The sequence below is a fragment of the Aquarana catesbeiana genome, linkage group LG02, assembly GCF_042186555.1.
Source record: "Aquarana catesbeiana isolate 2022-GZ linkage group LG02, ASM4218655v1, whole genome shotgun sequence".
In the NCBI taxonomy this organism is placed as follows: domain Eukaryota; kingdom Metazoa; phylum Chordata; class Amphibia; order Anura; family Ranidae; genus Aquarana; species Aquarana catesbeiana.
The window spans coordinates 168,517,083-168,619,272 of record NC_133325.1 but is presented as its reverse complement, the minus strand read 5'-3'; the positions used below and the strand labels follow the sequence as shown (position 1 = coordinate 168,619,272).

At 42.9% G+C, this 102,190-nt stretch overlaps 1 protein-coding gene across 1 annotated transcript; it reads right to left on the bottom strand.

Moving 5' to 3' along the window:
- Positions 1 to 2,147: 2,147 nt before the first annotated feature.
- DCTN2 (dynactin subunit 2) lies at positions 2,148 to 66,589 on the bottom strand. Its single transcript, XM_073613785.1, has 14 exons — positions 66,317 to 66,589; positions 53,045 to 53,113; positions 34,196 to 34,292; positions 31,456 to 31,517; positions 29,228 to 29,326; positions 28,896 to 29,056; positions 28,516 to 28,663; positions 18,357 to 18,422; positions 18,230 to 18,268; positions 17,983 to 18,060; positions 17,801 to 17,872; positions 14,313 to 14,415; positions 7,728 to 7,819; positions 2,148 to 2,785 (listed from the first exon to the last, which is right to left on the bottom strand). The coding sequence occupies exons 1-14, from the start codon at positions 66,350 to 66,352 to the stop codon at positions 2,699 to 2,701; spliced, it is 1,209 nt and encodes a 402-aa protein (XP_073469886.1). The 5' UTR covers positions 66,353 to 66,589; the 3' UTR covers positions 2,148 to 2,698.
- Positions 66,590 to 102,190: the final 35,601 nt, after the last annotated feature.

Sequence of the window (102,190 nt, the reverse complement as noted above, 5' to 3'; positions counted from 1 at the left end):
TTTATTGTCTATTTTTCCATTGTCCCTCAATGAGAAAGTGTCTAGCCAGTTATTTGTGTTTTGACACACAGAGATAGCAGCAAGAGCTGGTTGCAGGGCTGGGTTTTCCAGGTTAAAGAAAACTTTCAAGAGCATCTCAAAGTTTCTGTAAGCAGAATCTTTAAAAGATAAAACATCTCCAATAGGTACAGTGAGATGTTTGTTTAGGACAGAGATGGCAGGGTCAACCACAGGAATAGCCCACTTGTTTATAAACGCTTTCCACTAGATAGAGTACAGCAAAGATTTTTGGGGGAGTAAAAATCCTTTCAGGAGTGACCTAATCGTCATTGACTGGACATTCAATCTGTTCATGAACAGGGAATATTTAGCAAGTCCAATAAGAGTATGAGGTTACCCAGGTGTTGACCATCCTGCAGCAAATCCTTGTGGCAAATGGGTGGAAAGAAGTAGCAGGGACTGGGTTCCAAAGTAATGGCCCACAGCCCTGGACCAATATAGTATCTTGCGGTTAACAACACATTGCACCAAGTGCCAAGGTGAGTGCCCCATGCAGGAGTCCATGCCCTGAAGCAGTATTACAAGCTATCCTCTTAGCATGAGGTCTAGGAACATCTCCCAGGGTTTTGCAGATGTTGCACTGATCCAAATAAACTGCTTCTGTGTAAGTATTAGACAGCAGTAAGGTTGATTAAAAAAATCTTAAAAAAATATTAAAAGGAAAATAATAAACTAGTGAAGTCGATTACTACAGGAAGGAGACGAGGTCCATCACCTACACACACTAGTGAAAAACTGAGGACTCACAGAGTGCGGTAGGTTTATAGAGGAAGCACCCCAAAGGGACGTGTTTTCCAAAGCTTGCCAGTGTCCATTCACCAGAAGATAGTAGCCTATAAGTCATGGTGTATGAATAATATGTGCTGGAAGGTTAATGCGTCACACTGGAAAGCGGTTACTTTTATGGAACTAATGCAATATCCCCAATTTGGAAAAATACAAAAAGCTTTATTTCAAAAATAGTAAACGCTATACAAAATGCATTAAGTTAAAAACATCCATCAACACACCCCAGACAACAAACAAGAGAGTTTACCAAGACTCGTGGCCACTCATTAAAATTAGAAGAAAAGAGGTTTAATCTTAAACTACGTAGAGGGTTCTTTACTGTAAGAGCGGCAAGGATGTGGAATTCCCTTCCACAGGCGGTGGTCTCAGCGGGGAGCATTGATAGCTTCAAGAAACTATTAGATAAGCACCTGAATGACCACAACATACAGGGATATACAATGCAATACTGACACATAATCACACACATAGGTTGGACTTGATGGACTTGTGTCTTTTTTCAACCTCACCTACTATGTAACTATGTAACTATGTAACATTGTCTGCCCCATTAAAAACCAGACATCACCTGTGGCCACTGTGACGGTAAAAGAAACCAGATTGTGAGAGCTCCCACTAATCTGATTAACACCTGTAGTTTAAACCTTGTGGGGGAGGCATAATAGCTATTTACGGTAAACCGCTTATATGCAACAAGCTTGTGGGGAGGCATACTAGCCATTTACGGTAAACCACTCCTATGGAGCTATTATGTTGTGACAAGCAATAGAGGCAATTTCAGTGGAGAGGGATAAAGGAGTTTGTATAGAAGACCACTAAGTGGTTTTACAGGTGGTAATCAGATTACATTTTGTATGGCCTTTACTATTTTTGAAATAAAGCATATTATATATTCCAAATTGAGCATATTGCATTAGTTCCATAAAACTAATCACTTTCTAGTGTGACTCTCTTGTTCACACATTACCTTTCCAGCACTTATCTTTTTGGGTTACATGGGACTGCACCACATGGTGTGAGTAGATGCCAATAATTTATTACCTATGATTGTTTAATTATTATTTTATAAATAGTATGCCTGTACCCTGTACTGTACGATTAGGAAATATGATTTCCATGTATTAGAATAACTTGAAAAGAGCAGCATGGCAGCAGTGCGGTTATAGTATTTTCAGCATGAATAGGGGCGGCCTTGCGAAAGTGCCTTTAGGATTAAAAACAAATCTATTACCTATAACAAGGCAATCACATAAGGAGGATTGACTTTATGCAAGAAAAAGCAACAAGACACCATCAGGTTTCAATACAATTTTCTTTATAATTTACTTCATGTTTATTTTCAGAGAAGACTGTTAGTGTAGAACAATTTCCCTCAAGCCAGCAAAGGTGTTATATTATTCTCAGTGTTCTGTTCAGATAACACTGAATTCTGCACCAGAGGGTTTAACAATGATACATACAGATATAAATAAAAGACCTAAGAAAATTCATCCCCACATTCTCCCTGTCCGTATGTTAAGTACCAACATGCAAACGCAACACCTTGAAAAATCCTTTAGTTCCGGGGCACTGGAACTATGATAAGAGCACCTGATCCAATAGGCACATAAGGGTCCCGTGCATGGGTGGGGACAGAAAAAGGAGCAGGAAGCATAGTCTGGGAAAGAGCAGTGGAAGGGGTAAAACTGAAGGCCAACAAGACTATAGCTATATATATATATTTATATATACACAATGGTAAAACCTTCCTTATAGGCTAGGGGGATTTAGAGCAATTTCATAGTGCAGCGTTTGCAGGAACTCGTTTTTGATGTTGAAAAGAATGGGCCTTTTAAAGATCAAGTGTTGCTCATTTGCTCAGTTTCTTTATTCTGGAATCAATACTAGAGAAGTTGTCCTCCACTGTAGCTAAATTCTCCTTCATGGCCTTTTGGACCTGCACAGAAAAAAGTGATGCATGCATCAGCATTTACAATACTGTAACCCTTTGCCAAAGAACAGTGATTTTACATCATACTATATATGTTTTTATATATATTATATTCTCCCCCCCCCCACCTCCCCAAAATATAAAACATACACACGTTTGCTTCTGGAATTAGGGAAATGAGTTGAGGTTGAACTGAATAAATTAAAATCAACTGTAGTGGGAGAAAACAGAAACCAAAAAAACAAAAACACACACAAGCTAAATGTGTGCTTTAGGGTGTTTAGTCACCACTGATAAAGCAAGTTACCTTCTAGAGCTCCCCAGTAGCTCCCTAAAGCCCAGAAAGCTCTAGTATAACACTTTCCTCCCATGCTTCACTACTGGTCACAACAAATCACCACAAAGTGCTGGAAGGGTAGGCCAAGCACAACTTCTGAAATTTAGGTCACGATCTGAATATTTTTATTATTATACAGGATTTATATAGCACCAACAGTTTGCACAGCGCTTAACAAAATTAAGGCAGACGTTAGTTACATTACAATTTGGTAAAAGAGGAATCAGAGGGCCCTGCTCGTCAGAGCTTACAATCTAAGAGGGAGGGTCAATTGATACAAAAGGTAATAGCTGTGGGGGATGAGCTGATGGAGAAAGTAAAATAGTGTATTAGTTAGAAGCAGGATAGGCTTCTTTAAAGAGAAGGGTTTCCAGAGATCGTTTAAAGATGGATAGATTAAGGGACAGTCGGACAGATTGGGGTAGGGAGTTCCAAAGGATGGGAGAAGTTCTGGAGAAATCCTGGAGGCGAGCATAGGAGGAGGTGGCAAGGGAGCTAGAGAGCAGGAGGTCTTGGGAGGACCAAAGAGAGCAGCTTGGGTGAGACTAGGTTAGTGATGTAGCTGGGGGCAGAGTTGTGGATGGCTTTGTAAATTATTGTTAGTACTTTGAATTTTATTTGTTGGGCGAGTGGAAGCCAGTGGAGTGATCGGCAGAGAGGGGTGGAGGACACTGAATGGTTGGTAAGGTGGATGAGTCTTGCAGCAGCATTCATTATGGACTGAAGGGGGGATAGTGTATGTAAGAGTAATCCAGTGAGGGAAGAGTTGCAGTAGTCGAGGTGAGAGATAACCAGGGAGTGAACTAGAAGCTTGGTGGTGTCATTGGTTATAAAGGGGCGTATTCTAGAGATGTTACAGAGGCTAAGGGCGGCATGATTTGGACAGGGATTGGACGTGGGCCTGAAAGAACAGTTCAGAGTCTAGATTTCGCCTGGCATGCGGGGATGGGTTGATGGTTGTGCCAATGATCTTGACAGAGAAGTCAGGAAAGGGGCACATTGAGGAGGAAATATTGTCTGTCTGCCAATGGTGTAGCGGTCAGGGGCTGATTCTGTGTGTAGTGCAGGGGGCCAAGGTATCCAGGGTGGATGACAGTGAACTGTTGTAGATAGAAGTGGCCAGGTTGGGGCAGGACAAGGATGAGATTTTACAAATGTAAAAAAACTTTCTGCGCTATCCCTGTGTATAAGCCACCTATTACTCAACGCTATATACTAGAGGAAGCAGCTAGCACCACTATGCATCCAGCCATCTGTACAAAATGCAATATATAGTCACAAAAAAGGTGCAGTGCTCTCCTTCAATAAAGTGCATAAATAAATATTTGAAAAAAGTGTAAAAATCATCTATATATAATAAATCTACAGGAGTCCATCTTTTCCTTTAAATAATAAAAAAAATTAGATAGAGATATAGATATATAAACATATAAACTTTAGGTGGGTTACTTCCCTTTCTTATCTTGGTTTAACTGGAGCAATGTCAAGGTGGGCTCCCTGTCTTCCACCAATATCTGATAAAAAACGACAAAGAGACACATTCTCCAAATGCAAATAATTTACTGTAATCTTCAAGTCATGTAAAAAGCAGCAGCTACCGTACAGTTGCGAGAATACCTGCTCTTTCTCAGGCTGTCTAGCTTTGTGTAACATTCTACTGAAAAACTTCCTATTTTTATCATAACACTGGGGGGGGTGTAGCCCCACAGGTGAGTCCCATGCTTCCAATAGAAAGCACATCAGAATTGATTAACCCCATACAGGTTCAAGATAAATTTCTACCCAAAACCACTAAAACGAATTCCAGTGTGATACAGTCTGAATATTCACCATCTAACATCAAACTGCAACAATGTATCCAACAGGGTTATGTATGGGAAAAAGAATGTTAAAAAAACAAAACACTGAAAGGAAAGGGATTCTGATCTGACTCTTGACGTCAAAATGCATCTCAATAGTATACTAAATTATTTTTCATGTGTACTTAATCATTGATTTACATCATACATTAATATACAATAGACAACTATGTCAGGGAATGGTCAAAAATCTGCTTGCGACTTCATCCTAATTTTCATTCATCGTTCTGTGATGCATCCCATGTCACACATGCTCGCTATAAGAGAATGATGCGATTATTTTTTTCAATGCAATTTCACAGCTATAGCGAGCATGTGTTTAGAATCATTAGGAAGCACTGGCCCCTTCTCAAACGTGCCTATCCACAGACTGAGGTTTTTCAACAAACACCAATAAAAAGCCTTTAGAAGGAATAAAACGTTGCGAGATGTACTGGTGAGATCTTAATATAGACCCAGGGAATACACAGCAAAAATGACGTTTCTGGGCAAGAAAAGGAAAGGGTGTACTCCCTGCCTGAATTGCATTTAGTGCAAACTCATGTTGAAAGGTGACCATTATATCCATCCCAGTAATGGGGATAAGGTCATAAATTTTTCTTCACATGTGAATCGTTCTACGTGATTTATATCCTCACTTGCCCATGTAAACTAATATATGTTGGTGTAACCACCCAGAAAATTAAGGACAGAATCGCACAACATCGCAGAACCATAAAACAAACAGCCAGGTCTGCCAGTGTCCAGGCATTTTTTAAAAAACAGATATCAAGACTCAGACCTGAGATTCATGGTGCTTGAAGAAATTCTTCGAGATAAAAGAGGGGGCGATAGGATATTAAAGCTTAGACAGAGAGAGGTTTAGTGGATTAATAAATTACGATCCTTATATCCAGAGGGAATTAATAGGGATTATGATTTATACCCATTTCTATAAATGATTAGTTAGCGATAGAGATAGAATTGAACCTTTGATGAATGGGAGACATGGGATGCATCATAGAATGATGAATGAAAATTAGGATGAAGTCACAAGCAGATTTTTGACCATTCCCTGACATAGTTGTCTATTGTATATTAATGTATGATGTAAATCAATGATTAAGTGCACATGAAAAATAATTTAGTATACTATTGATATGCATTTTGATGTCAAGAGTCAGATCACAATCCCTTTCCTTTCAGTGTTTTTCTTTTTCCCCCATACGCAACCCTATTGGACATATTATTGCAGTTTGATGTTAGATGGTGAATATTCAGACTGTATCACACTGGAATTAGTTTTAGTGGTTTTGGGAAATTTATCTTGAACCTGTATGGGGTTAATTAATTCTGATGCGCTTTCTATTGGAAGCATGGGACACACCTGTGGGGCTACACCCCCCCCAGTGTTAGGATAAAAATAGGACGTTTTTTCAGTAGAATGTTACACAAAGCTAGACAGCCTGAGGAAGAGCAGGTATTCTCGCAACTGTACGGTAGCTGCTGCTTATTACATGACTTGAAGATTACAGTAAATTATTTGCATTTGGAGAACGTGTCCCTCTATCGTATATATATATATATATATATATATATATATATATATATATATATATATATATATATATATATATATATATATATATATATATATATATATATATATATATATATATATAGAGATAATGTCCATAAATAAATAATGCAATGCCCTTCACCCCACCTATGGGTGTCTTCTCACCTGCTTGAATGGACCTCACTAATTAAATGGAGGTCTATATGTGCTTTGCAGTGTTATAAGTGGCACCGCCCCCACTGGCTGTATACGCAAAATCCGTGACTCTCAGCTTGGTGTCAATCATATAGGAGGCAAGAGGAAAGAACCATAGTGCAAATCGCTAATAAAAAGTATTTGTTTACATGTAAAAAAATCCACTCACATTTCAGAGGTAAAAAAACGAGCATTTCACAATACAATCCTCTGCATACACAGCTCCACCTAGAGTCCCAGCGTGATTACGTCACCGTCCACCCCACACGTAGCACCCAATGGGCTTTCTCAAAGGTTCAGGCTTTTCACTATGGTTCTTTTCTCTTGCCTCCTATATGACTGACACCACGCTGAGAGCCAAGGATTTGGAGTATACAGCCCGTGGGGGGTGATGCCACTTATAACACTGCAAAGCGCATATAGACCTCCATTAAATTAGCAAGGTCCATTCTAGCAGGCAAGAAGACACCCATAGGTTGGGTGAAGGGCACTGTGGTGATCAGAGGCAATTACTGAAGATTTTCTGGTGTATGGGACCGCACTTTTGTTATGGACATTGTATTATTTATTGATGGAAAAACAAAAAATATAATATATATATATATATATATATATATATATATATATATATATATATATATATATATATATATATATATATATATATATATATATATATATATATATATATACATACATACACACACACACACACACACACACACACACACACACATACATATATATACACACACATGGACTCACATAAAATTATATATAGATGTTTTTACACGGTTTTCAGATATTTATTTATGCACTATAATTTGAATGCACTTTATCGAAGGAGAGTGCGCTGCACTTTTTGTGACTAAGGATGAGATTTTGTCATAGAGACAACCCCTTGGTCTAGGCACTGCCAGCTAAGAGTAACCAGACTAGAGCAGCTAGCAGAGAGTTGGGATGTAAATAACTGTCCAAAACCCAACTGCTAACACTTACCACAGCCAGACCATTTTTGTTGTCCTTCAGGGAATTGGCAATCATCTGCTGTGTAGTATCCAGATGGGTAAGCAGCTGGCCAAACTGCATGGCTGAAAATCAAAGGAATGTTTGTGTTAGTTCTCCTGGATTTAGATAAAAAATAAATAAATAAAAACAAACACATACATATAAGTGATAATCCATACATGAGACAATCTGGAAAAAATCGCCCATAATGGCCAAGGAAGCACTACTACTATCTTTATCATGCATGCTGATATGTAGAGCTTCATAATTGTAATGGAAATTTGTAAGTTCTGTATATAATTGTATTGTATTTTGTATGTATTGCACACGGCCCTCACTGTGCACACGGCACTAATAATGTTTTCAGTAAATGTTTACATTCTTTCGAGTCCTGATTAGAATTAGCCTGCCTATGTAACGCCCCTTGTTACGATAAACCTACAATTGTAATATTAATGTGATACCTACGTAATCATGTGCATAAAAACCTTCAACTGCGTCATAATAAAGCAGAACAGTAATTTGGAAAGATGCTGAGCGTATCTTTTGTGTCTGTTCCCTACTGCAGTAGTTATTATTAATTTGGAACCACTAATCAATATGAGGATAGGAGTTGCCTATCATCAATTCAACCGAGTCAGCATGGCGAGCTTTGCCTTAGGAGGGGATTCCAGGTGACCCTGAGTATCCGAAACGAGGAGCTTGAGACGATCCGGGAATTTCTGATAATCAGCCGGCTGAGGTAAGCCTTTTGCTTACATTTGAGTTATCAGACTTCCTTGATCGGTAAGGCATTTTCGGGACAAAGGGTACCTATTTTACTCCCCTTAATCGAACTGTATTGATTGGTGGTTATATGTTATGTTGTCCCTGTCTATTGTCCATCGGAGTGTTATAGATAAGAAAGGGAAGAATAGTGCTGTTCACAGGTATATGTAGTACATATGCTAGATAAAGTAGTTTAGAGGCAAGAGGGTATAGGCACACGTAGAGAAGAGAGAAGACTGGCCAGTCATTATGGGCATTGAATTAAGTAAGGGAATGAAGGGTAAGAGACCCTCAAAAATGCCCAGCGCAAGAGGAGCGCTATATATGAACCAAAGGTGCGGTTCCGCCTATACTGAGCCCCTAGATTAATGGTTAGAGTGGACAGGGATCCACATTGGGTAACTGGGTTACCAAGGTCCACAGGGACTAAGAATCGTGCAGAGTAAATAGCTAAAGAAACAGTTATCTATGTGAGCAGGATGGATCAAGGGTGACATTAACGCTAGACAGAAAGGGACATTTTCATGTTAAGTTGTGGGATGAATTTGGAGTCAGGCACTATAACTATTAGAGTCAGAAACAGAGAAATGAGAATTAAAACAGAATACTTTATACGTTGTCAGAGAGAGAAGATGGGATGAGTACTCTGGCTGCCCATCTGATCATAGAAGCTAGATATAAAAGATATCTGAACAAAAATAAAGAAAGTAGAATTTAGACAGGGAAATATTAATGAGAGTTAAAAGAAAGTGAGAGAATGATATGCATGTGTTGTGTACAAATGGGAAAAATGTAAGCGATTTTAGAGAGATATTGGTGTATGTGTGTGCGAATGCTGGGACCTTTAGTTCTATTGCTTGTGTGTGTCATGTACGCAGATGTGACCCCCTCCTTTGCGCTCTCCTGAAAGAATGTCCCTGAGAGGTTAGTGATAAGCTGGAAGGACATCATGCCAATTCCAGTTTTTTAGACAAAACATTTATAACAAAATGTGCCGGGTTAACGAATCTAATGGTAAACAATGTGATCACAATTATTTTGAATCTGTTTTCCAGACATGGTAAAATGAAGGTTACATTTAACCGTGTATTACACAAATTGAATATCCTTTGATAGTGGAAACAGTGCATTTAAAAAAAGGGAAATTAAGTAAAATTAAGTAGTAATGAGTATTCATTTCTAATATGAGTCTAACAATTTTATTAATAATATAGATATATTGAAACTGGTTTAGACAACCTTTGGTTGGAAATGAAGTCCAGGTTAATGGGGAAATTTGTAATGAATGAGATTAGTTTAGATTAAGATAACAATTTTGTAATTTTACATTTATACAATAAGCCCTTATTGAGAGAAAAAAAAGATTAAGATGAGGTTGTTATTTTGAATAAAGCTGCCATAATATTTAACAAAGCCAAGATGGATGGAATACATAAGAAGTTCTTCTATAAAAATGGAATTTTAAGGTTTTTGATAATAACTTGATGTGCGGTCCATGATGTAAGAGTAATATTAAATAAAATTTAAATATAACAGACCCATCACATCAAGTCCACACACCCTGTTAGGATAGATGCCGCCTGCAGCCAGTTGTTTTATAGTTTTTGATGCTTTCTGGTCCATCATACAGATTCTTGGTCCTTTTGTTTTTATTTATTTTTATTTTTGAAATCCAAAGCAGAATGTGTGGATTGTGAAATGATGTGCCAATTTTTCTTGTAAGTGCAGTGGTATAAGCAGAAGAATAGTTTGGATTTATGGGCATCTCTCCATGACCGCAGGGTATTGTTATCATTTATTATAATATTGCCAGGAAGAAGTTGTCTTTTGAAACATGAAACTGGAGTTCTTACACAAACAGTGTGATAGAACACAAGCCATTGTAATATATTTATGCAAGCTGGACCCAGTAATGAAGGGTTCACCCCGATATATCAGAGCTGCAGTTTTTATGCAAAGGTGCTATTAGACAAAGTTAGATATTGTTTTGGTCAAACATTTAATTTTTAATGGTCCGACATTCTGTGCAGCAAATATACAGATAACTAAATGTTTGTCTAATGAAAGGTTTAAAATATGAGTTTGTTTATGTACAAATCTAACAATGAAAAATGCGTACATTTATTCAAGAGAAAGGAAGACACGTGTGTTAAATTGATGTGGGAATCAGCTGCTGTGAGCCCAGTGCAGGACACACTCCCTGAAGACCCAGATATTACATTTTTTGTAGATTTGAGTATGCAGTTTATCACCCAGAAGGATACCCTGTATTCAAAGTCATTGGATCCTTTTTCCCCAGCTCAAGAAGCAGAGCTCCATGTTTTAGCAAAGCCTGTGAGCTATAAAAAGAGTGTATATTTATATAGATAGTCGAGATATAGAGAGCTTTTGGTTCCATTTAAAGGGCCAGAAGTTTGTTTTTACTTCGGCAGGTAAACCAACCAAGCATGCCAAGTTAATTTGATCGGCTGTTTTCAGCCTTCCAGGTTCTTGCTGAGGTAGCCATATTAACTTTCACACATGGAAGCAGACCAGGTGACTAAGGATGCTGCATTTACAGCCCCGGACACTTGATGGGTCTGTGCAACTCACAGATTCCACCCTAGTTCTGGCCCAGTATAGCTGGGATTAATAATTCAACTTTAAGGACCCCAGAACGAGAAGAACAAGTGGTCCACAGGGGGCAACTTCTTATGAAACAGGACTTTGGAAAAGGTGATCATTTATGTCTGCCAGCCATTCTTTTCCCTTCAGCTTGACACATGGACCGTGTCATGAGTCACAAGCAGTTATGGCTGCCTTAGTAAATGAGCGTGGGATAGAGCCAGGGTTCACCACAGTTGTTTTTATAACACACCACTTCTTGTTTTACCTGTTACCAAAGATGTTACCAAAAGCTGAACATCCCTCCCAGAGATTACATAAAAGATATATCCAGATGCCCAAGTTAGGATCTTACGAGTATGCATTTTGTCTGTATGGATGTCCAGTGGCAAATGCTACTGCAAAGGCCACAGTAAAAAGCGTTATCAGAAGTAGTTTGTAAGTACAGAGTGCAGAAAGTACAGAGAGTAACAGAGGAAATCATTTTTTATAGGAGAGTCCTTAATAGAAGTTTTGAGGTTTTATTTTTACACCCCTTACTGTCTACAATGTAGCGGACAAAGTAGAATAAGAAACTAGAAAACTTTTGCCTGAATGTTTTCTTATATTTTATGAAGCCCCTAAGGGGGATGTTGGACTCTCTCCCTATAGGATTTTGTTTGGGAGTGTGTTACTCACTTGCTTATATTTTGTCTCAGCAGCTGAAGTCCTCCATTCGGATCTCACGGAGAATGTTGCTGATCTTTTAAGGTTTTTTGACAAACTCATTTATGTGTTTTCTCCCCAATTCCAGATCCTAAAAGTTTGGAAGGATCTAAAACTAAAGCCAGGTGACTTTTGGATTGTTAAGAGACATTTATATATAAGGAAATGTTTGGAGACTCAATACAGCATCTATTTCATGTACAGTTTTTGCAAAACTTGAAGGAAAAGTCACCTGGATCCACACCAGACACTGCAAAAATGACTAAATTAAAGAAATCTCTGAGTTTGATTTGTTTCCCTCTTGTGATCACAGTCTAGGGTACTTTTTGATTAAATTACTTTAATTGTAAGGGATATATATATATTTGAAAAGTAGTTTAGCCATGTTGAAGTCATATCTTGTCTTTTGTATGTTTTCCATTTTATGTAGAATTGTCTGTGTTTACATATGCTGATAAGTCAGCATGCCAACAATTAAGCTAGAAGGCCATTCTGGCCACAGGAGTGTACAGCCAGTAATCTGTAAATATGTCTTATCAATCATTTGTTTTTCACAATGAAAAGTCATTTGGTAATGAAAAAGTTGCTCAGCTATTATTTTCTCCACAATGGAGTTTTTTTGCCTCTTTGGCCAGGACTACCTCCACCTAAGCGTGTGGAGGTTCCAGGTTAAAGATGATAGCAGGTATGGTTAGTGATCAAAATATTGATCAAAAGAGGGGAGACTGTAATGGAAATTTGTAAGTTCTGTATATAATTGTATTGTATTTTGTATGTATTGCACACGGCACTAATAATGTTTTCAGTAAATGTTTACATTCTTTTGAGTCCTGATTAGAATAAGCCTGCCTATGTAACGCCCCTTGTTACGATAAACCTACAATTGTAATATTAATGTGATACCTACGTAATCATGTGCATAAAAACCTTCAATTGCGTCATAATAAAGCAGAACAGTAATTTGGAAAGATGCTGAGCGTATCTTTTGTGTCTGTTCCCTACTGCAGTAGTTATTATTAATTTGGAACCACTAATCAATATGAGGATAGGAGTTGCCTATCATCAATTCAACCGAGTCAATAATAAACCTGAAACTCAGATGCTGGGTTTTGATAGAAAATTGGATCAGACAATGCTTACAATGGAAGATGACAGACACACACACAAAATTTCTCTACATGTTAGTATGTATTCCAGTACAGTCAAAGTTATCATACCCTACACTTTTGCACAGTCACCATATACACGGTTAGGCAACATTCAACTTATAGTACAAGTTTAGGGAAAGAGCACTACTAGGGTGTTGAGGTTTACATGATATGTTGACTATCCTCCACAATATGGGGAATGAGGATGGGGTTCCATTAGGTCTGGCCAACACATCCATCCTGGACTGCTGGAGAATGGCAAAACTGACTTTAGTTTTCCTGAATGTAATCATGGCAGCCCCCTTATATTACAATTGCATCTGTTATAAGTACTAAAGCTCAAACAGGATATTTGGCAGCTTTAACCACTTGCGGACTGCCTGCCGTACATTTACTGTGGCAGAGCGGCAGCTCTGCGCCAGACCAAGTACATAAACCAACACGTCTGGGGTGCCTGCGACCCGCTCCCACTGTGATTCTACACAGTGGGAGCTCAGCAGCGGGTTCCGTGGACTCTATGTGCGCCGGCACCTGCTGATTACACAGGGCACAGGCAAAACTGCAATCTGCCTACGTAAACAAGGCAGATTGTCGTTCTGTCAGAATGGAAGGCACAGATCCTGTCTTTCTGCTAAGCAGAAACACAGAAGCAGCAAGTGGTTAAAGGTCACAAACGTCAACAGTCCAACCAAACTGCTTAGCAACTGATGGACAGATTTTAATGGGATCAAGTGTTGTAATGAACTAACAGTTTACTTTAAAGTTAAAAAAATACTGTCAGCATTAAAAAAAAAAAACTTTAGTGCTCCCAGCACTGCAAGGGTTAAGTGCTCATTGTGTCTCAGCGGAAAGGAATAAGCAACAATATTTACCTTACTCTTCGCTTCTGCAGGCTTTCTTCCTGCTGTACGACAAGTCCCAAGAAGCCTCTCCAGCATCATCACGCACAATGCAAACCTAGCAATCCCAGGCTAGCCCACATACCAGGCAGCAGAGAAGGGTACTGGCATGCCAGAGGTATGAGGGTTAAGTATTGCTGTTTATTCTTTTTTACTCAAATGAAGGAGCATTTAACTTATGCTGTGCAAAGAGGGGGTTTAGCTTTAAATATAATAATAATATAACAAATTATATTCCCGCTGCACCAAAGCAAAAGGTGTGCAAAGTATTGCAGTTCATTTCTTTAGAAAGCAGGACCATTGCTTTCTGCGTGGAAGCAGACGTCTGAGACACCCCCTGCTAAATCAGAACTAAAAGCTCCCCAATCAGCATGGAGCATGAGCACTGCTAACTTACCAACAGCAAAACAGTTTGTTTGAACCAATACCTCTCAGGACAGTCTGATTTTTACCTTGTTCATGAAGCTGCTTTAACGCCACCAGCCTTTGCACCACCTGGGGCAATGTGCCAGACATGGAATCCCATTTTTGAACAATGTCAAATAGCTGGTGCACCTGAGGAAACAGACAAGGCAGTGTACAGACATAAAATACTCAAAATGTGACTCTCAACATCTCTATTAAAATAATTTGTTTTAAAGAAGAACGCCATGAAAAAATGATATTCTCCCATGCAGTGGGGCGCTGCATGGGTTAACTGCTTGTTTTGTATACAGGCGCAAGGGAAAGCTGTAATTACCCGGGACCCCCCTGGAAAAACTCACTCCTCCACATCCAGCGGTGGCCTGTTTTTGCCGTCCTCACATTCAAAGCCGGTCTGTGGGCATGATGACATCAGGAACAGTCCATTCACAAGACTGCTAAGCTTGCGGGGGCAGGAGCGGTGGGGACTGGTCTTCCGGTCAGCGGATTAGGTAAGTATATCTCCCCTCCGTAATACCGTAAAATGAAAACGTGCAGTTAACCCATGCAGTGTGGGCACAGCCCCATTGCATGGGAAAATAAAAAAAATTCCTTTTTACCACTTTTGGGTATTCTTTAGCAGCTATGTAACATTAAAACATATCTTTTATCACATTTTATAAAGGAGCCCAGCCTGTAAATTGTGTAAATCCTGTAGTGTATATAAATATGTACACAGCTGAGCGGTGTACACAGTGCAGCTCACATACACAAGATGACGGTACTATTGAGGTTTTGACTGTATGAAATACCTTGGAGCGTGTGCAAACATCTCTGCATTGGCTGCATCAGCTAAAAGAGTTTTTACATGGGTGAACATAAATAGCAAGAGAAGGAATCATGTGGGAGTGAGGAATAACACAAGTACAACCCCATTTTCATCATATCCTAGGCAAAATGTGATGAAGGAGACCAACTGCAAGGATTATTTTTGAAAAATTATTTTTGAAAAATCAGCACAAGGGACATAACTTACAGTCAGTAGGATGTGTCCCTTGTGCTGATGCCTGTTCTGTTAGGCGAAATCCTCCTCCATCTATGCACCCCACTGGCCATAATCTTCCGCTGCGCAAGGGTAGATAGAACTGAGGAGCTATTGCGGGCACTAAATAATGCTTAAAGCGGAACTTCAGTCATTTTTTCAACTTTCCATCTATAAAATCTTCTGCCCTTGTTTTAACTTTGGATAGTAAAACTTTTTTTTCTGCCAGTAAATACCTTATACAGCCCACTATTCATGTTACTTGTCTGGTAAAAAGCCTAGGCTTATGACATCATGCACAACTCTCTCTTTCACTCTTGTGAGAGTTTGCCAGGAAGGGAGGGGGGGGGATGATTCATAAGAGGGACAATGAGAGCTGCAGGCGAAATAATAAAAGCCAAAAAAATCACAAAGAGTACCGCGCTGTAAAAAAAAAACGTGAAAAAGCTGCCAACACTACAATGTAAATAAAATGGTCAAAAAAAGGAGGGGAGTGCAGCGCTATAAACAAATAAATACCAAGAATGTAATTGTCGACAATGATGTCACAATAAAAGAAGTGAAATAATATGTGAACAGTGACATATACAGCAAATAAAGAGACATATGACCAGTATAAAGATCAATAAAAATAAATGTCCATATGTAATGAAAAGGGATCACATATAATGGTGAATCCCTGTGGTGAGTGATCAAAAACAAGCATGTGACGATCATTAAAATCTTGAGCAGACATCAAAGTGAATGGTGAATACCCATGAAAAGACCACCACCGAAAGTACTAGCCTCTTACCAGAAAGATTGGTCTTGTACAGGTGTACACCTGACAAGCCAATAAAGCTTGGAAGGTAACCAATGAGGCACCAATTCAATGTATGGAATACAGCGTCTAGATGAACGTTCCATTGAATTCAGCAGAGTAGACACAGCTTACATGCAGATGCAAATCAGCCAAACCATAGATAAAGGAAAGAGATAGGGCACATAGCGTAATACTGTATAGGATATTTATTCCAGATAAAACCCATAGGTATTACACTTACATTTGCCAATAGGAATACAAGCGCTTGAAAAAGAGACAATAACTGTGGACCAGCAAGAAATACCAATTTCCCAAATCCCAATTTGGATTTCTTGCTGGTCCACAGCTATTGTCTCTTTTTCAAGCGCTTGTATTCCTATTGGTAAGTGTAATACCTATGATTTTATCTGGAATAAATATCCTATACAGTATTACGCTATGTGCCCTATCTCTTTCCTTTATCTATGGTTTGGCTGATTTGCATCTGCATGTAAGCTGTGTCTACTCTGCTGAAATCAACGGAACGTCCATCCAGACACTGTATTCCATACATTGAATAGGTGCCTCATTGGTTACCTTCCAAGCTTTATTGGCTTGTCAGGTGTACACCTGTACATGTCCAATCTTTCTGGTAAGAGGCTAGTACTTTCGGTGGTGGTCTTTTCATGGTTATTCACTATTCACTTTGATGTCTGCTTAAGATTTTAATGATCATCACATGCTTGTTTTGGATCACTCACCACAGGGATTCACCATTATATGTGGTCCCTTTTCATCACATATGGACATTTATTTTTATTGATCTTTATACTGGTCATATGTCTCTTTATTTACTGTATATTTATGTCACTGTTCACATATTATTTCACGTCTTTTATTGTGACATCATTGTCGACAATTACATTCTTGGTATTTATTTGTTTAAATTGCTGCTCTCCCCCTCCTTTTTTCAAATGAGAGCTGCAGAGCTGGAGGTGTGCTTCTGTGTGTCTGTATAAATCCAGGAAGTGATTAGGCAGCAGACTTAGTGGAGGGAGATTTCTGCAGCATATTTAGCAAGTACAGAATCACAGTATATATAAAATAATATGCAAAGTAGTTGGAGCGAAGTTTCAGAATGGTAAAGATGTTTTTAGTACAAATTATGTGAGCAGACTGTAGTTCCTCTTCAACTATGCCCTTTGCAACCAGCTGTGCACCGAGGATCGACTACAGGTTCTCTGCTATATTCTGTGAGTCTATGGCTTTTCCACTTTTCCTGCTGTTTCTTGAACATCACCCCACCAGTCATCAGATGGCAGCTATGCCATAGGAAAGCAAAGCCTTATTCTCTACCAAGATGGCTACTTCCACAAAGCGTATGAAACAAACAGTAAGACAGTGGAAAAGATTAGCTGCAGGGAGTTTACAGGCTTTGTTTTGATTGGCTTTTATGGGCACAGCTTTCAACGCACAGGTCTTCTTTAAAGCACACGTAAATCTAATATAATGCATTTAAATATTTCCACTCCACAATGTATTAAGATGTTCAGAGCAGAGTACTCCTCTCTTACTAAAAAGACAATATGCCACCCCTTTGGTGCTTGGACACATGACCAAAGCTGTGGCTAGGGTTGTGTGGTTTATGCTAAAAAGGAGGGCCAATGTTCACAAAGAGCTGCATAGTGATTTGGATTTATATTTCAAATGTATACCTTGCTTTCTGTGTCTGCATCCTCAACTGCTGCTTTGTGCTTTGCAATTTCGTTCATCTTCCCCAAAACACTCTATGGAATAAAACATACACAGCTACTTGACACACATGTATGAACAAAAAAGATTCTACTTCTGGACACTAGTTCCTTGATCTACAAATCAAAGAGGTAACATTGCTTACCTGTAGCCTGGCTTCCACCTGATCCAACGATGCAACATCTAACATGTTCACTTTAGCTTGTAGTATTTCCACACTATCCTGGGCAGACAAAAAAATCCAAGGCATTCATTTGTGTTTCATTTGTGTTTATAACCTACTTTCACGTTAGCTAGTATTCTACTTTTCAGGTAAATGTTTCATAGCATAGTTTTAAGTACAAGGGTGCTTTTTACAGTTGTTTCACACTTATAAGAGACAAACTACATACCATGAGATTTGATCCTTGCAATCCAACAGTGAGGGGATTCTGCAACAGCAAAAAAGTAATGTCTATCACCTCTAAAAGAACTCAGAGATAAGAATTCACCTACTATATTATGCGCCAAAAAACTTGCCTGTGGGTCCTGGTCACACTGCACAGCGGATTCTAGCTCACCCAGTCTTTTCTCAAGCTCTGCCAACTGTAACACAATAACAAGTAAAAAAAAAACATCACTGTGATATGTCATAAAATGAATTTCAACGTGACAGACAGCGGAGTTAGACTTACCAGTAACTCCTTTTCTAAAAGTCTTCCAGGACAGCCATGAGACCTAGACCTCCTCCTACCAGGACAGGAAACACGTTAACCCCAACCAGATAAAAGGGCGGTCCTCCAGGCTCCATGTCTGTATTCTCGAGAACCGTAGGACATCCTTGTAAAACATATGCATAATACACATAACTTCAAGACAAAACCGGATGGGAATCCAGCTGTCCTGGAAGACTCTCAGAAAAGGAGTTACCGGTAAGTCTAACTCAGCTTTTCTCTAAACGTCTTCCAGGACAGATATGAGACAATGAGCCAGAACTTACCAGTCTAGGGAGGGACAACTGCCTGAAGGACCTTACGACCAAACGCCTGCTCCAAACGCCTGATCCTGAGCAGATAGGAGATCCAAGCGATAATGTTTAATGAAGGACGAAAAACTGGACCATGTGGCAGCCTTGCAAATTTGTTCCGGTGAGGCTCCAGCCCTCTCAGCCCAAGACGCAGACAAGGCTCTCATTGAGTGCGCAGTGACAAAAGGTGGAGGAACTTCCCTAATTTTGTAAGTTTCAGAAATAGCTTGCTTTAGCCATCTAGCCAAGGTGGCCTTAGATGCACTCTTTCCCTTGTGTGCTCCTGAAAAGACAAACAAGGCATCTGGTTTTCTAAAGTTCTTGGTGACCTCAAGGTAGACGAAAATAATTATTCTCACGACTAACTAAAAAAAAAAAAAAAAAAAAAAAAAAAAAAAAATTATTTTGTGGTTGCCCTTTGGCGAACTACAAAAGGTTGGCAGTACAATGTCCTGGGATCTGTGGAATGTACTGGCCACTTTAAGCAGAAATCCTGGATCAGTTTTCAAAACAACCCAATCCTCAAAAATTGTGAGGAAAGGCTCCCTCACTGATAGGGCATGTAACTCACTTACCCTACAAGCTGAGGCAATTGCCACAAGGAAAATTGTTTTTAAAAGATAAGTAACTTAACTGAAATATCCTCTAGGGGCTCAAAAGGAAAAATTCTACCAGTTTGAAGCACCAGGGACAGGTCCCAGGTTGGATAACTTCTAACCACTACTGGCTTGGACCTAGAAATTGATTTGAAGAATCTAGTTATAGTGGGATTTTCCCAGAGAGAAAATTGGCGAAAAACACTGATAGCTGCCGCCTGTACCTTGTACAAACTAACAGACCTTTGTCGACACCCTCTTGAAAAAATTCCAAAAAAGGAAGGAAAATCATGAGTTAATCTTTGGTTTTCAGATAACCACGAGTTAAATTTCTTCCAAACCTTGGAATATATGGCTCTAGTGACTGCTTTTCTGCAATTTAACAGGGTCTTGACTACTTTGTCAGAGAATCCCTGGGCGCTTAGTATCTTTTAAGGAAACCACCTGTGGGTGCGACACTGGACCCTGCGATAATAAGTCTTCTCTCTTTGTAATACTCTGGAATTAGCCAGACTGGCGGGAAGGCGTAACAGAGGCCGGATGGCCACAGATTCGCCAGAGCATCGATCCCCAATGATCGATCCGCTGGGTTCAGAGAAAAGAACTTCTCTGTCTTGCGATGGTTCTGATCTGTGAACAGGTCCGCTTCGGGACATCCCCAGCTGTCGTGAGACTCGCAAAGATTTCGGGATGAAGGGACCAATTGTCTCGACATACCCGGTGTCACGGAACGTCCCACACTCCGCTTGAGTGCTTCCGTCATATACCACTTCCTCCCAGTCTGTATACAGATATCCCAACCTCTCTGAGCACAACCAAGGCGACACTTGCTTGCTGCTACCAAGAACTCACTTTATTCAGAACCAGAATACAGTCTTATATACACAGGAGAAGATTACTCTAACAATACAAACGTAACCTAATTAACATGAGCTAATTATCTAATCCTTTATACAGCCTAGGTGACTGAGACATGACCTTTCGCCCAGACTTGTGGTCACCGAGCTTCACACAGTTATATCAACACAATAGCAGTCGTCCCGTCTCCTACATTGTATAGAGGACAATGTCATTAGCTCATTCAATTAACATAAACACAGGTTGATGACACCAGCATCTCCTCACAGGATGTGTCCCAACAGAATGAATCCATTGAAAATCCAGGGCCCATAATCAAAAGGCAACAGGCTTGCATACAGTCCTCTCCAACAGCCTCTGTTCTGGCTAGGTCTGTGACATTTCTCCCCTTTCGGCAGGAGACTAACACAGGAGGAGACCCCAGACGGGTTGACTCCGAAGTTAGTCCATAGTTCCAGTCCTCTACTGCCTGTACCCACACAGTATCCCAAACAAATTATTCCAAACAGAGTATTACTCACCCAGCCAACCTCTGCCTCTCTCAGAGAACATATCTGCCGCTGGGGAGAGGCCTGGACTGGCTCTTCTCCCTGGAATCTTTTCTGCCGCTGGAGAGAAGACAGGGTGTCTGGGCTCACTCTGTCATGCTGTTGGGGATCGGGGCCCACTGCCCAGCATCCCTGGGGTATACAGGTGGAGACTGAAGTCCCATCCACCTTCACAGGAAATCCATCCTCTGTTAGTTGAGGGCAGAGTCCAGCAGTCCTCAGCCCTGCTGCCAGCCCTTCTGCTGGAAACCCCACACCATCTGTTCCGGCTAACTGTTGGAGAGGGAGGCCGACTGCCCCGCCTCCCTGGAAGTCTGTAGTTGTTGCCGGTGCTGGGCAGAGGTTGGTAGCACTCTGCCCTGTTGCCAGCACTTCTGCTGGGGACTCCGCATCCTCTGCTCCGGCTAACTGTTGGGGCAGGAGGCTGGCTTCCTCCACTCCCAAACTGTGTAGCTGCCATTGGGGAGGTGAGCCGGCTGCTTCCTTTTCCATTCCCTCATCTGGCTGCTGGGACGACATGTCGATGGTACTGTCTCCCAGGTACACGGATCTTTGCTGGGGAGGAAAGCCCACTTCCTCCACCCTGGCCAACTGTTGGGGAGGGACAACACACACCTCCTCTCCCTTCTCCCCCTGTATCTGCTGCTGGGAAGTGATTGCCATCTTCTCAGCCTGAGCCTCCACAATTGCTGCAGGTGTGGGGCAGAGGTCTTGGACCCTCTGTCCGGTTGCCAGCACTTCTGCTGGGGGTTTGCCAGGTGGTTCCTCCTCTACAGAAACATCTATTAAATCCCCAGTCTCTGGAATTGGTAAAAGTGTGGGACAGAGGTCTTGGACCCTCTGTTCAGTTACCAGATCTTCAGCTGGAGAAGTTTGTTTTAACTCCATAGATGCTGCTGGCAGAAAATCACATGTCCCTGTCAGTGTTGTGGGAGAAAGGCCGACTACCTCTTCTCTCAGGAAGGCTGAAGCCACTGTTGGTGCTGGGCAGAACACAGTGAACTTTGGCCCTGATAGCAGCTCTTCTGCTGGAGGCTCATCAGGTTGTTCTTCCTCAGCAGAAAAGTCTATCAAATCCCATGTCTCTGCAACTGATGTCTGGGGATAGAGGTTCACCATCTCCTGTCCATGGAACCCAGAAGATGCTATCATTTCTGGGCAGAGGTTAGCAGAGCTCTGCCCTGTTGTCAGCACTTCAGGTTTGGGGACGGCAATCTCCGGATTTTCCACTGCCGATTCTCTGGCATGCTGCTGAACTTGTTCTAGCAGTTTCCTGTATGCCCTTTCCAGATGCTGTTCCTTCCTTAGCAAATGGTCCAGATCAGGTTTGAGCTCTGAGACCCCTGCAAGACCGAGCATAGACTCTCTATAGTCTCTCAGGTCCTCAAGGTCAGGTTCCCCTTCATCGCCAAACATAAAAAGATCTGTAAGGCTCTCCCACAGCAATCCAGGGCCGCCAAAGTCATATCCCTCCGGAGAGCATTCTGTTGTCTCCCCTAAATATCCCTCCTCTGCGTGCCATTGCAGAGCCCGATAACGACTGTCCAGCTCTATCTCCTGCTGGACCAACCTGTCCAACTCAGTCACCCATTGCTCCTGGGGCTGCTCTCCCAGGAATGCCATCCGCAATGCCCGTTGGTCACTGGCCCATTGCTCTTGGGTTGGAAAGCACTTGCCCTGTTTTATACCAGCGAGACGGAGGGCTGCAATCCAGAGCTCCACCCGAATTTGCTGCCTAAGCTCCAGGTATTCATCCTCAGACACAGTCCTGGTGTATGTTGAAAGGATGATCCGCAGCAGCCCCGGGAATTCTGATGCCAGGTCCATATCTCCGCTGGGGTGACTGAAGTCTGCTATGCTGATCTTGGATCCAGTTGGAGGTTTGGATGTCCCAGACTTCAGGAAGCTTTCCCATTGCTTGCCACCAATGTCACGAAACGTCCCACACTCCGCTTGAGTGCTTCCGTCATATACCACTTCCTCCCAGTCTGTATACAGATATCCCAACCTCTCTGAGCACAACACAAGGCGACACTTGCTTGCTGCTACCAAGAACTCACTTTATTCAGAACCAGAATACAGTCTTATATACACAGGAGAAGATTACTCTAACAATACAAACGTAACCTAATTAACATGAGCTAATTATCTAATCCTTTATACAGCCTAGGTGACTGAGACATGACCTTTCGCCCAGACTTGTGGTCACCGAGCTTCACACAGTTATATCAACACAATAGCAGTCGTCCCGTCTCCTACATTGTATAGTGGACAATGTCATTAGCTCATTCAATTAACATAAACACAGGTTGATGACACCAGCATCTCCTCACAGGATGTGTCCCAACAGAATGAATCCATTGAAAATCCAGGGCCCATAATCAAAAGGCAACAGGCTTGCATACAGTCCTCTCCAACAGCCTCTGTTCTGGCTAGGTCTGTGACACCCGGTATCGGCTGAGATAATCTGCCAGACAGTTTTGTGTCTGTCCCCTTCGGGTGCACTGCTGCAATTGAGGCTAGATTCACTTCTGCCCATGATAAAATCTCCTGGGCGATAGACTGAAGTATCCGACTCCTCGTACCTCCCTGTTTGTTGAGGTACGCAAGCGTAGCAATATTGTTGGATAGAATTTGGAGATTGTGACCCCCGATTTCCGTCTGAAATGCCTGCAAGGCTCTCTGAACCGCTAGCTCTCTCTGATTTGATTAAGCTCTTGCTTCCCTTGAGGACCATTCTCCCTGTGCCATTGTGTTGCTGAGGTGGGCTCCCCATCCCCAGGAACTCGCATCCGTTGTGATCCTCCGGGATATAGGAATGGACCATGGTAGACCTCTTGTTATCTTGTGGTGGTGGACGCACCTGCACCTTCTTTTTACCCTGGAGGGTAACAAGACCCTTGATTCCAGGGAACTTGCGTCTCCATCCCAGTTCCTTAGTAGAAACAGCTGTAATGGGCGTTGATGAAATCTTGCCCATGGCACTGCGGGAAAGCAAGAGGTCATCAGACTCACTTGCTCTTGAAACCTCTCTCAGCGAGACCGACTGATTGGTCTGTAAGGCTGACATTGTTCGTGTAATTCAACATCAGAGTCCATGCATAGTGAAGCCAAAGGCAGGGCTGGAGGTCCTGGTAGGCAGTGTTCATGTCAACATGGTTGAAAGTCCACTTTGTCAGTCACCCAGTCGATTCTTGCCTGTAGCCAGGGTATACCCAAAATGACTGGAAATAGAGGGAATGAAATGGCATCCAGACATAACAGTTCCTTGTGACCCGATGGTGAGGTCAAGACTGGCAAAGGAATAGTCTCTTGAGTCACTGTTTCAGATCTTATGCTGAAACCATACTGGTCGGCCAGATACACTGAACGTCCCTGGGCCTTGGCCTGCAAAGGTATCTGATGCTGGGTGGCGAAAGTCAGATCAACAAAGCAGCTGCAGGCTCCAGAATCAATTATAGCGGAGACTGGAATTGTTCTTCCTGGAAGCTGGAACGAGATGGGGAGAGCAACATGAGTGGAACTAGAAGACACTGGTGGCAGATTAACAGGTAAGATGGTCAGACACTTACGGTGCTTTGCTGGACAGTTCCGCACATAGTGCCCCGATTCTCCGCAGTAGAGGCACAGGTTGTTCTGCTGACGGCGTTGACACTCTTCAGGTGCTGGATTAGTGCGTAGCAGCCCTAACTGCACTGGCTCAGGTTCCTCAGCTGTGGATGAGGCAGGTATGGCTGAAGCCTGGTTTGCTGGTGGCGGAGCTTTAGGCAGCATCCATACGGGATGGGCTTGACCAGAGGACCTTTCCCACCTTCGTTCCCTGAGGTGGCAATCAATCTGGATAGAAAGATTAATAAGTCTATTCAAGTTATCTGGGTACCCCTACAGGAGCCAGTTCGTCTTTTGAGGGTTCAGCCAGACCCAGGCGAAACCGGTAATGCAAAGCGGCATCATTCCAGCAGGTGTCAGCACTCCAGCACCTGAACTCTGTCACATAATCTTCCACTGCCCTGCGACCTTGCTGAAGCGAGTGAAGGACTGCCTCTGCTGATGCAGATCGCTGAGGATCATCGTAGAGTTGTGCCACAGTGTCAAACAAAAGAGCCAGGGTGGACAGCTTGGTATCATCTTTTTCTCCAGCAGACGGTAAACCCAGGCCTGAGGTTCATTCTTGAGACCTTCTCCTGCGGGAGAAAAACTTTTTGTTCTACTGAGCAAAATTCGTACCCCAGATATGTCACTTTCTGGGCCGGAATTAAGGAAGACTTTGCTTTATTTATTAACCAGCCTAGAGATTGAAGGAAGTCCTGTACAGTCTGGAGATCAGCTAATAACTTTTGGTATGACTCCGCCACCACTAGGGGGTCATCCAGGTAAGGGATAACAGTTATTGCCTTTAACCTTAGCGGAGCCAGCGCCTCCCCCAACACCTTTGTAGAAATGCGTGGGGCTGAGGACAGACCGAAGGGGAGGGTTTGAAATTGAAAGTGCTGAATCTCTGCTCCGATCTTGACCGCTAGTCTCAAGAATCTTTGAAAGGCTGGATGAATAGGGATGTGCAGATAGGCATCCCTCAAATCCAAAGTGGCCATGCAGCAGTTTGGGTAAAGCAGGTTTTTGATTGAGAACACCGACTCCATAAGAAAGTGCTTGTACCTGATCTAACGGTTTAGAGACCGGAGGTTCAGGATAAGCCGATATTTTCCTGCTTTCTGATGACAAATATATGGGTATAAAATCCCTTGCCCTGATCCGACCGGGGAACTGGGATCAGGACCTTTTGAATTAACAAGTCTTCAATTTGGAGACCCAGGGCCCTCACTTTTACCCGTTCTTGGTGAGGGAAGGTGACCAATAATCGCTCTGGTGGCTGGCAAGAAAATTCCAGCCTGTACACATTGGTCACTAGGTCCAGGATGAATGGACTTGAGGTGACTGCTGCCCACTGTTGGAGAAAAGCCTTCAATCTTCCTCCCACTGGGAGACACGAGTCACTGTCGCTTGGCGGGTTGTTGAGAATTAAACAAGACACCCCCTCTACCCCTGCCCTTGTGCCCCATCCAATGTTTTTTGGGACTATTGTCCCTTTCTCTAGGACCTTGCTGCCTACTTTGGCCATGAAAAATTTTTTCCGGCTGTCAGCTTTTTCTTATTCTCTAGAAAGGCCTTTTTTCTATCGCCCGTGTGTTCCAGCGCCAACCATACTTCTAAATTTCTGGCTACACAAGTGGAGGCCAGAGCTGGTTTAAAAGATTCCCAATGGCTGAATCCCAGGCTCTGTGAAGAAGGCTATCTCCTCTTTTATCCATCGGGATCCCTAAGCGTGCCCATATCATGCAACACTAGGTCAGAGTTTTTTTAAACTTTTGAAAGCGGTGCGTCTAAATTAGGATTTTTGTTCCATGGCTGCGCTGTGTCCTCTTCAAATGGAAACCTTTTTAGGTTACTGGAAAAGAAAGGTTTTCTCTCTGGATTTTTCCACTCCAGCTTGATAGTATCAAGAAGGGAACTATGCACAGGAAAAACTCTAGCCTTTTTCTTATGCAAACCTTTGTCCATAAGGTCATGTACAGACAATTGTACCTTCGCTTTTATATCAAGTGTGGTATAGGTAGCCTTTAATAAGTCATCTACATCTTCCAATTATAACTTATACCTCGAGCCCCTTGCAGATTCTTTATCCCTGGGCCCTGTATCTGACCCCAATTTTTCCGGAGAAGAATGGGCAGATCCGGCTTCAGCCTCAGAGTATTCACTCTCCGCACTCTGCTGTGGAGCGCTAGGACTGGCTGAAGTCCTAACTGAAGATGGACCCTCTGAGGGGAGTGAATCTTGTCAAATAAAGTTTTAAATGAGCTAAACGTAGACGTAAGCTCATCTCTAACAGAAGTCAGCATTTTCTGACAGGAGACTACCGGGTCATCCTTAACTAGGCTTTCTATACAGGAGCGGTAAACTGCTTTGATCCATGAGGAGCTCAATTTGCTTCTGCAAACCGCACATTTCCTTTTTGGTGACTGCGCTTGGGCCTTGTCCTGAGTCTTAGCCTGCAAGAGAACCAATGACCCCAATAAATTTTATGCCACATACACTCCATAACACCCCGTGCAGGAGGAAAAGAAAAATGTGGTCCCTACTGGTTACAAGGGGGAGAACACTCATAGGATGTGCAAGTAAGTAAAATACACTTCAGGCTTACATGTGAGGTGCTGGTGTTAGGGCCTGCTTCCGCTGCCTGTGCAAGTGTCGCAGAGGAGTGCATCCCACCCCCGTAACACCAGCCTCCCAGCGTCCCTGTTCGCACTGTTTTAGAGACAGGAACTAACGTCTCCGGCGCCCGTAGCTTGGACTGCATAAGTTCCGCCCCTTCATGGGCGCGGCCTCCTCTCTTCCCCTGCACACTCCAGCCACGCTGTTTAACAGGAAGAGAACAGCCAACTGCCGCCATGCGGCTCGCGGACTGGAGCTCCGACGTACACCGCGGTGCTGGCATTCCTCATGCCCCGAGAAGCAGGGACAGCAGCCACAAGCCTATTCCCCTGGTGGACGTGCCACTCTGGGACCTAAGAAGAAGGTAGGAATACCACCCCAAAATGCCACAGGAGCCACGCTCACGAAACCTAGGGGAACCAGTTTCAGGTAACATGTTACCCCCCCATCCGGAGGAAACACTAACACTGACATGGGACCTGGAGGACCGCCCTTTTAGCTGGTGGGGGTTAACATGTTTCCTGTCCTGGCAGGAGGAGCCCTAGGTCTCATGGCTGTCCTGGAAGACGCTTAGAGAAAGCACTGCTTCAAAACTATCTATGTTAATTGAACTTTAAAGCCCCAATGTAATTTCTTCTATCCTGTCTGCTACAGGAGTGCTAAATGCACTTACAGACAACCTACATGACACAGTTATTAGACGCTTGTAGCAAATGCCAGATGCGGAACATTTTTAAAAAAAACAGAGCAAACCATGTGAAATGTGTCAGTAAAATAAATTCCAACTCATGAATATCAATGTCTACCTGATGATGCCAACAACCTACCAAACAAAATAAAACACGATAGCTCATGTTATGGTTCACATCTGCCTACGTGTTATGTATGTTCAGAGATAGATTTAATGCGCCGGTTACAGGTCCTCTTCCAAGTCACTGATGTCTAGTTACCCAGGCCAAATTAAGTGTTCATATACGTCAGTTAAGTTGAATACTACTATGACAATTTGTATACCCAAATTCTTTTTTTTTTAAGGCATATATTGGCTGATAAGTGTTTATCTGCAGACTAAAGGCTTTTTTTTCATCAGTGAAGCCTCCATGTGATCACTATGTTGTAGCTGATACAGTGGTCACATGATCAGGAACAACTCTGATTGCTTCCTGATTGTCAGGGAAAACCGGACCTGTCAGCGACAGATGGGATAGAGAGTCAGCAGCAACACAAAGTTTCAGCTACTTGCTTTGAAAGGGGGGACATATGTTCCAGCAAAGGATATGATGCTGGGGGACCTTTATTTACATTACAAAACAGGAAGGAGTTATGAGAACTATACATTTGCTAGTATTGAAATAACTACAAAACATTCTTAGGAAAAAACACCAATGTTTACTATCCTTAACTAATTTTTGTTATACACAAAAAAGTCATAATTTAATTACACTTGTGCAACCTATTACCTTAGCAGCCTGGGAAAATTTGTTTTGTTCAGGACGGCAATGTAATTCATAGGTGACCAAACCCCCATCTTTGTCTAATCCCTTTGCCGGGCTTTTTCCTTCTGGACTCTTCCTGGTTTTAGCAGCATCCAACTGAGTTAGCAACCGCCTAAAATGAAACAGATACTTAAGACTTAATTCCATGCGTTCCCGATCCATGTCAGCCTAATATCAAACACATTCTATTATGACATCCTTATAGCATTTATGTATTACACATACAGAGTTATTTAAATGACCAATCATATGTCACCTTTTACAAACTTAGTCCTATGAACGAGGAATGGGTTACTGCCCAGGTCTTATTCCACAAGGGTTATCTTTATTATTTTAATACTTACTTTGCAAGAGCTCCATCAGGGTCTGTCAGATTGATGGCAGCCTCAGGACCTAGCAACTTCTCTAAGTGGTTGGAAACTAACTGTTGCTTCAATGTAGCCACTTGCTTTGCTAATGCAACTGGAGTAAGCTTCTCTTCAGTGGCCGATTCCTTAACAGTGCTCTATGTAGAAAAATTGAGAATTATGAGTTTATTATAACAAAGCATTCACACAAAAAGGGACTCAAAAAGAGTTACATTACATTAAAAAAAAAAAATCGTACAACAAACGTGGTTCTTTACCACTTTCAGAAAAATTGCTTATACAAATTGACTTAAATGTCAAAAATTCACCTGTATCTTTTCAACTTCTTGTGTCAGCTCTTGTACTTCATGAAGCAGCCGCTGGTACTTTTGTTGTGGTGTCTCCTTGACGCCAATTCCTTCCCCCAGCTGCAAAAGAAATACAAATAAGATACACATACAATAGCGCACTACTCTTATGCTGATAAAAAAAACAAGCTCAAAATTTGATACCTTTGAGATAGGCTAGGACCTCAGCAACATATTTATTACTACTCTATTCCTGTTCGATAGATCTGACATCACTTCATGTCCAGTTGACTGCTGTCACACAAAGTGAGGAGAAATCTCCCTACCAGAAAGACATAGAAATCAAAGCTTGACAGAACTGGAAAAAACACAACAATGGGGGAAATTTATTATAACTGGAGCAGACAGAATCTGAAGCAGCTATGCATAGCAACCATTAAGCTTCTACGGTTCAGTTAAGCTAAATGAAAGACAGAAGATGACTGGCTGTCATGTACAGATTCTGTCTGCTCCAGTTTTAGCACATTCCCTCAATGTACTTCTACTTTGTGAAGGCTTAAAAGCACACGTTCCTTCAAATATATCTGAACTCTAATTAAAAAGCAGGTGGTTAGGTAACCAAGGAGAAAACGTAGACCAATAAATATGGTTATCAAAATCCACCAATCTGATTTTGATGCATACTGTGCTGTGGTCTTCTCTACAAAACATGTCATTCAGAACTTCAAATGTTACTACAACCAAAAAAAAAAATAAAAAAATTTACAAAAACCCCACAAAAGCATCCACCGTCTACGCTACATCTGAACAAAAGCACCCAACACCTACGTAATGTTAGATGGTTTTTGTACAGATTCTAGTTTTCTAGAACTGGCAACAGAGAAGTAAAGCAAGTCAATGGATCTGTGGCAAGAAAGCATGCTAAAGTGCATCCTTTTAAACAACTGTAAGCCCTAAAGTCTTCTCAAAAACTTTGAAAAAGAATATACAGTTTAAACAGTATTATTTGTCATAAACAAAGAAACAAATTGATAGCATGCAAAATGTGTCCTAACTGCACCTGGTGATACTTGTAGCAAGATAGTACAGGAGCCAGTTACCTGTTGGGGAGGCCTTAATGGCTCACCTGCCAATACAACAGACCATTCTAGAGAACTTTCTAATTTGCAAGGTCAAAAAGTACGGGGGGTAGATGTGGGATGGTTGAACCCTACATGGATACATACCATCCCAGAAGATATCTACAGAAATGGAAACAAAGTTTGATGGGACTTTGCACGTACCATGTGGGGTTATAAGAACTACACAAATCTAAAAAGTTTAAAAGGAGAAAATATACACAGTTTTATTTAACATATATACATGAAAAGTTAAAAAATTCAAAAACAGACACTATTAAAACCATCGTTACAGTGTAACTTATCCAGGGTGTTGTTAATCGTGGTTGAAGAGTTCCGAGAGAGTAGCCACTCTCTGACTCTTCAACCACGATAAGTTACACTGTAACGATGGTTTTAATAGTGTCCGTTTTTGAATGTTTGATCTTTTCATGTATATATGTTAAATAAAACTGTGCATAATTTTCTCCTTTTAAACTTTTTTGATTTGTGCAGTTCTTATAACTCCACATGGTACATGCAAAGTCGCATCCAACCTTGTTTCTGTTTCTAATTTGCAATACACCAATTAAAAAGTGCTGCAAATGGGGTAACCATCAAAGGGTAAAAGAATCTAGAGGGAAACCTTTGCTTTACACCAAAAAGATCAAGGAGGTCTATGTGGGAGACATACTTTGGTTAGTATGGTGGAATCACTCTATTTTCTCATCCTTAGCCTGCTTTCACACTGCTTCCTTGGAAGAATGCATCAAAAACGCATATGCTTTTTGGATGTGTGTGGGGTGTGCTTACTGGTTGCCCGACTCAACATGCACCTGTGAAACATGGACACGCGACTCAAAAAAACGCACCAAAAAGGCAACAATTGCCTTTCTGATGCGTTTTCATTTCTTTCAAATGGGGAGCAGTGTTTTGGTGTGGTTTTGAAAAGCAAAAAAATGCTGCAAGCAGGACTTTTCGAAAAATGCATCATAAGATTTAAGTGCCATAAGATTTAAAGGGGAACATTTTTTCTTGGGTTCTTTTTTTTTCCCCCAAAGTAAAAATGCACCAGTGTGAAAGGGCCCCCTAATCCTTTCAACAAATCAAACAATTATGATAGCAAATCAAAGCATTGCCCAAAATACTTACTAGTTCATATTCTCCAGATTCATATCCTGTTCTTTTTGACTTGCTGATTCGATCTGAGAAATCTACAAATTAAATAGTGAGCGCATGAGTGCATTTCCCCTACTTGACTGTGCAATAAAATGAAAACTTTGGGAGCGAGTTAATAAAGGATTTGCAATACATTTTGACACTTCTAACATGTTGCTATGGCTGCGAAAAATTAACAAACATTAACATCAGAGTTTTCTAACTTAATGCATTCTATACATTAAGGTAAAAAAACCTTCTGCATGCAGCTCCCAGTCCCCCCTTATACTTAACTAATCCAGTGATGTGCACAACAGTAGAAGCTCTGTGGTCTCTCTCTCTCTCTCCTCATTGAAAAGAGAGGAAGCAGTGGGAGCCATTGACTCCTGCTGCTGTCAATCACAGCCAGTGATGAGGGAGAGGCAGGGCCAAGCCAGCTGTGTGCGTCAATGGACACATAGAGCAGGCCTGGGAGCGAGCCCGCAGGAGAGCCCCCCCTGCAAGCGGCCTGCTGTAGAAGCACTCAGCAGGGGGGGGGGGGGCGGGGGGCGCAGCTGGGAGCGCCAGTGGGGGACCGGAGAAGAGGATGATCAGGGCTTCTCTGTGCAAAACCACAGAGCAGGTGGGTATTACAGGTTTGTAACTTTTTTAAACAAAAAAAAAAAAAAAAAAACCTTGCATTTACAATCACTTTAAAGAAGCTGGAGGTTAATTTGATTAATTCTACATTGGGTCTTAATTTTACCTCCAGGTTTTTTTCCCCCACCCCACACTGTCAATTGCACAGCATCAGCTGTCTTTAGGATGCTGTCGACCACGCAGGGGTACTGGTTTCTAGAATAGGAGGTGGCTGACAACGTCCCAGAAACCAATAAAATTGGGGCTGAACACACACAGGGATGATCATGGACACTATGGCCCCAGTGCTGGCCCACAACCATGTCTTCATAAATGCTGCCTGAGGTGGCCTCCTCAGTTGGCACCGCAGGTGGCAAGGCCCTGTGGAAAAATTTATGTCAATTCTGGCACATCTTTGTAACAAATTCACGTTTCCAACAAGTACACAAATCTGTTGCATGCACCGACATTTGTTGTATGAGAGCAAGACGCATTTCCACAGAGCGTTTGTGTCACTCTTTATGAATTTCATGGTTCATCTGTGCTGGGAACACAACAGGGAGTGAGAGGAAGTCTCCTCAAGGTGAGGGGAAATCCTCTCTGACAGCTGTCATCAGGAACAAGTGTCTTCAAAAGAATATTTACCTTCACACCCTGATCCCAACAATGGTCACAGGAAAAATAGGGTAAAATCTTTTCAGCCAGTACACAGACGAAAACAGCAGAACTAAAGTCATTTTTAATGTTAACATATTGAAATATGGCAGCTTGTAGAGTCTATTCTGCCAATATTCTCAGCATTAGTAGGAGGCAAAGAAGGTGGTTCTACTTTCTGAAGGAAGTGATGGTATCTCACCACAGGAAGTTCTCTGTACCTTTATCAGCAAATGTGATTGAAGTTTCATCTTCACCCCGAGAGCCAAAAATTGACATATGCAGCACCCAGGCCACAGGTTGGGCACTAGGGGTATAAAAGGAAACCTATTCTAGTGTAATTTGCCCTATTATTACAGTGTATGTATGTATAATATATATATAATTTTTTTTTTTTTTTTTTTTTGTTATTCTCATGTCTACACCAACTAAGACTACTTCTTCCGCTACCATAGCAGAAAGTCAAATTTTACCACAACCTGCACTTTAACCACTTACAGACCGCCCGCCCGACCACTATCGTTATATGTCAGTGCTTTGAAGAGGAATATCATTGTTATGGCAGCAGCTAGCTGCCATCACCCCAGTATCTTCTTCTTCAGCGGGCGGTCCACTTTCAGATAAAAGTGGTCTCCGCGGAGGATTCACCGCAAGATCACGTTTAATTGGCAGCTGGAGAGGGACCCCCCTGCCGCGCTCCGGTGCCCTCCGCCGCTTACCGCAGCCGTCGGTAACGGCTGAGGCGATTGGGTCCTGTCAAGTCTGTGGTATGGAGATGAGTGAGGGGAAGATGGCCCCCACTCGTCTCCATACCACTGCAGGGCGGAAGTGACATCAAAACATAAATATGAGATCTGAGGTATTTTTGATACCAGATCTCATATTTAAGAGGTCCTGTCATGCTTTTTTTTCTATTACAAGGGATGTTTACATTCCTTGTAATAGGAATAAAAGTGACACTTTTTTTTTTTTTTTAAAAAGAACAGTGTAAAAATAAAAAATAAAATTTTTAAACACGCCCCGTGCCACCGAGCTCGTGTGCAGAAGCAAACGCATACGTGAGCGGCTCCCGCATATGAAAACGGTGTTCAAACCACACATGTGAGGTATTGCCGCGATCGTTAGAATTATTGCTTTCGCTCTAGCCCTCCTCTGTAGCTCAAAACATGCAACCTGTAAAAAATTGTAAACGTCGTCTATGGAGATTTTTAAGGGTAAAAGTTTGTTGCCATTCCACGAGCGGGCGCAATTTTGAAGCATGACATGTTGAGTATCAATTTACTCTGCACAACATTATCTTTCATAAAATAAAATAAAAAATTGGGCTAACTTTACTGTTGTTTCTCTATGGTGTTAGAAAGAAAAAATATATAAATGTTTGGAGGTTCTAAGTAATTTTCTATTAAAAAAACTTAAACACAAATCTCAGAAAGAGGCTCGGTCCTTAAGTGGTTAAACTTACCTAGTCCTTTAGTGCCAACCCTCTTGTCCTTAAATTTATCATAAGCTGCATTGGGGTTGACAATTATATGCTCTACACTGGTACTGGTCAGTTCCTCCTGGATAATAGGAAAGAATAACATACATGAATTAGCTGCTTGCATTGCACTGATATTTGTTAGAACACAGAGACTGAAAGTAATTTATCTCATAGTATGTGCAAATGAGATAATAAAATCAGGAACTGAATCAATAGTCAGCATTACACATTTAAACTGCACTGATTGAATAGGATTATAAAATGTGAGCACTCCACAAAACTGTCAAATCACAAGAATTATCCTACATGTGAGAGATAAATCATTAGATTACCTGCAAATTTATTTTTTCAGTAGTGTCCTGCTTGAAAATCTGATTGTAAATTATTTCAGTACCTTAGACTGATTGGCACAAGGAAGATGTTTAAGGGTGTCCACAGAATGCTCAGCTGTCTAGCGGGCTTATTTAATAAGGAAATTAATTGACCCATACTTACCATTAACAGTTTATCTTTTTCCTTGACTAAAGCGAACTGAATTTTTTTTTTTACCACATTATTAAATAAGCCCTCGCATATCATGAAATAATGTAAAAGACTGAAACAAAATATCAAGTTTATGTGATTCCAATGTGTAAATCATTAATTCCTGGAAATGGAAAATTAGCAGACAAGACTCATCGATTGGGTTATATTCTAAATATGTCAAAGCAAGGAATTAAATAATATTCATGCAAAAAGGGAAAAATATCCTCAGATAAAAGCGGTGATGAAGTTAGGGGACAATATAAGATGCACTGCAGTTTACAAGGATTTAAGAAAATACTAAAACATTGGTATTTGGAGGAAAAAAAAAAAAAGGAAAAAAAAAAATCAAAGAAAAGTAGACATCAAACAAGATGGGAAGCAAACTGCAAAAGAAAGCTCAGACATGGCATGGAAAAATGGACACAAACCTATCAAGCTTTGTTTCGGTTTCATTCATACGGGCGTTCACACCAGTTCTGCAGAGTTTGTTATTGTGCCTGCGTCTGCCTCGAGCTGCACGCAGGCAGCCTATAGAGGTGGATACAGAAACACCCGAACATCAACATATAACATGCATGCAGGAGTGGGTACACAGATCTGAACACACACTACCTTCACCTGGATCCGTGCACCCATTCCTGACCACATGTAAAATCTAACAAAAAGATAACAAACACCACCGGCACGCATGTGTCAATGCCTGTCTGAATGAAACCCTTTGCTTATCTAAGCACATGAGCATGGCTTTGACTTATGGCTAAGCTCAATTGGGCTTCCATGTAAAGGAAGCCAATCTGATCTGTGCAGATCTCTGAAGGATAAGAATCTCTCTCTAGTAAAAAGAGGCCTATTCCCCATACTAGGTTTCTTCTGCAATAAAAGCTTCTTACTTTCCTGCTCGCAAACTTCTTTATGCATACCTCTGTGCTGGGATGAATTCCCTCCCACATACATGTGCAGGAGTTACATCATCCCAGGCTGGCCAAGTAAGATGGCCAAATATGCTGAACCCAGGAAGTGGAGATATTGGTGGCGACGAGTGTTCAGGGAAGCCGTTTCGCTGGAGAAGAGGAGGTTAGTATTGCGGACTTTAGTTCCACTTTAATGGTTTGTGCGCTTTGACCCTCTAAAATTACAAAGCACTACACTCATTCCAGACAAATTTTCATACAGCCCAAACTAATTCAACAAATATCTGTCTATTTTTAAGTAACCACCTGAGGACAATGAGTGTAGGAAATAAACTGACAAAATTCCTAAAACAAATCTCCTGCGTCCTGCTGATCACCCCTCTCCCACCACTATTACCAACAACTCCAATTCCACTTGACCTTGCTTTGTGCACTGGTCCAAATCATTTGGTGGAGGGGGGGGGGGGGGGGGGGGGATTATGGCGTGGGGTTGTTGTTTTTTTTTTTTTTTTTAGGGGTTGGACTTGGCCCCTTAATTCCAGTGAAGGGAACTCTTAAGGTGTCAGCATCCCAAGACATTTTGGACGATTTCATGCTCCCAACTTTGTGGGAACAGTTTGGAGATGGCCCCTTCCTGTTCCAACATGACTGCGCACCAGTGCACAAAGTAAGGTCCATAAAGACCTGGATGAGCAAGTTTGGGTGGAAGAACTTGACTGGCCTGCACAGAGTCCTGACCTTAACCTGATAGAACACCTTTGGGATGAATTAGAGTGGGAACTGCGAGCAAGGCCTTCTCGTCCAAAATCCGTGCCTGACCTCACAAATGCGCTTCTGGAATATGAAATATTCCCATAGACACACTCCTAAACCTTGGACAGCCTTCCCAGAAGAGTTGAAGCTGTTATAGCTGCAAAGGGTGGGCCAACTCAATATTGAACCCTACGGACTAAGACTGGGATGCCATTAAAGTTCAGGTGCGTGTAAAGCCAATACTTTTGGCAATATAGTGTATATTTAAATCTCCTTTTTTTTCTGTAAAAGCTGGGGTTTGGCCCTAGCCCTCCAACCTCCAGAGCACTCTATTGGTCAGAGTCTGCTCATCACTAGGGTAACTAATAAGAGACTAAGAACAAAGGTAGGGGTGGGACTGAACTCCACTTTAAAGGAATGATCAAGATGCTCAAACTTTCAGCTGCTTACAGCTCTAGATCTAATGATCATTCTGACATATTGTTTTTACTTACAGCAATCTCTGCTAAAACATGTAATAATATGCGCAGTTTGAACTGCCTAGATTGTTACAAGATATATCCCCCTCTGTACTAATAAAAGCAATGTTATTTTATTGAAAAATGTATTGTTTGTGTTTATGGTCAAAAACAATATAAAAAAAAAAAAAAAAAAAAAAAAAAAAAAACAGTAAAAAGAAGATAGATTGATGATAAAGAATAGCCAGATGAAAGAACAGAAACCATGCAGCCAGTCAAAATGACAGCAATTGGATAGAATATAGTTGGACAAATACAGAGGCCTAAAACACAATACATAACCAGGAGGGAAAATCATTTTCTTAAATCCATGTTTACAAACATAACACTTGCTGCATTTAAATATCAGGATTAGTAAAACACAAAAGCAAAAAAGCCACAGTGAGAGCACAGAGGGAATCAGACAGCAGGCTTCTTACCAGCTCCTTGCAGTGTTCCCCAAGAGGTGAGTGAAAGATAAAAAATACAGTTACAAATAAAAAGAAAGAAAAGAACCAGTATTAGACAATTAAACATGCAACAACTTCACAATTAGCTCACAGTACCTGTGGTAGAAGATCCAGACTAGAAAGATAGCTCCTTTTAGAAGTCATGTAGGTCTTTGCCTTGTTTTGTGTTCACTCAGCCCACAGCCTGTCCAAATTAATCAGACCCCCGCCCCCACCCAATGTGGCCCTATTTGTTCTCAGAATTACCACTTTAATTTTAATTAGGATAAAAAGAGATCAAAATGGTTTACGTTCCAAGCATGCCAACCAACGCACACATTATGGGCAGATGGTTGTACAATAGTAGTGCTTATTACAGTACTGAAATGTAAACTGAAACTGGTATCCATATACCACCTGCACGGGAGAAGGAAAAGCTCCCATCATTTTTTTGTGTGTTCAAGAACACATAGGCAGACCAGAAAGGACACACGTGAGCCCCCAGCTGAACTTGACTGATACTTGTGTCTACAGAACTATGGGTTTGATTTACTAAAATGGGAGTGTGCAAAATCTGGTGCAGCTGTTTATAGTAGCCAATCAGCTTCCAATTTGAGCGCGTTCAATTAAGCTTTGACAAAACAACCTGGAAGCCGATTGGTTTTTATGCAGGGCTGCACCAGATTTTGCACTCTCAAGTTTTAGTAAGTCAGCCCCTACGACTTAACCAACCTCGAAGTGCAGATGAACTTGCTATTATTATTAGTTGCCCAACTGCTGAACATGCAAAGTTAGCCATTGTAAATTGGATGGTGAAAAGGGCTTAGTTTAAAGCGATAAGTGCAGCGAAAACAAAATATTCTGAGACTAGCAAGGTTACTTCAGCAATGTGAAATTAAAGCAAATTAGTTGCGATTTTGTTAAAACTGCAATTCAGAGCTGACAAACATGCAGGGTGAATAAAAAGAGGATGACAATTGTTCTGTTAGAAATCATGCTACATGGACTCTGGAATAGATATTTGCAATGCACGGAGTGATGTTGCAAGACTTGGGTATCCGGTCCCGGAGGGACCTCCAGCGGGACATGCTTATTCCATTTCAACTGCTTCAGGTATTTTCCTTTTCTTCCCCCATCCCCAAACCCCCCCCCCGAGTTTTCTTTTGGCATTTGTCTATGAGTTATAGGACTCAAACTCGGGGCTGTACTACCCCAACCATTATAGAGTGTTTCTACACACGTGTCATAGCAATTTATGTTTGCATTATTTTGCTGTGCTGTTGCCGAGATCTCGGTTCATGCCCCACTAGAATGTAAGGCTGGCGAGCTCCTGAATTTTGCATTCTGTACCGTTTACATAACCTGACATTATGTGACACTTATTATATTAAATATGTGTGTGTGTGTGTGTGTGTGTGTGTCGTGTATGGTGCCTTATTCAGGACTAGGTTTGCCTTGTATGTTTATACCTCTTGGTGCTTTTCTAAAATAAAAACATTTATACAGAAATCATGGTACATGAAATCTGGACCAATTTTTTATTTTGTTTTAGGTTTCCTTTTTTTAAAAGATAGAGCGATCTCCACCTCAGCCAATCAGAGAAAGCTTTGTATTCACAGACTAAAACACTCCTAGTGAATGGCTGAGCAGTGCTCGGCCTGACTCAGTTTTGCTCTGGGAGCAGGACGAGAAGTTCCCTTCTCACTGCAGGAACACAGCGCTTTTAAGGGAATATTCACACAGAACAAACAGCTGTTGGAGAGGTAAATTGCAAAGGTTTTCTCTCCAACAGCTGTCCATTCTGGCTGCAGTAGGGGGCAGTATGGTGCATGATTCAGCACACACCACAGCTTTTTTTTTATTTCCTCACTGAACTTTATTTGAAGCTTACAAAAGTATTAGGCCTCTTTCACACGGACTGTCCGTTCAGGTCCGCCTGTCAGTTTTTTAGGCGGACCTGAACGGACACTCCATGGAGGTCTATGGAGCGCCGGATGTCAGCGGTGACATGTCCGCTGACATCCAACCCGCTCCAATCCGAAAAAGCGTAACGGAGGAAAAACCTACTTTTCCATCCGTTTTCGGATCGGATCCCCCATAGGGGAGAGCGGCATTCTGACAGGTCCGTCGCTGCACAGTGTGCAGCGACGGACCTGTCATCTTCCTGCTCAGCGGGGATCCACGGAGCGATCCCTGCTGAGCAAGCGGATGTTCACGGGGCGGATCATCACTGATCCGCCCAATGTGAAAGAGCCCTTAGAGTTTTAGATCACTGTACAGTAGCGCAATGTGCTGCTATACAGTGATTGCTGAGGCTACATACAGCATATACAGCGCACACAGCGAGCAAATCTAGTGGTGAAGTTAATAGTTTGTTTGGACCAGCTTGGTCCAAGCAATCTATTTAAAGTTCACTAAAGGCTGGAGATAAGTTTTAAACATACCAATCCCATTCTAGTAAAAACTGGATTTTTGTACTTACCTACTAAATCAATTTCTTGGAGTACATCATGGGACACAGCAGGCTCTAAATCATGACCTAAGAGCCCTTGCACACTGGGGCGGTTTGCAGGCGCTATTGCGCTAATAATAGCGCCTGCAAACCGCCCCGAAAGTGCCGCTGCTGTCATCCCAGTGTGAAAGCCCCGAGGGCTTGCACACTGGAGCGATGCGCTGGCAGGACGGTAAAAAAAGTCCTGCCAGCAGCATCTTCAGAGCGGTGAAGGAGCGGTGTGTAGACCGCTCCTGCCCATTGAAATCAATGGGACGGCGCGGCTCTACCGCCGGCAATGCGCCTCTGCAGAGGCGCTTTGCGGTGGTATTTAACCCTTTCTCGGCCGCTAGCGGGGGGTAAAACCGCCCCGCTAGCGGCCGCATACCGACGGTAAAACGCCGCTAATAATAGCGGCGTTTTACTGCCGACGCCGCCCCCCACCCCAGTGTGCAAGGGCTCTTTTGGATAAGTGAGGGCAGGTGGACTGAAGGGAGCCCACCCCTTCTTAAAGGTACAGGACACACCAAACACCCAGCAGGTAGCACAATGGCTGCAAAGGTGCTGGTGCGTTGCTGGACCAATACACACACCCACGCGATTGCAAAAAACTTGCCACCACCCTCACTTATAGCTGGCTATAAGTGAGGGTGGTGGCAATTGGTTGTCTGCGAGCTGGTGGTAAGTAGGCTTGGAATTTTTTCCTGGGCATTCCCCAGGTTTTGTTCGTATCTGTTTGTGGCCTTCCAATGCCTCTTACTGCGATAGCCAGCTATAAGTGAGGGTGGTGGCAAGTTTTTTGCAATCACGTGGGTGTGTGTATTGGTCCAGCAACGCACCAGCACCTTTGCAGCCATTGTGCTACCTGCTGGGTGTTTGGTGTTTCCTGTACCTTTAAGAAAAGGTGGGCTCCCTTCAGTCCACCTGCCCTCACTTATCCATTAGAATGCATGTGCCTCCACTGTGGGGACACCCAAATTTTAGTGTTAGGACCACAGATTACAGGGTGCCGTGACGTGGCTCTGTGGCTTACGCATGCGTTTGCAAATGCGTGCGGACTGAACCCCTGTTTTTAATGCATACTGTTAGACAGGTCAATTGGTTGTCTGCGAGCTGGTGGTAAGTAGGCTTGGAATTTTTTCCTGGGCATTCCCCAGGTTTTGTTGGTATCTAAATCATGACCACCTAGGTTATGCGCCACCTACAGGTGGACACTGGCAGAAACAGACAGACAGGAAGTCCTACCATATAACTCCTTCCATACAGGAAGTACCCCAGCTTTGTAGCAGGCAATGAACTTCCAGAAAGAAGGGCGGGACCTCTGTGCCCCATGATGAACTCCAATAATTGTATTTTACAGGCAAGTACAAAACTCCCGTTTTCTTTATCGTACGTCACGGGACACATAACAGACTATAAATAATGACTACCTGGGATGTCCCAAAAAACAATGCATGTGAGGGGAGGGAGACACAGAAGCCACCCGTCAGGCCCATGAAAACTACTACGCAGTTTGTCACACACTGCAGCCAAAACAGTATTCTCAGCAGCTTTTAAAATCTAATAAAAGGTAAGTACCGAAGACCAGGTTGCAGCCTTGAAGAGCTGGGCCACTGAAGCCTGATGACGGACAGCCCAAGAGGCCCTCACACGCCGAGAAAGGCAGAGCCTTACCCTTCAAGCCATAGGCTTGGGTAATAAGCCAACAGATCCACTGCAAAATGGTCAACATTGAAGCTGCCTGATCATTCCTAGGACCCTCAAGCATAATGAATAAGGAATCCGTTTGCCTGACCACTCGCTACAGACATCTTTAAATATACTTCGACTGGGGACAAGGCTAGAACTGAAGGTAAGAATGTTCTGATGCAGATGAAAACTCGAAACCACCTTCGGCAAAAAAAGATGGATGAGGATGCAATGCCACCTTGTCCTGGTGAAGAACTAAGCCTTACAGGAAAGGGCCGCCAATTCCAAAACTCTCCTTTCCAAAGTGATTGCCACCAAAAAAAAAGAAAAAACCCTCCCAAGTCAATAAGACTAACATAATTTAACAATTTGGTTTGAAAGGTTGTTTCTGTGAGACAGGCAGGACCAAATTGAAGTCTCATGGACACAGGGAGGACTAAGTGATTGTAAAGGTTTACATTTTTTTCAATCAAATAATAAACATGTCATACTTACCCACTCTGTGCAATGGTTTTGCACAGAGCAGTCCTGGACCTTCCTCTTCTAGGGTTCCCCATTGGCGCTCTTGAAACCTCCCCTGGCAGAGTGCCCCCAAAGGAAGCTGCTTCCTATGGGGGCAGTAGTGTGTATGCTCAATCCTGAGCTGAGCTGTGTTCATCTATTCAGACACACAACCCAGCTTGGCCCCGCTCTGCTCACAGGTTTGACCGACAGCCAATGGCTCCTGCTGCTTTCAGCCAAGCCAGTGAGGCGGGGAGGGGAAGAGCTACTGCGGACGTGCTTTAGCGCTGGTTTGAGATCAGGCTCGAGTATTTGGGGGGGGGGGGGGGGTGGTTGCTACTATTAAAAGGTTTTCCACCTTAATGCAGAGAATACATTAAGATAAAAAAAAAAAAACTTTTACCTTTACAATCACTTTAACAGGCGGAACCATACGGGTTACGCTCTGAACAAACGTACGTACCAAATGAATGAGAAGCAATTGGCCTCTGGGCAAAAAAAAACTGCCCAATATATTTGGCCTTTAATGGAACTCAAGGCCAAATTTATTTCAACTGCAGATTGGAGGAAAGCTAAAATGCGACCGATCATGTATTTCCAGGACACAGAAGACCTCTAGGTCGTATTTAACTTGGACGCTAGAAGATCCACATCTGGTGTGCCCCAATGCCGATAAATTGCACTGAACACTTTGGGATGAAGGGACCACTCCTCCAGAACCAATTGCTGGCGACTGAGAAAGTCTGCCTGCCAATTCTTTACACCGACTGGCTTGGGCAGAGCGTCATGTTCCAGCCCTGCTGACAGACAGAATATGATCCACTTCCACCTGTGCAGCCGACTCCTGGTGCCGCCCTGATGGTTGATATATGCCACCATTGTGGCATAGGTCTAACTGGATTCTGCCTGGAAGTTCTTGCAGATAACTTGTCCAGCAAACCAGTGTGAGCTGAATAATACAGAGAGTTGAACCTCAGTGACCATCACCTTCAAGATACTAGATAAGAAAAAACTGAAGTACTTCCTGTATGGGAGGGGTTATGTAGGGGAGGACTTCATGTCTGTCTGTTTCTGCAGTGTCCATTCACCTATAGGTGGCGCATAACCCTGGTTGTCGTGATTTATTCACTGCTGTGTGTTCCGTGATGTACTTAAAGTGGAGTTCCACCCACTTTTACAACTCTTCAGCATCCCTCACTAAACTGTGCACTGTAAACAAATTGGATATTTTTAAATTTTTTTTCTCAGCACCTACTGTATATCTGCTGTATTCATTTTTCACTTCCTCCTCCCCGGCCGTGGCCGATCGCATCATTTCCTGTTTGCAATGCCTTCTAGGAAGGGGCGGCAACTTCCTCTGAAACTGCCATTGCTATGGAAACCTGACCTGAAACCTATTACACTGCTTGTGCTGCACTGAGCATGTGCGAGATCTGCAAGGATGAGATCCAGGAAGAAATACAGTTGGGCTTCAGATGCCCACATTTAAGATGGCCACGGCCTGCTGTAAGTTTATAAAATAACAAACTACTGCTATAAACTAACAAAATAGACCTTAGTTTACAGACTAACTTTACTAGAATACATTAAGCTTGTCTATTATAGGGGTATTTTTATTTAAAAAGTATAATTTCGGCCGGAACACCACTTTAAGGAATAGAATTTGATCCAATTACAGGCAATCTGTTTTTCTTTTATTTCATTTCCTCTTTTCCAGAGTTATCCTTTCTACTTACACATACAATTAAGAAAAGACCGTTTCCTACAACTTCATAAAAAAATTAATTGTAATGACCGATCCCTTGTAAGTATTTTCATGTTGAGTGAAAAAAAATATATAATCCCCAATTATCTTAAAGAAATGTCCATAGAATAAACCTTTTTTTGCACACAAATGTAATTTGAGGTATAACACATTTCAGATATTTCCAGTATACAGAAAAATAAGGCTTAAAATGAGACTTTCAGGATAGCTGCCCATTCATTTCCTGTCACATTGATCCCCTCTTAGTAATAATCCTCAGCAATACTGCAGAAACAATTTGGTCCACGTGTCAGAGGCTAGAGCTTAGTGCAGCACTGAATAATGTCTGAATCTGTGCAAGAACATTCCAGCTGGAGAGTGACTGAAGCCAAACCTATGACCATACAACAACACATTCCTGGGATTCTCTTTATTTTTTTGTAAAACATTTGAAATTGCTTTTCATGAGGCTGCATTCACACCTGAGCATTTTCAGCTTGCAAAACGCCCAACAAGCAAAATCCCATTTATTTCAATGGCTCCTGTTCACATCTGTCACCTAAAGCAAAACGCCTGAAAAACGCCCCAAGCTCAAAAAAGAATAGGAGTTTCTTTGGGGCAGATTACAGGCGTTTTTCTGCCTTTTACATCGGTGACCTGTAAAAAACACAGTAAAAACACAGGACTTTAAAACGCTCAGGTGTGAACGCAGCCTTAGTCATCTCTACTTATCTTACATCATTGTACTATTCAGACCGTACAATTTCTAATAATTAAATAATAATCAGATCAAAATAAGGATTTTTTTTTTCCTTAACGCCACCATTAGGGATAGCTCGGATTGGTTTGGATCCTAGGCCAAATTCACATTAAGGAGTTCATTAGGAAGCTGTCCCTGTACTGGGCCAATCAAATGTAGCTGAGGCATTCCCTGCCCTGCAGCTGCAGGTATACACACCCCTTGAATACATCTGGCTGCGGGACAGGAAATACCACAGCCACAGATGACTGGTCCAGTCAAGTGACAACTTCCTGGCAGGCTCGCTCATACAAGTTTGTGTGAATTTCAATCCATATATGGCTGGCTTAAGTCTAGTCTAGTCTATGATGTGTAGGCACTAAGAGGCAAGTTACATGGCCTTCCAATGACAAAATATATACAAAAACATTACACACATTCTGTAAATTTTAAAGTGTATCCAATCCTAAAACTAAAAACTTAATATATTGCAACCTACAAGTCCTTGGTGGGGTGGCTGCATTCATTTTCTCTTTTTAAGCTTCCTTTGCTTTATTTTCATCTGGTAACCCTGCAAACAAACCTCTTGTCCCTGGGTGGCTACCTCGCTCCTCTGCTGTATTTATGGAAGGAGTCCTGGTTGTCACCCTAGTCTGCTATCCTGATGTGGACTACAAACATGCCCGTATCACTTCACCTATAATACATGGGGCAGGGAAATTTATAGCTGATCTGCCAAGATCAAAAGTTATTCTGTGTAGTTGCTAAAAATGTTTTTAGCTTAAAAAAAGAAAAAGGAATGCAGCCACCATATCTAATGGTTATACACTCTTCAATGTTTTTCACCCGATCAATGTGTGCAATTCCATTAACCCCTTCCCACCTCCTGGCCCTTTAAGAGGTTGTAAATGCGGGAGGCGATGGCAGGCCTCCTATCACATGACCACTGTGAGCAGTCACATAATTGAAACGCTCCCGATCGCAAGTATGCATCGGGAGCTTTCCAGTACCGGCCAGTTACTGTGTCGGGTGTGCACAGTAAACACGCACTCAGCACATTAATGGGTTTACATCAGGCCACATATGTGAGGTCTCTCGGCTTTAAAGCCCACTTGCTGAGAGGCCACATATGCGCACGGCCGGCAGGGGTAGTTCAAACAAACAATCTAATTCACAAACAGTTGAATAGCCATAACTTCTCTTCTGACTGATTTAGACTCAGATTCGATAAACCTCAGTTGATTGGCTAGGACAGAATATCACTGATCATTTGGAATCAAATTAGCAAAACAGTACTTTGTTAACGAATACAATCATATTTTGAATAATCAGGTTATAAGGTTACATGGTGGAAACAGAAATGCGATCGATTTACACATCTGTGTGGCATATCGATCGACTACAGAACAATTACTCCTATCTGAAGAGACTGATCGGAAGAGAGATCGATAAATTTACTAAAGAGTGTATAGCCACCATAAAAACCGTAAGCTGCAATAGATTGCATTTTTGTTCCTGGGCTTGGTTATCCTTTAAGGTGCATTGACTGATTCCACAGGCTTGTCAAATCCAAGGGACTGAAGTCAATTTGGCAGCCTTTACATTGATGATACAGTAATGAAACTGTAAGGATGATGTAATGCTATTCCATAACCCACACTGGTTTTAAAAACCATTCATAGATTAGGGCCAGAGCAGGAGCCTACCTTCTCAAACATAACATTCTATGTGTCTGTAGGGAGTCCATCAGACTTCTGGTACTCTTATTACAGTATATATTTGAAAAAAAGATAACCGCAACTTGAAAGCCAAACTTTAAATAAATGCTGTAAAAGTACAATAAAAACTTAACAGTCCCGCTTCCAGAGAATCAAATCTTTGCCATTTTACAGAGCTACCCATTGCTGAAATTGTCAGCGACTGATAATGCTGGGTGCGTTCGTCAGACACTAGCGACGTAGAGTCCAAAAGACACACGGGCAGGGTGGATATAAATTTAATGATTTAAAGAAAAAAAAAATATCAGATTTTTTTTTTTTATTTAAATCAGATTTTTATCAAATTTATTTTAATAAAATGCTTTTGGAGTAAACATCTAAAAGATAGTTTTCTATTTAGAATACATTAATCATTTAGTTTAATCAGCACAAAATTGAGCTTATGTAGCATAAGGCTGTATATTCTGCAATATTTACATTTATGGTAGACTCCTTCAATGAATCCAAGCTCTGCAAAGTGAGATAACATGCACTGCATTGATGCATCCACAATTTCACAGTAGCAATGAGATAAAACAAAGTTCAGGAATATTTCTTTATCCCATTGTTTTGCAAATCTATGTACACTACAAACTGTATGATTGAATTAGTTCAGATATCGCTGTTTTACTAACCAGACAGCTTATTCTTCTAAATAGAAACTTTTAATATTTGCAAACAAAATTACTAACTACCAGCAAAAATAAGTGCTTACATTTAAAGAGCATCTGTCATTTCAGATCCATCATGGCAGCACCTGTTAGCGGACATCCACTCACCTGCTGCCACCACATCCCTCACCTTGTTGTGTCACTGCCGCATTACCAGTGAATGGGACGGTCGGTGAGTCAACAGCGGGTCAGAGGAGGAGCCACTGCAGGACAGAGATGACAGTTTCTCTTTAAAAATGATGATTTAAACCAAATTGATTTAAATCAAATCCACCCTGCACACGGCTGACATAGCATTCCATGGGTGGAACCACAGAGCCTAACAGAGTGGCATAGGCAGTCACCACACTTGGAAGCGACAAATGCTGAAGATCTCAGCGGTGGTTATAGCATGAAAGAAGAGACTGAAGATTGGAGTCTCTGACAGCAGGACTAGTGATACTGTATTTTACATTGGTTTATTTTAATTCTTAGTGACAGAGCCAATTTAAGAAACAGCAAAAAAGCATAACGATTAAAAAAAATGTGTACAGTGAGTATAGAAAAGAATCCATTAGTCTTTTAGTGCTTTTTGTGGCCAAACTGGGGGATTTCCCCTCACCTCCTGTCCAGGTGATGGGTAGAAGACAGGAAGAGTAAAAAATGTCCTCTATGCAAATTTAAAATTTGACAGAAGTTGTGACCCTTCCCCAACTATTCATAACCTATAAAAACAACGGCCTCTATATTAGCTAAAGAGTAGGACACACATATTACCGCACACACTGCATGATTAAATGACATAACATGCTGCATTGGAATCCTGCTCTAAGGGTAAGTACACATTTGTGTGTTGTGTAAACGTGTGCAAAATTGTGTGCATTCCTACAACACACAAAAAACACAAAACGATTTTTGAAGATGCACGTCTTAATGGCACCCCACCACATCTTGCCCCGCGTGCGTAGCATGTCAGCATGTCTTTTTGGTGCTGTGCAAAAAAAAAAAAAAAGGGGGGGGGGGACATGCTTGTGCAATTTTCACGCGGGCTACCCTAAATGTGACACGCGAAGCTGTCGCACCTGCATAAGTGAGCATGCAAGCTACAAAAGACAATGTAGCCATTATGCTAAATATTAAGTAATTCAACTCCATAAACATCTCTTCTATTATGTAAGTGCCTATCTACAAAGGCTGAAATCTGAGCTATTGACAACTGCTGAAGGATCATATTATGGCTGTTAAGCCATAGAAAAGAAAAATAATGCCCATTATTCGTTGGTTGTAGTGCAATCAACCAGAAATAGATGGACAATGTTTCTTGATGGCAGCCCTGTCTGGTTCAGTTCTTGAATGTATCAGTTTCAGACTGGTTTACAGGAAAAAGAGTTCTTATGTGCCAACAATGCTATCACAACAATGCACAAAAAAAAAAAAAAAATCGTAATTTTCATTTCAAGATTACATTTCAATAGCATTTCTGATGTTTAAATCAACCCCAAATGCATCCAAATCAGAAAGAAGATTGACGAGTCCCTTGAATTATAAAGGTTTTAATTCTTCACAGATGGCATAATCAGTGATTATGTGATTAGGATCCTTAAAATCAGCTGCAATTACAAAAATCAGAGGGCATGCAATTATTTGTACACAAAGGCATGCAAATAGGAAGCATGAGTGGTCTTACTTGTGCAAACTAGTATCCAGGCAAGGTGGTCAAAAAGGGAGGGTGAGAGTGTTAGGAACATTCATAACAGTGAAAATGTCAGAACAATTCATCATACTGTCAGTGCATGGCATCCCAAAGCAAGGAATTATGAAAAGCCATTTAGCCAAGGTAACATTGCATAAATTACAATCTATATCAGGCTTAAATTTGAAAAAAAAAAAATTTAAAAAAAAAACCACCACACTAAACAACATCATAACTAGTAAATGTGACTTCATAATTTCTTTTATACACCATGCAAACATTTTCAACTAAATCGCCATCTACATACATTCTCTCTAAGTTTTTGTTGTCATTTAACAGCTGGTCCGTGTGTCTCTGCCGGTGTTCTGCCAAAAACTCCAACTCACCAAATTCTCTAACCACGTCACTTCCAGTGACTCTGCAGCACCAATACTTGGAGATTATAATGAGTGGACATTGTTAGTCTGCCCAATACTCACCAACAACATGGCCACCTCCAAGGCGGCGACAACTTTTTTTCCATCTTACCCGGTGTTCTGTCAAAACAGCCAACTTATTGTATAGCGTACTACATACTCTGAAGCTGTTCTGTGAAACTCGTCCAAGCTCCAATTATTGCTAGTGGAGAGTCCTTGAAAGTGACGTAGTTGGAGGTTTGGAGAGTTGTGGTTTTCGGCAGAACACCGGCAGATAACTCTGTTGAATCCCATAGCACAGTGATGCCACCCACCGGTGTCCATGGCTCCAAGGTGCTGCTGGCTAGCTGAAAGTTCATGCTCAAAAGTTGTGATGTCATAAGAGAATAGAGGTGGTGCTTTGGTCATGTGACCGCTCAGAAAACATGTGTTTAGATGGTGCTTTAATAGAAGCAAATTTTAAAAACAGGTACATGGTAGTGTAGCCTTTACTTACAATATAACATTTAGTAATGCCAAAACCTAGCTGCTCGTTTTCACTGCAGTTCCTAAAATCCAAGGCACATAGCAACAGCAACACTTTTCTAATTTTTATGCATTAAATTAGGAAACCCAAATTAAACTGAACCTACACTCAAATGCTAAACATAGTGTTATAATAGATTTGCTCTATTAGGTAAAGTAATACAAGGACCAAAATATGTCACCCAACGTCTGCCCAATGCTGTTCACATAAGCATCTAGTCACCTGTGTTGAAATGAAGGATCAAATTAAAACTGGCTTCTCTGACCCCTAAGCAAAAATAGTGTAAGAAAAGACGTTTCCATTTGCTATTGTGACCAGTACAAGAGGAAGCAGGGGGCAATCTTATTTCATTGTATTTTTTTTTTTTTTTATTCAGCTATACTTATTGGTCCACTTTAACTTTCAGCTATTGTGTATCAGTATAGAAATGAAGTCTATACAACTTTAGACTGTTTTACAACTCCCAGAACTTGTAGCAATTTAAAGTGTTACTAAACCTACAACAGTAAAATCAGTCTGTATATAGCTCTTTAGCATCCTGCTAAAGGTTTAAATCATTCCTTTAGCAGTTTCCTGCTGAACAGCTTACAGAAGCCCTCTCTTCCTGATTTATTACTCACATGGTAGAAGCTTTCTCCTCATTCATGAGAGGACAACATTCAACGCAAGGAAGAATACTTCTGGCATTCTGGAAACAGTTTTAAAGTATAACATGCACCCTGGTCATTAGATCTCCTAAAACTTCTCAGAAGTATGGGCATAAATTTAGTATGCAACCAAAATCTATTTGTCAAAATAGCTTTCCTCTTTTCTTTAAAAATCAGGTCCAGCAAAACAGCCGGTCCTCAGCCGGTAGTCACGTAGCTGAAGGCCGCTGCTCTCTGTGTGGAAGCAGTGGTCTCTCTGCCGTGGACCAATATGCCTGCTTGTTTTGTCACCCGTATAGCACTGCACTGAGAGCATGGGCAATTTTATTGGTGCTGGGGGTAATTTTTAAGAAAAGAGGCAAGATATTTGACAAATTGTAATATATATATATATATATATAATTGCCCAGTTACATTTTACATCTGAATATTATTTGTTTTTCAAACTTTAACAGGAAAGTAATATTCATATTGTGACAAGGTGACAGGTGACTTTGACATGCAAGCCAGTGACCAAACAGCTGCAACAAGTGTCAGCAACGCACCAATTTCAGTTCCATGCAATTAATGAATGCATTTCCGGTAAAAGTCTTGATAACAGTCTAATAGTTGGAAGTATTATTGACCCAGTCATCCTGGACAGGAATCCACCTTAATTTATAAAGCCGATTTAGCAAGATCAAAGAAAGCAAGGGGCAGGAGTCTGCTGACCTTACAGCTTGGTGATATCTAGTAAGGCTTTTGTCGTGGTTATACCAACTGTACATAGACTATCCAAGGAGTGCAAGGGATCATACATGGATATAGTTGAAAAGCAGCAATTCTGGGTGGCTCTTCGATTACATCATATATAAATAAAGGGCATATTTATTAAGCAGCATGTTTAGTGCAATGATCATTCACCATAGTTATATAGCGCATGTGCTGTGCCTGCATTGGACTGCCTGAAGTGGTCAAATCAATCGTCAGAAATTGGCATGTCATAAGTGCTCACATGGGCACACTTGCACACAGATATACCACACATCTGATCTCCTGCATACAAGGAATAAAGATTTAAAATACTAATTTGCTCTAACTCTGAAAACCTGGTTCAGTAAAAGTTTATAATTTACCTGCAGGGCTGGTGCAATGCAGGGAAATCTAGACAACTGATTGTGCCGTGACTTGTCTTTTGTTTTTCAGTTGAAACAGTCAGCCATGTTAACCTTTCAAAGTAAAATGTATTTCCAAAAGAAGACACCACAAGATGTCTATTATTAAAAAAAAAAAAAAATCCTTTTCTGTGTGCCCCTCTGATTTAGTTTCAAATTTGTTACTGGTGTTTGACAACATCAGGACACACTATAATGAGCTGATAAAAATCCCTAAATAGTAAACACTTTAATGTTCTTTGCTCCCCATGGCAGCTAACATGCACTGCAGTTCCTGACATGCCTTACAATGAAGTGTCTGTGCCCACCGCCAACAACACATCATGGGGACCAACAGCACAGCTTACATACAGCAAAGCGCTAAGAAGCCAGCTACAGCAAAGTGGAAAGCATCATTCCTTAATGAGTGGCAACACACAATTAATAAAACCAGTGGTCTCCAAATTGCAGCCCATGGGCCGGATTTGGTGCCTTGCTTGCCTTTATCCGGTCCTTGGGACACTATTCCTCCCACTGATATCAGGTGCTATTCCTTCCACTGACACCAATGATGGAGCATAAATTCTTGCTCTGGCACCAATGATGGGACACTATTCCTCCCACTGACACCAACGATGGGGCACTATTCCTCCCACTGACACCAATGATGGGGCACTATTTCTTACACTGACACCAATGATGGGGCACCATTTCTTACACCGACACCAATGATGAGGCACCATTTCTCCCAGTGACAGTAACGATGCGGCACTATTCCTCCTACTGACACCAACAATGGGGCACTTATCTACCCACTGACACCAATGATGGGGGCACTATTCCTCCCACTAATACCAATAATGGGGTACTTATTCCTCCTTCTCCTAACTACTCCCACTGACCAACTGGTCCATTGTTTAGAAAGTTTGAAGACCTCTGAACAAACGCACAAATTAAAGGTTCTACTGTTTCCAAAAGTATAGTGGGTTAAGGCTGGATACACATTATACAATTTTTTTGTTCAATTTCCTTTAGATTTACCTTCAACTATGTAGTACAGGGGTCTGCCTGATTGCATACAAAATTAAAGTGTTTAGGTTTGACCTCATATTATATGGTTTTGGTAAATCTAAAGGAAAAAATCAGAAGGGCATTGTATAGTGTGTAATCAGCTTTAGATTATATGGTGATTTTGAGTGTCACTAAAGAAAAATGGAAACCTGTAGAAAGTCTGTAACAGAATTTTGTTTGAAATGATTCCCAAAGAAAGGGCATCATGCAACCTGTATCCCACTTATGTAAGGATCAACAATTCCCCAATGCAGAGAATGGCTGAATCTTACAAATGAAGTGTGTATAAACCCTGACAATAAACTTCTATTATTTGCTGCCCTTTTGGTCTGCTAAACATACCATTGAAACTGTTCTGTTTGAAGTAAAGAGAAGAGTACCTGTTGATCATGTCAGAAATTCCAGTGATCACTTGTTATCTCAAGGAGTATATTAGCTCTTCTAGTTCTTATTTTGGGACTACAGAATTTTTTTTTTCCAGGAGAAATGTTATAATAGCTATGTAAACCCCTTACATCTCCCCCGGAAATTCAATTTGACTTTCATGCATACATATATTCATTGGTAGCATTGTCATAAAACCAGCAGTTTGCACACAAGAACAAAAATAGCATTCATTTAAGAAATTGTAGAGCTTACCGCATCAAACTCAGCCTGGTCATCTTCGGGCAGATCACTTGTTTCATAAACATCTGGCTCATTCCTAGCCTGACATAAGAAAAAAAAAACTTTTCATTATGCAAAATTGCACTGCTTAGTTACTTTAAATTTGACAATTTCAGGTTGTGTCGGCGCTTCTCTTCTCCCACACATTTCTACTGGCCCATCACTTTGAAGGACTGCCTTACTGGCCAAAAGGAATAAGTGGGAGGGAAAGCGTAAACTTCAACACGGAGAGTAACAGAAATGTGCAATGAGCCTGCTACCAGGTATAAGGTGACTAAGGGCGGCAATAAACAGGTTGCAGGAAGGAAATTTGCACGATTCCCCCATGAACACAGAGAGTGCTGACAGGGGAATCAGCAATTGTCTTCTCCTGGCAGGGATGGCACTGAATACTGCTAGTGGCTATAGTAGCTGCTAGCGATAATCTTAAGAGAATCCAGCAGGCTGGTTGTACCCAAGTTGATCAATCGAATCAGCCTGCTCATTAACGGTTCAAATCTCAGCCAGTTCCTGCTGAACCGTGTATGGATGGCCTAAGTAACTTTAACCACTTCAATACAGGACACTTAGACACCTTCCTGCCCAGACCAATTTTCAGCTTTCAGTGCTGTCGCAGTTTGAATGACAATTGCGCGGTCATACAACACTGTACCCAAACTAAAATTTTATCATTTTGTTCCCACAAATAGAGCTTTATTTTGGTGGTATTTGATCACCTCTGCGGTTTTTATTTTTTGCTAAACAAATAAAGACCGAAAATTTTGAAAAAAATAAAAGTTTTGCTTTTGTTTTGTAAATAAGTAAGTTTTCTCTTTCACTGATGGGCACTGATAAGGCGGCACTGACAGGCACTGATACGGCGGCACCGATGAGGTGGCACCAATGAGCGGGCACTGATGGGTGGCACTGGTTGGCACTGCTGGGCACTGCGACACTGATGGGCAATGAAAGGCGGCACTGCTGGGCACTGATAGGGTGGCGCTGATAGGTGGCACTGATAGGTGGCACTGCTGGGCACTGATAAGAGGCACTGATGGGCATCCCTGGTGGCACTGGCACTGGTAGGCATTGAAGTGGGCACTGACTGGCAGCTGCCTGGGCACAGATTGGCAGCTGCCTGGGCACAGATTGGCATTTCCCTGGTGGTCTAGGGGCATACCTGGTGGTCCAGTGTGGATCGCTTCCCTGGTGGTCCTGGGAGGCTTCCCTGGTGGTCCTGGGCTGATAAACAATCAGCACAGACCCCCCCTGTCAGGAGAGCAGCCGATTGGCTCTCCTCTACTCGCGTCTGTCAGACGCAAGTGAGGAAAAGCCGATTACCGGCTCTTCCTATTGACAGCCGTGATCAGCCGTGATTGGACACGGCTGATCACGTGGTAAAGAGTCTCCGTCAGAGACTCTTTACCTAGATCGGTGCTGCGGGGTGTCAGACTGACACACCGCAACAACGATCGCTGCGATGCGCGCCCCCGGGGGCGCGCAGCGGCTCAATATCCTGCGGACGTCATATGACGTCCAGTCAGGATTTTGAAACCACTTTGCCGCCGTCATTCTGCTATATGGCGGGCGGCAAGTGGTTAAAGCAGAACTGCACTCTCTCAATCAACATTGACCATTTTTAATCCTCATGCTGCTAGCATTAGTAAAAATAGATAGGAAACTATAACATACTTACTTATTTTAAACTTTTTTAGTGTACATTTCTTCAGTTACTTCCTGTACCAGCTTGACCCAAATTATTTAAATGGATATTAAATGTGGCGTTATGTTTTAAAGGGTGACTCCACTTCCATGGGGAGAAAAAAATTGCAAATAAAAATAAATCTAGCCTATACAATTGAGACATAAATGATATGGTAATTGAAAAAAAAAACGGCAATTACATTTAAAAGCCCCCCCCCCGCCCCCACAATGACTAGTTGCTCCCCAGAACCAATGCAAAAACGGATGCAACAACGTACCGTTCATCCGTTTACATCTGTTTTTTTAATGGATGAAAAATAGGGTTTTCAACCGTTCAAAAAAAAATAAATAAATAACGGATGTTGACGGAAGCTGATAAAAATAGATGATCATCCGTTGTTCCATTGGAATGTATTGATGTTCGTTTTTCATCCGTCAAAGGATGGATGAAAAACAGACAAACGGTCCGTATGTGTGAAAGGGGCCTTAAATGCATAATTTTAGGCCTGAAGATTACCTAAGGCCCATTTTCAGGACAGGTCAACAGGAATAACAGAAATTAACAAATAACTGTTGAAATGATAAAAGATTTTCTTAGACTCTACTGCAAGAATATGCTAACCAATGGGCATATATTAAATTCCTTCCATTAATGAAATTTTGTTGACAATTAGTACTGTTGACATGACCCTAGTTAAAGTGACACTAAAGGTTCCTTTTTTTTTTTTTTTTTTTTTTAACCGCTTGCCGCCCGCCGTCTATCATATGATGGCGAGGTGGCGCGGCTCTCGTTCTGGGAGGGCGTCATATGACGCCCTGCCCTTTAAACAGGGAATGCGCGCGATCGTGCGCGCGCATCCCTGTACCCTCGGTGGCAGCATGTCATGGAGACACCGCTCGCCACCGAGGGGGATAAACAGCCATTGGGCATGGCTGTTTACCATGTGATCAGTCGTGATGAACTCACGGCTGATGACAGCTGGTACCGCCCCGTTGTGCACAGCGCATGCGCGCGATAGGGAGTGCGCAGCGCGTGCACGTCGGTGGCGGCGTGTTCCCAGGAACACTGCTGTCATCGACGATGGTAAACAGCCATTGGTCGGCGGCTGTTCACCACGTGATTGGCTGTGATCCATTCACAGCCGATCACTAAATGTAAACACAGAGCGGTTACTAGCTGTTACCAGCTCTTCTCTCCTCACACACCGTTTCCAGTGTGAGGAGAGAAGAGCTAGGAGCAGTGAGTTATCGATCTGTGTCTGTATTGTACTGCACAAGCACAACACTTGTCCCATCGCCCCCCCCAACTGTCATCTGTCACCCAACAGTCACCACAGTCACCCCATAAAGTGCACCTGTCACATAAGACTGCCATCAGTGACCGTCAGTGGTGCACCTGTCAGCCATCACCCGTCACCCATCAGTGACGTCAGCCGTCACCTGTCAGCCATTACCCGTCACCCATCAGTGACGTCAGACATTACCCGTCACCCATCAGTGACGTCAGCCATTAACCGTCACCCATCAGTGACGTCAGCCATTAACCGTCACCCATCAGTGACGTCAGCCATTAACCGTCACCCATTAGTGACGTCAGCCATTAACCGTCACCCATCACCCGTCACCCATCAGTGACCATCACCCGTCACCCATCAGTGACCATCGCCTGTCACACCGTCATCACCTATCAGTGAACGTCACCTGCCACCCATCTCACAGCCCATCAGTGACCGTCACCTGTCACACAGCCATCAGCGTCATGTCCAAAAGATTATACACCAGTGAGGAGGCGTTCCAGATCCTCTCCATGACTGATGAGAGCAATGAGGAGTTCTCATCAGATTCCAATTCTGATTCCGAATCAAATTCGGCATTTGAACCGAATAGTGAATCGGCAAATGATTCGTAGGAAGAATGGGTCCCTCCTAAAAGGGCACGGCACTCTGGAAACCAGGATTATATTCTCAGGCCCAGTACCAGCGCTACCGCCAGCAATAGGCCCCAAGAACAAATTCCCAGGCCCAGTACCAGCACTGCCGCCAGCGATAGGCCCAGGGAACAAATGCCCAGTACCAGCGTTGCCGCCAGCGATAGGCCCCAGGAACAAATGCCCAGACCCAGTACCAGTGCTGTCACATCACGCCTGAGTACCAGCACGGGAAATTCAATTCCCCCAACTATTGGAGTGTCACGTCCCCCAAGAGCCAGGGCCTCTACATATATGCCAGATGGTCTTGCCAACCCAACATGGCTGCCATCCGACTTGGGATCACCAATTATTCCCCCATTCACAGCACAGCCAGGTGTGCAGGCCAACACCCAAAATTTCACAGCGATTGATTTTTTTTTATCTGTTTTTGCCCGACACTTTGCTGCAATTCATTGTGGACCAATATACGCCCAGCAATATATTGCCAACAACCCCCAATCATCCTATGCCCGTCCATTTGAGTGGAGAGATCTAAATTTGGAGGAGTTCAAATTGTTTATGGGCCTCACCCTAAACATGGGGCTTACAAAAAAAAAAAAAAAAAAAAAATGAAGGACATGCCTATTGGTCCACCAACCCTATCCACAACATGCCCATTTATTCTGCCATAATGGCCAGATCCCGATACGAAATGATAATGCGCTTTCTGCATTTTAGCGACAACACCCAGTGCCCTCCCCACAATCATCCAAATTATGACAAACTATATAAACTTCGCCCACTGATAAATTTCTTTTGCCAACAATTTTCAGAACTCTATGTCCCCGATAAGAATATGTGTCGATGAGTCCCTGGTACCCTTTTCAGGCCAGCTAGGAATAAAGCAATATATTCCTAGCAAAAGGGCCAGATACGGAGTAAAATTATACAAGCTCTGTGAGAGAGCCACGGGATATTTGTATGCGTTCCGCATATATGAAGGAAAAGATTCCCAGCTCCAGCCCCGAGTGCCCGGCCTACATGGGCACAACTGGAAAGATTGTATGGGACTTGGCATACCCACTTCTGAACAAAGGATATCACATATACCTCAACAATTTCTACACTGGCCTGCCCCTTTTCAAACACCTATACAATGCAAAAACCCTGGCCTGCGGAACCTCCAGAAAAAATAGGAAGGGCTTCCCACAATCTCTTGCAAACAAACAGCTGCGAAGGGGGGAAAGAGCAGCATTGAGATGCAATGAAGTGCTGGCCTTGGGGTGGAAGGATAAAAAGGGACGTGCACATGATGTCCACCATCCATGACGACACTACAATTGAGGTTCAAAGAAGAGGTCCCATTGAAAAGCCAGTATGTGTCCAAGATTATAATCTCTACACGGGGGGGGTGGATTTCAATGATCAAATGATTCAGCCCTATTCGTCGATAAGGAGGTCCCGATTCTGGTACAAGAAGGTACAAATCCACAGAAAGCCCCCCCCCTTCCTACAATTCATAGAAGAAGTTGTTACGTCCCTCATCTATCACCGAAGACCCCCGAAGACCTTCGCTCTGAGTCTGTTTGCTGACTTCATGAGCGCCACTTCCCCTTCAACATTCCACCATCTGAAGCAGGTCGAAGACGGCAAAAAAACTGTCGCGTGTGCACCAAAAGAGGATTTCGAAAAGATACCGGCTACCATTGTCCCCAGTGTCCCTCCCAACCTGGCCTTTGCATTGGTGAATGCTTCCAACTTTATCATACATCCCTAAAATATTAGCCCATATTTTTAACCATTTCCCCATTTTCATTATCTGTGCTGACCATTTCCATGCTTCCCCAAATAACCATGCCACTGCCTTCCACGTTAACTGACCCTGGCCTGTTTTTTGACTATGCCTCTGCCTACCGTTTGGACTGCCTCCACATGAACTGACCCTGGCCTGTTTTATCAACTACTCCACTGCCCACCACTTGGACTGCTTGCATGTGAACTGACCCTGGCCTGTTTTATGGACTATGCTTTTGCCTGCCGCTTGGACTGATCTGTTGCCCTGCTACTGTAGTACACAGGGGTCTCACATATGTGAGGGGCTCCAGAATTGTTTTTCTGGATGGAGAAAACTATTTTTTTTTTTTGTTTTCTCCGGGTTTCGGAATTTCCGGATTAGGGTCTGGAGTCCGGAGGCTTCATAGAGATTTGGGTGGGTCGAAGCCTCTACCCCTGTGCACAGGTCTTACCTGATTGCGGCCCTCAGCCTGATGCTGACTTACTGCCATCATGCCATCATGCCTCTGCCTGCCGCATGAACGGACCACACCGCTACATGGACTATGCAAATAATTAGCTGTAGCAAGAGGCAGTATGTTTATGAAGGGCTGGAAAGCGGTACAATGAGTGTCTGCAGGTAACAGTGTACCAGGACCAATAATATGGCTGTGCTGGCTGTCTCTGCCTGGACAATTTCTATGGACTGTGCTGTGCTGACAATATGCTTGCGCTGACTATAGACAATATTCCTGCTTGCTGCCTGGATAATTACTATTGCTGTTGCTAAGCACATCCCTGCCTGCTGCCTGGACCAGTGCTCTCCTCTGCGGATACTACTAAAAGCACAGGTAATGCTTTTTTTTACCCTTTCCGCAATATAATTTATTTTGGATTGTAATTCTTGGTATGTACATGCTATGTGTTAGAAATATGAAGGGCCTTAAAAAATGATAGGTTGCCAGGAAATTATTTATGTCATTTATGCTCCTAGAATGCCTGATGGTGCTACTTGGATGTTGGGCCTCTGTATGTGGCCAGGCTGTGTAAAAGGCTCACACATGTGGTATCGCCATACTCAGGAGGAGTAGCAGAATGTATTTTGGGGTGTCATCTTTGCTATGTACATGCTATGTGTTGGAAATATCTGATAAATTGTCAACTTTGTGTAAAAAAAATGCGTTTTAATTTTTTTTCCACATTTTCCAAAAACTTTTGGAAAAAAATGAACCATTCAAAAGACTCATTATGCCTCATAGATTATACGTTGGGGTGTTTGCTTTCCAAAATGGGGTCATTTGGGGGGCAATTCCATTGTCCTGGTGCTCCAGGGCCTTCAAAAGTGTAATAGGTGGTTGAGAAATGAGATGTGTCATTTATGCTCGTAGAATGCCTGAAGATGCTACTTCAATGTTGGGCCTTTGTATGTGGCCAGGCTGTGTAAAAGTCTCACACATGTGGTATCGCCATACTCGGGAAGAGTAGCAGAATGTATTTTGGGGTGTAATTTGTTGTATGCATATGCTCTGTGAGAGAAATAACCTGTTAATATGACAATTTTGTAAAAAAAAAAAAATAAATAAATAATAATCTTAATTTTGCAAAGAATTGTGGGAAAAAATTACAACTTAAAAAAACTCACCATGCTACTTACTTAATACCTTGGAATGTCTACTTTCTAAAAAGGGGTCATTTGGGGGGTATTTGTACTTTCCTGACTTGTTAGTATCTCAAAAAATGAGTACATCAGGTGTGATCAATTTTCAGTGATTGGCACCATAGTTTGTAGACTCTATAACTTTCACAAAGACCAAATAATTTACACTTATTTGGGTTATTTTTACCGAAGATATGTAGCAGTATAAATTTTGGCCAAAATTTATGAAGAAAAATTACTAATTTGCAAAATTTTATGACAGAAACAAAGAAAAAGGCATTTTTTTTCACAAAATTTACGGACTTTTTTATTTATAGCACAAAAAATAAAAAACCCACTAGTGATTAAATACCACCAAAAGAAAGCTCTATTTGTGTGAAAAAAAGGACGCAAATTTCATATGGGTACCATGTTGCATGACTGAGTAATTGTCATTCAAAGTGTGAGAGCGCTGAAAGCTGAAAATTGGTCTGGGCAGGAAGGGGGGGGGGGGGGGGGAGTGCACTGTATTGAGGTGGTTAAATAACAAACATATCATACTTACCTCCACTGTGCAGCTCGTTTTGCACAGAGTGGCCCGAACATCCTCTTCTGGGGTCCCTCGGCGGCTGTCTCGGCTTCTCCCCGCATAAGATAGTCCCCTAGGAGAAGCCGCTCTCCTGAGGGGTTACCTTGCAGGCGCGCTCCCAAGTCCAGTATTCGGCCTCCATAGACGCCGAATGCAGCCCGGCGGCCGCGTCATTGGATTTGATTGACAGCAGCGGGAGCCGATGGCTGAGCTGCTATCAATCTATCCAATCAACAGCCGAGAACCCCCTAGCCGAGAGACTGTGCATCACTGTGGAACAATACATAGGATGCATTAAGGTGAAAAAACACCTTTACAACCCCTTTAAGCAATGTCAGCAAAAAAATTAGATTTACTGACAGCCAAACATTCAAAGCACTTCTAAAGCCTCATACACACGGTACGATTGTTGGCCAACCGAGCGTCTTATTTTTGTCAAAAGGGCGTGTGCCAGGATCTTGTCTTGCATACTAATGGTACACAAATTGTCGTGCCACAAACACGAACATAGTGACATACTACGAGGAATTTTAGCTCTTGAGTGCCACCCTTTAGGCCCCTTCTGCTAATGTCGTGTTTGGTGAGCATTGATCTTGAGCATGCGTGTTTGTACTTTCAACTTTTGTGTGACGGATTTCTGTACTGACCAAAATTTACTAGCCTGTCATCCAACATTTGTTGGCGGAAAATTGGACAACAATTGTCAAAAGGAGTGTACTAACTGTAAGATTTTAAGACAACAGTCTGTCAACAGATAATCCCCTGCCAACAATCGAACTGTGTGTACCAGGCTTTACTCTTCTCCACATGCCAACGCCCAGATGCTAATAATACAAAGCACTCAAACAAAGAGCAGGAATGATTGGATGAGTAATGCTTGGAGAACCATAAGACAGATTGTCTGAGAAAAGCTCTTACTTGGAAAGAAACATGACAATGTTTGTACATAGCTGCTGTTCTGAGGATCTTCACACCAACAGCTATAGAACAAAGACTGTGTGTATGGTATAAAGTGCAGTTTTCACACAACAAAGACTTGCCAGATATGAGATCTGTAAAGAAACTCTGCTAATCAAATTGGGTGTGGTGTGCTTGTTACTGGTCACCATTGGCATACATGGTTTATAGCCTCTAATAAAAACAACAAAAATTACCGACCACCGCCCCAGAGTACAGTGTTACTATGGTGACACTGAACTACTCTGATGAAAGTATTAAAAAAAAAAAAAAAAGTATTTTTTCCTAATTACATTTAGCTGAACACATTTGGGCCTAAATTTACGAAGAAATGAGATTTTATTGGATATGTTTGTTCTTTTTTTGTTTATAAATCGCAAAAAAATAAAAAACCCAGTGGTGATCAAATACTACCAAAAAAGGTCCATTTGTGTGAAAAAAATGATAAAAATGTAATATGCGCACAGTGTTGCCTGACTGCGCAATTGCCAGTTTAAAAAAAAAAAAAAAAAAAAAAAAAACACATGCTATACTTACCTCCTCTGTGCAGTTGGTTTTGCACAGAGCAGCCTTGATTCTCCTCTTCTCAGGTCCCTCTTTGCTGCTCCTGGCCAATCCTTCCTATCAAGTTCCCCCTCAGTCAGCAGCTTCCTATGGGGGCATTCGAGCCGAGTCACAGCTCCGTGTGTCCATTCAGACACAGAGCCCGGTCCCTCCCCTGATTGGCTGACTGACTTTGATTGACAGCCGCGGGAGCCAATGGCTGCACTGCAGATATACAATTTGTGGGCACAGGAGGAATTCAAGACAAATGGTAATTCGTATATTGGTCAGGCATAATTCTCATTTCTATATGTTACCTGTAACAGCAAATTTTCTGTTTTTAAATTTGGGTCCACTATAAGCTGGCCAGAGACACTAGTGACAGAGCAGCTGTTTTGGCCTAGGAAGCACAGTAAGATAACAGCCCGGTAGATTCGTGAGTGCATTCTGCATGTTAATAACATACTATGCACAGGGTTCTCCCCAACTCTTTTCTTATTGGTCGCCAAACACATTACAACACAGACGTAAATATGCATGCATTGCAGCGAGCTGAAAAAAAGTCACTTACATTTCTTTTCGTTGTTGGGTGCCTAGGGCACACAGAATACAATTGTTTCCTATGTGTCTGTTCACACCACAACACTGCCTTGAAGTGGGATGCAGAGCGGGGCAGATAAACACAAATATGTTGCATTTTACCTGCAATGCACCAGAGTTCACCTGAAGTCGCTGTCGGTCACCACACTGCAGTTCTGCTTTGGTGTATACAAATGAATAAAACGGCATTCTGACATTTAAAAAAAAGGTAAACAGTGTCTTGCAGTCTAACAACACAAGGCACCACCTGTACACATTAAAACCACTTCAATACCGGGCACATTCACCCCCTTCCTGCCCAGCTTATTACGTCGTAAAGAGCCTAAGTCATAGGCTCTTTACTGTGATCGGAGATACAGTGTGACCGAGCGACACACCGCACTACCGATCGCCGCGTACAAGTGGCTTGTTCTGGAGGACATCATATGACGTCCAGTCAGAACAATGGAGCCCCCCTTCCGCCCGGACGTCATTTTAGCAAGTGGGCTGGAGTGAACAAGCCTTTAGGAAATAAACAAACCAAAACTGTGTGCGTTATTGGAGAAGTAGGACCAAAGCTCTTTGGCCCTACCTCTCCTGTGGGTTACAGGATTGCTCTTAGTTCTGCACTCCTGTGACCCATATTTACCTGGACGAGGCTCTGGAGAGATCCCAAATTTAATATCGGGACCCACCCAGATGCCTGACTGGTAGCCGACTCATCCTCACAGCAGGCTACTGAGAGCCTGAGCCAGCCGTCCCGCCCCCTCCCAGTGCTCCAGTGAGAGCTGGAGGAGCCGGGAGCCGAGAACTGCAATCAGCGGTGTTTGATCTTTGTGTACTTGGTGTAGAGGTGGTGGGCGACAGAGGTTGCATCCACCTAGACTCTAGAGCAGTGATCTCCAAACTACGGCCCTCCAGCTGTTGTGGAACTACACATCCCATGAGGCATTGAAAAACTCTGACATTCACAGACATGACTAGGCATGACAGTTTGGAGACCCCAGATGTAGAGTATAAAGATTTGGATTTTTTTCATATCCTGCACTCCTCTTTTAACAGGCACTTCAATGTGCATATATGTGTGAAGGGGCTGGGCGTTTTGGACCAGTTATTCTGCACGCGATCTCAAAACGCACTACAATTGCAAAACGCAGGTTCATGTCATTATTTTCAACGACACCTAAAACGGGGCACAGTTTTGCTGCGTGATCTGGCAATCCTCATTGTGTGAAGCTTGTTGCCCAAAAAGGAGCAGGAGCTTCTTTTGGGCAACAAGCGTCACGTGATGCGATTTGCCACGCAATCTGTGTTTTAGGGACCCTTTAAAATAATGGCACCTGAACCTGTGTTTTGCGATTGTAGCGCATCTGCAATCTGGAGCCTAAGCCCTGGTTCACACACCTGCAATTCTTGATGCGTTTTCAAAACGCACAGATTTGCATGACAGGCTAGATATTATGTATTCCTGTTGAGGTGGTTCACACAGATGTGATTCACACACATTGCGCTTTGCGATTAACGAAAGGGGTCCTGTTTTCTTCAAAGAGAGACAGCGCACACAGCAGGGAACTCCCAGCCCAATTTGGAAGATCCTCTTTCAGGTGCTCAGGATCAATGTGTAATTACACATTACAACAGAAACAAGTAAAAGGATTGAGCCAGCAACTCTATAGTCCATAGCGATTTTAACCACATGCTTACTGGGCACCTTAAACCCCCCTTCCTGCCCAGACCAATTTTCAACTTTGAACTCTGTCACTCTTTGAACGACAATTGCGCGGTCATGCTACACTGTACCCAAATGACATTTTTATATTTTTTTCCCCCACAAATAGCACTTTCTTTTGGTGGTATTTGATCACCTCTGGGATTTTTATTATTTTTTGTTAAAAAATTTAAAAAAGACCGGAATTAAAAAAAAAATAAATAAATAAAAAACATTTTATGTTTTGTTAATAAATTTTGCAAACAGGTAAATTTTCTCCTTTATTCATGTACGCTGAGGCTGCACAGATGGGCACCAATAAGGCGGCACTAATAGGCGGCACTGTGGGCACTGATAAGGTGGCATTGGTGGGCACAGATTGGCACCACTGGTCGGCATTGATAGGGGGGCACTGTTATGCACTGATTCATGACACTGTGGGCACTGGTAGGTGGTACTGGTGGGCACAGATGAGGCGGCTTCGCCTCTTCCTCTTTGGGACCGATGTCCCTTGCACCAAAGCCGGTGATCGGCTGTCAGCCTGAGGAGAAAAAAAAAACAATTACTGCTCTTCTGTTTACATCACAAGATCAGCTGTCATTGGCTGACAGCTGATCGTGTGGTAAGGGGCCGGTATTAACCCCTTACTCCGATCACGCGAGCCTCATTGACTCAGTGATCACAGGGCGCGCAGGAAGCGTACAAAGCGGAGGATGTCTATTGATGGGCTCCCGGCAAAGCAGATTCGTCATTCGGCAATAGCGCAGATCTGAAGGAGTTAATAGTAACAAAAAGGTGACAGGCAAAACACTGACGTTCTGCTACAATTAAGGCTGTTGCCGAAACGCGTCAGCTGTTTCACTTGTCACTTTTTGTAACCAACTATTAAAAAAAAAATCGCTATATGGATGACAGAGTTGCCGGCTGAGTCCTTTTACTTGGATAAAAGGTTTTACAACAATAAAAACTGGTCAATGTAAGCACCCCTGCCAATGGTGAATGGTTTGACTCATCCCTCTGACTACTACATCTGTAGGAGAGCTTGTGCTTTTTTTTAAAAAAACAACAGCCTTGCAGGCTGGATCACCAGGTGAAAATAGAAGAAAGAAAGCCTAAAAAAAGAAAACTTAGGGCTTTTTCACACGGACGATCCGTATGTCCGTTTTTCATCCTTCCGTTTTCAGATGAAAAAAGGACATACATGTATCCCTATGGAATAGCGGATGTGAGCGGATGAACGTCCGCTGACATCCGACCCGCTCCGATCCGAAAAAGTGTAACGGAGGAGAAACCTACTTTTCCATCCGTTATCGGATGACGACCGACTCTACGGTCCGTCATCATCTGATCCCCCATAGGGGAGAGCGGCGCTCTGACAGGTCCGTCGCAGCACAGTATGCAGAGACAGACCTGTCATCTTCCTGCTCAGCGGGGATCGGCGGAGCGATCCCCGCTGAGCAAGCGGGTGTTCACGGGGCGGATCATCACTGATCTGCCCCGTGTGAAAGAGCCCTAATGCAGATTTACATCTAAGAATTAGTCATCTGCAATATAATAAATATTTGCTTTTGGGTTGAATACTTCTTTAATAGAATTTATAGAGCGAATGTACTTGTATGCAGTGTTGAGCCTTAATGTTGCTCTGTCCCCGGTCACACCCTGATCCCCCCCCCAATGTGTCTAGTACATAGAGGTGTATGACACATGAGGAGGGTGGGGGTCCAGGCCTCCATCCATAGTAATGCCCCATCACCATGACATCCCCCCCCCAATCACAGACACCCCTGTCATCACACACAGTGATCAGAGGGGGGCGCAGTGCTGGGGGTGGGTCCCCGGGTCCCCCCCGCTCTCTGTTGGCTACTCACGATGCCGGGCAGGTCGGCGTATTTGGGATCGGCCATGTCTGTGTCGGCTGACAGGAGGGCGGCGGCTCACTGCAGCGGAGGAGGAGGAAGAGGGCGGCGGCTCACTGCGAACACCAGAGCCTCAGTCACCGGCTCACAGCAGAGAAGGAAACGCCACGGCAACAACAATGCAGCCTCCGAGAGAGCGGGGCCGTTACCGAGGACCAATTACCGGCGAGAGGGGAAAACTCGCGAGACAACAGACCACAGAGAGCATTACACCGCACTGCCTGCTGGGAAATGTAGTCGCGGGCGGATCAGCCAATAAGCGAGCGAGCGGCGAAGTTCTCTTCACAATGAACTGACTTCCGCATTACTAGAGGTGTGAGCCCAGCGCCTGTCTTCACTAATCCACCATGTCCTGAACTCCTGATCGTCTCCTCATCACAATCATAAAAGACTTTTTCAATGTATTAAAGCCAAACTCAATTTCAGTATAAATACATTCCAGGTGTTTTAAAACAAATGACGTCCAATTTTTTTGAGATGGCAATGAGGGACACCTATCAGCAAAAGTATGCAGGCATAGGACACACCCATTGCCACGCCCCCCTTAAAGGAGAATTGAACAAAACAATCAAGATTGGTTAAACCCACAAGTGCTTTTTTTACCACTAAAATTCCTTTATATTGGCTTTTGGAATTTAGAAATGCAGACATTTTGAAATTGGATGAAAGGTTTAGCACTGGAAAACACTTTTTGATAGATAAAAGGTGCATTTTATATACATCTATATAGATCAGACCAAAATAAGGAGAAACGAGGGACATTTTTCCAAATCAGGGACATTCCCTTGAAATCAGGGACAGTTGAGAGTTATGTTTCTGGTGTGGAAGCAGTCATCTCTCTACAGAGGTCCAACCCCCCACCACCACTTCTTTCTTTAGACACTTGCCTACTGCATAGTTGCCAACATTCTAAAAAAAAAAAATTTAGGGACACATTTTTTATGTAGGCGGAGTATTATTTTAATTAATTTAATTTGACATTCATTTGTAGGCGTGGTCTAGCAGGAGTCAAAAAAATGTGGTGCAAAAAGCATGGGCGTAGTTTGAATTACAGTAAATATTGGGTGTGGCTTAAAGGGGGTGTGGTTAAATAGAGTCTGAGATGACTTACATAGTGGAGAATATGGTAATATATCGGGAAAGAGAAAAAGGGATGGATGGAAAGAGAAAGAGGGATGGAGGGAGAGATAAAGGAGATGGAGGGAAAGAGAAAAAAAAAGGGAGAAAGAGGGATGGAGGGAGAGAGAAAGAAAGGAATGGAGAGAGGGGAAGAGAAAGAAAGAGAAAAGGAATTAAGGGATAAAGAAATAAAGGGAGAAAAGATGATGGAGGGAGAGAGACAAAGAAACAAGGATGGAGGGAGAGAGAGAGATTGATGGAGGGACAGGGAGGGGCGTGGATAAAGAAAGAAAAAGATAAGAAAAGAAAGAAAGAGGGATGGAGGGAGGGAGAAATAAATAAAGGGAGAAAGAAAAAGGGAGAAAGAAGTATGGAGAGAGAGGGAGGGAGAGAGAAAGAAATAAATAACCTGAGAAAGAAGGATGGTGGGAGAGGGAGGGAGAAAGAAAGAAAGAAAGAGAGAAAAAGAAGGATTGAGGGGGAGGAAGGAAGGGAGAAAGAAATAAAGGGAGAAAGAAGGATTGGGGAGGAGGAAGGAAGCGAGAAAGAAATAAAGGGAGAAAGAAGGATTGAGGGGGAGGAAGGAAGGGAGAAAGAAATAAAGGGAGAAAGAAGGACGGGAATAAGAAAGAAATAAAGACAGAAAGGAGGAGGGAGGGAGAGAGAGCGAAAGAAAGAGGGAGAGAGATGCAGTACAATTCTAACCGGTCAGAAAACAATAGTCACAAGATGAATATTTATTATTTTCAACCATATTTCAATATTCTGTGGCTGCTAGTATCATGTTTCTGATGTAAAAAAAAAAGAGAAAGAAATAAAGGGAGAAAAAAGGATGGAGGGAGGGAGCAAGAATAAATAAAGGGGGATAGAAGGATGGAGGGAGGGAGAAAGAATAAATAAAGGGGGATAGAAGGATGGAGGGACAGAGAAATAATAAATAAAGGGGGATAGAAGGATGGAGGGATGGAGAAATAATAAATAAAGGGGGATAGAATGATGGAGGGAGGGAGAAAGAAAGAAATAAAGGGAGATAGAAGGATGGAGGGAGGGAGAAAGAAAGAAAGGGAGATAGAAGGATGGAGGGAGGGAGAAATAAATATAGGGAGATAGAAGGATGGAGGGAGGGAGAAAGAAATAAAGGGAGAAAGAAGGATGGAGGGGGAGTAAGGGAGGGAGAAATAAATAAATAAAGGGAGATAGAAGGATAGAGGGAGGAAGAAATAAATAAATAAATAAAGGGAGATAGAAGGATGGAGGGAGGAAGAAATAAATAAAGGGAGATAGAAGGATGGAGGGAGAAAGAAAGAAATAAAGGGAGATAGAAGGATGGAGGGAGAAATAAATAAAGGGAGATAGAAGGATGGAGGGAGAGAGAAATAAATAAAGGGAGATAGAAGGATGGAGGGAGAAATAAATAAAGGGAGATAGAAGGATGGAGGGAGAAAGAAACAAATAAATAAAGGGAGATAGAAGGATGGAGGGAGAAAGAAACAAATAAATAAAGGGAGATAGAAGGATGGAGGGAGAAAGAAACAAATAAAGGGAGATAGAAGGATGGAGGGAGGGAGAAATAAATAAAGGGAGATAGAAGGATGGAGGGAGGGAGAAATAAATAAAGGGAGATAGAAGGATGGAGGGAGGGAGAAATAAAGGGAGATAGAAGGATGGAGGGAGAAAGAAACAAATAAATAAAGGGAGATAGAAGGATGGAGGGAGAAAGAAACAAATAAATAAAGGGAGATAGAAGGATGGAGGGAGGAAGAAAGAAAGAAATAAAGGGAGATAGAAGGATGGAGGGAGGAAGAAAGAAAGAAAGAAAGGGAGATAGAAGGATGAAGGGAGGGAGAAAGAAATAAAGGGAGATAGAAGGATGGAGGGAGGGAGAAAGAAATAAAGGGAGAAAGAAAGATGGAGGGAGGGAGAAAGAAATAAAGGGAGAAAGAAGGATGGAGGGAGGGAGAAACAAATAAAGGGAGAAAGAAAGATGGAGGGAGGGAGAAAGAAATAAAGGGAGAAAGAAGGATGGAGGGGGAAAGAAATAAATAAATAAAGGGAGATAGAAGGATGGAGGGAGGAATAAATAAATAAATAAATAAATAAATAAATAAAGGGAGATAGAAGGATGGAGGGAGGGAGAAATAAATATAGGGAGATAGAAGGATGGATGGAGGGAGAAATAAATAAAGGGAGATAGAAGGATGGAGGGAGAAAGAAAGAAAGAAATAAAGGGGGATAGAAGGATGGAGGGAGGGAGAAAGAAATAAAGGGAGAAAGAAGGATGGAGGGAGAAAGAAATAAAGGGGGAAAGAAGGATGGAGGGGGAAAGAAATAAAGGGGGAAAGAAGGATGGAGGGGGAAAGAAATAAAGGGGGAAAGAAGGATGGAGGGGGAAAGAAATAAAGGGGAAAAGAAGGATGGAGGGAGGGAGAAAGAAATAAAGGGGGAAAGAAGGATGGAGGGAGAAAGAAATAAAGGGGGAAAGAAGGATGGAGGGAGGGAGAAAGAAATAAAGGGGGAAAGAAGGATGGAGGGAGAAAGAAATAAAGGGGGAAAGAAGGATGGAGGGAGGGAGAAAGAAATAAAGGGGGAAAGAAGGATGGAGGGAGGGAGAAAGAAATAAAGGGAGAAAGAAGGATGGAGGGGGAGTAAGGGAGGGAGAAAGAAAGAAATAAAAGGGAGGAAGAAGGATGGAGGGGGAGGGAGGACATGAGAAAGAAATAAAGGGAGAAAGATGGAGGGACCATCTGCATGCCGCACCGGGTGATGGCAGAAAGCAGTGCGACTTTTTTATGGGGGATCGGAACCCTCGGCTCAGTCCGCCCCTGCCCATGAGAAACCATATTTTTCGGCAATCTGCCTGGGACAGGCTAATGCCCCGTACACACGGTCGGACTTTGTTCGGACATTCTGACAAAAAAATCCTAGGATTTTTTCCAACGGATGTTGGCTCAAACTTGTCTTGCATACACACGGTCACACAAAGTTGTCGGAAAATCCGATCGTTCTAAACGCGGTGACGTAAAACACGTACGTCGGGACTATAAACGGGGCAGTGGCCAATAGCTTTCATGTCTTTCAAAATAATAAGCTGCGCTATATACCAAACTTGCATGAGTTTTGCAGGTCATGCCAATACACATATTCGAAATAACATTTAAAATATTAAGCTGTGCTATATACCACACTTGCATGAGTTTTGCAGGTCATGCGAATACACATATATATAGAAAAAAGTGTTCAATGTCACCTGTGATCAGTGCACAAAAAAACAATAAACAAATATGACTAAATTTTCAAAAAGAGAAACTTCTATTATAAGTCCATCACAGCAAAAATGATTGATTCGAAAAAGCAATAAGTCCACTGATGTAGACACTCTCCCAGGAGATATGTTAGGGATATTTCTTGGATGGTGACATGCAGTTCAAACACTGGACATGTTAAGTGTGAGGATATGTTGAACAAAAAAGTAGTAAGAGGTGAGTGAGGAGGAAATAGAGAGAAGACGTTGCTGGAAGTGGTAGCAGAGGAGATGACATCTGTTATTGAAAGCGGGGGAAGTCTTTCTGGCGCTGACAGCTACCTTAACACCCGAGGCTGGGTAAAAGCCTAAAGTACGTTGGGTCTCTGTGAAAGGGGACCTAGGGAGCTGGTAAGCGGCAACAATATCTGTGGTGGAGTCACTTTTTTTTTTCTATACAAAAGTATATTCCGAGAGGTGCACAGAAATCATCAAACATACACAAACATACATATAACTAAACAAAAACACAAACATGGGGGGGCTATCTGATTGAGAAGGCCGCAAAAAAAAAGATTAGCATTCTTTTTGCCCTTCTCCCCTTCCCAAAATTTCCATTCATATTCCAAAAAAATAGGAGAGAAAAAAAAGAGAAAAAATTCTTTTTTTTTTTTTTTTTGGAATTAATTTGACCGTTTATAGTTAGCCAACCATTGGGTTGCTAGCTCTGGAGATACAAAAATGCCCTGTGCTGATACTTTAAGTCTGTGTTAGGTACCTGGTAGGAGAGCCTGACTGTAGGAGAAGACCTCTCATACAACGCTGGTTCAGGAGCCACTGTGGGGACAGTGGTCTCCTGAGCGCAGTGGGGTAGGAGTGCCTGTTGGAGTATAGGCTCTGATGAAGAGGCAGAGATCCCTCCTGGGATGGCAGGACTGCAGGTGAGTGGAGACTGGAACAGCAGCAGACTTGACACACTGGAGGTGAGGGATCACAGGAGCTGAAGCTGAAGGTGTAACAGCAAGTAGAGCGGCAGGCACAAGCAGAGTCAGACAGTCTGGGTCGGCAGGTAACTGGCACAGGTAATCACAGCAGGCAAAGGCAGAGTCGGTGAGCAGGCAGATGTCGGCAACGGTAGCAGATACAGACAGCAGGATGGTCAGGCAAGCCGGGTCGGGATTGGAGCAGGTCGGATGGTCAAACAAGCCGGGTCAAATCAGGTAGCAGACAATCAGATACAGGTTCAAGCAGAATCACAGAGCTGAGACGAAGCAGCGATGTTCCCATGCTAAATGGCGCCAAACCGGCGCTAACGCGAACGTGCGCACGCACCCACGCGCGCCCGAGCGCCGCGCTGATGCACAGCAACAGCAGCAGCTTGCTGCCGTGTCTGAACAGGGGCGCGCCGGCGCATAGGCGCATGCAAGCGCCCCGGTCTGGTGCTGGTAGATCCCTGACATTGCCCCCCCCAAGGGGCAGCCTCCGGATGCCCAACAGCCTCTTTTTCTCAGGGTGAGTGGAAAAATAGGCACGTACTAAACGCCTAGCATGCACATTACTGTCCGGTTCCCACGAGTTGCTTTCTGGGCCGTAGCCTTTCCACTTGATTAAGAATTGGTTTTGCCCTTGCCTTCTTCTACAATCAAGGATAGCCTCAACTTCAAATTCCTCGCTGCCATTAATTACAACAGGTTCAGGAGGTCTTGTCCCTCTAGCAGGAAAGGGACCAGGTACAACAGGTTTGAGCAGAGATACATGGAATACCGGATGAATTTTAAATGAATCAGGTAAAGTCAGTTCATAAGATACTTCATTGATTTTCCTTCTAACTGGAAAGGGTCCCATGAATCTAGGTGCCAACTTCTTAGAAGGACATGCTAATTTGATATTAACGGTAGAAAGCCATACCTGGTCTCCAATTTGTAAGTTCAGTTCCCCCCTTCTTTTCCGGTCGAAGATTCTCTTACCATCTGCCTGAGCCTTGGACACTGTTTCCTGCAACAACCGGCTGTTGTGACTGAGGAACTCCACTGTACTTTGTACTGCTGGAACCGAAGACTCTGAAAGGAAATCAGGTAGAAAGGTTAGGTGAAAGCCGTAATTGGCGAAAAAAGGAGATTGACCGGTAGCAGAATGTTTGGCATTATTGTACGCAAATTCTGCTAAGGGTAGTAGAGATACCCAATCATCTTGCGTGAAAGATGTGAAACATCTGATATATTGTTCCAGGGTCTGATTAGTCCTTTCTGTCTGACCATTCGTTTGAGGATGATAGGCCGAGGACAAGGCCAATTCAATCTTTAGGGTTTCACACAGGGATCTCCAGAAACGAGAGGTGAATTGAACCCCTCTATCAGAAATTATGTTTACAGGTACTCCATGAAGTCTGATGATCTCCTTGATAAATATGCGAGCTGTTTCGGTGGCAGACGGGGTTCCCCTTAACGGTAGAAAATGAGCCATTTTGGTTAGACGGTCCACTACTACAAAGATGGCTGAGCAACCTTCAGAACATGGAAGCTCCACAACAAAATCCATAGAAATCATTTTCCATGGTCTGTCGGGTACAGGTAACGGTTTCAATAGGCCCAAAGCTCAATTCCTGGATGACTTATTCTGATTGCAGATGGAACAGAAACTGACATATCTTTCACAAAAGTCTTTCAGATTGGGCCACCAGAATGTACGCTGTACTAGGTCCAGGGTCTTACGAACTCCAAAGTGGCCTGCCAATGGATGATCGTGGAGAAGTGTCAAAACCCTGACCCGGATATCTTCAGGAACGAAAATTTGGCTTCCCTTCCAGAACAGACCATCTCTTCTTACTAAAGAAATCCCAGTAGGCCTGGCTGACTCAGAGGATGCTTCCTTAATCAGGGAAAGTAAATCTGTTTGTAGCAGTAAAAAACTGTTTGCGGGTAAGATGGTGTCAGGAGTGGATAAGTCCTTAGGATTGTCATGCATACGTGATAATGCATCCGGTTTAATATTTTTTGAACCTGGGCGGTACGTGATATGGAAAGAGAAACGTGAGAAAAACAGAGCCCAGCGGGCTTGACGAGGCTTCAGCCGCTTGGCAGATCGTAAGTATTCCAGGTTTTTATGGTCAGTATAAATTAGCACTGGATGCATAGCCCCCTCCAACAGGTACCTCCACTCTTCCAGTGCAGTCTTAATGGCGAGAAGCTCTCGGTCACCAACGTCATAATTCTTCTCTGCAGGGGAGAGTTTACGGGAGAAGAACCCTACAGGATGCATTATCTCTTTGCTACCTTTACGTTGTGAAAGAATCGCACCTACCGCAATCTCGGAGGCATCAACCTCTAAGATAAACGGTAGAGATGGTTCAGGGTGACGGAGGATAGGTGCTGAAGTAAATAATCTTTTGAGGTTTTCGAAGGCGTCTTGGGCAGATTGGTTCCAAGAAAAACGGGTATTTTGTTTGGTTAACTGCGTGATGGGTGCAATTATGGCTGAGAACCCCCTGATGAACTTTCTGTAGAAGTTCGCAAACCCCACAAACCGCTGAATTCCCTTCTTGTCCAAGGGTACCGGCCAGTCCAGAACAGCGGAAACTTTTTGTGGGTCCATCTTGATGCCCGTTGCAGAGATAATTAACCCCAGAAATTGAATGCTCTGTTGTTCGAACTCACATTTCTCCGCTTTTGCGTACAGACTGTGTAAGCGGAGACGACCCAACACCCTGCGGACATGTTCTTGATGCAATTCACGGGATTCTGAAAAAATCAAAATATCGTCCAAGTATGCGATTACAAACACATCTAAGAAGTCCCTGAGGACATCGTTAATCAGGTGTTGAAAGGTTGCAGGGGCATTGCAGAGTCCAAAGGGCATGACCAGGTATTCATAATGCCCGAATCGGGTTCGGAATGCTGTCTTCCACTCATGCCCAGCCCGGATACGGATCAAATTATACGTCCCTCTCAGGTCAAGTTTAGTGAAAATGACGGCAGTCCTTAATTTTTGGAAGAGTTCAGGTATCAAGGGTAGAGGGTACCGATTTTTGACCGTGATTTTGTTTAGTTCACGATAGTCTATACACGGACGGAGAGACTTGTCCTTCTTGGTGACAAAAAATATTCCGGCACCAGCTGGAGAGGTAGAGTGGCGTATAAAACCCTTGGCCAGGTTCTCATCTATATATGTCTTTAGTACTTCCTGTTCTTTCTCTGACAATGGGAAAATGCGTCCGAATGGTATTTCGGATCCTGGCAGCAATTCAATGGGGCAATCGTAGGGGCGATGCGGTGGAAGAGAGTCTGCCCCCTTCTTGCTGAAGACATCAAGGAATTCATGATACTGTTTAGGTATGACCTGACAAAGTTTCTGGTCGGTGTCCAAACAAAGTAGGGTGGATGGGGAATCCGAATCTTTCTTAAAACAGTGTTCATGACAGTAAGAAGATGAGAATTTCACTTCTCCAGATGTCCAATGAATGTATGGATTGTGGGCCTGCAGCCAAGGAATGCCCAGGATGATGGGAAACATAGGAGAGGAGATGGCATCAAGAACCAGCAGTTCCTTGTGTTGGGAGGGAGTAGAAGCAGGCAGAGGCAGGGTTTCATGGGTTACTTGTCCTGATCTGATGCGGGATCCATCAGCTAGAAATACAGCGAGTCCATGGGTCTTGGTTCGTAATGGAATGTTATGCTGGCTGGCAAAGTTTGAATCAATAAAACAACTGCATGCTCCGGAGTCAATGATGGCGTTGATCGTTATTGTCCCTTCTTGCAGCTGCAAAGACAGAGGAATGGCAATGTGGGTAGAATTCGCAGACAGAGCAGAGAGACTGGTATACACAGAAGACGGGCACTTACTTATTTTGACTGGACAGTTCAGGACATAGTGCCCAGTCCCACCGCAGTAGAGGCACAGATTGAGTTGCCGGCGTCGGGCCCGTTCTTCAGGGGATAAGGCAGGTCGCATCAGTCCTAATTGCATAGGTTCTGCAGAGTCAGGCGTGGCATTAGATGGATTTGAACTGGATGGGGGTACGTAGCGTGTTGCTGGAAGTGGTGCTCTGGCTGTCATCCAAATCGGGCGGGATTGTAAAGTAGATCGTTCAGATCGACGTTCCCGGATACGTCGGTCGATTTGAAGAGTCAAGTTAATCAAAGCCTCAAGAGTATCTGGTACACCCACTCGGGCAAGTTCGTCCTTTAATCCTTCAGATAGACCCAAGCGGAATTGGTGACGCAGGGCCGCATCATTCCACTGAGTGTCCGCACTCCAACGTCTAAAGTCCATGATATAGTCCTCCGCAGGTCTGCGACCTTGCTGAAGCATGAACAGAGCTGATTCAGCTGTAGCAGTCTGTTGAGGGTCTTCGTATATTTGCACCATGGCTTCAAAGAAGGAAGATAAGGACTGGGTTAGTGCTGAGTCCCCCTTAAGTAGACGATGGGCCCAGGTCTGAGGCTCTCCTTGTAGGAGGGAGATCACGAACCCCACCTTAGTGGCTTCCAGTGAGAAGGTCCGGGGCTGTAATGCGAAGAAAAGCTTACAAGCGTTGCGAAAGGCCCGGAACTTGGTCCGATCTCCAGAGAATCTATCAGGAGTGGGAACCTTTGGTTCAGGTGGAAGCATTACAACGGAAGGACCAGGAGTCCTCTGTGCCGGGGTTGCGGCTGAGGAGGAGGCCAGGGGGTTAGGCCCTGCAAGGTTCTGGACCTGTCCCTCCAATCTGTTGTAGTTATGCTGGAGGGATTGCACGGCTTGAGTGAGGGCCGCAAGGTGGGTGCAAATTTCTTTCAAGGGAGAGGTATCTCCTGCAGGCTCAGTCATGGCTGCTTCGTACTGTTAGGTACCTGGTAGGAGAGCCTGACTGTAGGAGAAGACCTCTCATACAACGCTGGTTCAGGAGCCACTGGAGTGGGGACAGTGGTCTCCTGAGTGCAGTGGGGTAGGAGTGCCTGTTGGAGTATAGGCTCTGATGAAGAGGCAGAGATCCCTCCTGGGATGGCAGGACTGCAGGTGAGTGGAGACTGGAACAGCAGCAGACTTGACACACTGGAGGTGAGGGATCACAGGAGCTGAAGCTGAAGGTGCAACAGCAAGTAGAGCGGCAGGCACAAGCAGAGTCAGACAGTCCGGGTCGGCAGGTAACTGGCACAGGTAATCACAGCAGGCAAAGGCAGAGTCGGTGAGCAGGCAGAGGTCGGCAACGGTAGCAGATACAGACAGCAGGATGGTCAGGCAAGCCGGGTCAGGATTGGAGCAGGTCGGATGGTCAAACAAGCCGGGTCAAATCAGGTAGCAGACAATCAGATACAGGTTCAAGCAGAATCACAGAGCTGAGACGAAGCAGCGATGTTCCCATGGAACAGGAGAACTTTTATGTGCTAAATGGCGCCAAACCGGCTCTAACGCGCGCACGCACCCGCGCCACGCACCCGCGCACCCCCGAGCGCCGCGCTGATGCACAGCAACAGCAGCAGCTTGCTGCCGTGTCTGAACAGGGGCGCATAGGCGCATGCAAGCGCCCCGGTCTGGTGCTGGTAGATCCCTGACAGTCTGGCTGGAAAAAGTATAGAATAGGATAAGTCCAACTGCCTCAATCGCCACTTCACTTCCATAAATCCCGCCTTTTGCGCTGCACTGCTGCTGAAAAATCAGGGAAAAGACTAATTTTTGAGCCATTCATCCGTATATCTGAGAGTTGTCTAGCTCTTTGCAAAATAGTATCCCTGTCTTTATAGTTCATCATTTTCAAAATCAGGGTCCTGGGTGCACCTCCCCCAGGTGTTCCTCTGATAGGGACTCTATGAGCTCTTTCCACTGAGAAAAAAGAGGAAAAATGTTCTGGGCCCATCCATTTCTCTATATTTTCAACTGGAGTACTTCCCTCTACTCATTCAGGGAGGCCTACTATTCTAATATTATTACGGCAAAGGCGGTTCTCCATGTCTTCTAATCGAGATTCATGTATAGATATTTGTTGCACCAACTTTTTATTAGAGTTCACGACTTCATTTAGAGTGTCTTCAGCTGTACTTATTCTTTCCTCAGCAGCTGTCATTCTCTTCTTAAAAACTTGCATATCTTATATATATATATATATATATATATATATATATATATATATATATATATATATATTTGTATACATCGTTCCTTCACTGCTACTGCCCATTGAAATCAATGGGGCACCGCGGCTATACCGCCAGCAAAGCGCCTCTACAGAGGCGCTTTGCGGTGGTTTTTAACCCTTTCTCGGCCCACTAGTGGCCAAATACCGCCGCTAAAATGACGGTAAAGCGCCGCTAAAAATAGCGCCGATGCACCTCCCGCCCCAGTGCCAGTGTGAAAGGGGCTTTAAGGTTGGTTGTCTGCAGAAAAGCATATGTAACGAAAGAGTTTCATTTTTAAAAATATATCTTAGACCTTTGCTTGTGACACGGTAAAAAAGCATATGGTGTGAGTATAAAAGAACTGTAGCATATTTGTTCTGTGTATACAGTGAGTAGGAGAAGGTTTCATTTAACCATGCCCCTTTAAGCCCCCTCCCACCATTAGCACAATTTGGCTACACCTGCAATTCAGTGTGGTGCGCTGTGGGCACCCCTTTATTTGTCCTAAATTTTATGGGGGTGTTAAAAAAGGAGCATCCCCAGATGCCACATATGCTAGATACACCACTAGTGTTCAAAATATTTGACACAAATCAACCCCCTGCTGCAGCCTGTCACCTTGTGGCTTGCTATACAGATCCAGTGTTGCAGTCTGATCACAGGGGAAGAGGAGACTGGGGGAATGCTTTTTCTGAATGCATCAGACCAATCACATCATTTCAGCATGGTGTCTACTTTAGGGCATACCTCAATATCTTTCATGGTGCTCATTCAATCTGCAGTCAAGAATCAAGCTAACTGTGATCAATCCCATCAATAATCCATCCACCATTGTCAAACTTGTTGGGAGTCAGAGTCACAATTTTGGGTGCCACTCAATGAGGGTGGGAGTTGCTAACATTATTAAGTGGAACCCGTAAATGCATTTTGAATATTGGTATTGTTTTTGCTGGTATTGTTTATTGGTATTGCAGTAGAGCCACCCGATCACTTTTACAGTACCAAGAGGACCCCCATCCTCCAGCGCCAGCTGTAATATAATGTCCCAATACAATGTGCCGGAGGAGATCAAGGAACATCCATTTCCCAATCTCCTTTTCAATGAATGAACCCTGAAGCAATGTGTATTACGTGACTTCTGGGATCAGAGCTAGCTAATAGACCCCTAAAGTCTATATAAAGAAAACCTGTCACCTTCCCACCCTTTCACATAGGGGGCTTCTTAGTCCCCTTGTGATAGCAAAAACGTTGTATATATACAGTATAAATAAATAAAAAGCATAAAAGAAATTAAATTGTAAATAAAAAAAAAAAAAAAAAAAGTGAAAGCATCCCTGTCGTCTCGCACGTATATGCGAATGCAAACACACACACATGTTTTTTTACAATTTCACAGGCGTGCAATTTTAAAGCGTGACATGTTTTGTATCTGTTTACTTGATACAACCCCCTCTTTTTACCAAAATATAGGTATGGTTTTGTGTTGTATGTAACAACATATGTGTTTAATAAACAGTTCAAATATTGTGTAGGGATGCACCGATACCATATTTTTTAGCAATACTTTTTTTTAGTACTCGCCGCTACCAATTACCAATACCTACCGCAACTGTTTTGCTTACACTTCAGCTGTCAGCAATGGTACAAAGCATTAAAAAGTTATTTACAAACAACATTTTTTTTTCATTTTGTGCTTTTTTCAATGTGAAACATGTAAATATATGTTAAAGTTGTAAAAGTATTAAAGAACAAACCAAACAAAAAAAAGTTTTAATTATTAACAGTTTATAAAATGGAAGTAAACAAAGAAAAAAAATCAGCAGGAAAATTAATAATTAAATAGAGAATAAGGAGTTAATTAGGCCTGATTCACACCTATGCATTTTTTTTTTAAAATCAGAACTTGTTTATTTATCCATTGCTCACAAGATACATATAATCATATCAGTAGATAAAATTAAACATTACATGCATAGACAGTATCGTGGTAGGAGGCTAAATTATTTGAGCAATAAAAGGATACAATGCAGATATAAGATTTCTAACCCTCCCCTAACCCGGAACACTGATCAGCACTTGTGACCCATGACAACACATCAGAATTAGTCACTTCTTCAAACCACAGATTCTCTTTGGTCCAGACCTATGCATTTTTAGTGCATTTTGCAGATTTGCACTACAGCCCATTTAAGATGGTTTCCTATGGAACATGTTCTGTAGAGCAAATCTGCAAAATTCAAAAAGCACAAAAAAATGCATAGGTGTGAATCAAGCCTTAAACTGACTTCATCTGCAGATCGAAGTTCATCTCTTTGATCTGTAGATTAATAAGCAGAAAGATGCAAAAATAAACACTGTGGGTTATTTACTAAAGCTGGGGAGTGCAAAATCTGGTGCAGCTCTGCATAGAAACCAATCAGCTTCCAGGTTATATTGTCAAAGCTTAATTGAACAAGCTGAAGTTAGAAGCTGATTGGTTACTGTGCACAGCTGCACCAGATTCTGACTGCACCAGTTTTAGTAAATCTTCCCCAATGTTTCAGCGCTGAGCAATGTTGTTGATAAACATTGTTGCTTTTTTTTTTTTTTTTTTTTACAGCTCCAATTGCTGGGACTTTGTTTACACTTCAGTTGTCAACCCTCTGACAGCTGAATGAGTTATCAGCTGTTAAGGATGCAGCGGCCCTGCTCCTTAACAACCGTTAATTTCCAGCTTTTTTTTTTTTTACATTTCAGTTGTCCATGGAGGAATCCCAGTGACAGCTGAGCATTTGCATGAGTATCGATACTTGTGCAAATGCTTAGTATTGCCACCGATACTATACAGGTATCGGTGCAACCCTAATTGTGCGACATAAAAAAACTGCATTTTTTTCTACAGAGACTTTCAAAAAATATACGTCTGAGGGTTTAAAGTAATTTTCCAGCAAAAAATGCAGGTTTTAATATGTCTGCAAAAAATGTTAAAAGTTTCCCTAGTAGACTAGTGTTTATAAAAATGTCTAGTGACCTAGACCGCTGAATCCTGACTTTAACAATTAACTTGAATGCCCTGTACACACGATCGGACATTGATCGGACATTCCGACAACAAAATCCATGGATTTTTTCTGATGGATGTTGGCTCAAACTTGTCAGGCATACAAACGGTCGCACAAAGTTGTCGGAATATCCGATCGGTCTGAACACGGTGACGTAAAACACGTACATCAGGACTATAAACGGGGCAGTAGCCAATAGCTTTCATCTCTTAATTTATTCTGAGCATGCGTGGCACTTTGTGCATCGGATTTGTCTACACACGATCGGAATTTAACCAATCAGATTTTGTTGTCGGAAAATTTTATAGCCTGCTCTTAAACTTTGTGTGTCGGAAAATCCGACGGAAAAAGTCAGATGGAGCCCACACACGATCAGAATTTCCGACAACACAATCCGATCACACTTTTTCCGTCGGAAAATCCGACCGTGTGTACAGGGCATAAGAGTTTCCTTCACTGGGGCATCACAGTTTGTTTCACCTACAAATACTGAGGCCTAATGTGCCTATAAAATCATGCAAATTTATATACATCACCCTCTTTTGCTATTGACTGTTCAAAAAATAACTATAAGCCTAGGTTCACACTGGTGCGGTGTGGGGAACCGCATCTGATTCAGACAGGAATCGCACTGCATTTCTGTTCAAATCACATGCAATTCTTTGCAGTACAATTTGAGCCCATTCACTTTATATGGCTCAAATTGCACTGCATCCGCACCAAAATGGTGCCGGACACTTTTTTTTGCCACACCGGAATCACATCGCCTAGGTGTTCACACCCATGCGATCCGATTCAGACATTTACATTGCGTTTTGCATGCTGTTTCAGGGTGTCGTTAATTTACATTGACACCCGCAGCAGATAACATGAACGCCATGCAATTTCAATGCAGTGTGGGTAACGCACAGCATGGCATATAAGTGAACTGAGGCTAAATGCTATCACTATTGGAATTTTTTTCCCAATCTGCTGTGACAAAGTAAAATATCACAACTATATCATATGTCCTGAGTAATAAATCATTATTTATCACAACATCTTCAAATATTTCTATTTTATATTTCCCATTCCTGCACGTCTAGATATACTACTACTTTAAATGTGCAGAAAAAGATATTTGGTTTAAAATAATACGTCTTTTCTAATCAGTAGGCTATATCTGGAAGACAGATCCGCTAGTTAGAAGTCACATTGATGCATGTTGCTTGGGGCAATGTGGACTTCATTTTCAGTTTATACATAAAAATACTCAGAGTTTTTCTGCCTAACTGTCACATCTGATAAACCATGCTGTTTCTTGCTGTGCAGCTAATATATTGAGGAGGTAATGTTCACACTAGTCTTTGTTCTCTTCAAAAAACCTACCATGTTGAGAGTTAAATTATTTTTTATTGTAATTCCCCTGGAACTGCTGTCAACACTGTCTAGGATGCCACTTACACCTTTCATATATCAGCCTATGTCTGCGTATGGCAAAGAACCATGTTAACTACTTGACCTCCAGAAGATTTACCACCCTTCATGACCAAGTCATTTTTTGCGATACGAAAAAAACAAAAACAAAAAAAAGACAGACAATTTTGAAGAAAAAAAAAGCAATATTTTTTACTTTCTGCTATAAAACATATCCAATAAAACATGTAAAAAAATCATTATTATCATTTTCATAATTATCTTCATAAATTTAGGCCAATGTGTATTCTGCAACATATATTCTGCAAAATCCCAATAAGCGTATATTGATTCGTTTAAGCTAACATTATAGCGTCTACAAACTAGGGGTGTGGAATTTAATCGCTGCATCGATGCATCGCGATTCGGGGGTCCCCAATGCGGCATCGATGCAAGCACCCTGAAAAATCGATGTTGGGTGTGACATCATCCCGACTTGCCCCGCTCTCCCGGAAGTGCGCTCTGAGCGTTTTTGGCAAAATGACTTTTGCTATTAAGTGCAATTGTAATCCATTAAGTGGTGATCGCTGTATGTGTTTTTTTTTTAAATATATGTAGTTTCATACCTCGTTATATAACTGTATATCCCGGCGCTCATGTGACTGCTCAGTCCGGCCCGCTCCTCTCCTCTCATGTATCTCCTGACGTCAGCCCCGCCCACCTCTCTTCTGATCTGATAGCTACAGTTGGTGGGCGGGGCTGAGAACTCCCACTGACGTCAGGAGAGACAGAGAGACACGAGACTGAGAGGAGAGAGGTGGGCCGGACTGAGCAGTCACATGAGCAGCTTATACAGTTATATACACAGACTAAAAAAACGAGGTATGAAGATGCATATATTTAAAAAAAAACACATACAGCGGTCACCACTTAATGGATTACAATTGCATTTAATAGCAAAAGCCATTTTGACAAAAACAGTTATATACACAGACTAAAAAATAAGATATGAAGCTGCATATATTTTAAAATGCACATACAGCGGTGGGCACTTAATGAATTATAACTGCATTTTTTACCACACAGGTATTTTAACAGCAGTATGTAGAGTACAAATGTGTTTGTACTCTACTTACACTGGCTCCTACACATGCCCTGTGCTGACATTATTTCTCAGGCCCCCCCCCCCAGTTTGCACATTCCACTGTGTTAACTCCTAGTGTGCTGGAAGGTGCAAACGAGGGAGCCCAGAGAAATGTCAACACAGAGACAGTACAGGAACTTCACAGGGCTGTTTGTCAGTTGTGGATTGTAATCCATCCTGACCTCCCAAGAGCCGTGTGTGTGAATTCCTGTACCTTGTAGTGCACCAGGTTAGTACACTACGTAAAGTGGAGTTCCACACGTTTTTTAGTTTATTAAAAGTCAGCAGCTACAAAAAGTGTAGCTGCTGACTTTTAATAATCAGACATTCATCTGTCTTACGGTCCATCGATGCTGTCGCATGGAGCCTTGCTCCTCTCCCTCTCCTTGATGCCGTTATATCTACTGTGGGCAGTGACACCCGGCCGTGACAGCTTATGGCTTCACAGTGGGCGCAGACTGCACGAGCCGCACTGCGCTCTGCCATTGGCCAGCCAATCTTCTGGGACCCAGAAGATCGCTGGCAGGGAGGGGCCGCCTAGTAAATTTTTTGTTTATTAAAATTCAGCAGCTAGAAAAAAAAGTGTATCTTCTGACTTTTAATAAAAAGACACTCACCTGTCCCACAATCCAGCGGTGTGGCCACCCAAACCCTCCATTCTCTCCCCTGCCTGGCCACGGCGCTGGCAAAACTACTGTGGGCATCCGGCTGTGACAGCTTGCAGCTTCACAGCTGGGTGCGTCTGTCTCACTGCGCTGTCCTGCACAGCCGGGCAATCTTCTGGGAACTGTGATATGTCCCAGAAGATTGCAGGGAGGAAGGGCCGCCTAGGCGGCCCAAGCGGAAGTGGGAGCTCGTCGGTAATCGTGATGCATCGTGATGCATCGCGGAATCGAATCGAATCGTTGACCAGATAATCGTAATCGAATCGAATCGTGAGACCAGTGAAGATGCGTACCCCTACTACAAACTATGGTACAGTATATATTTATGGAAAAAACATTTTTAATACTAGTAATGGTGGAGATCAGCGGGACTGCGATATTGCGGCGGACATTCAGACACTAATTGACACGTTTGACAGTTTGTGGGAACCAATGCTAAAAATATGCATCATGCCATCTTCCTTGGCGGATCCCGGACTTGGCCTTGAGGCTGTATAGTAAGTATCCCAATCTATCTCCACCTTATTGGGATATAATTCCCCCGTCCTCCCTTATTCTAAGAGCATTATCATTAACCCCTGTTCATTTCTTTCCTAGTATATTACTTCATAATACTCCTGATGAATGGCTGTAATGCCAGGAAATGCGTAGAGTGCCACTAGATGCCAACAGTTACTTGTCTCTATTACATTTGTCTTTCATTCGATTTATTATACCATGTATATTTGCCATGTCTATTTTTTATCTGTATTGCATGCTATGAGCAGCATATTTAGTGTAAGTCTGGTGACTACCTATTTATTTGATACAAAATATCTGATATGTATTTTAGATTGTAATAAATAAGTCATGTACTGTAATTTCATTTTTATGTTGTCATTTTCTCTTAACATGGCGCACCCTCATTTAAAGTCCCACAAACTCCTTCTTTCTAGCTAAAAATATGCCCTGTCACTGTACTAATGACATTGGCTGGGAAGGGGTTAACATCCGGAGCAATCAATAGGTTTACTGTGTGCCTAGCCAGTGTTTTTGTGTACTGTGTGTGCTGCTTTTACTAGGGGAAGTAATAGATTTTAGTTCCTGCTTTGCAGGAGCACAATATCCATCCCTCCCCCCCTGTCAGAATGGAGATCTGCCTTGTTTACATAGGTGCCGGCATACATAGAGTGCCCAGCACCCACAGATGGGCTTCTGCTATGAATAGTGCAGGAGCTGCCACCCTGTAGCAGTAAAACAGCTATAGGGTAGTCAGCAAGTGGTTAAAGGGTCAGTCAAGTCAAAACAGTAAATCTTGCCGAAACAAACAACCTGATACATTTTAATATCTTAGAAACTACAATGGTGAGAACATTGGTCTCCTTTATCTTGGCCATTACAGAGGGTTCACGTTCTCAGTCTTGTTTTTTTATGTATTTTATGTTATGAGAATACAAAAGGAGGAGTGTGAACACATCAAGAGATGTCCAAATTCGAATGTGGATGGTAACAGTACGGAGATCCTCACAAAGCAATCTCTGATATAAGAAACCAGTGGTTAAAAGCCCACTAGGTGCCACCTAACAAAATAATATCACTACAGCTGATTATATGAGATGAAATGTACTGTATTTATTTTAGTCTGTATGTGTACCTAACCCAGGTAAATATACTTATATATGTAAACACACAACTGTGTGGGAGATATATTAGCATTTTCCTCTAAATATATATATATATATATATGTATATATATATATATATATATATATATATATATATATATATATATATATATATTGTAGCAGAGCGTGCCAGAGAGAGCCAGAAAAAGTCCTGTTCGGGGTTTATACGTCTCACAGGCTCCTCTCGTACACATTCAGGAATCTCTGATCCATGGTCCAGTTCGGGTCTTGGTCCTCTTCCCCAGGCTAATTTAAGCTCACCTGAGCAGACAGCCTTTGCTCTCTGCCTGGGAAACACAGACAATGCTGGTCTGTCAGAGCAAATAGGTTGGTAAAAAGCTGTTAAGCAGTTTATGTGGAAACTGACAAGCTGTAGGCTTGCTCAGCCTGGTAGTTAGGGTCTGCAAAGTGTATAGTTAGAGCTGAGACATGGCTAGGGTTTTGTTTGGCTATTTTGTTCTGTTTGTTTTTTTTTTAACACTGTATATCACCATTAAACACTTCACTGTTTGTCACTACTTCACTTGTTCTAGTATCTGTGCCTGAAAGCCTGCTTATCCCAGGAAGCTTTTGTACCTGCTACCTGTCCCCCAGGTTACATATGGTGGAGGCTGCGATCAGCTGTAGTAAGTTACTACTTACCAGTACCTAGAGTGACTAAACATAGAGGAAATCCTAAAACAATTGGTGTTATCCAACGCTGCACAGCAGCAAGCAAACGCTGCACAACAGCTAGCCAACGCTATCGCACAGGAGCAAACCAAGGCGCTGTGCCAACAGATTGGTGCTGTACAGGAGCAATCGCAGAGGCCGTTTGAACAGCTAGCCACTGATGCAAAAGCGGATAGGAAAACCTTGACTGAGGTTGTGGAGACGCTAGCACAGTGGTCACCTGCTAAAGTTGATGATGTTGGAGACAAGCCCTCAGCCATCCATGTGGGTCGCTTTCTATCTAAGATGACTGCAGATGATGATCCAGAGGCCTTTCTGCTAACGTTTGAACGGAATGCTGAGAGGGAAGGTTGGCCTAAAACCCAATGGGCAGGACTGGTCGCCCTCTTGCTTTCAGGAGAATCACAGAAGGCCTACTATGATTTGGAGTCAGCAGAAGCGGGAGACTGTGAAAAGGTCAAGCGGGAAATCCTGGCGCGACTTTGTGTCACCTTGGCAGTTTGAGCACAGCGGGTCCACAGCTGGTTCTTCCGAGACGAGAGGCCCCCAAGATCGCAGAAGTTCAAGCTAATTCACCTGGTGAGGAAATGGCTACAGCGGGAGTCCCTGTCTGGGCCACAAATAGTGGAGCGTGTGGTCATGGACCAGTTCCTGCAGTCACTACCAATTCCCCTGCAGAAGTGGGTGAGTCAACGAGACCCCAACTCGGCAGACAACCTGGTGGAACTCGTTGAAAGGTACTTCGCTGCAGAGAGCCTGGTCACTAACCCTACAGCCGCAAGGACTTTCCACCCAAAGCCACGGTCTCCCCAGGCAACCGGTAAGACTGTTCCAGGGGAAGTGGGTGGTAAGCATGACAAGGAAAAAGGGGGGAGGATTTTTGGTGCCAGGACTGAAGTTTGGCATCCCAAACAACTGGGACATGTTGCAGCAAACTGTTGACAGATGAACCAATGCCGTGTGATCTATCTATTAGAAGGCCGTCTATGTTTGCGGCTGTTTCATGCGCTGCAGCGCCAAATATGGGAAAACACATGTTCCAAATGACTGTTAATAATAAACCTATTACGGCCTTGATGGACTCTGGAAGTCTAGTGACTTTGGCTACAGCTGAGATGGTTGAAACTGTGAATTTTCATGCTAAAAAAGTTGCTGTGATCTGTGGACATGGGGATACCTGGGAGTGCTGACCTTAATGTGCACAAGGAAAATTTTGGTACTGAGCAGAGACCCTACCCTTCTCAGGGCCTGGGAAAATGTAATAGTGAGTAATGATGTACCTGTTGAACCAGGGGACAGGCCCTGTTTTCCTTATTTCAGCAGCAATGAGGATTTACTGTATCGTGTATGTAAAAAGAATGATGAAGTGGTTGAACAGTTGGTGGTCCCTAAGCCATACAGACGGGTGGTGTTGGAACTTGCCCATGGGCACTTGTTAGGAGGCCATTTAGGGATTGAGAAAACTACTGAAAGGGTGTTGCTCAGGTTTTACTGGCCCGGGATACAGAAAGATATTGAGAATTATTGTCAATCCTGTCCTGTGAGTCAGATATCAGCCCCACTACCCCACTTCTGAAGTCCTTTAGTGCCCCTGCCCATTATTGAAGTGCCCTTTGAGAGGATTGCCATGGACCTTATGGGTCCACTCCCCAAGTCTGCCCGGGGTCATCAGTATATCCTTGTAATCATGGATTATGCTACCCATTACCCAGAGGCAGTTCCCTTACGCACCGCGTCTGCTAAAAACATTGCCAAAGAGCTGTTTATGGTGTTCTGTCGTGTTGGCATCCCTAAAGAAGTCCCTACAGACCAGGGCACCCCATTTATGTCACGAATAACTAGGGAGCTGTGCAAGTTATTTAAGGTGACGCAGTTGCAAACCTCGGTGTACCATCCTCAAAAGGATGGCTTGGTGAAACGCTTCAGTAAGACATTAAAGAGCATGTTAAAAAAGGTTGTTGACGAGGATGGGAAAAACTGGGACTCCCTGATACCATACTTGATGTTTGCCATCAGGGAGGTTCCCCAGTCCTCTACGGGGTACTCTCCATTTGAGTTGCTTTACGGGAGACACCCTCGGGGACTCTTAGACATAGCCAAAGAAACTTGGGAGAGGGAGCAGACACCCCATAAAAGTGTAATTGAGCATATCACTCAAATGCAGGAGAGGATTGCAGCAATCATGCCGATGGTAAAAGAACACTTACTGCAGGCCCAAGCAGCCCAACAGAGGATATACAACAGGGGGGCCCAACTCCGTGTTTTCTCACCTGGTCACAGGGTCCTGGTGTTAGTTCCCACTGTTGAGAGCAAGTTCCTGGCTAAGTGGCAGGGTCCCTTTGAAGTAATTGAAAGAGTTGGGGGGGTCAATTACAAGGTATATCAACCAGGAAAAAGGAAGCCCGAACAGATTTACCACATAAACTTGTTAAAGCCCTGGAAGGATAGACTGGCGTTAACTGCGAGGTCCCTCCCGGTAAAGCCTAAGACCCCATACACACTATTAGATTTTCTGCAGATTTTTGTCTTCAGATTTACCAAAACCATATATTACGAGGTCAAACTTTAAGAGTTTCAATTTGTATGCAATCAGGCAGGCCCTTTGTACTACATGATTTTGGTAAATCTGAAGACAAAAATCTGCAGAAAATCTAATAGTGCGTATGGGGTTTAAGGGTACTGAGTCCCCTCTGATCCTGATAAGGAATAGAGAGAAATTTTCAGTTACCTGGCACGACTTCAGCAGTTCAGCATGATATTGTTACTGAACCTGGGGTCCGTGTCAAGCTCAAACCGCACCGAATTCCAGAAGTGAGGAGAAAGGACATCAGTAATTAAGTTAAAAGAATGTTGGAGCTAGATGTCATTGAGGAATCCAATAGTGACTGGTCTAGCCCCATCATGTTAGTCCAAAAACGGGATGGCACTTGGAGGTTCTGTAACGACTTCAGGAAGCTTAATGCAGTGACAAAGTTTGACACGTACCCAATGCCCAGAGTAGATGAGCTTATAGACCGACTTGGCAAGGCTCGCTATCTGACCACTTTGGACTTGACAAAAGGTTATTGGCAAATACCCCTGACTGGTAGCGCCAAAGAGAAGACTGCATTTGTGACCCTTTCAATATAAAAAATGCCTTTTGGGTTGCAAAATGCCCCTGCGACATTTCAGAGGGCCATGAACAGGACCCTAAGACCCCACCAACAAAATGCAGCAGCCTATCTAGATGACATAGTGTTACATAGCACTGACTGGGAGTCTCACTTGCCCCGCGTCCAGGCTGCCCTTGATTCCCTCTTCAAAGAAGGTTTTACGGCAAATCCAAAATAACGTGCCATTGGTCTAGAGGAAGCCAAGTATTTGGGCTACACTATTGGCCGCGGTGTCATAAAACCTCAAGTGAGTAAAATAGAAGCCATCCAGGCGTGGCCACGTCCTGCAAACAAGAAGCAGGTCAGGGCCTTTCTTGGCATTGTGGGGAATTATAGAAGATTTATCCCAAATTTTGCAACTATAGCTGCCCCACTGACAGACCTTACGAAAGGGAAAGACTCTGCAATGGTGAAATGGTCCTCAGTAGCAGAGGAATCTTTCCAAGTCCTGAAGAAGGCTCTTTGTGCAGAGCCAGTACTGTATTCCTCCGGTTTCTCCAAAGATTTTTTGGTTCAGACGGATGCGTCTGATGTTGGTATTGGGGCAGTACTATCACAGGTACACAGTCGGGAAGAACACTCTGTGGTGAACCTAAGCAGAAAGCTCAATGACCATGAGAAAAAGTATGCAGTCATTGAAAAGGAATGTTTAGCCATAAAGTGGGCCATGGACACTCTCAGGTACTATTTGTTAGGATGCCAGTTTGAGTTAATAACTGACCATGCTCCCCTGAAATGGATGGCCCAAAAGAAGAAGACTAATACACGGGTGGTTTTTGGCTCTACAGGATTACTCCTCCTGTCCCGTGTTCACTCCTGTTGGGCCACAGGTGTTCCAACCCTGGGGTTGAAACAAAGGGGGAGGATATGTAGCAGAGCATCCCAGAGAGAGCCAGGAAAAGTCCTGTTCGGGGGGTTTATACAGTGGGGCAAAAAAGTATTTAAATTGGAAAACCTAGAATCGCGCTATAAAACAAAATAATTAATAAATGGTATGATCATACACTGACATCTGATGAACGATTGATACCAAGATTAATAAAAGTGAACAACAGTGTGCAAATTAAATGAACTGGATATAAGATATCCCACCTAATAGTGTAAAAGTGTCACGCTAACGTAACAATGACAATATAATCAATAGAAAGTTCATAGTAATTGACCACAAAGAAATGAAACCAGAGAGGCCAAAACATTATCCCCCTTGAATAAGTCCAGTACTAAATAGTGTCTTTTAATGTTGAATAAACTTGTGAAGGGAATCACCGGTGAGTAAGGGGTAGCTGCTTACCAGAAGCCCATGACCCCCCACTACAGAGGGTCAAGGGAAGCCTGTGTAAAAGGAATGAGGTGGCGTCAGGGCGAAGCGACGCGCTGACGTCACCTCGTGTCGCTACTGATCGTTCAGCAGGATGGGTTGGTCTGTGTGCTACCGGCCGGCTCACCAGACAAACAAGGCTTGCTAATTCGTTTTTCTATGTAAGTGTTTTATTTTTTTACCCTCATTAAATTGAAGATTTTACATTATGGAGCGTCTATCTCTTTTCCTGCCATGTACATCCACTTTTTTGATCCCATTATGGTACGAAGAGAGTTTTTGAATATTGAGAGCTCCTAAAGAGCTTTGGAGACCGCTGCATCATCTCTAGTCCAGGTTTATAGCTGATCCATCTGACGTGCCCTGCAAGGATTCCTTTTACACAGGCTTCCCTTGACCCTCTGTAGTGGGGGGTCGTGGGCTTCTGGTAAGCAGCTACCCCTTACTCACTGGTGGTGGATTCCCTTCACAAGTTTATTCAACATTTAAAGACACTATTTAGTACTGGACTCATTCAAGGGGGATAATGTTTTGGCCTCTCTGGTATCATTTCTTTGTGGTCAATTACTATGAACTTTCTATTGATTATATTGTCATTGTTACGTTAGCGTGACACTTTTACACTATTAGGTGGGATATCTTATATCCAGTTCTTTTAATTTGCACACTGTTGTTCACTTTTATTAATCTTGGTATCGATCGTTCATGAGATTGGTCAGTGTATGATCATACCATTTATTAATTATTTTGTTTTATAGCGCAATTCTAGGTTCTCCAATTTTTGTACACTGTGTTTATCTTATTCAGGAGAGTCGCTGCTGATTTTGCATTCACTTATTGATCAATTTGCATAGGTTATAGGTTTATTATTTATCATAGCGCAGTTTGTTTTTTCTTTTTTCTTATAAATAATAAAAGTGCTGCGCAAATAAATTGTCCCTTTCAATAGTAAAACAAAACAATCAAAATGAATAAAATAAAATAAGGAGATGAGATGGGAACACCAGTGGATGGTAAAAACGCCAAGGATAGGATCAGAGGTGACTGAAAATCCCTTCACCATAAATGGATGGCCCCTCACCTGCAATCTTCGACCTGAAACAGGTCACACAGCGGGTCCCGCCCCACGCTGATGAAGTCCCGCCCACAGGACGTAACGCGTACGGGGGCCTGGAGCGCATGACGTCACCCGCGGCTGTCAGCTAGTATACGATCACACGCCATCTAGCCGGCACTCGGATCTGAGTGCTTTGTTATGTGAGTGTACTGTTTTTTTTTTTTTCACTTTTAGCAATAAACTTTAGAAACGGAAAGCACTATATTGTTTATGCTTCATTTCTATATGCCATCTGATGAGAGTGGGAGCAGCATATGAGAAGCTATTATCGCCTGGTTTTCAGCTCACCTTCTGTTTGGTGTACATGCTGTGTGACCTGTTTCAGGTCGAAGATTGCAGGTGAGGGGCCATCCATTTATGGTGAAGGGATTTTCAGTCACCTCTGATCCTATCCTTGGCGTTTTTACCATCCACTGGTGTTCCCATCTCATCTCCTTATTTTATTTTATTCATTTTGATTGTTTTGTTTTACTATTGAAAGGGACAATTTATTTGCGCAGCACTTTTATTATTTATATGATTTTTGAGGTTTTTGTTGAATTTGCCTTCGTGCTTGCTTGCATTTATTTTTTATTGTCCTTGTGTCAGCGCTGAGTTGTTTTTATATTTTTTCTTTTTTCTTGTCAAAAAAGTATTTAGTCAGCCACCAATTGTGCAAGTTCTCCCACTTAGATACTTGGGAGAGGCCTGTAATTGTCAGCATAAGTATACCTCAACTATGAGAGACAAAATGTGGAAACAAATCCAGACAATCACATTGTCTGATTTTTGAAAGAATTTATTTGCAAATTATGGTGGAAAATAAGTATTTGGTCAATATGAAAAGTTCATCTCAATACTTTTATATATATATATATCCTTTGTTGGCAATGACAGAGGTCAAACGTTTTCTGTAAGTCTTCACAAGGTTGTCACACACTGTTGCTGGTATGTTGGCCCATTCCTCCATGCAGATCTCCTCTACAGCAGTGATATTTTTGGGCTGTCACTGGGCAACACTGAGTTTCAACTCCCTCCAAAGGTTTTCTATGGGGTTGAGATTTGGAGACTGGCTAGGCCACTCCAGGACCTTGAAATGCTTCTTACGAAGCCACTCCCTCATTGCCCGGGCGGTGTGTTTGGGATCATTGTCATGCTGAAAGACCCAGTCACGTTTCATCTTCATTACCCTTGCTGATGGGAGGAGGTTTGCACTCAAAATCTCACGATACATGGCCCCCTTCATTCTTTCATGTATATGGATCAGTCGTCCTGTTCCCTTCGCAGAGAAACAGCCCCAAAACATGATGTTGCCACCCCCATGCTTCACAGTAGGTATGGTGTTCTTTGGTTGCAACTCAGCATTCTCTCTCCTCCAAACACGACGAGTTGTTATTCTACCAAACAGTTCTACTTTGGTTTCATCTGACCATATGACATTCTCCAAATCCTCTTCTGGATCATCCAAATGCTCTCTAGCAATCTTCAGACGGGCCCGGACATCTACTGGCTTAAGCAGGGGGACACGTCTGGCACTGCAGAATCTGAGTCCCTGGCGGCGTAATGTGTTACTGATGGTAGTCTTTTTTACGTTGGTCCCAGCTCTCTGCATGTCATTCACTAGGTCCCCCGTGTGGTTCTGGGATTTTTGCTCACCGTTCTTGTCATCATTTTGACCCCACAGGGTGAGATCTTGCATGGAGCCCCAGATTGAGGGAGATTATCAGTGGTCTTGTATGTCTTCCATTTTCTAATTATTGCTCCCACAGTTGATTTCTTCACACCAAGCTGCTTTCCTATTGCAGATTCAGTCTTCCCAGCCTGGTGCAGGTCTACAATTTTGTTTCTGGTGTCCTTCGACAGCTCTTTGGTCTTCACCATAGTGGAGTTTGGAGTGTGTCTGTTTGAGGTTGTGGACAGGTGTCTTTTATACTGATAACAAGTTCAAACAGGTGCCATTAATACAGGTAATGAGTGGAGGACAGAGGAGCCTCTTAAAGAAGAAGATGCAGGTCTGTGAGAGCCAGAAATCTTGCTTGTTTGTAGGTGACCAAATACTTATTTTCCACCATAATTTGCAAATAAATTATTTGAAAAATCAGACAATGTGATTGTCTGGATTTGTTTCCACATTTTGTCTCTCATAGTTGAGGTATACCTATGATGACAATTACAGGCCTCTCTCATCTTTTTAAGTGGGAGAACTTGCACAATTGGTGGCTGACTAAATACTTTTTGCCCCACTGTACGTCTCCCAGGCTCCTCTCGTACACATTCAGGAATCTCTGATCCATGATCCAGTTCGGGTCTTGGTCCTCTTCCCCAGACTAATTTAAGCTCACCTGAGCAGACAGCCTTTGCTCTCTGCCTGGGAAATACATACAAGGCTGGTCTATGAGAGCAAATAGGTTGGTAAAAAGCTGTTAAGCAGTTTATGTGGAAACTGACAAGTGGTAGGTTTGCTCAGCCTGGTAGTTAGGGCCTGCATAGTGTATAGTTAGAGCCGAGACACAGATAGGTTTTTGTTTGGCAATTTTGTTCTGTTTGTTTTTTTTTTAACACTGTACAGCACCTCTATAGACTTGTACATATCACCATTAAACACTTCACTGTCACTACTTCACTTGTTCTGGTATCTGTGCCTGAAAGCCTGCTAATCCCAGGAAGCTTTTGTACCTGCTACCTGTCCCTCAGGTTACAAAATATATATATATATATATATATATATATATATATATACACTGAAAATCTTGCGAGCTACCAATAAGTTATATCTGACATGTAGAAACCCGCACCATCCTAAAAAAAAAAAAAACTGTATCACTAATGGGAAAATCTTATAATAATATGATTATACTAAAATGTTCAGCTGCTGGCACCAATCACACTCCCATAAATGCCTGTTCACACAGGGGCAACCCGACTTACAGCGCAACTTTGCAAGGCATTTTGGAGGGGACTTCAACGTGACTTTGAGCAACTTACAACATGACTTAAAGTCGCCTCCAGGACAGGCGTCTTTGGCTGTGGCCAATCACAGAATAATCAGCTCTGTGGGAGGGAGGGGGTTGCCTGGGTAAACATGGGAAGTACGTGGGTAAATTATTTTCTTTTTCCTGTAAAGTCGCTTCAATATAGATGGAGATCCAACTTGGAGGCAACTTCCATTGAAATCTATGGGTACAAGTTGCCTAGAAGTCGCTTTGAAGTAGTACAGGAACCTTTTCTGAAATCGGAGCAACTTCAGTAGTGTACATTAGGATGGCTCTCATTCACTTCTATGGCATTTCTTATGTCCAGCGACCTGAGGACGTACAAGTCGGATCCCAAGTCGTTGTAGTGTGAACCGGCACTAAGTTGTGTTTGAATAAGTTTGAATCTGGTAAAAAAATTTGATGCTTTGTGATGGTGCTTCAAAACAATTCACAGTGACTTCACACGCGTGCTCCCCCCCTGTGTGATTGTGCTCATCTCAGGGTATGTGACCACACAACTAATGCCGTGTACACACGATCAGACTTCTCCTCGGAAAAAGATATGACGGCTTTTCCGACGGGATTCCGCTCAAGTTTGCCTTGTATATACACGGTCATGCAAAAGTTCGCTGAACTTACGACCGCCAAGAACGCGGTGACGTACAACACTACGACAGGCCGAGAAAATTAAGTTCAATGCTTCTGAGCATGCGTCGAATTGTTTCTGAGTATGCGTAGGAATTTTGCGCGTCGGAATTGCCACAGACGATTGCATTTTCGGATAGGACCTTTTTCCGACCGAAAAATTGAGAGCATGCTCTCAATCTTTTGCTGGCTGGAATTCGGCCAGCAAAAGTCCGATGGACAATACACGGTCGCATTTTCTGACGAAAAACTCTCATCGGTCTTTTGCGGGCCAAAATTCTGATCGTGTGTATGCGGCATTAGTTTGGTCAAAAATGCAGTTGAACCACCTCTGGGCTCTAAGTTATATGGACGCTGCAGGTTCCCTGGTGTTTCAATGTTGTTGTCCTCGGATCATTTATAAAGAAAGGCTGGATAGTGTAACACTGAACACTTTGATTTTATTAAAACAAAAATATTCAGGGTACTCACACTTTTAAGGTGCACCACTCTACAGCAAGCACTGAGTAAATCCCAATCCAATAGGCAGCAAATCCTTGTTTCTGGCAGCAGCTACCCAGAAATCATCTGAGCTGCTTCCTTCACCATCCTGTCCCCTCCCCAATGTGGTATATATAGATATATATCTATATAGACATATATATAGATATATATCTATATATATATATACAGTATATAATTTTTAATTTTTTTTAAGGACCACACCATTTATTTTGAAGTTCCCTTATGGATAGCACTAGATCACGTTAAATTTCAGAAGGTTGTGCCTTTTGCTCCTACAGGCTGCAGCAGTGATTTGACAGCGAGGTTCTGTCAGGATCCCCTGTCAATCAACAAGGCAAGGCTGGGTGGGGCGCATTGCAGGGAAACCGACTACGGGAGATAAGTTTCTTACACCATTTTAAAATATTGTAATTGGGAAAAATGGACTTTGTAGGCACGTATAAAAATAATAACAATTTTTTTAATAGTTCACATAAAATACATAAATATACAACACATGATTTGTAAAACAAACTATGGGGGACACTAGTTTTTCTGGAGGAAATACTAAATATGATACTTCCTGTGGGGCAATGCTAGACATGTCAAGAAAATGCCCACACTGAGATGTATGTACTCCTCTTGAGTCAAATTGAAACAAGAGGTATAGGTTAGGACTTTATATGAGACCATGACCATCCGGTACACAGGTCTCCATCCAATTATATCTGAGAAAAATAAGGGGACTAGGGGAAAAAAGGGGGACAATGGGGACTTTATATGAAACACATCACTAGGGCAGGCTGAGTCATCAGATGTAAAAAAATGTAAATTTATTGATACCACATGAGGAACAAGGTGCAATAGATGATACTCACATATAATCAATAGATAAGGTACAAAGTATGTAAAACATGGCAGTAGAACATATAATAGTAGCATAGTAACATGTTATACATTGTAACATAGATAGACTGTAGCATCATCAAAATTACACCCCACATGTGTATACGTAATTCATATTGTATTAAAATCCAACTGATGGCTAAAACACTAAAATGCCCATGGTAGATACATATTCGTTGTGACATGTCAAGAAGTTATGAATGTTCAGTTGTATTGGTCGACACGTTTCGTGGAAGTTTGTCCACTCATCAGGAGCAGCTATCTGGAAATATCTAAAGTAACGTATAGAGTAGTAATTAATAATATTTAATTACAACAGGAAGAGGGGAAGCAAAACCGCTAGTCCTAACACTCTTACCTGTAGATATATGGTATAATAGTAGTAGGGCATATATAGAAGTTCATGATGGTAGGAGATAATCAGGGGTGGACACAACAACCCCACGGGAGCTGAGGAGGCAACCAAGAGGCGGCAGGGCGAGGCAGCTCAGGACGCCGTAGAGCAATGGGTAGTGAGAAAGTTCACCTAGGTTTCCAACAAGGTGGTGTAAAATAGAGCATTGACCCAAGGTAACTGTAGATAAATAAAATAAAATACGTATAGGTAAAAAACAAGTAATGTTGGATGACCACTAGGTGGAAGATCAAGTGTGGGACAAGGTGAAGTGACAGTGGAGTGAACATAAGAAAAACAGACAGATAGTGTCTGGGAGACCGGTGGAATGAAGAAACAAAAAGAGCCCACCACAACACCAAGCGAACAAAGTGAAGGGATAGTGCAAGACAGGTTCAGTAAGGACGGGTGTGTAAAAGGGGATGAAGAAAACATAGTGCAAGGAGATCTCCGGTTACCTAAGATGACAGAGTCTCAGCCCGCCAGCCAACGAGGTGAACCCCCAACGTCACGCTAAGACGTGCTAGGAGGGAGGAGAGGAAGCAGCCCACTAAGGAGTAGCGCCTATATAGGCAACCTCCGGCCTCCATCAGTATGCACGCCAGAAGGAAACAGCGTCACGGCGGCATGAGACGTCAATTGACGCCAAACGTGCCGACGTGCGGGGCGTGGCGTCGACGCACAGTGAACACCCGCCCCCGATCCCATGACTGGTAGATCAGGGGGATAGGGGGATAGCAGCGGTGCGCGTCGCAGCTCCCGGGGATGGAAAGGATCCACCCCCCGAGTATCAACCTGGATAGATAACATGACTAGGATAAAACAAAGATATTCCAGTGATAGCAAGTAAATATAATAACTAAGCATATGACACAAGACCACAGCAATGGTATATATAGTATTTAGTGTGTGTTTCCATCCCATATTAATATTGAAACAAGAGGTATAGGTTAGGACTTTATATGAGACCATGACCATCCGGTATACAGGTCTCCATCCAATTATATCTGAGAAAAATAAGGGGACTAGGGGAAAAAAGGGGGACAATGGGGACTTTATATGAAACACATCACTAGGGCAGGCTGAGTCATCAGATGTAAAAAAATGTAAATTTATTGATACCACATGAGGAACAAGGTGCAATAGATGATACTCACATATAATCAATAGATAAGGTACAAAGTATGTAAAACATGGCAGTAGAACATATAATAGTAGCATAGTAACATGTTATACATTGTAACATAGATAGACTGTAGCATCATCAAAATTACACCCCACATGTGTATACGTAATTCATATTGTATTAAAATCCAGCTGATGGCTAAAACACTAAAATGCCCATGGTAGATACATATTCGTTGTGACGTGTCAAGAAGTTATGAATGTTCAGTTGTATTGCTATCACTGGAATATCTTTGTTTTATCCTAGTCATGTTATCTATCCAGGTTGATACTCGGGGGGTGGATCCTTTCCATCCCCGGGAGCTGCGACGCGCACCGCTGCTATCCCCCTATCCCCCTGATCTACCAGTCATGGGATCGGGGGCGGGCGTTCGCTGTGCGTCGACGCCACGCCCCGCACGTCGGCACGTTTGGCGTCAATTGACGTCACGTGCCGCCGTGACGCTGTTTCCTTCTGGCGTGCATACTGATGGAGGCCGGAGGTTGCCTATATAGGCGCTAGTCTCCTTAGTGGGCTGCTTCCTCTCCTCCCTCCTAGCACGTCTTAGCGTGACGTTGGGGGTTCACCTCGTTGGCTGGCGGGCTGAGACTCTGTCATCTTAGGTAACCGGAGATCTCCTTGCACTATGTTTTCTTCATCCCCTTTTACACACCCGTCCTCACTGAACCTGTCTTGCACTATCCCTTCACTTTGTTCGCTTGGTGTTGTGGTGGGCTCTTTTTGTTTCTTCATTCCACCGGTCTCCCAGACACTATCTGTCTGTTTTTCTTATGTTCACTCCACTGTCACTTCACCTTGTCCCACACTTGATCTTCCACCTAGTGGTCATCCAACATTACTTGTTTTTTACCTATACGTATTTTATTTTATTTATCTACAGTTACCTTGGGTCAATGCTCTATTTTACACCACCTTGTTGGAAACCTAGGTGAACTTTCTCACTAGCCATTGCTCTACGGCATCCTGAGCTGCCTCGCCCTGCCGCCTCTTGGTTGCCTCCTCAGCTCCCGTGGGGTTGTTGTGTCCACCCCTGATTATCTCCTACCATCAAGAACTTCTATATATGCCCTACTACTATTATACCACATATCTACAGGTAAGAGTGTTAGGACTAGCGGTTTTGCTTCCCCTCTTCCTGTTGTAATTAAATATTATTAATTACTACTCTATACGTTACTTTAGATATTTCCAGATAGCTGCTCCTGATGAGTGGACAAACTTCCACGAAAGCGTCGAGCAATACAACTGAACATTCATAACTTCTTGACATGTCACAACGAATATGTATGTACCATGGGCATTTTAGTGTTTTAGCCATCAGTTGGATTTTAATACAATATGAATTACGTATACACATGTGGGGTGTAATTTTGATGATGATACAGTCTATCTATGTTACAATGTATAACATGTTACTATGCTACTATTATATGTTCTACTGCCATGTTTTACATACTTTGTACCTTATCTATTTATTATATGTGAGTATCATCTATTGCACCTTGTTCCTCATGTGGTATCAATAAATTTACATTTTTTTACATCTGATGACTCAGCCTGCCCTAGTGATGTGTTTCATATAAAGTCCCCATTGTCCCCCTTTTTTCCCCTAGTCCCCTTATTTTACTCCTCTTGAGTGTTCTCAAAGTCCTTAAAATTAAAATAATTGCTCACTCTACATGTTTCGCGACCTGAAATGTCGCTTCTTCAGGAGCTTCAATGTTTCTAGTTAGAAAAACATACTTTTAATTAGAATACAATATACAATAAAAATGTTGAGGTACACAGGTGCATATGCATGTACAGTATACATGAACTCACCAAAAAGATGATGCTTTAACAGAGAGTTTCAATGCTCACCTATACCCAGGAATCGCAACAGCAGAGAGGCCCCCTCCACGGGAGGAGGTGAAAACCACGAGCCTTCTTACTGAGCAGCAGCCAAAAGGTCAGCGCATCTGTTGGGATGTGGGGGTGCACAAAGTAACAGGGCCCATGTTCTTCACCTCCTCCCGTGGAGGGGGCCTCTCTTTGCAGTTGCTAGGTGTAATCCTGGACTCTGAGCTGTCCTTTCAGTCCCACATCCAATCACTGTCCAAAGCTTGCCACCTTAACCTACGCAACATCTCCAAAATACACCCCTTCCTAACCAATGACACCACTAAGCTGATGTAGCACCCTGGTGCTTAGGCAAGGTTGCTCCTCAATTTACCTGCCAGGTATAGCTAGCTTGGCTAATTGTTGAGGATCAATTGATTTCACTCTAAGTCTGTAATTGCTGCACTTCTCTCTTTTGCTGCTAGGTGGCCGGGTACCTGGTGGCATTAGATATGAAAAGGGCACTGCAAGGTCAGATTATGGGTATATGGGGTATCCAAGCCAATGGGCAGGGGTTGTGTTGTATTGCTCGGGCTGCTAGGATGGAGTTTGGGCCTATCCCGGGCACATCTGGCTGCTAGGCTGTCTGAGGGCCTATCCAGAAGCAAGAGAGCAGCGCAGGGTTGGAATTGCGGCTTACAGTCTAACCAAAAGTGATGGTTCTGCCGGCCGGAGAGCCTGTCTTGGTCAGAGGTAGAGAGGAAGCTGTCGCCACTAAGGGACCAACCATCTTATTACCAGGGACCACAGTGAGTAGCTGAAGCAAGTACCTGAGCAGAATTCTCACCAACCGGGGATGGAAGAATCGGGAAACTTCAGTGGGTATCAAGCCAGGGACCCAGCCAGTGGAGGTGACGCTTGCAGAGCAGCCTTGTGTGTCAAACCAGACCGAGCAGGCCAGAGGGGTGAAGCTTTAGAAGTATTTTGAGTGCCAAGCTAGGAACCCAGCAGAGAGGCGGGGGTGACGCTTGAGGAAGATACTACCGTGAAGATTGGAGGAGCTCAAGGGATTCAGCGGCAGTGAATCATCTAGTCTAGTAAGAGACTGGGAGCTCAGTGGGCTGAAGAACTACAAGAATGGATTGTAGTGGAAGTGAAGGAACTGTTACATTTTTTGTTAGGAACTGTAAAAGACTGTTGCCATAGGAGACAGCATTCCTACACATGCACATGTGGCATCTTGCTGGATGCCTTTCCCTGCATGGCTGTCCTCCTGTTGAAGTCTCCGAGTCTGCCAATTAATCTTGCAACTACCTAAGGGTGTCCTGGCTCTAACCCTCTTTCCCAAAGTTCTGTTAAGAGAAATAAAATCTCTTTTGCATTCAAGTAAAATCTCTTTTGCATTCAAGTAGTGTCTGGCGCCCAATGAATCTACCTTGCTTTGCACCCACCATGCCTCACAAACTACCATATACATATGGATGTCAGCTCTCCCTGACTCTGGAGGACATCATTAGGTCTCTAGGGGTCAGTGCCCTTGCTACATTTGGCACCCAACGTGAGGCTAAGGCGTTATCTTTGCAGCAGTCGCTCATAGCAACCGGCTACATCTCCATCGGGATTTCGCCTGGCTCCATGGGAAGGTGGCAAGTAACATCTATACTTCTAATAGACTGTGTTGTCATGCATACTATCAATGTGGGGAAGAATCAACAAGTCTCCGCTCTGCAGAGGAGGATAAGGAAGTGCTGCCACGTGTGTCTGATTGTGGGTTGGAGAAAAAGATGGCACAGTTTGTGAGTGAGATGGCGGATTGTAAAA

Coding starts and splice junctions, on each gene's coding strand:
- DCTN2 (XM_073613785.1), bottom strand. CDS start 66,352: ATGGCCGATCCCAAATACGCCGACCTGCCCGGCATC. Junction 28,664..28,895: donor CCTGATGGAGCTCTTGCAAA/GTAAGTATTAAA, acceptor GTTTCATTTTAG/GCGGTTGCTAACTCAGTTGG. Junction 18,423..28,515: donor AATTTTCCCAGGCTGCTAAG/GTAATAGGTTGC, acceptor ATTGTGTTACAG/TTGGCAGAGCTTGAGAAAAG.